Genomic DNA, 121,896 nt, shown 5'->3' with positions numbered 1-121,896 from the left:
CAGTATGTATCCTAACACAAATTATGCACATGAAATAAAGAATAATGCAATATGTATTTTTAATTTGTGCGTAAAAAAACTCAAAGCATGTTTGTGCATAAAAAAAAAACAAACCTTGACTAAGTTTATAAATTCAGCAATTAGCCTAACCTAAGACAGATTGGAAAAATCGTTGTACGAAGTACGTTGAGAAGAAGCCAAACTCTGACTTAAGTTCTGACTGAAGCTTTGACTCTGAGCTTGAGAAATGTTAAGGTCACGACAACAATTCAAGAAACATGGTCAAAAAACAATCAAATCAGATTGTGAAATAATAAGTTACTCTAACACTGTATTGTGAAATCATAATGCAAACTTACTAAGTATTAAACTTCTTAACAACCGGATGATGTAGGTTGATGAGCAGCCTTGAACCTGACCAATTGTTACTTATATTTGGGTTGTCATTGACTACAAAATGGAAGCAAAGAACTCAAGGTAAATAGATGGTAAACGATAAAGCTACGGAGTATTTTTCCCATAATGTTACAGCAACTATATTCCCACTGCATAAGAAAAGATATCTTTCAGGTCATTATCAAACTTATACAAAATCCTATCATCTGATGCTGACAAATTAGAAAATAATACATTTTATCTTTCAACACAATGTTCGTACACGGTTTTTTTCAAGTCTCAATTGGCGTTCCCTTGACAATCTCATGAAGAAGCCCAATGATTTCTTAAAAAAAAATTACATCTATAAGAATATTATAATCCGAGAAAGCACAGAAATAAATTAAAGCACATAACTATATGATATAAAACGTCAGTTTTGAATTTTCCATCTTGAATTTCCTTAAATGACTTAAAGCAAAATTCATGAGTAAGAACGTTAGTTAACTTGTCATACTTCTGCACATTTGTACCAGAACCAAAAATAACCTTAAAGGGACTAAATGCAATGTCATTATCAAACACATGACAATTATACAAAGTATAAGTCTTTTTTTTTGAAGGACTACAAAGTATAGGTCTTGTTTTTCTCGATCAAAGCCTTTCAATGCTTCAATTCTCTATATCGAGTTATTACATGAACTCGATCACCCTAAATCCAAGAAAGAAACCAAAAAATATAAATAAATCAAATTGTACACTAATAAGTAACATTGATAAATCATAAAGGAAATTACAACAAATCTTAAATAACTCATCTAACCTTTGCATCACAAATAATGAGCTTCATATGTTGATTCTCATTACTACCAGTCACAATCCAAGAATCCACAACTCCAAATCCTATTTTCCAAATGTCCAAATAATTTTTGAGATCCTTAATGTAGTCATAATCTCTTGACATGGAAAGTCCTATATAGAAATACAATAATACATCATTTAATTTTATTCTCTTTGTTCATTCTGATATCGAAAGAAACTAACATGTTTCTATGTGATCAATTTTTGTATCATCAAATCAACCTGATCTTAAATGCACAAATTTCTATAACATCAACTTTCTGGACCTCAATGATATGACCAAAATAAATTTACACCAATCAACTTTCGTACGACTCAATGATATTGGAAAGAATAAACCAAATATGAAAACTGTTACAGCTTTAGGATTACTCACCAAAACTAAAATAACCCACATGCATCAATTTTTTTTCAACTACAGTACCAGAAGCTAAAATAATAATTGTGTCAAAACCTTACCATGAGTTAAAATTCAATCATCATGACCTCTACTATACTCCACATAACAAAGGAAGATTTTTCTACAGCCATGCAACATAACAATTTCTGGTACATAATCCACTAACAATTGAAAAAAAAAAACAAAAAAAAAATCCTTAAAATGCATAATGGTGAAAAAAGGAAGAAAACCACCTATGATGAAGCAAAAACTAAAACAATGTCGAAAAATGAACCCCTCAAGCCATAAAAATAAGTCAACTCAAGTCATGCATGGTCTCAAAACCATGAAAAAAGGAAGAAAATGACCTCTTATGAAGAAGAAAGTGAAACAATATTCCCAGCTGAAGTTAGATACCGTTTGGCCAAGGTTTTTTACGGTTTAAAAGTTACTTCAAAACAAAGTTAAAATAAAGGCTTTTAAGAAAGAAGCTAAAGTTGTTTGGTTTCTTTGTTTTTTTAGTTTTAAAGCTATTTTTAAGTTAAATGTTGTTTGAGAAAATATTGTACAAACTTTTACATTGTGATTCATCATAATATTTACGCATTGTTCCTATCATCTGAGCTAAACTCACGAGGACAAAACTTTGAATTTATTATGAATGAACATAATAAATAAAAAAATGTTTAAAATATTTTCTGAAGGCTAAAGATGTTAAAAAATAAAAGATATTTTTTTTACAAATACTATATTTACTCAATAACGTTTATTTTGTGTAACATGAATACAAATTTGTATCATCATATAAATGACTTGTTAAATATTTGAATAGGATAAACAATTTAAGGAGCCTGAAATAATAACATAAATAATATCAAAATAGTTGGTTTTTTTCTATTTCAATTATACTCTATAAGAATACCATATTTTTGGTGTCTTTCAAAAAGATAAGAATTTATATTATATGATATTATATTTGTTACATTGTTGGCGTCATAGAAACAGATGTGTTTAGTTTTTTTGAATAAGAAAAAGATATGCATAGTTTGTTCCAATATAAAGGTGCATGCAATATATATATATATATATATATATATATATATATATATAAGAATAATTTTTTTAGGCATCTATACCTTTTTTGAAGAAAAGATATCTACAACTTTACTTTAAATTAAAATCACAATTTTAAATAATCATACGCATTATGCAACGCCAAAAAAAATTATACGCATTAGCGTAACAACAAAACAGACACACATAAAGTATTACTCTAAACGCTAATGTGTGTGTATATATTTGCGAGATTGAAGAAATAAAATAAAAATATTTGGTATCATTAAATGACAATGTGAATAAAAATATATTTGCGATATTGACATTAAATATATAAGTGATAAAAAGATAATAAAATTCCTTTGAAAAAAAGGTAATAAAATTAAATGGAACCTCCTTAAAAAAAATTAAATGGAACGGTTAAAAAAAATTAAATGGAAGAAAAAAAACATATTGAAAATATAATATTAAAAAATAAAAGAAAATGTTTCCAACGTGAATTGAAGAGAGATGCTTGTGAAATAAATTGTCGAGAAGTTGTTTTTTGAAGTAGCATTCAACAACTTTTGGCCAAAACTCGTTCCATTCAATTTTATGCATTAAAAAAAGTACATTTTTTAGTAATTACTTAATTGATATTGTATTTGGCCTAACTTCTCCTTAAAAATGTAGAGAAGTTGAAAAAAAGTCGGGTCAAACGATACTTTCATCTCCCACAACGGCAATGTAGAAGCAACTGAATTTGGGAGAAAAAATTGAAAAATAGTTAAAAATATAAAAATTGAAAAATAGTTAAAAGTTATTAAAAATATAAAAATTAGAAAATAATTAAAAAAAATGGTGAGGGGCAAAATGGGAATTATGGCCAAGAAACATGTGAGGTGGCAACAAATGGATTCCATCAATTAGACAATTACAAAAATGCCCCTCATAGGGGCAAAATGGGAAATTTATAATGCTTCAATTTTAATAGATAGTATATAGAAAAGAGGATTTGATATCTTCCAAAATATCCATCGCCAACTCTTGTGCTATATATTAGCATCTCATCTCATATCTATTATATTATATAGAAACAAGTATCTACCAAAATTACTTAACTACCCATACCTACTTTTCTTCCAAATTTTTTCCTTTACAACTTTAAGGTTATTTTTGTCAAATCCACTATCAAAATCCACTTTACTAATCCACTTTAATAAAACCCCTTTCCCACTATCAAAATCCACTTTACTAAAACCCCTTTCCCACTATCAAAATTCACTTTACTAAACTTTCTTTATTTAATAATAAACTTTTCTCTCTCATCTTTCTTTATTTATAATAATAATAATATTTTCTCTCTCATTTTTATTTATTTCATAATAAACTTTTCTCTCAACTTTATTTTTTAATAATAAACTTTTCTCTCTCAATCTCACTCTCCTCTCTTATCTTTTTCTTACCAACTTTTTTCATTTTCCATTTTCTCTTTTCATTTTCAACACCATTTTCTCTACTAATTTTCAATTTGGTTTCACTAACAAGTTTTTTTTATAGGAAACTAACAAGTGTTGTTGTTATAGCATATTACACTTTTGTATTTTACGATAACACTATTATATAATACGTTAATTATGTTTTTTCATATCGTCAATACTAAAACAAGAACAATATTGTAATATACTATGATTAATCATACTTCAATTTTTTCTGTTGTTTTTTTAAAATGTATCACTAAAAAACCCGTTGGAGTGTACAATTATAACACGAGACCCATTTTAATAAAAAAAAATGAGTTTATTTTTATTTATTAGGTTTTTTCATATCGGCAATACTAAAACAAGAACAATATTATAATATACTATGATTAATCACACTCAAACATATTAATAAATAAAATCTATGATTATCTTTATTTATTAGGTTTTTTCATATCGTCAATACTAAAACAAGAACAATATTATAATATACTATTATTAATCACACTTCAATTTTTTCTATTTTTTTTAAATGTATCACTAAAAAAACCCGTTGGAGTGTATAATTGTAACACGAGACCCATTTTAGTAACTACAACGAGTGATCAGTTTTAATTAGTATTTTTTTATATCTTTAATTAAACACAGCGATTTTCTAACTTTTATTAATATATTAATAAAATATATCTAATTCAATTTTTTCTGTTGTTTTTTTTAAATGTATCACTAAAAAACCCGTTGGAGTGTACATAGTGATCAATTTTAATTAGTATTTTTTTATGTCTCTAATTAAACACAGCGATTTCCTAAGTTTTATTAATATATTAATAATATATGTGGATGTATGGACTATATATTAATAAAAATATATATGAGTATATGTTTGTTTTATGGGAATATATTAATATATTTTTATTTCTGAAATTTAATGGGAATTATATATTGATAAAATACAAATGAGTATATAGACTATATATTAACAAAAATATATCTCATTATATGTTTTTTTTACGATAATATGTTAATATATATTTATTTATGAAATGTATTTTCATTTATTAACTTTTTTAATATCGTCAATACTAAAACAAGAGCAATATTACAATATACTATGATTAATCATACTTCAATTTTATCCGTTGTTTTTTTATGAAAATGTATCACTAAAAAAAAAATTTCCTTTACAACTTTAAGGTTATTTTTGTCAAATCCACTATCAAAATCCACTTTAATAAAACCCCTTTCCCACTATCAAAATCCACTTTACTAAAACCCATTTTCCCACTATCGAAATCCACTTTACTAAAACTCATTTTTTCACCTTTCTTTATTTAATAATAAATTTTTCTCTCTCATCTTTCTTTATTTATAATAATAATATTTTCTCTCTCATTTTTATTTATTTCATAATAAACTTTTCTCTCAACTTTATTTTTTAATAATAAACTTTTCTCTCTCAATCTCACTCTCCTCTCTTATCTTTTTCTTACCAACTTTCTTCATTTTCCATTTTCTCTTTTCATTTTCAACACCATTTTCTCTACTAATTTTCAATTTGGTTTCACTAACAAGTTTTTTTTATAGGAAACTAACAAGTGTTGTTGTTATAGCATATTACACTTTTGTATTTTACGATAACACTATTATATAATACGTTAATTATGTTTTTTCATATCGTCAATACTAAAACAAGAACAATATTGTAATATACTATGATTAATCATACTTCAATTTTTTCTGTTGTTTTTTTAAAATGTATCACTAAAAAACCAGTTGGAGTGTACAATTATAACACGAGACCCATTTTAATAAAAAAAATGGGTTTATTTTTATTTATTAGGTTTTTTCATATCGGCAATACTAAAACAAGAACAATATTATAATATACTATGATTAATCACACTCAAACATATTAATAAATAAAATCTATGATTATCTTTATTTATTAGGTTTTTTCATATTGTCAATACTAAAACAAGAACAATATTATAATATACTATTATTAATCACACTTCAATTTTTTCTGTTTTTTTTAAATGTATCACTAAAAAAACCCGTTGGAGTGTACAATTGTAACACGAGACCCATTTTAGTAACTACAACGAGTGATCAGTTTTAATTAATATTTTTTTATATCTTTAATTAAACACAGCGATTTCCTAACTTTTATTAATATATTAATAATATATATCTAATTCAATTTTTTCTGTTGTTTTTTTTAAATGTATCACTAAAAAACCTACTGGAGTGTACATAGTGATCAATTTTAATTAGTATTTTTTTATGTCTCTAATTAAACACAGCGATTTCCTAAGTTTTATTAATATATTAATAATATATGTGGATGTATGGACTATATATTAATAAAAATATATATGAGTATATGTTTGTTTTATGGGAATATATTAATATATTTTTATTTCTGAAATTTAATGGGAATTATATATTGATAAAATACAAATGAGTATATAGACTATATATTAACAAAAATATATCTCATTATATGTTTTTTTACAACAATATGTTAATATATATTTATTTATGAAATGTATTTTCATTTATTAACTTTTTTAATATCGTCAATACTAAAACAAGAGCAATATTACAATATACTATGATTAATCATACTTCAATTTTATCCGTTGTTTTTTTATGAAAATGTATCACTAAAAAAATCATTGGAGTGTACAATTGACGGGACCTATTTTAGTAACTACAACGAGTGATCGATTTTAATTAGTGATTTTTTAATATCTCTATTTTTTTAATATCTCACCTTTATTTTTTAATAATAAACTTTTCTCTCCCAATCTTACTCTCCTCTCTTATCTTTTTCTTACCAACTTTTTTTTCATTTTTCATTATCTCTCTTCTTTTTCAATTCCATTTTCTCTACTAATTTTCAATTCGGTTTACTAACAAGTTTATTTTTATAGAGGAAACTAACAAGTGTTGTTGTTATAGCAGAATATGATTTTGTATTTACGATAACACTATTATATAATACATTAATTATATTTTTCACGGAACGCATATTAATATTTTTCACACTCAAACATATTAGTAAATAAAATTTATGATTATTTTTATATATTAGCTTTTTTTATATCGTCAATACTAAAACAAGAACAATATTATAATATACTATGATTAATCATACTTCAATTTTTTCTGTTTTTTTAAATGTATCACTAAAAAACCCATTGGAGTGTACAATTGTAACACGAGACCCATTTTAGTAACTACAATGAGGGATCAGTTTTAATTATTAATTTTTTTAATATCTCTAATTAAACATCGCGATTTCCTAAGTTTTATTAATATATTAATAATATATATGTGGTTGTATGGACTATATATTAATAAAAATATATATAAGTATATGTTTGTTTTATGGGAATATATTAATATATTCTTATTTCTGAAATTTAATGGGAAGTATATATTGATAAAATACAAATGAGTATATGAACTATATATTAACAAAAATATATCTCACTATATATTTTTTTTATCGCAATATGTTAGTATATATTTATTTATGAAATATATGTTCATTTATTAGCTTTTTTAATATCGTCAATACTAAAACAAGAACAATAATACAATATATTATGATTAATCATACTTCAATTTTTTCCGTTGTTTTTTTATGAAAATGTATCAGTAAAAAAATCATTTGGAGTGTACAATTGTAACACGGGATCCATTTTAGTAACTACAACGAGTAATCGGTTTTAATTAGTATTTTTTAATATCTCTATTTAAACACCACGACTGCCTAAGTTTTATTAATATATTCAAAAAATATAAGTGGGTGTATGAACTATATATTAATAAAAATATATATGTGAGTATATGTTTGTTTTACGGGAATATATTAGTATATTCTTATTTCAGAAATATAATGGGAACTATATATTGATAAATATATATGAGTCTATGGACTATATATTAATAAAAATATATCTCCCTATATGTTTTTATACGGGAATATGTTAGTATATGTTTATTTGTGAAATGTATTTTTTCTGTATGATTAATCATAGTTCAATTTTTTTTGTTGTTTTTTTATAAAAAATGTATCAATAAAAAACCCGTTGGAGTGTACAATTGTAACATAGGACCCATTTTAATAACTATAACGAGTGATCAGTTTTAATTAGTATTTTTTAATATCGCTATTTAAACACCGCGACTGCCTAAGTTTTATTAATATATTAATAAAGTATATGTGGGTGTATGGACTATATATTAATAAAAATATATATGAGTATATGTTTTTTTTTTGAAAGATATATGAGTATATGTTTGTTTTACGGGAATATATTAATATAATCTTATTTCTGAAATCTAATGAGAACTATATATTGATAAAATATATATGAGTGTATGAACTATATATTAACAAAAATATATCTCACTATTTTTTTTACAGGAAAATGTTAGCATATGTTTTTTTATATGAAATATATTTTACGATAACAATATTATATAATACATTAATTATGATTTTTCACTGGATGCTTATTAATATTTTTCACACTAAAACATATTAGTAAATAAAAACTATGATTATTTTTATTTATTAGCTTTTTTAACATCGTCAATACTAAAATTTAATATATATTTGTTCATATTAAAATTTAATTATTTTATAATTTTACATTACTACCGATCAATATATACATTATTATGTTTTAAATACTTTACATATTTTCACTATGGACAAAAAAATCACTTTTACAAGCGCAGCCGAGACGCGACACGCGGCGGAGACGCGACACGCGGCGGAGCCGCGGCCATACAGCGCGGCGAAGCCGCGCTACCCGTGCTGTAGCACGGGTATCTCGACTAGTATGTAATTAAAGCAAGCTAGGTAGAAAGCATAATTTACCAACTTACATGGCTAAAAACAAAATGAAGTAGGCCAGTGCATGCCCATGTCTGTCTGTCAAGTTATACAAACTGTAAAGCATGAAAACCGCGTTATTTCTCTTTCAAGTTATATGCCCTACATTATAAGTTTTTTTTAGAGGCCCTACATTTTAATTATTAAGTGTATAGTATATATCCTTCAAAAAGAAAAAACTGTATAGTATACATAAAATATAAAATATAATTATACAAGAAGAGATAATTTAAGAAATAAAAGGAGAGATTGTATATTGTTTGTTTTTTACGACCGATATGCAATGGCCCCTACCTCCATCACGGGATGTCTCTCTATGAATATCACGTGACTTGATAATGATATCTCAATATATATTGTGCATGCCTCAGAATCCGAGATGACAATATATAACACTATCTATTATATCGTTCTAAGTTCTAACTTAGTAATTAAATATCAGGGTCATCACGAGTATTGTATTTATCTGCTGCTGCTAACAAAGTAAATAATATAATATCTCGTACAACTTCACTATCAATAGTGTCCACCAAACTCACTTTGCAAGTTCGTGACAGATTCTATTGGATTGAACCTAGGTATCATCTCTTGTTGCAACAAGGTTCTCTTCAATGAGTCATCTCCAACACCAAGGAAATCTCTAGTTAAGCTTAACTGATCTTCATTGAAATTTCCAGCATGGTTACCTTGGTTGAACAATTTCTTAACTTCAATAATATTATTGAAACCAGCATCATTATTACCATTGATAAGCTTTGTAGTTGTAGTTTGCATTGTTGACACGTGACTTGGACATCCTTGTAATTGGTTTTGAGAATATAAATGAGACAAATCATGCATTTTGTCTTCTTCTTCTTGTTGTTCTAGCTTTAGAACCCCACTACTTGTAAATGATGTTTCTGCATGTTGATCATTGTATTTGTAATTCATCCATTGTCCTTGTGGTAATAAACCAAAAGTGTGGACTAAGTCTAAATCAGAGTTTGCTCCTGTTGATGAGAATGCACTAGAATTTGGAAGATAACTATGATGAGGAATGTTATTATTGGGAAAATTTCCCATGAATGTTTCTTGACCTGGCCCACCATATTCCGGATTAAGCCCAAATAAACCATGAGGAATATTTCTTGGTGCTTGAGTGTTGATCAAAGGATTGTTTCCAAAGTAGGATATAACTGCTGGAACTGAACCTATTCTTGCACTTCCTTCCACCAAGGATTCACAGAAGGCCCTGTGAGTTAAGAAGCTGTCTTTCCTGATTTGTCAATCATCACACAAAAAATAATTAACAAAGTGGTCCTATCATACTCTCAAAATTATTACATGTCTAGAGTGCAAGAGTTTACTATACAGAATCACGGTGTGTCACTGTAATTTTGAAAGAAAATAAATGCATTTTTGCGCGTCAACAAATCGAACTCAGCTTGATTCAAAACATGCAACTAGATGCGTGCAGAATATCAATTTATTTATACCGAAAAAATCTGTGATTAAATTGACTAAGCATGAGATTAATGCAAAGGCAAGAATTAAATCTGTTATATAATCTAATCCCACTTCATTAATTGGAATGAGAAAAAAAATCGAATGAAATATAGATTGTAAAGTTATTGCAAAATTATCCTGCAATAGACCTCTTAAGTGCATGTTTAGATCGACAATGATCATTTGACACCCTGGTTAAATCGTGTAGTAGACCTCTTAAATGCATGTTTAGATCGACAATGATATTTTTTACAAAAGTATCAACAATATGTTACTGTTCAATGTTGTTATTTCCAAATATACGGATGTTTAATATAACCGTCGGTTGACACCCTGATTTTGTCAAAGTTACAAAAAGTGTAGCTTTTACAGAATCAAAATGGCTCACCGTGAATTCATAACAAACTTTATGTGATATCAAACAAGCACTAAATAGTGCATCATGCTTGTATACCTGGAGAATAGTGTGCCACAATCACATCTGTACTCTTTAGTGCCACAAATCTTACTATGAGCCTTCCAATCAGATTGAACTGCATATTTCTTAGAACACTTATCACACTTCCACTTCTTCTCACCGTGCTTTCTACTAAAGTGCTTTTTTATCCCTGTTAGGTCTCCTAGAGCTCTACTAGGGTCGTGGTGCACGCAGCTCTTTTCTGGACACACGTACACCTTCTTCCTTATCACCTCCAGCTTGTTTCTTTGCTTAAGCTTCCATGGAAGATTGTGTCCTCGTCGATGTAGCTGTAGGTTTTGGTCTCTCTTGAAACCCTTGTTGCAAACTTCGCACATGAAACGGTTCGTTGTCATCAGTGATTTTGGTGATAGAGCAATCACTTCTGAATCCGGATCTGCAGCATGGTTATTAAAAATCTATGAGATACTTAGAATATTTATATAAATTAATTGTGTCTAGATGAATTGAGTTGAGAAAAAAGAAGGTGAACAACTTGCCTGGTGTTCCTGGTAGACTTCTTTTTCTCTTAACTGAATTTGAATTAGGGTTAGGAAGATTAGGGTTTGAGTTTGAGGTGCCTCTGAAGTTGGAAGTATCAGAAACCGCTTCTTCAGACATCATCTTTGAAATGAAAACTCTACTGAGTAAAACAAAATAACAATTAATTAGTAGAATTATATCTATAAATATATATTGATTTTTGCTATTTGAGACAAAAGTACTTCTATATATTATTGAAATAGGTGTTACACGTGAATAGAGCTGACAGCTAGCTAGCACAAGAAGCCTTGAGAGTTGAGACTTGAGAGCCTAATTGGGTGAAGATATAACTGGATATAGTTGAGAGTATATTGAGGTAGTAAGCAAGCAAAGAGAGAAGAATGAAGATGATGGTAGAACAAACTTCTTTCTTTCTTTCTATGATAATTATCAACGCGGCTGCTGTGACTGTGATTACTGTCAGTCAGCCATAGACTAGTATAGTATGATGGACCACGTATACCATCTTTCTTTCTCTCTCTGCCTCTCGCTTTCTCACTCCAAAAATAGTATACTACTAGTATACCTAGCTATAAGCTTCTTCCTTTTTTGAAGGGACCTAGCTATAAGCTAAATAAAATTAACAGTGTAATTCTACGTACCAAGTCTATCAAATGAGCTGCTACTGTTGTTTCAGTTGGACTGATCATCACTTGCATATATTGGTTCAAGTTCTTACTCAATTTCATGCATATTGTATCTTTCTAAGTTAGATTGATGGACCATTGCTTCACCTCCAAAATTACCTTGTAATCTACAGTAGAGACTATGTTAGATACCTCTGTAAAAAAACAAAAACAATAAAACTGATGCCATGCTATTAAGTGAGGATTAGTCTCATAGCACGTCCACATGATCTATGCATAGAGAGTATTAAGGTGCCTAGGTGGAAATGATAAGAAAGTGTAATATGAGTCATGTTTTTTTTTTTTTGAGAGAATACGAGTCATGTTAATAAGTGTTCTAAATGTATTGGTTAACCAGCCTATAAAAGAAAATTTTGTTTTGAAATACAAGTCAAACATGTGTTAAAATAATAAATTTATCATTTTCTATACAAGAGTTACCATTTCTTTTATTCCTTAAATAATACTTTAAGAGCACGTGTTAGTATATTTCCCTAATATTATTTAATAAAGCATCACTACTACAAAATACCCCCTTTAATAGCACTCATTTTGGCTCTTAATAGCGCTTCTCAAGCGCTAAGAAAGCCCCCGCTATAAAAGGTCAGGTGCCTATAATAGCGCTTTCCAAACGCTATTAAATAGCAACACATCAATAGCGCTTTCAGAAAAGCGCTAATATAGCCTATTTTTTTGCTTTTTTTAAACAGATGTTTCTTAGCGTTTTTCGAAAAGCGCTATCTTAACTACCTTCCATTAATAGCACTTTTAGAAAAGCGCTAATAAAAGCCCCAATTTTTTTAATTTTAAAAATTAAATCTACAAGCAAAAGCTTCATAATAATATACTGACTAGACAAAAAATATATATATATACAGATCAGAAACACTAGTAATCCATTAATAGACATAAACAACCATAATGTGTTGATCAAAATCTTAATTACAAATGACATCTAATGTACACTTGCATAAAATGCAAAGTCTGTGCACAATATGTATATATGAACAATGACAAACCTAAAGTAACTTACAAAACCTTGGCCTTTTTCCTCCAATTTTCCATACTAATTGGAACCTCCCGACGAACGATGACTCCAATGTAATTGACAAAACCTTAGCTTTCTTCCCCAACTGGTTGACCTTGAATATTCCAAGGAACTTGACGTAAGATTGCATGGTATACAAAATGAATCCAGCAATGCATTAACAAGTCCAAAAAATCTCAACAAAGGACATGACATAGTAAACAAACATCACTTGAACACAAAAACCAACAGAACCATATAAAATGCAAGGGCATAAGTATGTCCAACAATAACTTCAAATTCATCTTAAACAAAAATATAGAATCACAAAAATATAGATCACAAAAACTGTTAATAAAGCATGTAGTTACCTCAATATTATCTCCATGGCTTCTAGCTTTGTGAATTTTTCGCATGCAGCTTTGTAATTTTTTCGCATGCGGGGTCACACCACGTTTACCATTAGTTGAAGTCATTCACCTGTAAAAGATGTTATTAACAACGAGAGTAGCATAAAGAATAATTAACATTCAAAATGAGAATCAATAACAATAAACCCATAAAAACAGCGGCTGCCAGGCATCTAAACACTACGGAATGAATCCATTTTAACTTGTTAGTCAGGACAATGTGTCCTTCGTAGATATCAAAACACAAGCCATGATAAGGCAAAGCTTAGAAAGAAGAAGGTGAAACGAGTAGTTGCGGTGGAAGGGAAGGTGTAGTGTGTAAGATCAAAGGTTCCTCGTTTAAGATGGACACCTGAACTTGATCGTTGCTTTGTTTGTGCCATTGAAACTCTTGGTGGTCATCAAAAGGCTACTCCTAAGCTTGTTATTGATTTGATGGAAGTTAAAGGGCAAACAATTTCACACGTAAAGAGCCATTTGTAGATGTATAGAAGTATGAGAGGTTACTCATGCAAAACATAATTAATTTGGACCTATTAAAGTAAACATTCGATTTCATACATAAACAACATAAAAGTAGCATCAAAATACTCATTTAACAAAAAAAAATTATTAATGTAATTAATTGAGTTTGTTTTCGTAAAAAAAAAAATCTTATAAAAAGTGACTAAGGTAGTAAAAGCCTAACATAAAATCAATGGAAGGAAGCCTGCACTTTAGCTTGAGGGTAGGTAGCCTATGATGTTGTGATAAAATTTATACAGCAACTAAGGTACTTTCTGCACCAAAACTCATTAACATTAACAATAAATTAACTCAAGCAAAGTATACCTTGAACATGCGCCCCAATTGCTCAACGCACTCCAAAACTAATTGTTGATGGACCAAAACTTTCCTACTCTTCATGATGCGCACAATTGTTGCATCAATAGCATATCACCTATATTTGTCAACATCTTCAATAACCTTCCTTTCATCGACAGGCGGTCAAGTTTTAGCATATCACCTATATCTTCAATACCTCTTCATTAGTCAAGTTCAGCTGAGTCATAATCTCTGAATAGCTAAGTCTATCATCAGAAAATTATAGTCAAAGACCCATTACAAGCACCAAGTTGTAGCACACTCTACTAAAACTAGTACTATGGATAGCATTAGAAATGATACTAATTTTTTTTTGTTACAAAAGCATAAAACATTTTTTAGAGCCACCTATATATCCATTAACTAAATATAATAATCCCAAAACCTTATAAGAGCCATTTATGTATCCATTAACTAAACACTAATATGTAAAATCCTGTGCAAAATCATTATTAACATAAAAACCATCCATACGTGTTTGTCATTGATGATATGGGGTTACTCAATGGTATCTAAAACAAAATCCCAAGGTTCTTATTCCACACATTGCTTCATAACTAAACAATGAATTTTAGAATACATCATTAACACCAAAATAATGAAGTTGAATTTAACCGAGGAGCCAAGTAAGCACATCGAATTAGCCAAGTAATTAACAATTATGTTAACAGTTACTAGTGGGATAAATATCTGTTAAAGTTCCTATTAATTGTAACATAACACTTGGCTTACATAGAATCCATTGTGTAGTCCTCACGGATCATTATATCATATTAATTCTCTCATATTTAAAAAAAAAAAAAAGGCACTGGTTTCATCTATATGATTAATTTTCATTTCAATTAATTTCTCTAACTATCTCTCACTTTCTTAAGTGATTCATTTTCATTCTCTTTCTTAAGAATGAGAGTAGTAACTAGCAAGGATTGAATGCTTAATGATTTCATTATAGAAGCTTCATACGCTAGAACATGTATGTCAATTTCATTATAAAAATAAATAGATATCACTTATCTTTGAAGGACCAAAGTACACTCAATCTTTCAGTGAGCTCCTCCTATAAATGTACTTGTTAATATAACAAGAAAAGATACATTTCTTTTCATTTGACAACTCTAGCTTCCCTGCCAAAACAAAGTAGAATCGATGTACGGTGAATTGCTTCTAAAGACAAATCTGTCGACGATTTTGTAAAAATAGGCTTGGTTGTTGTTGTTGTTGTGGAGTTTCTAATAAGACATGGTTAAATATCGCTCGAAACCAAAATCATACAGAACATGAATATTGAATATTCAATTAGAAAATCAAAAGCATGCCACCTCAAAATTAAGATTTACCCCCAATAAAATAAAGCTCTATTTCAACTGGCATTAGACTTGATAAACCTTATAGATGCTTCAATATTCAGTGACATCAAAGAGTTGTTAAAAACACAACACATATGGTACATTCTCATTCTAAATAAGCCGAAAGCAACTAGCATGCAGGGCCAAATATCACACACCTAAGCTATAAATCCAGCATGCATATACAAAAGGCCTACTAAAGATGAATATAAAACAAGTGCACTGAGCCAAAATACTACCATGATTCATCAATAATTCAACAAGAATTTAACTTTTGACATCCTTAATAGTCTGCACTAGTGACTTTATTTCATACCACATGGACATATCTTGATAAATCATGAACTATTAAATTAAATGCAAGGTACTTAATAGAAAGGAACCTTATCAAATCTATGTCAACCTTTCATGGAATTCAACCACTGAGAGCCTCCCCACAAATTGCAGTGAGCCAAATTGGCCATACAGCAGTAACATGTTCCCCATGTAAAAATTTCCGTGGGTTACTTAGCTTTGGATTCGGCTGTGATCTTTTTCCATCTTCACCTTGAGACTGCTGAAACCTGTCACCGTTCTCAGCGTCTAGATACCACACTCTTTTCTTCACAATTACTCGGTGTTGTGCCACCGAGGCGTCATCAACCTTCCTGTTAAAACAATTGAAGTTTAGAGCCAAATCTCACACCAAATTTCACAATGATTATGATTCATGTGAGATGGGAATGGATTAGTGATTGAAGAAGGATTGATCTGGACAAAGGTTGAGATGGGAGTGAATTTCACGTGGTTGGGTCACACCTCACGAGATGAACGAAGAGAGGAACAAAGCTAGCTACCGACGGTGGTTGAGGATCCAAATTCCTTTCCTGAATTCATCACAACTTCGAAGAGCTATTGAAATTTATGATCCAGTTGGAAGAAGAAGAACGATTGAAGTGCAGAACGAGTTTTCCCCCTTTTGATTTTATTAGGGTTCAAACACGGTAGGGAGATGAGGATGAGTGACGATGGAGATGAAGAGTTTTAGGGTTAAATCGATTGAAGAGAAAGGGTTTCAAATGAAGATGGTGGTGTTCGACGGAGAGCGAGTTCCAAGATCTGGCCCATCTAGATGAGTTGATGTAGGTTGTGAGTGAGTGAGTGAGAAAGAACGATAGAGAAAGAAAGATGAGTTCGATGTATGTTCTTTTTTTGATAATGGGTGAAAATAAAAATAAATTTAGGCATATACTTTATTTTATTTTATTATACAATCATATATTATTGCTTTCATAAAAGCGCTAAAGAAGGGTAACCAAATATTAGCGTTCACATAAAAACGCTAACGAAGGTAGCTAAATATTAGCGTTTACACAGAAGCGCTATCTAAGTGGTAGCAAATAATAGCGTTTTTTCAGAAGCGCTATCAAACAGCTGACTATGGCCTTTTTAATAGCATTTTTGCACAAGCGCTATAACAGTGGCGCTATTATATGTCAAAATTGTAGTAGTGCATTGAAATGGGATTTAAAAGCTATGCATTAAGTTGTGTAATACCACGTTAATATCTTTGCTAAGTTGTGAACTAATAGTTCAGACCATCTTGTTATATTTAATGAGCATTTTTCAAGTCTATCGCATGTTTTACTAGACAATGCTTTAGGGTGTCCTTTTCAAGGATTTAGTTTTCTTTTCTTTCTTTTTTTCTTTTCTCATGTAAAAAAAAACACAGAGAAGTACTGTTCTTTCACTTTTTTATTAAAGAATGAAAATAATTTTGATACATTGTCTTGTGTAGAATTTTATAGTTCCAATCAATCACAAACAACATTTTATATGCTATTTTAATGATTGAATTGTTATGATTGATGGACAATGTAAATGATTGACTGATAGTAAAAAAATGTAGCACCAAAGTATATGAATGAAATCCTTAAAATATCTTTGTTGATCATTAATATACAACTCTCTCATAATTCAAATACAATCAAAATTTTAAATAGTTTAGTTTGTTGAACTAATATTTTGTTAGTGGCAAATTGAATATTATATAATTGAGAAATGAGTACAAGAGATACTCAAACCCATTGCAAAAAAGAAAAGAACAAGAAAAAGAACACACAATAAAAAAGGTTAACAAAAGAAAGAAACTCAATATAAGCCAACGGGAAACAACCCAAAATATAAAAGTTGTTTCCCTTTTATGGTTAATAAAAAATACAAAATAAACCAGTATGAGATGAAGAATCATAACCAAGCCAACATATATAGATACTCCGCAATAAAAAAGAACAAGGGGTCTTATATAAATTTAATTAATTTGAATGTTAACCAATAAAAGATTGTGTTACTATATGTGAGTTAAATAATGTAATGTCAGTATCTCTCATATTAGAATATTTCTTTAGTGTCTAGTAGAGATAACTCAATTGATTGAAACATTACAATATATAGATATCGAGAGTCAAACTCTAAATTATATACTTAAACAATAAAATTCTTCCCATTTAAAAAATATAAATACTTTAGCTTTTGAAGCCCATATGTTTTAGAAGCGGGTAGCACTTGGATGACATTGTGGTTGGTGACATTGGTGACATTGGCCAACCACAATGTCACATGTGGCTTTCTTCTTTTTCTTTCACAAGATTTTTTTGTTGTTTTGTACACTTGTAACATTGTGGTTGGTAATGTCACCATGTCACCAACCACAATGTCACCCAAGTATTATCTTTTAGAAGGAGAAACACTTGTGTGGACCAGGACCAAAGAATTTTGGTTTGGTCACACACACAAGTTTTTTCCTTCTCTCTCTTCTCTTCTCTCTTCTCCATTTTCTCTCTCTTCTCTCTTCTCTCTCTTCTCTTTTTTCTCTTTGTGTGACCAAAGAGAACTTGTGTGGACCAGGACCACACAAGATTTTCTCCCTTTAGAAGTACCCTCAAGATGTTTAAGATATATAAATTTAATTTTGTGTGTATACAAATCCTACAATCAGAGCATCACACGTAGGTTTTGGAGGGGGCTTGCAGCCAATTATGAAAATGATTACGGCATAATTGTATTATTAATGGAATAGTAGCATGAAAATGATTACGCCAAATGGAATAGTAGCATGAAAATGATGGGGGGAGAGAAGGGTGGGGTTGATGCCGTCCGTGACCGTGAGGCAATGCTGGTTGGGAGTGAGGGTCCCACAAAACGAATATTGTCAGCTCAAAGAAAGAAAGTTTGAGAACTACAACAAAGACACGAGATGACTGACTGGTACAGGATCAATTTTGCTTCCCATTCATTTTTTTTAATAAAGTTTTAAATTAAATATATAATGTAAAGGATAAATACCAACATTAAATTTTTACCAATAATAATCTATCAAATGACGCAAAATTTCAGAATTAATCCTAATTAACAACAGGTGAAGGTCAAACATTCCTAACAACCGCAATTGGTAAAATGGTGGAAGAGGTACAATAAAAGCACTTTTTTTTTTTTTGGTACAAATAATAAAAGCACTTTCTAAGGCTGTGTTTGGTAAACAAAAAAAGCTAGCTTATAGCTTGTTGGACTAGCTTATAAGCTCGTTGGATGAAAACGTGATGTGTTTGGTAACAAGCTTTTTTCACGAGCTTATAGTTTTTTTTGAGAAGCTATTTCAAGTAGCTTTTTAGCTTATAGCTGATAGCTTTTTACATTTTCTTCCAATAATAACCTTATTATTTTATTTTTATTACTTTTGTACCCTTCTGTAAACAAAAGCAACTGTCCCACTACTCACCACTCACTCACGTTTCATTGTTTTCCTCTTCGGCCAAATTTCTTAAAGGAAGTAAATTTTTGTCATTTTTTTTTCTCTTTTAAATCAATGTTTTTAAGATACACAAAGTCTAGTATAGTTCTTTAGATTTGTGAAATGATAATTTAGTCACTTAAATGTATATGATCGAATTTATTCTTTTTCAAATTTAGCATTATAGAATGTTTAATTTCATGTATGAAGAAGGGACCAAAGACAATACGTGACTTTCATAGATTTTGATGAATAAATATTTTCAAAGGTTATATTTTTTTGACATAATTTTGATTTTTTTTTAAATTAAATTGTCATGTACTTTTAGGTCATTTTATATTTATAACAGCTAATTTTACCAAACACATTATTTTTAATTAGCGAGCTTTTCAGCTATAAGCTATCAGCTATCAGCTACCAGCTATCAGCTAGCTTTTCAGCTATCAGCTATCAGCTAGCTTATGGCTTCTTTTTACCAAACAGAGCCTAAGTGGTAAAATGGTGGAAGAGGTACAATAAAAGCACTTTCTAAGAAGTCACTCATCATAGCGACTACATGTTTTAATTATTAGTTTATTATATTATACTAGTAATTTCTTATACATGCAATTGGTCTATCATATATCGCTTCACATATTTTTCCATAAATTTTTGTTCGCAGCCCCCCTTTGATCTAGTATCTTGTTAAGAGTATTACAGTGAATGGGAATGAAATGTGATATGAACATTTATCATTTTACAAGTTAGTTTTGTAATGATAAATTAGTTAAGCCAAATTTATGGTCTAATATGGTATCAAATGATGTCAGTGACAGATCCAGAAATTTTAATAAGTTGGGTCAAGTTATATCATAAAAAATTTATAAACGCGTAAGCGTGCGAAAATTATACAAGTTATATTTATAATTGCCCTAAAATGTTGATTTTTTTAAAATATTTGTCCATTTCTAGCAGAGTATAAATAATTTAACCATAATTAATTATTTTTTCACCACCAACGTAGCGTCAGTCACAATCTTTTTCAACAAATATAAGAATAGTTTATATTATAATAATAGTTGTATGGTCTTGCTAACGATATGCTCTGAGATAATTGGTTAAAGATTTCATAAAAGAAAATTTCATCTTAAAAATAAGCATTATTTGTATTGATATAATAATTATAACAACTTTTTATAAAAAAAACTACTTATTCTGATTTATTAACTAGTGCTCTTAGAACACTCGTTAGGATCCTTCTTAGTTTTGTAATATTTTACATGTAAAAAATAGAGCATGTAAAGACAATAATATTATATAAAGAGGGGTCAAACTAGGTATATATTTAAATTTAGGTTAAAAATACAATACACGTGTGGAGGCAAGTGGGGTCGCTTGACCCCATTGCCCCCACACTAGATCCGTGCCTGAATGATGTTCAAAATTTGTTGGATCATTTGCTATCATGTCACTATTATCGAACCATTGGATCATGGTTCAGGTGTCGAGTACCATATATGAGGGAGTATGTAAAGAGTCTAACATTAAATAAAATAAGATATAAACATAAAATTTATAAGTGGAAATAATAGACGTTGTTGTTGTTGCTGTTGTTGTTGTTGTTGTTGTTGTTGTTATTACAGTATTGGCTCTCACCTTTGATCTTGTCTCTTTTTAATAGTATCATATTGAATTAGATAAAACTTGAACATTAGTCTATAAGTGAAAATAGATTTTACCTTATAAATTTGATTTGTTAGGATAAGATAGGCTAAATGGTAACTCTAAAATGGCATGATCAAAGTTTTTCCCAAAACTTGTTGGTCTCATGTTACCAGACCACTCCGGTCACTCTAGATTTTTAGTCTCGGGTTTGTGGGAGTGTGTTAAGAGTCTCATAATTGATGAGAGAGACTTTAAAATGATTTTACATGCAATGATAGTCTTCACCTTAAAAGCTGGTTTTGTAGGATTGAGTTAGGCTCAACCCAAAATTTAAGATGGTATCAAAGATTAGTTTGGCCATTAACTATCAAGCCATCCATTCATGCGTCATATGTTCAAATTTTGGCGTGATGGGGTGTTTGTTAAGAGTCTCACATGAGATAAAATAAGGTTTATAAGCTGATATAATAATCAACTTAAAACCCTGTTTTATATGGCTATGTTAGGCTCAAACCAAATTCTAATGTGATATCAATTTCTATCGAAGATTTGTTAAGCCTAAAACTCAGTTTTATATGGCTATGTTAAGCTCAAACCCAAATTCTAGCGTTATAATAGTGTCTATCCAAGATTTGTTTGGCCACATACTTAGGTCACTTGAGTCACACACCAGTTGTCCATCCCTGAACATGAGGGGGCATAAACATAAGTTTATAAGTAGGAAAAAAATTCTCACCTTACAAGTCGATTTTGTAGGCATGAGTTAGTACCAAACCAAATTTTAAGATCCCTCATGTTTCTTTTTGCGATTTTTAAATGCATACCAATATAATTATATCAAGTGATGTGATCTATAATAATGTGATAGATCAAAGTTTGAATATCTAAAAGAGGGCTAAATTGTATTTTTTTTGTCCCTTGACTATTTAGGTAGTATCGCTTTAGTCCCTTAATTAAAATTCGATTTATTTTGGTCCCTTAATTTCTCCTCGTTACACATTTTGGTCTTTTCTGTTAGTTTTAATTCAAAAACGTTGGATTTTCTTCATTTTCTTCTAGAATTTTTTTGGGATTCTTGTTGTTGAAGGTTGATGGAGATGATATGAAGATGAAAAAGATGATAAGAAGATGAAGAAAACCTAACGTTTTTGAATTAAAACTAACGGAAAGGACCAAAATGTATAACAGAGAGAAATTAAGGGACCAAAATAAATCGAATTTTAATTAAGGGACCAAAGCGATACTACCTAAATAGTTAAGGGACCAAAAATGCAATTTAGCCCTAAAAGAGTGTTCATATTAAAATAGTAACTTGTCTCAGGTCAACTAAATGTTAAGTGAGTACGTCTTTTTTAAGACAATAATGTAATAGAGTTGGTTTGCTGAGGAAATTATCCACAAATCTTCAAAGGTAGTATATACCTCGCCTTTTTAAAACAAGAAAATGGAGTTAGATCATTCATCACCACCACCGTTCCCAATCTATAGAATTCAAAAAATTTCCAACCTCAAACCCAAGATTCACAATTGTTCATCATTTTCTGACACGAGGGGACTAATTGTGGCTTAGGTCTTCAGATTTTTGAAGAAATTTTGTTGTTGATGTTATTATTATTATTATGTTTTAGAATAAATTGTAATGGTTCTTTTGTTCTTGTTCATGGCATTCTGGGTTTTCCATTCAAGGGGGTATAATTTTTTTATGAAATAAATAATGATAATATAAGTCAGCTTGTCATATATACGAATTAATATGATTCAACAATGACACATCAGCTGTCGTTTGCCACAACATATTTTTTGTAACAAAACCTAACGTTGGGGACTATTTCCAAATGCTTTAGATATTTCAAGGGCTATTTCAAAAAAAAAAAATTATATGTGGACAATAACAATAAAGTGCGTATTTACGAGACCAACAACATATCTAAACCTAAAAAATACTATGAATTAATCTTCTTTCTTGTATTAATTAAGCACATCTTGAAATATATTTCCTCCGTCCCTAATTCTAAGACTTTTTTCAAAATAAAAATATATATCTTATCCTTAAACATAAACCTATGTGCAAATTACTAATTCTTTCTTCTTCTGAACACATCATTAATCGGAGAAGATGAAAAATTGAAGTTAAACATATTAACGTCTACTATTATATTATAGAAAGATCTACATACAAAATAATCACATAATATCCACTGCCCACTTTAATACATGTGAAAAAAGTGCTTATAAAAAAACAGAAGGAGGAGCATCTTGAAATGGCAAACTATACGTTTTTATTTTATGGAGAAAAGACAATTGTGATTTGGAGGACCTGACTGGGGTGTGTAAGTGCTTGGCAGCCAATAATTAGCTTCGGGATGAACGCATGAAATTCCCCTTGCTAGGATCCTAATTATATGATGGTAGAAAAATGACAACATTAATCGATTGGAACTAAGTTTTTCACGTCAACATGAACATGTCAGGTCTATGTATGATTTATTCACGACTTATGCTAGGCAAGTTCCAATCTAATGCAGCTTTCATTGCTTGCCAACAAACTGAAAACCTGGGTTTCATCGGTTTGTTTTTAAGGCTAAAATGTTGGTGCTAAAGTTAATTAAAAGGTACAATTCTTAATTTCCTCTTAATAAATTTTTAAAATATAATATTTAAATTGATTTTTAATTCATTTTCTAAAAGAACTGTTATGAAACCGTCAAATATGGGGCATCATTGTAGAATCTGCCAAATAATATTGTAAGAATAAAAAAAAATGTCACACTCTCATCATGTAAACTGTAGTATAGTTACGTAGTCCCCTCGTAACGTGCATGGACCATGGAGTTTGTGAGGACAATGTTCAAACAAAGAAGTGACCAAGACGGTTGTAACACAACAATTAAGAAATTTGATTATGTCTTTTGTAATAAGACAACAACTCACGTAGTTCTCCGAGGACATGGGTTAAGCGATGAAACCTATGCTATTAGAATCACAAGAGCATATCTAAGGCTTGTGTTGTTGTTATTTGGGGAAAAGAAGGAAAGGAAATTTTAAAAATTTAAAGAACCTGTTAAGAAAACTAATTTAGAAATATTGTGTTGGAAAATAGTGTATTCAAACTTTTAAAAAGTTTATAAATTGTTCTTTACAATGTAAAATTTTTTATTTTTATAATGTGTTCTTTTAGGACATTTGTTAGTATGCTCTTCAGAAAGATATATCAATTATTTTTAAGAGTTTAATTTAATATATTATCAGAGTAATTTAAAAAAAATTATATTGTCGACAAATCACATTCAACTATAAGTAAACTTAAAATAAATATGATAAAAGTCAAACATTTTTAATGAGGTGGACGTTGGGAGCAGCAACATGGGAGTTTCAAGGAGTGTTGAAAGCAAAACATATCAATGTTCCAAGACCACAAAAGAATGAGACGTCACGTATCCACCTAAAACATTACTCCCACTTTTGTATATATTCAACATTTTACGCTCATCAACATCTCAGATCTCCCACTTGAATCTAACTAATACACTCTTAGCTTTTGGGAAACAAGTGCAAATTTAATTACCATATACTTATTCCTTGGAACAAGGATTATCTAACTAAACTCATATATATAAACACACACACTTAATCTTGTGAAAAATGTGCGATTGGAAGGAGAGTCCCTCATTAAAAATGACAAGCCAAAAAATGAACTACGTGAAAATTGATGAATACTTTAGACCTATAATATGATAGCCAAAAAATGAAGAAAAAAATTTGTGAAGTGAATGTAAAAATACCCTTTATAGTCAAACTCAAACAAATCCATTTGAACGCTAGTAGTATCAAAGTCTTGAGAGTACATTATAATTTGGCAAAACAATAAGAAACCCCGGTAGTTTAGTCCAAAAAGACCGAGAGCCAAACACACCACCAGCAAAATTTTGTTTATTCTTTTGCTTTGGCCAACTATATTATTATTTTAGAGTCACTATCAGAGGCTGTTAAATTGCTCTTTTTATTGTGTAATCCAATCAAGCAAAGTAACTTCTTTTCAGTGGTTAATTAGGTAACATTTTTATCTTTTGCACACATTATATACCTTCTACATTACAATTATGAAAGTGACTAAACTAACTTATTATGCTACACAAAATCAATAATTAAACTCAATTATAATCTTTTTTCAAAGCTCAATTTATAGCAGAAAATCACCGTACATTGTGCTAATGAGGTGTTAAGCAGAAAATGTCAATTCATTGAATAAAGCCAAATTGGTTGGTTTCTCTGTTTTCTTCTCTCAAACTTTACATGCAACCAATTTATTCCTCTTTTTTATATCTTCTCCATAATGTTATAGCATCTGCATGGGACTAGAACCATATAAAATGCCAAAAACACTTTACACTCTTATTTAAACCAAGCTAAATAGGTATTACCGGTACTTTTTGATTCCATTGTTCTCTCCTTTAGTCAAAAACAAAGCATAAAATTCTTAGATGGAGGGACAACAAAATGGATCCAAATCAAATTACACTTTTCCACCTGGTTTCAGATTCCATCCTTCTGATGAAGAACTCATAGTTCATTACTTGCAAAACAAAATCAAATCGCGTCCACTTCCAGCGTCGATTATAGCTGAAATTGATCTCTATAAGTATAATCCATGGGAATTACCAAGTATGTTCTTGACTTCTTTCACTCTTCGTATTCTTAGTATATAGTATATACCAAATCTTGTTTATCATAATGAACATGTTTTTCTTTTTCTTGTGATTGTGCAGAGAAGTCTTTGTTTGGTGAGGAAGAATGGTATTTCTTTAGTCCGAGAGACCGAAAGTATCCGAATGGAATAAGGCCAAATAGAACAGCAGCTTCAGGATACTGGAAGGCAACTGGAACTGATAAGCCAATAATTTCTTCATGTGGATCAAAGCATATAGGAGTGAAGAAATCTCTTGTGTTTTATTCAGGTAGACCGTAGACCTCCTAAGGGAGTTAAGACAGATTGGATCATGAATGAGTATAGATTGGTCGACACAACCACGAAATCATTCAAACTCAAAGGTTCCATGCGGGTAAGTTTTCAATTAATAAGCATTTATTCATAGTGAGACTGTGACCCTTTATTCATAGTGCTTGAACTCAATGCAATAATAAGCATTTCTCTGCTTTTACAGCTGGATGACTGGGTATTATGTCGGGTTCGAAATAAAGGCTATTCATTGAAGAATTTATCTGAAAATCAAGAGAATCCTAGTGAACCAAACATACCATTAAACCTACCAAGGGGTGAAGAACGCCCTACAAACGTGAACTTTCAATCTGACATGATCAAAGATTATCAGTTCAAAGACTATCAGATCATAGCCTCTATTCTAGTTGGAGGAGCTATACCTCCAACTGAGAATATGTCGGGTTTGAGCGTTAATGGAAGCAAATGCAACAACATAACTTCAGTTTCTGAAGAAGGTTTCAATAAAGTGAATTCTCAAACTAAAATCCCTTCTTTAGAATGTTACTTCAATCCACTTAAAAGAAAATCTAATGAGGATGATGATCAGTTTGAACATCTCATTTCTTTTAACAGCAAGTTCAACACTGAGAACAAATTAGACAAATCTCCTAGCATCGATTTTCAAAAGCTAAACGAATTTACCTTTACATAAAGATATCAGCAATGATGAAGGCAAGGCACCGACAATAGAATAGTCGACAATCCTTTATTTTACAGTCAGACTTACATGGATATTATACAGCTTATTATGAAGTATAGAAAACTCGGAATTACGATAGGCCTCAAAAGCTCAAGTGAATTACTGTTTTAATTCTTTATATGCTGTAATAGTTATTGCTACCTGTAACATATGATGCTAGATATAGAAGTTTCCATGTATTAATGAAATTCCTTGTATCCTACTTATCGATCATAATTTGTAAATACTATTTCTATTCCTCCAATCCACAGGAGTTGTGTTTTATTTCAATAAAATCGTATTGAAGTAGGAAGGTTATTTGCAATTTATATGTATCGCCTTTAAATAAAAAAAAATTCGGCTTTGAACCAGCATAAATATGTACTTGATAATGTAGGTCTACATGCACATTAAAATTTTCACATTGGACTTGCATATCTTATGTTTCTGTAATTGATTTAAACATAACTGGTATACTGAGTTAAACATGAATGATAAATATCAATCTTCTATGTAATGAAGTACACTTTCATGTAAAGGGAAATAGATAAGAAAGTAAGGTATGAATTGATGTTATTGGAAAGAGAGATGACATGTCCAAGTGACAAGTTGATACTTCAACTAACTAGAGAGTTACATGATGCATTGATAATATGTATGTTGCCATCCTCCAGCAGCCGAAACATTCAAAAATTACACAAAGTCCTCAATTAGTTTAAGGATGCAATATGTCCATAATAACACACAACCGGCACAATACGGAAAAGTTTGAGATCACGTCACCTCAGTGCACTGAAATAAAAATAAGATATTGTTAGCACCAACCATGTTAAATTAAAATTCTTGGTTACCTGGGGTAGGAAATAGCGATATAGGATATAGGACTTACTTGTATAAATACATAACGATTCCAAGAAGAACACATAGTAGAATGATGTCGATGCAGAAATTTCGACTGGACCTCAGCTGAAAAGCAAACAAAATTGCATTTCAATAGAAGCTTGTAAATTTTAACACGAAGGAGAGTGCAATTAATCATGTCAGTTACCTCGGTGAGAGTTTTCTTCAGCCTTAAGTTTGTGTTTCTCAAATCACTCATTGCCTTATCCGCCTGTATAATCAGATCAAGCACAGAGCACCTTGTAATGTATTTACTTATATACTTGCAATATTATTTTGAAAAGTTATTTATTCCAACATAGAAAAAGCGAGATTGAATATATTTTTTACCTTTGCGTCCATTTCATCCATTAAAGGAACTTGACGTTCTATTTCCTGAACATAGTTGAGGAGAAAAGAAAGAGAAAATGATTATCCTCTTAAAATCAAACATTTCCAAATGGAATTACTAGAAAGACAAGATTGATAACCTCATTCATATCAAGGGCTAGATTTTTCAAAGTATCCAATCCTTCTGATATGATATCAAGCCCTTCATCCTGCAGAAACAAAACTTGGAATCATTCATCAATGTAGGTAGATCAGCCATTGGCATATATCATAAAACAAAATAACAATGAAACTCGGGTTCTTTCTGCTTTAGTATAGACTATAGACACACCAAAGTGAAGTAAAGCGGAAATCTTGTTCACCTGTTTGATCTTGCGCATTTCATATTCATTTCGAAACTGATTGGATTCTTCACTTTGATTGAAATAGTCACTGTCAAAAGGTCTCTCTGAGGTTGAAATTTAAGAAGAGAGCACTGTTATTTAATAATTCAAATGTCTCTAAAATGTGTTTGATGTCTGCAAACAGTGATCACCTGGTGAATCGAACTTGATATGCGGATGAGATGAGGTTCCTCCAGTATGACTAGCAGCAGAAGTAATACCATCTGGTATTGCTTGGATTCTCTCTGGCAATGCAAGAACAAGATCGTGTCGAATGGCTATGTCTTCACTTGACAGACCTTTAACCTGTTACTGATAGGATTAGAATTGTAAATACACCCCTCAAACGCTAGAATACATGAATATCATATTTTTCGCATACCTTCTTATTAACCAGCTTGGTAAGCTTGGGAACTTCGTCCATCAATCTCCCCTTGGCTCTACGAACCTCGGCATTCCAAGCCGCAGCAACTGCCCTGTTGGTCTCCTTGGAAGCAGCCTCAGATTTCTACATTGAAACAATTTCAATTAAATTTCAATAAAATTTGTGTTAATTTTATTTGCCAATAGAAAGATAATAGACACTTATATGTGAACAATTTTGTGCATCTTTTGTAAACAATTGAAAATGTCAAAAATTTGTTTTCATTATTTCTATATACACACCATCCCTAGCTTGCATTTAATCTGCTTTCCATCACAATTGTTCACTTTAAAGTCTTACATCTTCTTATTAACAAGTTAAAATCAACACGTATTTTAGAAAATGAAAATAAAAAAACGTGTAGGCCTAACATTTTTCATTTTTGTATCCTACACACCCCAAAGAGAATTTATCTCATAATATCAAAAAGGTTATCACTTTCTTACTTAGTTAACAATTTTTAAGCCAAAAGATACAAAACTTTGTATCATTAAACAAGAAGAAAATAAAGACAAGAAGAAAAATAAAGAGGGAATAGAATAGAACATTGAGAGCTTGTTGAATGGTGGAATCAACAGCGGCGTAGAGACGAGCGAATCCATCATCACCATAGGCGTTGAGTTCACGTTGTTTATCAATGTCGTATTTGTCATATTTTTTGCATATGTCGTCGACACGGAAGAGAATGTCGATGACAGACATTGTTGTTTTGGTTTTTTCTTGTCTTGAGAAAAACAAGGGGAAGGTTAAGGTTGCTGTTTGTTTTTGTTTTTGGTTGTTTACAGTGTTTTGCGGACGCAATGAATAGCATGTTCATATTGCTATTTATACTTTTCTCCTTGACTTTATAACTAACATTGACAACTAACAAATTCTAAGGATACTCACCATTTATTTTCTTTCCATCATGTTTTTTAATCTCATAAAATTCACTTTTTCCTAAAAAATTCTCACACATTTTCAATGGAAGATGAAGATTTCAATGTACTCTCGTATCTCATATAAGATATAAGAAAATTCATTCCCCTAGTCTTCCATATATTTGTCTTCCCTTTCATAGTTTTTTTTTCCTTATTTTTTTTAGTGTTTAAAATATTACTTATAATTGTCCCGTGAGCTTAGCTCAATTGATAGGGACATTGCATAATATATCATTTCTAGTTGTAACAAACGAATGCAAAACTCTTAAAAGTGATTATTTTTTTAAAATAAATGATTTTTTTCTTAAAAAAACCATAACAAATGGGTTCTTAGAAGCGGTTAAGAGCAGCTTATCAAAAAATAGATTTTGGGCCCGTTTGTTTCAGATTTTTTCCAAAAAAAAATCTATTTTTTCCCTTAAAAAAATCACTTTTTTCATTTTTAAGTGTTTGTTTAGGATTTTTAGAAAAATCATTTTATCAAAAAAATCTATTTTGACCCTAAAATGAAAAGCTATTAGGATTAGCTTTTCTCAAAATCTATTTTTTTCAACAACAAGGAGATAACACATGTGCATGTTAGAACTCATTTTTTAAAAAAAATGGATTTTTATGGATAGTAGACAAACACAAATAACTTCAGATTTTTTTTAAAATCTCTAAAAAAAAAATCTCTAGATTCTTTTGACACAAAATCTATTTTTTTTAAAGCTGAAACAAACGCACCCTTTTTTAGAGGAGAGAGAAAATTAAATATCAAAAGATTGAACTAGTTTTGTAACAAAAATCTCTTTTATATAGATGTATCCAAACAAACTAACTTATTTATTTAAAAAAAGTAATTTTTATTGCGAATAAGAGCTCGTTTGTTATAGCTTTAGTTTTAATTACCTAAAAAAAATAGCGTTAGTTTTAAAAAAAAAAATTTAAAAAATAATTATTTTTAAGAGTATTGCATCTAACTATTACAACTTTAAAAAAAAATCATAATCTAAAAAAAATCTAAAAACAACTTCAAATGAGAAGTTGTTATGAGCAACTTCTCAAAAAATAGAATCAAAAGATTTTTTTTATATGAATCAAAAGATTGAATTAATTTTGTAACCAAAAATCGCTTTTATATAGCTGTATCCAAACAAACTAAATTATTTTTTAAAGAAAGTGATTTTTATTAGGGTAAACAACAAACGCAAAATATAATTTATGATTTATCATAAAATCTCTATAAAATATTCTCTAAATTATTTTATGGCAAAATCACTTTTATTTTAATCTGTAACAAACAAACCCTAAACAAACTCAAAATAGATTCTGATTTTTTTAAAATCTCTAAAAAATAATCTTTAAATTATTCAATGTCAAAATTACTTTTATTTTAATCTATAACTAAGATTATTTTGAAATATTAATACAGTCTGGACACTAATTTGAGAGCGAACAAAATTGGTGATTTACTTACTCTTTTTGATCAAAGGGCTCTGTCCGTAAGCTTCAATCGCAAGTCACAAGAACCCTATAAAACTCACTCCTTTCTCAAAACCCCAAAATCCTTACTATTTGATAGGCGAGTCGAGTGTAACAGAGATGAGAAGGATTCAGTTTCAATTGAGTCAAACTCAGAAGATCCGTCTACAGAAGGCACTGGAACATCTCGAATCTCTATCTTCTGATTCTTCTGTGACGGTATCTGATTCCATCCCTATCAACCATGAAGATCGCATACTCAAGGGACATGGAACCGCTGATATCAACGGCGAAGTTGTTGCTACTCTCTGTGGTGTTGTGGAGCGTGTTGACAAGTATGTTTGTGTGCGTGCTTTGCGCTCAAGGTACAAACCCAAGGCTGGTGACATTGTTATAGGGCGTGTCATTGAGGTAAAGTTTTATAGTTACAATTCAACCGTTTTCTGCTTTTGATTTGAAAATGTTTCAATCGAGTAATCTTATTGTTTTTTGTGTTGTGTAGGTTGGTCAGAATCGTTGGAGATTGGATATTAATTGCAGTCAAAATGCTTATATGATGCTTTCTGCTATGAATATGCCCGATGGTCTACAGGTATTTTGCAACTCCCTTTATAGAGATATATTGTTTTGCATTATGTAGTCAGCAAAGTTCTTTGGTTTTATATGGCTCTTTATTTGTGTTTGTTTGAAGAAAAGTTAGAGTCTTTCTAAATAAATAATCGAGGAAAAGTTACAGGATCTTTCTGAATAAATAATCTTTAAGAAATAAGAAACTTTATTATAGTAGATACTAGGTAGTTATGTTTCAAAAATGAAAGAGGTGAAAAATCCAAGAAAAACAGAATAGTTTGCAGATAACAATTTTAACAAATTTTTCACGACTATGTGTAATAGAATATGAAGAATTGATTTGTTTTTTGTTGCTTTTTTGCCATAACATAATATTATTTGAGTGGATGAAATGATGAACAAGAGTCATGTATGTATTTAGTAGTTTTATATAAAATAGTATTTGAGTATAAGCAGTTCATAATGAGTTTTGGATTCGTAGTGAATCGATTCTAGGCTGCAATTGTAGAAGATGGGAACAGTGCCTTGGGACATATTTGGGGATTTTGGGAAGCTCTTAGTTGCAGGGCAAGCTTCCCGATGTTAATGTTGATATCAATGTTGGTAGGATCGCGAGTTACCTTGTGGGATTGCTTGATCCTCCGATACATGAACAACCTTTTGTGGTGATGCACATGATTGCCGAAAAAATAGTAAAAATCTCTAGGATAGTGATGCTTTTTTTCTGCAATCTGGGACTGATTGGGTTTTTGGAGGGAATCAATAGTGTCATATCTTACGGAGGTTAGGGGTCACAACTTGATTTGATGGTCATCAATGTATGTTTTCATGAAGTAGGTAAACTTATTTAGGTGTAACTTTTTATGTACTTTAAATTTTAAAGAAATTAATAGATAAAGATGAGGGTTACAAATGCCAATGGCAAAACAATTATGGTCATCACTTATCAAGTAGTCAAGTCCTTTTGAAATTTTGATCAGCACATAAATAGGTATGGTGCACAAACCATCTTGAGTTTTGAAAGTACTCGATTGGTTTTCTTGACTTTACATACCACCATATCATACATTTGATTTCTTTCCAATTAAGCTTAATAATTTAGAATAAATAGCTTAGCTTGCAGATGACAAGACCGCTACAATCATTGTAGACATAGCTGTTGTTGTTGTTGTTGAAAACTCCCTCCTGTTTGAGCTACTGTTGAGAATACATTTGATTTCTTCCTTTTGCTGTTCTTGTTGCTGCTTCCGTTGAAGAAAATTTTCAATGCTTTTCTTCACCAAGGCTTTGAAGTGAGGCTGAGATAGGTTGAGGCCGAGTTCATTGGAAGCCTACTTTTGAACCTTGGATCATTTAGCCTCATCCATATTTGATTCTGTAAGATCTTCAGAACAGTTTCCTCGATTCTTCCTTCCGTTTCAGCATCTTCCATATTTGTTTCACAACCAACACCTACAGCTGGAAACATGCAGCCCCAGAACAGAATGTAACAACAAATTCACAGCAAGGTCTTATTTTTCTGCACCTCTGATTCACAGTTACGATGTAACAACATTAAGGTGTATCTGAAACCGTCACTTTGTCACGGTTTCAAATACACGTTAACGTTGTTACTTTGTACCTGCGAATCAAAGGTTGAAAAAAAAAATCAAGCACTTGTTGTGAACTTGTTGTCGACAATTTTTTGTGCACTTCGTTCTGTTTTGGGGATGCATATTTACACGCTGTATGTGTTGGTTGTGAAACAAATATGGAAGATGCTGAAACGAAAGGAAGAATCAAGAAAACTTTTCTGAAGGTCTTACAAGAATCAAATATGGACAAGGCTACAGAATCCAAGGTTCGAAAGTAGCCTTACAACGAACTCGGGCCTCAGCCTCACTTCAAAGCCTTGGTGAAGCAAACAGGGAAAACTGTTCTGAAGATCTTATAAGAATCAAATATGGACGAGGCAACAAAATTCAAGATTCACTTTAAAGCTTTTTTTCAACAGCAAGAGTGAGTTTCCAACAACTATGTCTACGATGATTGTGTCTTTTCTTCAACAGGAAGAAAAGAAAACAAGAGGGAATTTCCAACAAGTATGTCTACAATGATTGTGGCAGTCTTGTTATTGCAAGCTTGGCATCAAGGCCTATCCAAGATCTATTGGGAAACCTGCTATTAGGTCATGCTCTAGATATCCAGTCCTGCTTGTGTTGAAGAGTCTCACGTTGGATAAGATATGGCCTGATAATGTGTTTATAAAGTGGGGGCAATCCTCACCTTACCAGCATACTTTGTAAGGTTGAGTTAGTCCCAACCCCAAATTCTAATAGCTTGAAATTGTTCTTTCCATTGCTAGAGGCGAAGGACAGCTTTAGATGAGCTAAATATGCGCTGTATTTTTGAGGAGGAAGATGTCATTTGTGTAAGTGAAATCATGTTTATTAAAATTTACTTACTTTTATTAAGGAAATAACGGTTGACTTGTATCCTAAATTATGTACATGTCCACAGGCCGAAGTAGTTCGTGATTTTCAGCATGACGGCTTATACCTTCAAGCAAGAAGTCAAAAATATGGAAAGGTTTGCAGTCTTGAAAACCCTGTGAAACATAGTTCTTTTATTGACTCGCTTCTTATTCTTTCCCTCAAAAATGGTACTCGGTTATACATAGTAGCCAGTATGAGACAGTACAAATGGAACAACATCCTGTTTGTGATCCAAGCATACAAATTTTGTAGCTATGGTTCTGATAGTAACTTTATGTATGGCTTGTAGCTGTAACTTTGTACTACATTTTGGGTTCTTGAAATTTGTTTAAATTATATTCTTCATTCTTTTACTTCTGTTACTAATGGCTTTCAGTTGTATTGCAGCTTAGTACTGGTCAACTGCTTACAGTCGCACCATATTTAGTGAAGAGACAAAACCAACATTTCCATCATATGGAGCAGTATGGTATTGATTTAATACTTGGCTGTAATGGATTCATATGGGTCGGAGAACATGTTGAAGCCAGAGATGACATGATAGAAGATCAAATAAACCAATCTGATCCACAAGCTTTAATTCCCAATAAAAATTATGTCGGTCTTTGTGAAGAACAAGAGAAAAACTATACTGCTCCAGAGACAAGTGAATACATATGCAGGGCTGCTAATGCTGTTAGAGTATTGTCCACTTTAGGATTCATTTTAACATTGGAAATCATCAAGGGAGTTATTGATCTAAGCCTCTCTGCGAATCTTGATGTACACGACATGCTTGGTTCTGAGTTCTATGTTCTGGTTGCTGAAAAAGAGGCAGAAAGGAGAAGCTCAAATAAAAATCTGTAGATTGTGAAATTGTGGTTAGAAATCTAAGTTATTTGAGGGTGAAAGGAATCATTCTAACTGTAGCAAGTCTTTCTTCAACCTTGTTGATATTTTGTAGGGTGCCACTAAAAGTTTGATGGACTTCTTTTTTTCTGTTAAAGTTCTTGAACCTATAGGAGATGTTTGGATGAGCTGTTTTTCTGACTTGTTTTTCAGGATTTGCACCTAGCAGCTCAATTCTGTATATTCTTTGCTTAATCTTATATTTTTATGAGTAGTCTTTGGATCTTTCCCATAAATGAGTATTGTTTTTTTTCATACTTTTTCTTTCATATTAAAGGCAGACCAATATTTTATGGATCTATTTAAATTGTAGTGGTCTAAGTTGTTTTAATGTTTATCTCAAACTTAACCAATGTGGGTTAAATATAACCTTTTCTTTGAATATGTCATCAACTTTATGTAATAAAAAAAGAATTCATGCTATATAAATTACAAAATTTCTGGGCCAAGTATACACTAGTTTTGTATCCAACTATGGAACTGAGCAACAAGGATTTTAGTATTTTTAGTTGTCGAGTAACAAGTGCTATCCTGCAGTTATGTTCAACCATTGGTTATAGGGTATGCAAGTTACTTTACTAAAAAAATTTTGTCCCTTTTCCACAAAAGTAAGATCATGTAGTTAATAATTTGTAAAAGTCAGAAAATCTCTGTGCTATAAAGTAGAGTGGAATAGAGGATGAATTCCAGGAAGGGTTTAGGAGTCATTCCAAGAGTCTGGAATTCCTGGAAGGCATCAATGGCTGCAGCCTTGAACCATTTTATGACCTTTGTTATCTTTTCTAGTCAGTTATTTTGGCAATGGTGTCTTCATCTCTGCTATAACATCAACATGTTTTTCAAAATAAGACAATAAAAAACATATTTCAAAATCTAAAGGACAAAAACTTATATAGTTCAACTAATATTTTAAAAAACAAACGCAACTAAACAGTTCAAGTGATTGAACCATAAATCTTCTGATTCTTCAATTGGTTTGATTTCAATTACATTGCAGTCGGATTGAATCAGATTAAACATGTTCAACTAAGGTTTAATTGTGGTACCCAAGAGCGCTTAGATGAGATGACACGAGTCTATTCTAACTTAACTAAGGTCTTGGTTCAAATTCAACCTCGGGCACATTGAAATGTTAAAGCTCTTACACACACACACATAAAAAGTTTAATTGTGGTTGATTTAATCATTTCATTTTTTGTATTTATTTATTTGTCATTTGATTCAAGAGAAACTCTTGGGTGGACACAAGGATTTGAACCTTTTATTTGGTCACACACGCATAAAAAGGAAAAAGTAGAAAAAATAACAATTAAATAATCATTAATTTTCAAATGATTTTAACATGTTCACTTTTATGTCCACCCAAGAATTATTCTTGATGAGATTCAACTACAAGCAAACCATTTTAATCATGACTCAATGATGTCACCAGTTTGATCTTTGATACAATTTTTAAATAAAAGATCAAACTAATGATATCACTAAGTCATACCATTAATGAAGGATTTAAATCATTATAAATAAAAATGAAAGATAAATAAAAGAATTTGGGACAAACATAGAGTAATAACATAATTGAAAAAATATAGAATCACCCAAGTCATCATTTAACTAAAGTTCAATGTAGAGAAGTCCGGCTTAACAGAGTTTGGATGCAATATTGTAAGAGGTTCATAAATTGTAAGAGGTTCATAAAGAGCAGATCTATCGTCGAATGCGTGTTAAGGGTGGCCATGATGTTCATTAGTTTTTTTTTTTATTTTTCTATTGTTGATGTAACATTTGGATAATTTAAGTTTTAACTTTATGTTTGGATATGTTGATGTAATATTTGGATAAGTTCTATTTTCAATCAATGTTTAATTTGTGTTGTTAAATATGTTTCCATTTTTATAGGTATCCATTTTAACAACACTGTTTGTTTATGTTCTAAAACAATTCGGATTATATATTCTGAACTGTTTTTATTAATGATTCAGAAAATATAAACCGAAATGTGTCAATATATACCCTACAAATGAGAGGATTGACACATTTCAGATTATATTTTTCAAAATATTACGAAAGTGTTCAAATTGTATTTTCCACTACAAGTTTTAGACAAATCTGAGCAAAGTTCTATCATACGATTAGTTTTTAAAAAAATCAAAAGTCAATTATACGATGAGTTTTTAAAACTCGATTGTTTTGCAACAAAAATATGTCTCCATTGTTCCAGCACAGAAGCTGTGTTGTCAGACATTTTGCGTGGGTGTGTGGGTTGATCCCACGTTTCATCCCCTTCACACTTGGCCTTTGATCAATAAAACACAATTAAAATTAGTAATTTTTATTTAAAAAATTCAAAATTATGTAGTTATAATTTTTAGGGTTAAATATGTTTTTGGTCCCTATAAATATGTCAACTTTTCGTTTTAGTCCCTCTAAAATTTTCCTTCAACCTTTAGTCCCTATAAAATTTTCAATCTTCACTTTTTGTCCCTCTTTTAAAGTAAACTCATATGTAGAATTCATATTTTTTAATAAAATTTTCCAGAAAAATTCAAAATATTATAAGAATCACTCCAAAAAAAAATTAGAATTTTTTAACAAAACATAAATTTAATATGAATTTTTATATTTTTTACGGTTAAAAATTCATATTTAATTTGTGTTTTGTTAAAAAATTATAATTTTTTTTCAGAAAATTGTTTTTGAATATTTTACACATTTCTACACAATTTCATTAAAAAATACATAAATTAAGTTGAAAATAGGGACCGAAAGTAGTGATTGAAAATTTTATAGGGACCAAAAGTTGAAGGAAAATTTTAGAGGGACTAAAACGAAAAGTTGACATATTTATAGGGACCAAAAACATATTTAACCCTAATTTTTATAAGTGTTTTCTTTAAAATTAGAGTAATAAAAATTACAGGACTATGCAAATTAATTTGTGACTAGAAATATACTTTCTGTCAAAACAAAAAGAACCATATTATGATGATTGTCATAGATTAAGATTTTTTATTTTTTGGGTTCAATACAGCATAGATTAAGAAATGTCAGTAAAAAAAACATTTTAAGTAAATAAAAAAGTGTAATAATTTCTAGATACTAGGTGATCGCAGCACCGCCAAATTAATTTTCCATTAATTGAATTTAATTCATAGATTTGATTGGAAACCCAGATCCTCATGCACCATTGCAAAGTCCGTTTTTATACGATCTAAGCTTCTAAAGTAAATTAATTCACATTGATCATTCAACAACACAAAAACGAAACAAAACTAACCAAGCAACTTCAAAACAGTGAAATTAAACAGTTTCTAATTAAAGAACACAAAAAACGAAAACAGAAACGGATCGATCAAGATCCGAAAAGTAAACAAACTCTCAGATCCGGAATTGGATTCGGATCCTCCAATTATACACCAGCACCAGCTTTGTAACGATAAAGCTTCCCGAACACATGAAGCGCGGTGACGAAACCGATGAAGCAGAGACTCATAACCAAAACCACCGTCGGTGAAATCTTCAAACCCGGTGCATCGTCAGTGTAGAATCTCAGCATGTTGCTTCCTCCGCTAGATCCACCTCCAACGCTGGCGGTGCTGTTTCCGGAGGTGAGACGTCGACGACGCATGCCGGCTGTGGCGGCAGCGGAGCCACGTGGTGCAGCGAGTCCGCCTCCTCCTGGACGGGAGGATGTGGAGGTTGATGATTGAGATTGAGATGCGCCTTTAGCCATGATGAGTGGGAGAAGGTGTTAGAGGAAATTGAAGGGGAAAGTGAAAGTGGGTGAAAATAAAGACTTTAGAGGAAGTAGTTAGGATAGGACCAAAGTAAGGGTTGTGACTTACAAATAAGGGAGTACAAAACAAATTTGAATTGGTATGGTTTAGTCAAAATTATTAGTTAGGATTATTCTGTTAGATCTAGATTGTTTGTTTCATGTGGGTGGATCCAGTATCATCCGAACGTACAAATGTAGAGATTAATTGTTTGTGTAAGCGTAAGCTTAACTCAATTATTGTAATATATTGTATTTTTTCTTAGTTATTTATGTTAAGGATGGATTTCTAACCATTAGATTAGTTGATAAAAAAATATAAAAATTGTGATAACATTATTCTACATCAAGCTTCTATTTTAAAGAATGTGTTTAGTGCTTTGAAAGTTCCAACATTTTTTTATTCAATGTAAAATTTACTGCATTTCTTGATTCCTTCTTTTTTGTAATTAAAGGGACACATGAATTTTTTTTTTTAAATAGTCCAGTAGATATAAATTCATCACTTCAAATGGATATAAGTAAAGTGTCTGGAGTTTAATTCCGCCCTTTAAATATTTTATGTAATATTTATATCAACTGAATTAAATTTGCGGAGAATGCATTTTTTTTGGATAGCATAAAGATATTTTTACAACCCAAGAAGACATTTCATACCAAGATTTGTACGTTCTTTATTACCCCACTCAATAGTGGTTGGATATTAATGTGTAATTTGAGTTAGTTAGAAATTAACTTATTTTCATACTGGTCATGTGAAATACCAAATATAGGTATCAGATATTTTCTTTCAAAAAAAAAAGGTATCAGATTTTTTTTTTTGAGGGAGATATATTATTATTTTTGTTATACTGATATGTATCGGATAATTTTATTTTATTTTAAGATATAAACTTTCAATATCAACTTCTTTAAATAGTACCCCTTTCAGAAAAAACTTAGGCGTTTGTTTCACGGATACAAATATTATTCCCTGGAATAACTTTCCCAGGAATATATTCCTTGGAATTATATTCCTAGGAATATTTTAAAAAAGTGTTTGGTTACCAATTTGAATTCCTGGGAACTTTCCTTCTAAATTCCTGGGAATATTAAAAATATGTTTGGTTTAAAATGTATAATCCCAGGAATAAATGTCAAAATTATTAAAATACCCTTTTACATTCAAGAGACGAAAAATAATATTTGTCATGTTTTTTTAATCAAGCGAAGTAAATTCCGTGAGTTATTCAAGGTATTTGTCAGGGTATATACTTGTTTTTTTTAATACATAACAAGAGTACCACGTATCAAGTTGTTGCACGCCATTTAATTGAAGGATGGCAGGCTGCCATGCTGCCCAACACCATTGACATGCAACAGCAACAGAATGGTGGATGTGCGCTAGAATATCAGTCACCGAAACTCGCATTTGCACAGCCCAGCTCCGCTGGTACAGCAGCCTGGCAGGCTTAGAATCTGTCCGACAGTTCAGCACTGCAGCAGCAAATAACTGGCAGCCGCGCGCGGAACATTCAGCCATTGAATCCATCACATGTGCAGCCAAGTTCCACTGGTTTAGCAGGCCGGCAAGCTACAATTCTGCCTACAAATTCTGAACCGCATCAGCACATATGCATTTTGCAGCTAGTCCCAATGTCTATTTTGAAATATCTGATTGTATCGAAACTCTTCTTACTAATGATATGCTATAAGCACTCTCCTTAAAAAATAAAATAAAAGAGTGCCCTGTTTCATTATTTCACGGCTCCAGGCACTTTATTTTCTCTCAAGGGACTACTTGACAGAAAGTATCAATTTCTTCAAAACCGCAAATTAACTCTTAACACGAACAAACCTCAAATCAAACCATTACAACTCACCACACTTTTACTAGTATTGCATATATCTAGCACTAGTAAGAGATGAAAAAACAAAATCAGCTTAAAATATAAATCTCGTTGGAGAATAACCAAGCTAAATTTAGTCACTATCAAACTCTACTAAGCTAAAATTGCAGTAGAAGAATTACGACTCAGCAGAAATTAAAATCAGAAACATAACGACGCATTAGGACAGTTGCAAAAATGCAGAAAGATAACAATTCAATGTAGGATCGAAAATACAGAATAAAAACATGTATAAACCACTCTCATACACAAAGAAACAACATGTGTTGCACTAAAGCTCCTCAAACATCCTCCAATAAATATATTCAAAGTATAATTGAGGTATCATTACAAAATCAATGAAGATCATAATAACGATTGAAACTAAATAGTAAGGCAAATAAAGGAAATATCTGCATGAGTTTTTTTATTAAATTCAAAAAACATTGACCAATCTGAGTTCTACTCAGAACCATTGTTTTTTAAAACAATGTGCACAAATTCCTTCCTAAGTTCAGGAGTATCCATAGTGAAAAAGTAGTCACAAAGGTTATTGTCTTTAGTGATAACCATACCAGCCCTTACCACATCAACAGCCGACAATCCTTCTATTTCTTTTAAAAGAGAGACAACTTGGTTCCTCCTTTCAGCTGTGTGCTTCTCGTGCATAAAACAAGACGTGAGTTGTTTCATATTCTCCACGCTTCCAGCATAAAACTCACCTAACTTGTTCAATGAAGATAATAAACTATCAGAAACATCATCAGTATACTTAGCCCTTTTACCTGCACGTTTTCCACTCCTATTTGATGTAACGTCACGTTGTGATTGATTTACTTGACTTGGTACTTGAGTAGTATTATAGATAGCTGTTTCAGATATCTGTGATTCAAAGTTCTCTTCACCTTGATTCAAATCAAATTCAAATTCATTCCTTGGTGATGATGGAAAAAATTCTTTCACTATGTTATAAGCATGATCTGCTGGATCTTCAGATGTATCACCACATGCTTTATCTTTTCCAAATACAGTATGCAAGCTCTCATAGTGAGGAAATGGTTTTCCATACAAGCCAGTTGCATTAGGATGGGACTGCATTAAAGTAAAACATTTATGAAGTATAAATTAAATGTTGAAAAACATAAATTAAGATATATTATTCAATGTTTTAATATAAAATGGTATGTCACCTTGCACCATTGTCTGTAAACTTCCTTCTCTACTACAATCGTCTTTGTAGCATCATTCCATCCAAAACCACTTGCACTTGGACCTAACATATCTTTGATTGCTGAATAATGTGATTTCAGACGTTTCACTCTTGATTCAATGTGAGGATTAGCTTTTAATGTGCAGTGTGGAATTTTTTTGAGGAGATATCTCTCTAGTACTTTAGTATACCCTGGTTTAAATGTGCCCGCATCAGCCTTCCACCCGTCGTCCACTAACTGCAATAAACCTTGGACTAATACCGCATCTTCTTCTGTAGTCCATTGACGCTTTGTGCCTTTTGCATTTTGATTTTCAGATGATTCATTCATCTATCAAAACTCAATAATTATGCACGTTAAAATTAAAATATGTAGCTTTTAATGTGTAAAGGGGTAAAACTAACAACATGTGCCATCGACAATATCATAAATGAATGTATAAAATTGAAGAAAAAAAAGTAGCTATAGTACAAGCAAATTGCACCATCACAGAACAAACAAAAAATACTCTCTCCAAATTGTCTAACACATGAAATAAGACAACATTCTCGCAACCATACTAACAAAACAGATCCTTCTCCACTAGCGATACTCATGACATTAGTACACAAAGTGATAAGTGTGAAACAAAAATTTCCACTCTATATAAACTAAGTCACAGCAGAACCAACATACAAACCTTCCATTATATATGAAGAATGCAAGCAATATAAATTATTTGATGCATACAAATGCAAACAAAGAAATAATTTCAGACACAATGATCATATAAATTTATTTGATCAAACTTTTAGTTCATATTCAACAATACAAATAAGACGAAAAACAACATACGAAAATAAAAATGACAAATAACAAACATGAAATTTATCTATGGTTTCCCCCTCTCCATCTATTAAAGTTTGTTAATTATTTGCTTTTGGACTGCATTACGTGGCTGATTTATCTTTATTCTTTATTGTTTCAGTTTTTTTTATTTTAGTCAATAAGTGGTACCTACACTTTAGGAGAAAGCAGTTGTTGTTATCCCACGTTTCTAGTTTAGTGGTGATGTAGTTGTGTTCTGTTTTGTTTTTTGAAACACTATTAAGTGTATTGTTTTAGTGAAATTAATATATCAATCTCCCATTCCATTTCAACGTACTCTTCCCTGTCTATCATATTATTTTTCATTTATACCAAATAACCAACAAATTGGCACCAGAGCTATCATCTTACGGGACCTGTGAAAATGGAAACTGAAACAAGTTTCTCACAAGTTGCTCCTCCTGTCTTTGATGGGGAGAACTATGACCTTTGGGCAGTAAGAATGGAGTCTTACATGGAGGCTTTGGATGTTTGGGAGGCCGTTGAAGAGGATTATGAAGTTCCTCCGCTGCAGAATAATCCTACCATGGCTCAGTTAAAATATCACAAGGAGAGAAAAACTCGGAAAGCAAAGGCAAAATCCGTTCTTTTCTCCTGTGTTTCATAAAATGTTTTCACCAGAATTATGACCCTCAAAACAGCAAAAGAAATATGGGACTATTTGAAGGAAGAATACGCAGGGGATGAGAGGATTCGAGGCATGCAAGTACTGAACTTGATGAGGGAATTTGAGATGCAGAAAATGAAAGAGTCTGAGACAATCAAAGATTACTCTGACAGATTGCTTTCTATTGCAAACAAGGTTAGGTTACTCGGCACTCAATTCGCTGATTCTAGAATTGTTGAAAAAATTCTGGTTACAGTGCCTGAGAGATATGAAGCATCAATAACCACCTTGGAGAACACAAAAGACTTGTCTAAGATCACCTTAGCAGCAGTGTTGCATGCGATGCAGGCTCAAGAGCAACGAAGGCTTATGAGGCAAGATCATGTGGTTGAAGGTGCTTTACCAGCCAAGCATCATGTAGTTGGAAGTACTGCAGGCAACCAAAGCAAAGATAGAGGTAAAAAGAAGAATTACCCACCTTGCGAGCACTGTGGTAAAATGGGTCATCCACCGTTCAGATGTTGGAGAAGACCGGACGCAAAGTGCAGCAAGTGCAATCAGCTTGGACATGAAGCTGTGATTTGCAAAGGAAAATTTCAACAACTTGAAGTCAAAGCCCAGGTTGTAGAGCAAGATGAAGAAGATCAAATGTTTGTGGCAACATGTTTTTCATCTAAGAGTAGTTCAGAATGCTGGCTGATTGATAGTGGTTGTACAAACCACATGACATATGATAAAACCATCTTCAAAGATTTAAAGCCAACTCATATCTCAAAAGTCAGAATTGGCAACGGTGTCTATATTCCTGCAAAAGGAAAAGGAACCATCGTAATTTCAATGAGTTCAGGTATAAAAACAATCTCAGATGTTCTTTATGTACCTGATATTGATCAAAATCTGCTAAGTGTTGGTCAATTATTAGAAAAAGGGTTTAAAGTATCTTTCGAAAATCAACTTTGTCTCATCTTTGACATCACTGGTCGGGAGATTCTTAGGGTCAAAATGAGAGGTAAAAGCTTCTCATTTGATCCAATTGAGGAGGAGCAGACCGCTTATTTCACTCAAGTCAGTCCCACTGAACTTTGGCACAAGCGACTCGGTCACTGTCATATTCAAAGAATGTTGAACTTGAAGAAGAAAGACATGTCAAGAGGTCTACCGGTACTTTCTGATCATTTGCCAAACTGCAATGCTTGCCAGTTTGGTAAACAAAACAGAATTCCATTTCCCAAAACTGTTTGGAGAGCCACTAAAAAGCTTCAACTCATTCACACAGATGTTGCAGGACCTCAAAGAACTCCATCATTACAAGGTAGCCTATACTTTATTCTTTTCATAGACGACTTTACAAGAATGTGTTGGATTTATTTCTTGAAATTCAAGCATGAAGTGGCTGGAGTATTTTTAAAGTTTAAGAAGATGGTGGAAACTCAAAGTGGCTCCAAGATTCAATTTCTAAGGTCTGATAATGGCAAGGAGTATACATCAGCACAATTTAATTTATTTTGCGAAGAAGCTGGAATTGAACATCAACTGACAGCTCCTTACACTCCCGAACAAAATGGAGTTAGTGAAAGGAGAAATAGATCAGTATTGGAGATGGCTAGATGTATGTTGCATGAGAAGGAATTGCCTAAACAATTTTGGGTAGAAGCGGCAAACACGGCGGTCTTTCTTCAAAATCGACTTCCAACCAAGGCTTTACAAGATAAAACTCCTTTTGAAGCATGGTATGAGTATAAGCCTTCACTAACCTTTCTTAAAGTGTTTGGTTGTGTTTGTTTTGCACATGTTCCAAAGGTTAAGCGTGACAAACTTGACAAAAAAGCACTTTCGGGCATTTTTGTGGGATACAGTTCACTTTCAAAGGCTTACAAAGTGTATCATCCTCAAACCGAAACACTGACTATAACTAGAGATGTACATTTCAACGAAGACCAGCAATGGGACTGGAAGAATCTACCGAAAACATCTGGATCTCTAAGCATTATTGAAGATACTCATCCTGAAAAGTAAACAACCGAGTTGTGTCTGAATGAATTAGAAGATGATCCCTCCATTAGAGGCACAAGGCTGCTGTCAGACATATTTCAAAGATGTAATGTAGCAATATGTGAGCCTTCTTGCTGCGAGGAAGCACGAAAAGATCCAAAATGGAAAAATGCAATGGAGGAGGAGATGTCAATGATACAAAAAAATAAAACATGGGAGCTGGTTGAAAAGCCTCAAGATAGAAAAGTCATTGGAGTTAAATGGGTTTTCAGAACAAAGCTCAATGCCGATGGCTCAATCAATAAATATAAGGCCAGACTCGTAGTTAAAGGGTATGCACAAATTTTTGGTGTTGATTATTCCGACACTTTTGCACCTGTATCTAGATTAGACACAATTAGATTGGTGTTAGCAGTTGCTGCTCAAAGGGGCTGGAAAGTATTCCAGTTAGATGTCAAATCAGCTTTTTTGAATGGAGTTTTACAAGAAGAGATATATGTGGAGCAGCCCGAGGGATTTGTGATGCAAGGTGAAGAAGATAAAGTCTATCTATTGAAAAAAGCCCTTTATGGGTTAAAACAAGCACCAAGGGCTTGGTACAGCAGGATAAATGATCACTTAATGAGTATAGGCTTTGTAAAAAGTTTATCTGAGTCCACTCTTTATGTGAAACATGCAGGAAATAATATTCTCATAGTTTCTCTCTATGTTGATGATCTTTTAGTGACTGGAGATGATGCAAGGTTGGTTGAGCAATTCAAACAAGAAATGATGCAAGCATTTGAAATGACAGACCTTGGTCTTATGACATATTTTCTTGGAATTGAGATCAAACAAAGTGACAATGAAGTGTTCATCTGCCAAAAAAAATATGCAAAGGAAATATTGAGAAAATTCCAGATGGAGGAGTGTAAGGCAGTTAGCACACCAATGAACCAAAAGGAGAAGTTGAGCAAGGAAGATGGTGCTGATAAAGTTGATGAAGGATACTACAGGAGTCTGATCGGATGTTTAATGTATCTCACTGCAACAAGACCGGACATTTTATTTGCTGTAAGTCTCCTCTCTCGCTTTATGCATTGTGCTAGTGAAATACATTTAGTAGCAGCAAGAAGAATATTGAGATATGTTAAAGGCACGGTTGATTATGGTGTCAAATATGAGAGTTGTCAAAATTTCAAGCTGTGTGGATTCTCTGATAGTGACTGGGCTGGATCTATTGATGACATGAAGAGCACTTCAGGATATTGTTTCAGTATAGGCTTTGGAGTTTTTTCATGGTGCACAAAGAAGCAGGAAACAGTAGCACAGTCCACTGCAGAAGCTGAGTTCATAGCAGCAACAGCAGCCGTAAATCAAGTTTTGTGGTTAAAGAAGATTTTATGTGATTTGCATCTTCAACAGAATCATAAAATAGAAGTTTTTATTGACAACCAGGCAGCAATTGCAATTTCAAAGGATCCAGTGTGTCATGGGAAGACTAAACATTTTAACATCAAGCTCTACTTCTTAAGAGAGATGCAGCAAAATGGAGAAGTGACTTTGGTTTATTGCAAGTCAGAGGATCAATTAGCAGATATGTTTACAAAGCCACTTCCTGTCAGCAAGTTTGAGTTTTTAAGGCAAAAAGTTGGAGTTTGCAGATCCTAAAGCAAGGAGGAGTGTTAATTATTTGCTTTTGGACTGCATTACGTGGCTGATTTATCTTTATTCTCTATTGTTTCAGTTTTTTTATTTTAGTCAATAAGTGGTACCTACACTTTAGGAGAAAGCAGTTGTTGTTATCCCACGTTCCTAGTTTAGTGGTGATGTAGTTGTGTTCTGTTTTGTTTTTTGAAACACTATTAAGTGTATTGTTTTAGTGAAATTAATATATCAATCTCCCATTCCATTTCAACGTACTCTTCCCTGTCTATCATATTATTTTTCATTTATACCAAATAACCAACAAAGTTTTCCAATGCTAAATTATCTCTCCACTGACTCCATGCATTACTTGGCTCCACCACCGTTATCATGTCACCTGACATGAACTCATTAGAGGTCTCAACATCTCCTAAATCCCTTTCCAAAGGATCTCGTGCCATTTCTTTCCGAATATGATTATGTAGAAGACAACAAGCGGTTATAATTCTTATTTGAGTTTTTAGAGGATAGAAAGACTTCTCTCTCAATATAGCCCAACGTCCTTTCAACAGTCCAAAACATCTTTCTATTACATTTCTAGCTGATGAATGTTTCATATTAAAAAACTCTTTAGGTGTAGCCGGTTGTAAGCCATTCCTCCACTCACTGAGGTGATACCTTTGACCTCTATAAGGAGTAAGAAAACCTTCTCCATTCATATAGCCAGCATCACATAAATAATAATACCCTATCACAAATAAAATTAAAATTATTTTCCTATAAATATGTAAGACATGTTCTATATTAACATGAATTTATGTTGTGTATACCTTGAGGAACCCTTAACCCATTTGGTCGAGAAATAGCATTTCTGAGGACTCTAGAATCAGCAGCTGAACCTTCCCACCCAGGCAACACATATATAAATTGCATTTCAGGTGAGCATACACCCAACACGTTTGTAGCTATCTCACCCTTCCTTGTTCTGAATCTAGTTTTATCAGCTTCAGGCACATTGACCTTGATGTAAGTGCCATCAAGAGCTCCTAAACAATTCTATATAATGGTATAATTACGAATGTTACTACTTTTAAATTGAATATTAAAACTCATTCTAATTAGTAAAATATAAATAATGGGCCTTCGTTTTATACCTTGAAGTATTTCCATCTTTCATCGGTATTGTTCTCTAGAATTGGTTGGGGTTGTTTTAACAGCTCCTTGTGACACTTCACTAGAGCTAGTAACACATTCATGAAATGCCTACTAATCGTTTCGCCAGACCTTACAAATTGTCTTCTAATCATTCTATTCTTAACGTGATGAGCCAATATGTGTAAAAACAGAAATCTTTATATATTTTTCTATTTATTTCTCATAAAACGATAGATTATATTTAAATCTTCGACACAAATTATTATTATAGAAAAACATTGGGGCATGTATAATTTATTTTGGCAATTCTGCCACGTATCCTGATATCGATTACACCTGGAAGGTTCTAAGCTGATAAAACACATTAGTTCACGTCACTGGTCCCAAAATCTGGATCGAACAACATCATTTTTTTTATAGGAATGGATTATGAAAAGAAGAAGCTAGGGTAGGGAAGAAGAAAAAAGTGAAGTTAACAACAAAACAACGATGACAACATAAAATTTGTACATGCTAATCTTGAGAACATGAACTGATGAAGAAAAAGAAATTAAACTCTACAAACTTACAAAGGTCTATATAGTATAAACAACACTAGTAGTTGTTGAAATTGAAATTAAAAAGGTAGCTAACAAAAATTAACTAGTACTAGAAGTGGTACTAATACGAAGATGAAGAGGTGGACCATGAAAAACACGAAGACGACGTATTGTACGGTCATGATAGTTGCTGTTTGATTTCTGAATATCTTCAAGCCCTAGACGATGAGATATTGCAATTAACACCATAACCACTATCAAGCACATAACCATGGCATACCAATGGTGACTTAGTCTTCTAAGGAATTCCTGCAGCATTACCATATCTCTCTATTGCTATATTTTTCTTTATGTGTGTTTGAAAATGAGTAAGTGACAAGAAATAATGATATTTAAAGAGGGTAGCTTTGGATAAGATAATGATCAAATGGAAAAAGTGGGGCGCCCTTTGGATTGTGACATGGGTTGTCCCTGAATTGTGAACACTTCTTAATTTTTAATGTTTTTATCATCAACTATGACTTGATAACATTTTATTGAATTACAGTAAAAAACAACATCTTATTTACATACTTGAAAAACTTCAGTCAATTTTTATAATGTAAACTTCAAAGTAAAGTAGAGATTCTAAGTTTAATTATCAGCTGTGACAAAATTTATTATTCCGGATTAGTATATATTTTAGGGTCTAGTTAACGAGTGTCCCCGTGACACTCTTTAAGGATCCCAAATTTAGCAATTATTCTTTTAAAAAGTTAATTATTACAATTTCTAATGCATTAAATACACATTTCATAAAAAAACTTACCATTTAAAGTGCTTAAAGAGTGCTCCGGAGGCACTCGTTAACATTTCCCTATATTTAAAATGTTTTTTTTCAAGAAAATTTATCTCTTATAAAAAAAAAGAGCATAATATTACATAAAAAAAACATATTATTATCAAATTTGTTGAAATTTTAAACTAGCACTAAGTATATATTCGTCTGGTTTTGTCTTACATGCACACACAAAATCGTTTTTGAGCATAGACAACAATTATGTTTTTGAACATAGACAAAAATTATTTTACCATTAAATCAATAAATCACATCATATATCATTTAATTTAATGGCTAGAATTATTAATTTAATAGTAAAAATTAGTTTATACATGAAGTAAAATTTGTTTCACTTCTACGCCATATAATTAACACATATTCGAAGACAAACTAAAATTCCCAAAAAAAAATTAGTAGTACATTGTTTTCAGGTAGAAATATAGATGTGGCAAATGGTTTTACATTGTGGGGTGTCTCTTTTTGGGGTAACATTTTGGTGACATTAGGGTGCCAATGTCATGTGTGTGCAAAAGGACAAAAAATGCTTGTTAATGAGAAAGAAGAAAATCAATGGTTTTTTGTCGGTCGTTTGAAATAACTGCTTCAAACACAATGTGTTAAGCATCATACTTGTTAACTCTTCCACAAGTTTTCGGATTTGCTACGATAAGCAATTCAAGACATCAATACAATCAAGATTTTCCATTATTGTTAGATCAAAATTAGACGTCATATATTTTTAGTTTGGTATTTAAATTTTTAATAAAATAATAAAATATATGTTGAAATATGAATTGTTTAATTTTGATCTATTAACCACTAACGTTTTTAATTGTATAAATGTGTGAATTGTTGATTGCAGCTGATAGGAAGTTGACCACGATCAACAATTGGAATAGTGTAAGCATGATCGAGGACGACAAGGGACAAAGCTATCCCTTTGTAGTGGGTTCAACTGAACCCCTTAACTTAAAAACAAGGCAAATATACTCTTTTTTTTTTTGAAGAAAAGGCAAATATACTCTTATAAATTTTACATTTTGAACTCCTTAATTATTTTGCACCACTAGCCCCAAATTTTTAAAAGTTTAATCCCTATATCAGAATTCTGGATCTGCCATTGCGGATGATGTCACCTCATCGAAGGAGGTATGTAGTGTACTTGCACACACTTACATGGTCCAGTTTGTGATTGAGGGTGTGAGATTTTGGACTTTAGAGAATGTGTATCTTAACTTAGGTTACATGTTAGTACTTACAAGACATAATATAGGATTTTCTAGGTGAAATTCTAAGTTTGTTGCGTTGCCCTGGGTGTGATCTCATGGATCAACACTTGATATTCATTGGACGATGTTAATTGAATCTTTGGATGTGCCTCGAGGACATTGCCACAACATACACCATAGTGACTAGATTGATTAGGGGTTTGGGTTTAGTTCCAGTCTCAAACACTAGCAAATCAAAATCATATAATGATAAGTAAATTTGAGTTTGTGTTTTCAATTAAGGACAATGACTGACCACCTTTAATGTAATTCTCTTATTGACCATATTTTCATCATCCATAAAATTTACACGTGAAACTTTTCTTACGTGATTCAAATCTAATTTCACTCGGATTAATAAAAGTAATATTTTTTTGAGGAATGCTAGCGTCAACCGCTTATGCACTCTCTCTTTAGACACTCTCCCAACTATACGTCCACGTCACCCTCTCTTAAAGACTTGTAAACGGCAACCGGCTTTCTTTCTTTGTTTTTTTTTTGTTTTCTGTTTTTTTTTTCTTTTACAAAATAGAAGCCATCATTTTCCCTTCATCTCATTCTTTCTCTCTGTCAACTGCAAATTACCAGCAACCACTCTCCATCAAGCATCCCCACACCCACTAACCTCACCCTTTCCCCTGCATAGTGGAATACTCGATAACTGGTATTTTTAGTACTGAATCTCCTTTCTTTTTTATTTGTTTTTTATATAGAGAAGATCTTTTATTTTTTTGACATTAATAGAGGGAAGATCTATTGAGAAAATTGGTAAAAGAAACAGCAAAAGCTGCATCACCATCAAAATTCATGGAACCGTCAAAAACCCTTTTTCCTTCACTGTATAATTCCCATCAAAACGCTTTGGATCTTAATCTTTGTTGGAGTCTTTTTGGAACAAAACTATCAAAACACCACCAGCCACCCAACGATTGAATTCAGATCCAGAAGTGGTCTTAGAAGAAGAAAGGACAAAATTATTAATTTCCTTTTGTTTATGGTCAACCGTAAAAGTGATAAAATTTTAGAAAAAAAAAATGTTAAAATTGTAGAAACCGCTTAAGCCTGTTACCCGGTACATGGTTTAGAAAAATAGATGACGTGGCTTCTTTACTCAGCGAGTGTTTCTGAGAGAGTGTCTAAGCGATTGCAGCTAGCACTTCTCTATTTTTTTTATGAGACCTATCATTGACATTGCATATTCATACTTTTAATAGTATACTAGTCGAGATACCCGTGCTACAGCACGGGTAGCGCGGCTTCGCCGCGCTGTATGGCCGCGGCTCCGCCGCGTGTCGCGTCTCGGCTGCGCTTGTCAAAGTGATTTTTTTGTCCATAGTAAAAATATGTAAAGTATTTAAAACATAATAATGTATATATTGATCGGTAGTAATAAAAAATTATAAAATAATTAAATTTTAATATGAACAAATATATATTAAATTTTAGTATTGACGATATTAAAAAAGATAATAAATAAAAATAATAATAGTTTTTATTTACTAATATGTTTTAGTGTGAAAAATATTAATAAGCATCCCGTAAAAAATCATAATTAATGTATTATATAATATTGTTATCGTAAAATATATTTCATATAAAAACATATGCTAACATATTCCTGTAAAAAAAATAGTGAGATATATTTTTGTTAATATATAGTTCATACACTCATATATATTTTATCAATATATAGTTCTCATTAGATTTCAGAAATAAGAATATATTAATATATTTCCGTAAAACAAACATATACTCATATATCTTTCAAAAAAAAACATATACTCATATATATTTTTATTAATATATAGTCCATACACCCACATATACTTTATTAATATATTAATAAAACTTAGGCAGTCGTGGTGTTTAAATAGAGATATTAAAAAATACTAATTAAAACCGATTACTCGTTGTAGTTACTAAAATGGATCCCGTGTTACAATTGTACACTCCAAATGATTTTTTTACTGATACATTTTCATAAAAAAACAACGGAAAAAATTGAAGTATGATTAATCATAATATATTGTATTATTGTTCTTGTTTTAGTATTGACGATATTAAAAAAGCTAATAAATGAACATATATTTCATAAATAAATATATACTAACATATTGCGATAAAAAAATATATAGTGAGATGTATTTTTGTTAATATATAGTTTATATACTCATTTGTATTTTTGAAAATTGAAGTATGATTAATCATAGTATAATAAAAAAATATATTGTTCTTGTTTTAGTATTGACGATATGAAAAAACCTAATAAATAAAAGGGTTAATTAAGTTTTTAGTCCCTATAAATATTTTCAGTTTTGTTTTTAGTCCCTATAAAAATAAATCACACTTTTTAGTCCCTAAAAAATTTTCCGTTAGAGTTTTTAGTCCTTACCGTTAAATGAGACTAACGGATGCTGACGTGGCAATGCCAAGTCATTATTATTATTATTAAAAAAACATGTCAGAATTTTTTATTTAATAGTATTTTCCAAAAAATCAATGGTAAATTATGAAATAATTAAAATACCCTTAATGTTTAATTAAAAAACCCATATTATTTCTCCTTCCTTTCTTCACCAGCGAGACCTTCGTCTTCTTCCAGATTTCTTCTTCATCTTCAACTTCTTCATTCCCTCACCTTCTTCTTCTTTCCATCAAACCAAAACCAAAACCCGAATTCATTCATCATTTTCTTCTTCTCTAATTTAATTACTCCTGGTTCCATCATACAACAAATTTGGGGATTTTTATCGTGTGAACACCCGCACCCACCACTATGGAATCGAAAGTACCCAAACCTTAAATCGAAAACGAAAACTGAAACTGAAACGAAAACAAAATTGAATCGAAAAGAAATCGAAAATTACTAAACGAAGAAGATGAAATTAAAAGTTGAAACTGAACTGGAACGAAAACCAAACTGAAATCGAAGACGAACCACTACCAAAACACGAACACGAAGATGAAGAAGGTTAGGGAATGAATAAGTTGAAGATGAAGAAGAAATCTGGAAGAAGAAGAAGAAGGTCTCGCTGGGGAAGAACGTAAAGAGAGAAATAATTGAGTTTTTTAGTTAAACATTAAGGACACTTTAGTAATTTCACAATTTACCATTAATTTTTTGGAAAAATACTATTAAATAGAAAATTCTGACGTGTTTTAATAATAATAATAATATTAATGACTTGGCATTGCCACATCAGCATCCATTAGTCTCATTTAACGGTAAGGACTAAAAACTTTAACGGAAATTTTTCTAGGGACTAAAAAGTGTGATTTATTTTTATAGGGACTAAAAACAAAACTGAATATATTTATAGGGACCAAAAACTTAATTAACCCTAAATAAAAATAATCATAGATTTTATTTATTAATATGTTTGAGTGTGAAAAATATTAATATGTGTCTCGTGAAAAAACATAATTAACGTATTATATAATAGTGTTATCGTAAAATACAAAAGTGTAATATGCTATAATAACAATACTTGTTAGTTTCCTATAAAAAAAACTTGTTAGTGAAACCAAATTGAAAATTAGTAGAGAAAATGGTGTTGAAAATGAAAAGAGAAAATGAAAAATGAAGAAAGTTGGTAAGAAAAGATAAGAGAGGAGAGTGAGATTGAGAGAGAAAAGTTTATTATTAAAAAATAAAGTTGAGAGAAAAGTTTATTATTAAATAAATAAAAATGAGAGAGAAAATATTATTATTATTATAAATAAAGAAATATGAGAGAGAAAAGTTTATTATTAAATAAAGAAAGATGAAAAAATGAGTTTTAGTAAAGTGGATTTTGATAGTGGAAAAGAGGTTTTAGTAAAGTGGATTTTGACAGTGGGAAAGGGGTTTTAGTAAAGTTGGGACGCAGAGGTAATTTAAATCTGCCAATTTGGTTGAGTGTGCATGTTTTTGCAAATCAACTATACAACCTGTGCAACTTTTTTCTAAAAAAAAAAAAAATATGTGCAACTTTAAATGTAGTACACTATTATTTATAATACATGGTCTTTGGTAGTTGTCAATGCCTGTCATTAATAAGATTCGAGTTTGATAGTAGTGGGCCATGATACTATAAAAAATCTATATATTTTTATTAATATATAGTTTATACACCCATTAATAAAACTTAGGCAATCGCAGTGTTTAAATAAAGATATTAAAAAAACTCTAATTAAAACTTCGTTGTAATTATTAAAATAGGTCTCGTATTACAACTGTACGCTCCAATGATTTTTTAGAGATACATTTTTTAAAAAACATAATTTTCCCTTGTCATGTTACATGCTTAAAAAATGTTGGTACTCCAATTTTTCCTTCCTCACGTTCACTACAGCTCACTTTTTAGGGAAGCACAAAAAGGCAACAATTAAAGTAGTGGAACAATGAAGAAAACCATCAGACAATTTTTCAATCAATTTACAATTCCAACCATCATTTACAACCACCAACTTTTCTCTATTTTTCAATCAATTCCAACCATCAGACACCAAAAACAAAACCATCATTCATTGTCTATCATTATCTCTATTTAATATTATTTAATAATTTGTTTAATTTTAACAAAATACTCACACGTCTCCCATCTCTCACATACTCATTTCCCTTCTCTTTCTCTCTTTCTCTCTAACTCCTGAGGCCATCCATATCTTTCTCTTCACCATAAACATCTTTCCGGTGACCAACAAATCCGACGAGATCTACATCTTTCCGGCGACCTTTATTAAAAAAAAATTCCATATTATTCATCACCTCATTCTCCTCTGTCTTGCTGTATCAAATTAGATTTTCAAAAGCACCATGTTCGACCTCATTCATGGAGTTTTGCAGCCGATCTGGAACCTTCATCATGTAAGCTCTCTTTTGGACCTATTTCATCATGATTCGGCCATCAAACCCCCGGACTTCTTCTTTCACACATGCAACAACAACAACAACAACAAATTAAAGGCTTTTAAAGTCAGGTTTTATACTCATATACTTAAGAGCTACTCTATAGTTAATCATATGAAAGTAATTTCTCCATCTCTAATTATTTGATTTGTATATGTGGTTCTTATGAGTCAACAAAGTATGTATACCAGATTTTATGTGGTATTTTCTGTTGTTGGTTAGGGAAAATAATAATTTTCAAAGATATTTTTTTATTTTTGACAGTAAATCGGTTTACTATCAATAATCGGTTTAAAGCCAGGAGATTTTTTTTTTTATTTTTCTTGTGAAATATGTTGTTGGATCTATGTCTCTTCATCATCTTCTTAAATTAAAGAATAATATCAAAAAAAATTCGGACCTTTTGACAAATACAGTTTGTTATACATAATATTTTATTTTGTAACCAAAAAAAAAAAGACATAATATTTTATTTATATATAAAAAATAAAAGATGAAAACTTTTGAATTCAATAAGAACTCTTTTGGTTTTTTCTTTTTAAAGGAACTATTTTGGTTGATAAGCCCACTTCTACTTGTCTGCCATTATTTCAACCTCGAACTTAGCAATCCAAGCAGTAGTAATCCACTACTAAATTCACTACTCAATAATAATATATTATTTATGTACCAAAAAAAAAATATATATATATTATTTAAAAATTGTCTTGAGATTAAATTGAATTCAACTACAATCCATGTGAACAATTGTTTATAAAATTGTTTTATTTTCGTACCAGTAGTGTAGTCAGGAATTAATATATTATTTGACAATTAATTTATTTTATCTATTAATAATTATATATTACAAATTAATTGAAAATCGATTATTATTATTGCAGAACTAATTACGTACACAGATAACACTCCATCCTTTCTAAAATGAATGAATTTGAATGAAATTTGAATAAATTTGAAATTTGATAGAAAGATGATCTAAATAAAAAATGAAGACTTTTCTGTTTAAGAACTAAGTAGGTTTGTTTACAGATGAATTATATTTTTTTTGCAAATAAAAAAAAGGTGTTTTTTCTGTATAAATAATATAACAGATTTTTCCTTCATAAAAAAAATAATATAACAGATTTATTTAATAAATTTTCTCTTTCAATAAACATCAATTTTTTTTGTATAAAGAAATATAAATAATATTTAGGTCAAATAAAAACGGTGATTATTTATAAACGTGTTTCACCAAAGGTGTTTCACAAAGAACTTTAAAAAAATAAAATCAAGAAACAGGGAAGAATTATGGTTAATAGAAATAGGGAAAACATCATTCGATTTTTGTTCATATTCGTCATAATTTATTTAGGCATGTATTTCTTTGTAGTTTCTTGGAGGGACAACATCATTCGAGTTTCCTGCAAGAAAAGTATATGTTGGAGAGTCAAGAACTTAATTTGAAGACAAAATATGCAAATAATGAATATGAACATAAAGGTATGGTAACTCTCTTCCCCATCATTTATTTATACATTTGTTTCAGTTGTTGGAGTGTTTACTTGCATCTTCTTTACTTCTGGATTCTGTTCAAATAGTTTTGTATAATTTTCATAATGATATAGTTGAAGAACCTAAGCAAGAAAAACATGGTAGTATGTTAAAGAAGATATGAACAAAATAATAGAATAATGAAGAATGCATGTGTTACTAAAAAATTGGTGTTATTGTCGTATACTTACCCGCTTCCTTCTTGATTTTGCAGAGTTGGAAATCTTTCAAGTTTTCTGCATAAAAAAACAATCAACAGTTAGATATATGAGTTTAAGATTACAATTGGAGGAGGAAAATGAAGAGCAAAATGATAGTAATAGAAGAGATGTAGATTGACAAAAGAAACTGAAAAAGGGATAATAGTGTGAAGAAAGAATAAATATGCAGGAAAGAAAAGAATGACAAAGAGCCTAGTTGAGAATTTTGAAAATGAGGTAATGATAAAATGTTATAGAAAGATGAAATTATAAAGAAAAAGAAGAGAGGGAAATTGTTAGTAAGTGAAGTTTGAATTTGAAATTCAAATGGTATGGATATAATAATATAAAATGTGTAAGCTATAATAATATAATGCCTTGAATCAACAAAAAAAAACACATCCTTTTGTATCACTTGACTCTATTCACGGTTTTGGTAGACATTAGCTTGCGTTTAGCTTTTGACAATTGGGTGTAGTTGCACTATTTGCATTAATAAATTAAAAAGGTGCATTACTTTGCATTAATAAACTAAAAAGGTGTTTTGTTAGGCGGAATAGACATAAATAACCTTGAATGTGGGAAGTGAAAAATTTGCTGAAAAACTGGGTATGGGTAAATAAGTAAAAATGGTAGATATCTGTTTCTATATAATATAATTAGATGCATTTTTTTTTTGGTACATAGTATATGCATTTTTAATTTGGAACAAGACATATTTAAAAAGGTAAAATAAAAAATGTTTTATTTATCGTTATAAAAAATTATACATACATACATACTATTAAATCAATTAATTATTTTGGCCCATCAAAATAATTAGTAAAGCACCCTACTGAACTGAACCATACATGAGCCCCTAGCTAAGCAAAATGTTGCTCTCCTTGAACAAAATAATTGCACGACACAAGTCATAGTCATGAAAATTGTTGTTTTCACATCTATTGTTTCCTAGAAACACATGGAAATGATCCAAAAAAATCTCAGCCTTAGTTAACTACTATTGGTTTATAGTTTATAAACAGAAACTCGACTGTAGTTAACTACCACTGAGTTTTTTTTTACATTTTCATGTGTTTCTAGATTGTTGTGAGAACATAAACCGACCATAGTCATTCTAATTGATTTGTGGGCATTGTTGAAAATGAGAGTTCATCACTGTGTTGGACATCAATTTCAAATTGAGGCCGGCCTGAGCCAACAGAAATATGATTGGGCTTAATGACCTCTTGTTGTTCAGCATGGGCCAGGTGACCCATTTCCATTTCATGAAGATGAGTTGAGCTGGAAGAAGCAGCATTGATCTCAACCTTGTGGTGGTGTGAGTTGGAAGGTGAGGGTGAGTAAGATTCATAGTGGTGACATGTCTCAAAGTTGAGTCTTGTTGGAGTATCCATTTCGTTGCGGTAATGACGAAGGATTTGGGTCGGGGACATGGAACGGGCCGGAGTTATGGACCGACTTGAAAATGGGGTTTGAGAGCCCAATCCACGGTTGTGCTTTATGTTCTTCCTTGCGGTGTGGTGCCAATTTCGTAGAGCTCTAGCTACTCTTTCGTTGAATATGGTTGGTTTCATGGTCGAACCCATCTGATTTAAACAAATAAATTAAAAGAGTTTAGTAAGATAAACATTTTTATTTGGTCAAAAAAGTCAAAGTTTATATTGATATGAAGGTTATGATTGACTGACAATATAACACGATACTTGATGATTGTGAACAATGAAGGAGAAAAAAATGAAACAGTAAAGTTGTTTAACTAATCAAATTACCTGCGTCACAAGAGCATAGAGAGGAAGAGTCACGTAGCTACAAAGGATTTGGACGAAGACTCTGCCAAATCATCCATGTTAATCGCGTACATATTTTTAATGTGAGTACGTTAGAAGGGAATGGAATGAGAGTATAAATATGAGACTAACCCCATGGAAATTCTAATGACAACACCATCTTTACGTGAATTGTAACAGGATGTCACCCCAAATTGAAGCTGGAACAAAACCAAACAATTCAAAATATGAATTTCATCATTGCTATAGCCTAAGTGTATCATCAAATCAAATACTATATTGTATGAGTTTTTATGGATTACTTACCGCAGTCCATGAAAAGAAAGCAAGTTGGAATGCATTCTGTTTCAATAAACATGCAACAAAAAATACACATAAGAGACTTGGACAGTCACTAGTATATGAGAGGAAACAATTTTAGTATTTTATAAAAAAATACATTGATGTTACTATGTTGTGCTTTTTACACAGATTAGTGTGTGTACCTGAAAGAGCACAAAATTAATAAGGAAGAGAATAAGTCTAGGTTTGTTAAACCAAAAGAGGTCATCCCCAGGTTGCACCACTGGTTCACCCTTTACCACCATTCCTTGTTTTTGAATTCTAAGACCCATTTGAGTTATGATCACTTGCAACTTTGTTCCAACTAATAGGACAATCTGCAATTAATTTAGGACATTAATATATTTACACAAAAATATCAATCCTTATTTGATATGATATTAATTAATTTAAGCTATGACATTCCATGTACTTACAATCAAAGGAAAGAATGGTAGCCACAAATAAGAGTGCCACCCTGTCCATACATAATGGTGCATGAAAATATGAAATTGTAAGATATATATAGATATAATATTGATAAGTATTTAATTCATATACGCCACTAGTGTCGAGGATTTTTACATACATAGTCAAATAATCATAACTGTCAGATCATTGAAAATAATTTAACTTTTATTATAATCACTTCTAAAATGACACAAATGATTGCTTGTAATATGGTGAGAGTGTAAAACTTTTTAAATTGACGGTGTATGAAAATTAAACTACAATAATGATATATGATTTGACCTTAAGAATGAGTTATTATAAGATGTGCTACTTGCTTACCATGAGTATGGAACAGGAGGAAGAACACTGTGATGAACCAAATTGGAGGACTAAAAAAATAAGAAACATAGCATAATTAATGATACTTCATCATATAATAATGTATCACATCAGGGTATATATAAATCAGAAAATTAACCTGATTCCAACAACAACTTTGAAGTCTTCTTCCAAACACCTTTTGATATATTGTCTAAAGTCAAACTTCTGGTGACTTTGAGGAGCCAAATGTGCCTAAATTATTTATTTTTTTTAGAGAAAATGTGCCTAAATTATTATCAGATAGTTCTAATAGTGAATTTCATTGAAGTTATTATTTCATAACAAACAAGTATATATTAATGAATATTACCATCATAAATCCATGCCTTAAGGTCAAGTAATCCACTTCAGGAACTGACCTTACAAATTGCCTAAAAAAACATACCTGCAAATTGCAATCAGGTAAAGCAAATAACTCAATAAATGTAATTAGAGAGAGGCCAAGTAAATAATCAAAGAGCTCAAAAATAGGTTTGATTTTGACTTACAATCCAAATGAGGACAGGATTTTTGGTCCAGAAACTCAAGTGTCTTCTTCCAAACGAAGTCTCGTTAGCGAATCTGAATCTTTCAGGATCTGATATACACAACACAATGCACCAATAAATGTAAGTTCCTCTAACATTGTTTGTAAAACTATGTATAGACATTGTGTAAGTAAAACTCAAATGATAAAGAATTGCAAAGAAATTTGATATGTTGAGGTGCGAGTTTCTCAACTGACTAACCATGTGAAAACTGGTACTCGGGTGTCTTTGTTGCCTCTTCCCATCGTTTCCACCTTCTCATCTATTGAGTAGAAATTGATCGATTTTATGTATCCAATGAGGTAAAGAAATTTATCTTATAGTATAATAATAATTAAGTAGTAAAGAATATACTATTAGAATATTGTGTTTCTACCTTTGCTCTTCCTAGAGCCAGAGTAAGTATGCAGTAGAGGATATGAAAAACAGCAAGCACGAAGATAAATATATGGAGTTGATGAATAGCCCCTGCTGACACAAATGCTACTTTTCCCTCTTCTGCACATTTGTCACCTCCTCCACCAGCCAAAATACGGCGGTGATTGTTGCCTTGAGAAGCAAGCAACGCCGCTAGTAATCTCCGGTTGCCACCGATTTCATGGTCTATTAACTCTTCATCATCTGATTCATTATTTGCATTGTTGCTACAAGGATGCCATGTGGCTGCAACCCTTTGTGATATACATATTCTTGATATTAAACCTTCTCCTACTGTTAGGAGCAATGATATGAACCCTAGTAACATTAGCTCTGCAATTAACACATAAAAATGTTCAATAATACCAAAACTAGTTCAATTTCTTTATAAAATTACAATTAGAGATATTAGTATATGATTCAAATTCACACCTGATTTGATCTTTTCAAGTGACTCATACAAGGCACTTTTATGCTTTTTCTTCAACCACTGCTCACATGCACAATTTAAATTAACGGTGCAAGTAAAGTTAAATTTTGTTACACTGATAATGTATATGAATTAAATCATTTAAACGTACCTTTTATACGTTTAAATATGTGTAAATATATGCGCGCATACCTTTTCTATGATGTGGAAAATGTGTTCAATGATGATAGAAATAGAAAGTATAACAAAGCAAACAACTGCAACGGCCCAAGTAGGTGTTTCAGTTAAGCTTCTTCCAACGCTTCCTCCTGCCATGATAAATTGCTTCTTAGTTAATTAAGTTGCAAGCAACATTAACAGATTGCATATATATATACATATTTTTAGACATAGATGTGAAGTTATTAGTGATGAGTAGAGGTTGTGTAGAGGAATCTGTGTTTCTAATATAATAGTGGATGTGAAGTTGATATTAGGACAAAAAAGGGTATTTCATTTCTTCTTCAAAAAAAAATGATGAGAAAAAAGAATTCAATTATCCAAGGTTGTATTTTTTTCCCTTTTTTTTTTTAAACAAAAATACAACGATGTTGACTTTGACGCATAAACTAACTGTATCAAGATTGAGGACAAAAATAAGTGTGTTAAGCTTTACAAAGTATAAGTTTGATCAGATTAAAAAAAATTAAAGCACATTTCTTCTAAATAGTCTTGCATTTTTAGCTAAATAATCTTATAAAAGTTCCTTGCATTGTTTAGTTTATAAAAAGTCTGGTTTGATGATGTTGGCTATATATAAATCTCTGTCGATCGATCAAACTATTTTCGTTCATAACAAATATACTTAATTTTTATGTGTATGTGTCGTTCATAACGAACATGCTTAATTTTTATGTGTATGCCGACATATTTTTTAATGTCAAAATCAATGATATTCTCTTTCACATATGTGTCAAATTTTGTTTCGAGAGATATGTCTGAATTTTTGTCTTCTTAGTTAATAATACTAGTATTTTTTTTTTGAATGGAATACAATACAACTATATTATCAATAACCACTTTGGTTAATTTAATTTACCTGTCTTAATTTGATGCTGTAGTTTGTCTTTTCCTTTTGATATTTTATGGGAATTAGAATGATGAAAGGATTTAAAATCACATCTAGTTTTGTTCTGTTATGAAAATAATGATATAATCCCTCCATATTTACCAGGAGAATGCACAACAATTTTTTAATGCTGGACATTCAACTCAATTATTATCTTAACCAATCCAAGTTATTATTAACAAAAAAAAAATTCTTAAACTCATTCAGCTTATTATACATTATTACTAGCCCAAGAGAGAGACTCTGTGTTTTGGACATTTTACCCTATACCTCTACATATGTACTTTCACCCTTACAATTTTTTTAAAAGTCCAATTTTACCCTCTTTGCATTTAACCTTTTCAATTGAGTAGGAGTTCACCCTACATGGCAATTCATTCAATATGAGTTCACGGTTCACCCTACAACTTTAACATTTCCGATTTGTATTTTTTGTAACAATCAGTATCAAACTTTTCCAAATTCAATCAAATTTTTAGAACACTCAATGCTTATGTTTCCAGAAGCTACACCAGAAAGCTCTTCGAATCCTTTTCAATGGCAAGTGAATATCGGAAAACTAAATATGTCAATTCCAAAATTAGTTAACTGGTATACAAAGAATTAACAACAACAAAATAAAAAGCTAAAAATAAAAAAAAATAAAAAAAAAGCTTAAAGAAATCATTATTGGTGAAGCTTAAGAAAATCGTTAATACACTTCGAGGGAAAAAAAAATCTTGAAAAAGATAAAAAAAATACCAAAAAAACAAAACAATATAGGTAACCTTTTGGTGAAGTTTTCCAGAACGTGAAACAAAACTACACCCAAAATCAGTGATCCAGTTTACCGAGAACAATCCAAAAGAGAAAAATCTAATTCGGAGCGTTAAGCCAACGTCAAGCCGTCGATTGCGATTTCCAAAAAGTCAATTGCAATTTGAAACTATCAATCAACTATCCCAAAAAACCACCGATCAACGATTCCGGTAAAGAGGGTGTCAATCCAACAATCAACGATTTAGAAAACGATTTAGAAAACCATCGATCAACGATTACAATAACGATTACAAAACCGAAAACCTTCAATCGACAATTCCGGTATGAACGTGACTTTACTCTACTGGAGAAATTAAAATAATTGAAGAATTTTAATTTATATAAAAGGGTAAAATGGACAGTTTGGGTTGAATGTTGGGGTGAAGGTATATATGTAAGGGTGTGGGGTAAAATTTCCATGTTTTATTGCTTTTAATAAGCTTAATTAATGGCCCATCCAAATTTAGTTAAAAAATGTAAGGATTATTAAAAAGAAAAGGGGCCTCTCGCACCCTAAGCGAGAATCATACCACTAGACCAAATGCTCATGTTGTTGTTACTTTTTGACTTACTCGGTATTTATTCTATGTATTCTAAGCATCGACATCATTGTCGTTTCATTCACTTTCTTATTGTTTCTACTAATAACTATTTAAATTAGGAAAGCTATATTAAAATACGTTGTTATATATGTGGAGTGATTGCACAAATTAATATACAAACGAAATTTGTCATTTTTCACTATAAACTATTTTAAATAGGAAGCCTGTTGAGACACATTGTCATGTGGACAGATTAGGAAATTTTGTAAATGATTTTTTGTTACCACAAAATGTAGGAAAATTACACTCACTTTTCCTGATTTTTTTTTAAATGTCACAAACACCCTCTTTAATTTTAAAATAAACATTAACATCCCTTGTGTTCACGTTAAATAGATAAGTACCTTCTCTCTTAAAAGTGTTATATTTCGGTTAAAATATAAAACTTGAATTTAAAGCTCTCATCATCTTTGGACATTCACGTATTGTTAAAGATAACTTCCTCCCACAAAATCATTGAATTACTTGCTCACTCAACTCTCGAACATCTGTTGTGTGAAAGTTGATGTTGATTACGAGAGTTTAAAGATAAAATTGGAAAAGAATAAACAATTTGTCATTTTCACCATTAAACAATTTTGAATTTGTGTTTCACGATAAAATAATTAATAATGAAAATAACGCTCTCTTATATTATACTCCCTACGTCATGTATATAAAGATAAATAACAACATCTCCTCAAAAAATAAGTTATAAGTTGTTGAATTTATCTCGATAAATATTTTTAAAATATAATTTTTTTATAATTTTTGTTTATAAGTAACTAAATATGTTGAAGATTAAAATGTGTGCATAGTAAACAATATCGATTAATATAGAAGAAAGAAAGTACATGACTATGATTATTGATTAGTGATTTGGATTCCGACCAATTAACTCAACCCATAAGAGAAAGACTTAGGAATATTTTAACACTTCAAATTAGAAAAGAATCAAGGAGTAGGTCCGGTTTTTATTAAGAAAACCTTATCACGATTTAGTGGTAGTGAAAGCTGTTGAAACATATCTAACACCCCTAATCTAATTAAATCTTTAATCTATAATTATGCTTGTGGAAAAATTAGCATAATAATATCCAAAAGAGACATGATTGCTAAGCACTTTCTTTATTTCTTTCTTTGATGTTTCGTCTTTGATAAAAAAAAAAAAAAAAAAAAAGCACCTGTTTAGGGTTTTGATACCCGAATAATTATGGGGATACCCTCTATTCCCTATGATGGACCCAAGAGCATCTACATTGGTAGAGTTTTTACCATTTAAGATCCGGTACCTAATAGATACCCCCAATGTGGAATAAAAAATTGGGGGTCTCTTAAGACCCAGAGTCTTACTTAAGACTCCCAATCTTAGGTGGACCCCACACCACTTTTCAATAAAATAATCGTTATTTGAGTTGTTTTTGTTGCTTTTCATTACTCCCTCCGTTTTAAAATGAGTGTCGCTTTAGTCAAAAAAATTTGTTTCAAAATGAATGTCACTTTCAGTTTTCAATGCAATAATAACTTTTTCTTTTCAATTGTATCCTCTAATTAATACTATGCACACTACTTCCAAGGTATTACTTTTAAAACTAACCAATAGTTAATAAGGATAATTTGGTAAAATAACAATTCTCTTTCTTTTAATCATTGCATTTCTTAATATGTGTGTAAACACCTAAAACGACACTCATTTTGAAACGGATGGAGTAATAAATAGTTATTAGTGAGATCCATTTAGACCTTTTGATAGAAGATCTCAATTGAAGTGGTTGAGTACCTATTAGATACTATTATTAAAAAAGGCAAATGTTAACTTGTGCACAAGTTAACATGACCCATTAAAAAATAATAAAAAAGTGATGTATCCATGTGGGACCCGTTTAAAACCTCAAATGTGAGGGCCTCCATTATGGATGCTCTAAGCTCTTTGTTTTTTGGAACTAAGAAAAGCATGGGGCGCTTTCAAAACCAAGCATTAGCCATTTACACACTAACAACCTCATCGATGTAACATAAGTAGATATTTAGGTTCTTTTATATTTTGATTATTGACCAATACATATATAAAAATATTTGTTAGGAAATATCAACCTCATAAATAGATCTCAATTATTTTAAGTTCACTACACAATTTTTGATGCGTATATTTCAATAATGAGTTCCTTAATATATGCTCTTGAGGGCACAAGTTAACATTTGCCTTATTTTAAATAAGGAGAATGTTAACCAGTGCCCCGGGGCATTGGTTAAGCACCAAATGAAGTAACTTTTTTTTAAAAAGTAATGTAATCATTACTTAATAAAAAGTGACAGTTTATACTTCCAAGACATAAAATTCTATTTTCAGATTCCTTAACAAGACCCTTTAAATAATTAATTTTTGCAATTAGATACAGATGATACATTAATTTAACAAACTTCGTCACTCTTTAATTGACTATCTACAGTAGGGTTCATACAAAACTTTATTTTTTTTCCTCATACTTAAGATTGACTAGCCACCCAATCATATCATTTTATTAAAGATGTACATAAAGTAAATTCAACAAGATTTAGAACCGTAAAGGTTAATAATTGGTTGTTAAATTATTATTTTTTTATTTCACATGGAGTTAAATCTGGGTCCTCCAACTCATTTAACTTTTAGTTTAAATCAGTTGACCTAATCAACTTCTTTATAATAAAATTCATTGTTAATGTTTGGTTTCATATATTAGAAGTAATCATATTCGAGTTACTATGGACACAAAATATGAATACCTCTCCCAATTAAAATTTGAATCTTGGTTCACTATCTTGTGAAAGTCTATCTCTTTATGCAATATCCAACATACTAAAACATATTTCCTCTTGTCCCATATATAGAAAGAGGATTATTATCAAAGCAAGATTCATTTAATGCTATAATTATGAACATTTATTTTAAATATAACTCACCGATCAAATTAAATAAATAGATATAGTTACATTTGTTTACAATAAATACCAAGTTCTTTAATATATAATTATATGGGATATATATATGCTTTTTTTAGTTAATATGAAAATGATATCCAACCTCTCAAAAAATTGAAAATGATATCCGAGCATCCCAAAAAACATATGATATCCAAATAATTTAGTGATCACACAGTAAAAGTAGTAAGTGATTCTTTTTTCTTTTTTTTAAACTTGGACAAAATAACACCACAGTTTTTTTAGTAGAGATTCCCTCCATTTGTCCAAATAAATGGACATTACTATCAGGGGCGAAGCTATGCATATCTATGCAGTAGCTTTGGCTACCCCATTTATTTTACTTTAATTTGAATAATTTGGCATATTTTGTAATTAGCTACCCCAATAAAATATATCTAGCTACTACAAATGAGTTTATTTGTCAAAAACTAGGAGAAATGAGAAAGTCAAAAGATATTAACTTGTTTGATAGATGTATTATGTCTTATTTTGAAAATTTCGATCCCATAAACAACTACAAAAAGAACTTTGTTAACAATAAAAATTGTCAAAATAACACATAAAATATATTTATTTTATTTTTTTAGATTTGGCCACCTCATAAAATAATGGGTAGCTTCGCCGCTGATTACTATTACTATAGTCTTAGAACACTTCATTGTTGTACACATGTTGTTATGGAAGACAAACAAATTTGGAGGGTCGAGACAAACAGAGATTATACTGTTAAGAATATTTATAATATTTATCTTCTCTCTAGTTTCTTCCTCTCCAAACAAATCGGTCTTCGAAGAAAATGTTTATAAAGGAGCACGAAGGAAGGGAAAGAAATGAGTGGTATATACATACATTTGTCTATCTTAATATCATTGTCCAATACAAAATCGTTTGATTGCTCAGTCACTTGGAGTGTTTTCATTTTTTTTGGGTTGGACGTTTTATCAGAGCTTATTAGACACATCATATGGTTATTGTTTTGAATGGAACTATTGCATTATCTTTCATTGTACGATTCTGTTTGTTATGCATGCGATTGCAATTTTGTACCATTCATGTGCATACAACTTATGTTCCTTTTTTTTAACGTACGGTTGCTTTGTTTTTGTTTGGATATATGATTCTAAAAACATGCTTTTCACAAATACTAATTTATACTATGAATAAACCCTCCCTGTCTGTGATTGATTTCCAAATTCATCGATTTCATGAAATTGATTTCCAAAACGGTTCTTTTCAAATATTAATGAAAAACTGTAAAGATCGCTATATTTGTGATTGACAATAACAAATATTAATTCATGAAAAACGGTTCTTTTCATCGATGCAAAAATTGATTTCCAAATTTAATGAAAACCTAATTTTTATTTGTAATTTGGTTCGACGTTTTCATGAAATTGATTTTGGAAAACTGTTTGTTATTGTCTCGCCATTAAAACCCTGTAAAGATTGTTGAATTTCGATGACTAAAACTATATTTTTCATCCGGGTATGATCGCGGGTCGTTTTGACCCGTTTTGTGATATCCGGGTGAGGAAGATGGTCTTTTTAAAATAAAATAAAAGGAACAATTTTTTTTTATCACGTGATTGTTTTTTCTTGCGGACACTCGCTTACGTACGCGTATGTGACTAACTCAGAATTGGCTACCTTATTATTATTATTTATTTTTTTTTTATTTGGCATGTGTATGTCAATTTTTTTTTTTACGGGAATGTGTATGTCACTTATTTGGCCCAATATTTTATCAAGTTTATTGCTTAAGCTATTTTTGGGCCATTAAATTACATAATTGATAATTATTTGGTAGCAATTTATTATTCGTAGTAATAGTAATTACATCCTATCGATGTATTATTGTTAATATTTTTGTGTAAGTTGTTCGTTTGTGTAGTTGTATTCTCACCTATCGTGAGACCAACTATGTGAATTTTGTTTTTTGATTATAGACTCAATTTATTAACGAAGTTAATTATTTACGTTAGTAGTAATTGCATCCTATCGGTGTATTATTATTGATATAAATTTTGTTTATTAGTAATTATGATCTATATTATATTAATAATAATTACATCCTATCGATGTATTATTATTAGTGTAATTATTGTGGTACAATATCTTGTTTATTTTATGCTTATTATATTCAAATATCCTATCGATATTGAAATATTTTGTGCTATAAGCTTTGGTTATTATTGTACTTTGTGATATAAGATCATAATGATGTAGAGTTTTTTCATTGGGATAATTTTGACTGCATATATGTGGAATCATTTTTAGTATAATTTTTTGATGATTCCTTATTGTTCAATGACAGTCTCTTTTCCTAGCTCTGTGAAAACTCTGAATGGGACTAACTATGAGGACTGGAAAGATTCTTTGGATCTTTACTTAGTTATTAATAACTTTGACTTATCTTTAAGAACTGATAAGCCTGCTGCCCTTACCAATGCATCTACTGATACCCAGAAAGCCTTTTATGAAAAGTGGGAAACCTCCAATAGGGTGTGTCTTAAGGTCATAACTTATACCATGGAGAAGTCCATTAGGCAAAGCATTCCAGAAAGTGACAATGCTAAAGATTATCTGAAGTCCATAAGTGAAAAGTTCACCAGCTTTGACAAAGCCAAGAAAAGTGAGTATTTATCATTGTTTGACAAGACAAAGTATGATGGTACAAGCGGTGTGCGAGAGCATATTATGAAACTGATGCACTGCTACAATAAGCTGAAGGATCTCAAGGTCGAGATTGGTGAAAGTACTTTGATCTGGAGGGTCCTTGAATTTCTGCCTCCACAGTTTGACGTTATGAGGACCTCTTATAATACCCAGAAAGCTGAATGGATTATAGATGAGATGATTGCTATAGTAGTTCAAGAGGAGGATTCTCTCAAGAAAAGTAAATCTCATAGTGTTAACCTTGCTGCTTCCACCTCTGGCACAAAGGATGTCAAGAAAAATCACCACAAAGGAAAGTATCATCACGATGACAAGAAAAAGGGGAAAGCAATGCATCACTTGGAGCCTAATAAGAAACCTTTTAAGTCAACCTTCTTTAAAGGAGAATGCAAGTATTGCAAGAAGTTTGGTCATAAGATGGTTGATTGTCTTATTTTGAAAAAGAAAAATGAGAAGCAAGGTACACCCCTAATTCTAGCTTGCTTTGAATCTAATGTTGTAGATGTCCCTTCCAATACTTGGTGGTTAGATTCAGGTGCAACTATTCATGTTGTGAATTCTTTGCAGGGGTTCACAAGGCTAAGGAAACCAAGTGATGCTGAGGCAAAGGTCATAGTGGGAGATGGAGCTGGAGTACCCGTAGTAGAAATAGGAGTTGTTTCTTTACTTTTACCTTCTGGACACAATTTAATTTTGAAAGATGCTGTTTATGTACCTTCTATGAGAAGGAATTTAATTTATGTTTCGGCATTGGATAAATGTGGTTACACTTTTGCTTTTGGTAATGGAGAACTTGATGTTCGTTTTAATTCCAATATTGTTGGTTCTGGAATTTTATGTGATGGATTATATTTGCTAAATGTTGATGAAATGTGTGTTAATTCTGTTGTTGGGACTAAGCGTAATAGGAGGGATGAGAGTTCTTCGATGTTGTGGCATAGACGTTTAGGACACATTTCTAGGCCTCGTATTGAAAGACTAATTAAGGATGGGATTCTCCCTAGTCTTGATTTCTCTGATTTTGATACTTGTGTTGATTGCCTAAAAGGGAAATTCACCGCCAAGACTAGGAATAAGAAAGCAAATAGATGTGATGATGTGTTGCAGTTGATTCACACGGACATGTGTGGTCCCATTACACCTACTGCTATGGGTGGATACAAGTATTTTATCACTTTCATAGACGACTTCTCTAGATTTGGGTGGATAGATCTTTTGCAAGATAAGTCTAGTTCTTTGAGTGCATTCAAATCTTTCAAAGCTGTTGTCGAATTGAAAACTGGAAAAAGGGTTAAATGTGTGAAGTCTGACAGAGGAGGAGAATATTATGGTAGATTCAAAGCTGCTGTCGAATTGAAAACTGGAAAAAGGGTTAAATGTGTGAAGTCTGACAGAGGAGGAGAATATTATGGTAGATATGACGAGACTGGAAGAAATCTAGGACCATTTGCTAGATTTTTAGATGAATGTGGGATTGAAGCTCAATACACTATGCCAGGCACTCCTCAACAAAATGGAGTTGCAGAGAGACGTAACCGCACTCTTATGGACATGGTAAGGTGCATGCTTAGCCATTCTTCATTGCCTGATTTTCTTTGGGGAGATGCCTTAAGGACTGCTGTCTATATTCTTAATCAAGTTCCTAGCAAGTCTGTGCTGAAAACTCCTTATGAGCTTTTGATGGGTAAGAAGCCAAGTTTAAAACATTTTCATGTGTGGGGTTGTAAAGCAGAAGTTAGACCTTATAATCCTGAACAAAAGAAACTTGATCTGAAGACTATTAGTGGTTTCTTTATTGGTTATAGTGTGGGTTCTAGAGGTTGCAGATTTTATTGTCCTTCTCATTCTACACGAGTTATTGAATCTGACCGAGCATTTTTCTTTGAGGATAACTTGGATAGTGGGGTCTCTACGCCACGACCAGTTACTCTTGAAGAATATCGTTCTTTTCTTCCCACACCAGTTTTTTCTCTTCCTACAGATAATGTGGTTCCAGTCACTCAAGGAGATGATATACCACCACTGCAGGTTGAAAACCATAATGATATTCCAAAGCCTATTGATGTTGATGAACCGGGTGATTTAGCTGAAGTAGTTCCATTGAGACGATCTCAGAGAGTACGTAAGTCTCCTATATCAGATGATTTTGTCGTATATCTTCAAGAGCACGAGTTTGATCTTCATGATGATGATGATCCTACTACTTTTAATGAAGCAATCTCTTGCTCTCATGCAGCTGATTGGTTAAAGGCCATGCATGATGAATTATCTTCTATGTCTCATAATGATGTTTGGGATCTAACAGAGCTGCCAGTTGGTTGCAAGGCTGTTGGATGCAAATGGGTCTTCAAAACCAAACGTCATACAGATGGTAAAATTGAAAGATACAAAGCCAGATTAGTAGCAAAAGGCTACAGTCAAAGAGAAGGGATTGATTATAAAGAGACTTTCTCACCTGTCTCCACCAAGGATGCTTTTCGAGTTGTTATGGCTTTGGTTGCACATTTTAATTTGGAACTTCACCAGATGGACGTGAAGACTGCCTTCTTAAATGGAGATCTTGTTGAAGATGTTTACATGGTTCAACCTGGAGGTTTTGTTGAAGCAGGAAAAGAAAACTTAGTGTGTAAGCTGAAGAAATCCATTTACGGATTAAAACAGGCTTCTAGGCAATGGTATTTGAAGTTTGACCAAGTTGTCACTTCTTTTGGTTTTAATGAAAACACTTCAGGTCAGTGCATTTATTTGAAGACTAGTGGGAGCAATTTTATTATTCTTGTGCTATACGTCGACGATATTCTTCTTGCTAGCAGTTGCATTAACCTTTTGAATGAGACAAGATTAATGTTGAGTAACCACTTTGATATGAAGGACCTTGGTGATGCTTCAGTTGTTTTAGGCATCCAGATTTTTCGTGATAGGTCACGTGGTATTCTTGGATTGTCTCAGAAAGGATACATTGAAAAAATCCTTAAGCGGTTTAATATGCATTCTTGCTCCCCATGCACTACGCCTGTTCAAAAAGGTGATAAGCTCTCTAAATCTCTATGTCCTCAAAATGATAAAGAAATCGTTGAAATGGAAAAAGTCCCATATGCTTCCGCTGTTGGTAGCTTGATGTATGCTCAAGTTTGTACTCGTCCCGATATTGCTTTTGCAGTTAATGCTTTAGGGAGATACTTGAGCAACCCAGGTTTGGGTCATTGGAAAGCCGTTAAGATGGTCTTGCGCTATTTGCAGGGAACCAAAGATTATATGTTGACCTACAAGAAGTCTGATCAACTCGAGGTCATTGGTTATTCTGACTCTGATTTTGCAGGTTGCCCTGACGACCGAAAGTCTACTTCCGGCTTAATTTTTATGATGGCTGGAGGAGCCATTTCTTGGAAGAGTGTTAAACAGACTCTTACAGCTACCTCTACCATGGAGGCAGAGTATGTCGCTTGCTATGAAGCTACTTGTCAAGCTATGTGGTTAAAGAATTTGATATCCCGTTTCAAAGTTGTTGAAAGCATATCTAGGCCACTTGTGATATATTGCGATAATACTGCTGCTGTGCATTTCTCTCAAAACACTAAAAGCTCTTCTCGGTCAAAGCATTTTGACATTAAATATTTATTTGTGAGAGAGAAAATTCTTGAATTTCAGACTCGAATTGAACATCTTGCTACGGAGAACATGTTAGCAGATCCACTAACCAAGGGCTTAACTGTTGGAGCTTTTCAAAGGCATGTGACTCATATGGGTTTAGTTAAGTCTTTTGATATTCTGGATTAGTGGGAGTCTGATTGTTATATTTTGATATAACTTTGATGAGATATTTCAGAAATGACGTCACTTAATAAACATATCTCTTTTGTAGCATTTTTTTGTTTTGCTTGGACCATTAAGGATTACATATTTCTCATTGTTGTGTTAATCCATATTCATTATTGTTATGTGGAATGTAGGTAGTTAGCATGTATGATTTGTTTTCCCTATCGGATTCAATTTCTGCATTGTGAAATCTTGCATTCTTAAGTTGTTTTTGTGACTAGTGCTGATATAAAATAGTTGATATATTCGTTTTATAATTTTATATATTAATGATTAATTAAAGTCATCCAAGTGGGAGAATTGTTGGATTTTATGGATAACTTTAATTACATTGATATATAAAAATATAATATCAATTATTATTAATTGTTAATGCACTTGGTTAAATAAATATAATGAATATTTGTATTGGGCTTAATTGTGAATGACCCGTGATGGGTTGGGCCATTCTTTACGTTAGCCTGTTGAGAGGTCTCTACCCTCATCTGGTGGATATATATAACCTGACTATCCCATTAGGTCAGTTATCACTCAGCCGTTATTCCATCAGCAAGAGAGGGCAGTTACAACTTCTCTATCAACCGTTCAAGAACAATCAATGGATCCAACAATGACAGGTACATGTTTATATGCTTTATCGATAATTTTCTATTCATTCAATATGCCATGTTTTGTGTCTATAACTGTTTAAAACACCGTAAATTTCATCATATGATCGATATCTAATATGTTGGCCAATATGATTGAATTGTTACTACCGAAAATAGTTGGGTGTCTATAAATAGGAGGGACTGACTATATTTACAATGTTAGACCTCATTGCGATAGTCCAATGATATAAGCTCCAATGAAAGGATCTATCTAACTTTTAATATAAAGAGTGGATACATTGACATATCAACTATATTGGCAACCCCATGTATTTTCAACAACATCAAAATTCAAAACTATTATTCATGATAAAAAAGAAACAATAGTGATGGCATAAATCAAACCTACCAAAACAAAGTTAACAAAAACCGTAAATAGGTATTCTCTAAAGCAATAAGGAATGATATCTCACTAAACCAAATTATCTACTATAAAAAAAAAAAAAAAAAAAAAAGGGTCTTGTTAAGGAATGCCTCCGGGACACTCTTTAAGCATCCCCAATTTAACAATTATTCCTTTAAAAAGTCAACCATTACAATTTCCAATGCATTGATTACCCAACTTTTCATAAAAAACTTACTATTTAAAGTGCTTAAAGAATGCCCCTGAAACACTCGTTAACATTTCCCAAAAAAAAAAATCAGTATTAACAATTATATCTTCACATACATTCTTTTCTCAATAAATATGAGAACCTCTAAATCTTACTCCCTCCGGTCCTATATTTTAAGCATCCCCAATTTAACAATTATTCCTTTAAAAAGTCAACCATTACAATTTCCAATGCATTGATTATCCAACTTTTCATAAAAAACTTACTATTTAAAGTGCTTAAAGAATGCCCCTGAAACACTCGTTAACATTTCCCAAAAAAAAAAATCAGTATTAACAATTATATCTTCACATACATTCTTTTCTCAATAAATATGAGAACCTCTAAATCTTACTCCCTCCGGTCCTATATATAAGAAAAAATTCTTTTTTTAGATACATTTAATAATTAATGGATCTAGTCTTCATTATAAACGAAATACATTAATTATTCAATCTACCTAAAAAAAAAAGAATATTTTCGAGTACATTTTTCCTAAAAATACTGTTAGTTTCAATAACAAAAAGGGGCAATGAGACAAAAGCCTCACAATCAAACACACTTTTTCTCTTTATCTTTCTCTGCATCCCTTCCTCACTGTTGAGCTCTGCAATTGATAAGGTCACCGTATATACATGTCAATGTCTGTGTAACAATGTTACCTAGCCTTCCACCCACAAAAAACTACAAGACCAAATGGGATGATGAGGCATGAGGGGAAAAAACGAGAGAATTTAGCTGTCCGGCTGTACTATGCACGTGTGCAATAAATTATTTATTAACTTTTTAATTAATAAAAATATTTATATTATAACCAAAATAATTAGATTCCAATAGTTAATAAGTGTTGTTTTTGGATTTCCAAACTGTTGTATTTGGATTTCCAAATTCTATTATCTACCGAAGTTGTTACTAGGTTGAGTCACGACCAGGTAGCTCTCTTTAAGACGTTTCGTGGCACTGCCCAAAATTGTGCAAAGCAGACTATCAACCACGCCGCCTCCAGGATAAAACAAGTTCAGCTACAACTGTGCGGTTAACTACTGCACTGTAGAAAACCGTTCGAGAATTACACCTCCAATATGGTACCAAGACCATTCTTTTAATACTGAAATCACTTTAATATGGTACTGTTACCACTCTGTTATGGTGCTGAGACCACTCAAATATGGTGTTATCACCATTCTAACTTTAATTTCTCCAAAACATCAATATGACACTAAGACCACTCAAATATGGTGATACCACCATTTCTCCTCAAATAGAAAATTATTGAAATAATTTATATACCATTAAGATTATTCTTAATTCCGACGGGACATTATTATTACGAAAAGGGACTATGATCTTAATAGTACTCTTTATTCCGAAGGGACTTATATTATCGAAGTGACTATGTTTTTAAGATCATTCTTAATTCCGAAGGGACCTTAATCCGAAGGGACTATGGTCTTAAGAACACTCTTAAATCCGAAGGGACTCTTAAATCCGAAGGGACAGAAAAAGGAGATGATGATAAGAAAGACTCGTCAACACAAGTCAAGAAATGGAGAAGAGAGAAAGAGTTCCCGACAACTCAATGAAACTCTTTGGTGTGTAGAATGCACTATGTGAGCTCTCTATTTATAGAGAAAATTCACAACTAATAAGTGAGAAACTTTGGGAACAAGTAATACATTACTTTGTGATTAAGTAATTCACATATTAGATCTAGTACAAAAATATCTCAATTGAGTACCAAAATATATTATATTGAGTACAAAAATATATTATATTATGTACCAAAATATATTTCAGATCATGCACTAAAATATATTAGATTGCCTAGCAAAATATTTCAGATTGTGTTCCAAAATATTCTAGATTGCGTTCCACAATATTTTAGCAAAACTTGGGGACTAAGAAAGCAATTTCTAATAATGATTAAATTAATTATTTAATTTATCATTTCCAAATAATAAAATATATATCAATATATATTTTTTTCTCCAGTGCTTACTTCGTTCACATAATTATGTACCCCTATTAGAGGTACACCCCCACTATATAAACACTACTAATGTGTGTGTTCCATCCGATGTGGAACTACCACTTTTTTCAATTCACACAACACTAGTTCTACCCAATATGTGAATTTGTGTTTAATCTTTTTACTCAATTTCCACACACGTTCCAACAATAAGTTTCATCAAAAGAACGAATAGTTTGAAAAAACTTGATTTTGATTACTGTATGAAACAATTCTTGGTCAATGGTCATACTATATTTACTTCACGGCTGAATTCCGGATTATCATAATTTCCTTCCTCTATGAATCGGAGGGTTAAAAAAAAATATATTTATATTATGAAATGAGAAAATCACGGTAGCACTCTTTTTCATGGTCACCTTAATTATTGGGAAACAACAAACCAAGAATTTGCTTCACAACAACATCATTTAGTGGAGACTCGTGGCTTTTAGCTAGTAATGCATTGTATTGTTTCCATATAAGGAAGAACAAAAATTTCAATTTTATTTCTTTGCTTTTATTTTTTCAGTAAGAAGAGAAAAATAATTTGAAGACTCAAAATTCAATTGCTTGACACTATCAACTTTCCTTGCTCATTATCAGTACACGTACGTTCAGTATATTATTTCTTATGCGTATCTAGCTATGATTAAGTTATATACATTTTTTCTTCAAAAAAAAAAGTTATATACATTTTCTTTCTTCAAAAAAAAGTTATATACATTTTCTTTTACTATTTTTGTTGATTATGACATTTGAAATATTGTAATAACATTTTTATAAAAGTAAGTCAAGAAGAATTAACAAAAGATAAAATGCATAGCACCCGTGCAAGACATTATTTTAATATATTACTTTATAGAAAGGGAGTTTTATTTTTTTGAAAAGAGAAAGATAAATTATTACAGTAGGTGTTTTGATTATGACATTATGTATGCACGAGGGGTTCTCTAGAAAGGAGGCCTAGCGTGCATTTGAATTCAAGAGATAAGTGATTAAATTGAAAGTGAAAAAAATTGTTATACTTCTCTAAAAGCCATTAAAAAGTGATTTCTTAGTTTATCTTTATCCAAACAATAATCTCTGTGTTGAGGAAGCTAGGAGATATATATAGAAATCATCCTCCTTCTTCTTCTACTTCTGGGGCCCAATTTGATTTTATTTAACTTTTGATAATTACTACTACTAGTGAATTTTACAAAACCTGCAAATTACTCAAACCTTTTTAATCATTATTTGACACTTGTTAAGGAACCATTCATTCTACCAAAGCTGATAGAAATTTTCGAAATGTATAATCACTAATAGGGATAAAGGGTATGATAATTGCGATTAATGTTATATGGCTATTTTTGTACATTGAAGTAATATATTTTTATTTATGTGTTTAAATGTATATGACCCGTGCGGCAGTACGGGTAGAAGATCTAGTAGATATAGGTTGGACTGAAAAATTTAAGTATATAAAATATTATTTTTCTTCTTCAAAAAAAAATTATCACTTTAATTTTTAGTGGAAATTTTTTATTTTATTATTACTAAGTCTAACTTGATCCAATTTATTTCAAGCCTATGAGTTACCCTCCTTATCTGCTTCCAAATATTTTTGGTGCACTTAGCAAATTGGAAAAATCAGCTGGGTCATTGAAAAGAGAATTCAAGATAGCGAGTATGTCCTACTTTATATAGTCTTTTAGATCATATTTTGAGGAAAAAATGTCCTAATTCGGACTTCAGCTATAAGTAAGAAAATTTTCACCAATATTATTTTAATTAAAATATGATCTCATGTACTATTTAAATGACTCCACCTTAATTGTAATGTTAACCATAGCATGCATCAATATAAAACTAATAAGAATTTAATCACCTCATCTAAATACAAGAATAGGGTATGCTCCACAAAGTGATTAGAATGAATGGTCTATATATATTTTGGAAAGTGTAAGAAAGTTGGAAGTTGAGGATATCATTGACTGTAAATAAAAAGGAAAAGGAAAATGTGAAGAAATGGAGAGTAGTAATGCCGACAGAGAAGAGGGCTCCTCTCTCTGAATTCTGAGCAGCTGATTAGGAGTCCTAACAACAAACAACACACCCACCATACTTGCTGCCAAACACTATATCAACAAATACACTACACACTTTGTCTGTCCTCTCAATATACTTTAATCAATCAATAAAAGGAATGTGAGAGAAAAAATTGACCAAAAACCACCCCTCAATGAAAAAATTGAAAGAGAAAACCTAGAGAGAGAGAGAACTAGGGCCGGCTTGTTGGAGAGGGAGGGGAAGAGTATAAGAAGCACTATATATAATAATCATAAGTAAACTAACAAATTTGCAATTAATAATAACCAACTTATAACTATTTATAACCAACACCAACTAATTCTAATATGAACATTCAAATTCTAACAAAGAACAATAAACATGATGTTGGGGAGACTAGGTTTAATCGTTTGAGACCCCTAAAAAACTTTGATATTATATCTACAATCATATGTTAAAAAAATTATTTATTCTTAATCGATGTGAGACTTTAACCCATGATCCTCATTATTACTTATCACATGTAGCGCTATATTATATCCAAAAACACATCGACGTTGACTTTATTTCGGTTCCATCTCATCCATTAAGATCTTTCATTCTTGACATAATTTATCGATATTTCATAAATTTCAGGTACCTGATCAGTTCTTCTGGAACTGAAAAAATCAATTATGTCATAAAACTCTTTTAGAGTTTCTATATCCTTGTTTGAGTTATCATTCCTTTAAGCTCCTTTTCTTATTCGAGACTTTTTTATATTTGGAACTGATTGATCCTCCATGCTTCAGGCAGGATTGAGACTCATTTGCAATATTAGACATGGACATCTATTTCGTTTGGAGCATTAGCAGCTGATATTTGATTTATTTAACTTTGCAAATGAGTTATATCTTGAGGATCAAGACGAGACAATAATATTTCCTTTCAAATAATTTATTTGAACTTCAGATTCACATTTTCAGCTGCATATTATCTCCGCCTAATATTGGGAAAACTAATCTATCAATTGATAATTAGCCTACCAGGCCATAAACAAAATGGCTCAATATAATATATGATAGATGGAAATTCACATCAAATATATTTTCCCAATATTCTTTCAAGATTTATCATAGTGCATTATATTGGAGCAATTGTGACATACACAACATATCCAAAAATTCACTTAGATGAGAAATATCAGGTTGTTAACCTTAAACCAATGATAAATTAAGGGGAGAACTTACATATAGTAATGTGTTGGCTTGATGCATATCAATATCTCAATATACAAGATTATTGATTGATTCCCAAGATTGAGTTTATAAGGCATGATATCATAGCCAAAATAGAGTTTATAAGGTATGGTCTGATAAGTATCAATCATACAATTAACTTTAGACGTCTAAAAAATGGATCTCCAAATCCATTTTTATGAGCATATGCTACCAACTGTTCAATATCAATTTCAATTGACAAATGATACTTATCAAATGATTTCTGAAAATTTCAGAAAATAAACTCTTAGTCAAAATTGTTGACATAATAATCTCACAAACTTCTGGTTGTGAATATACATGTGATCATTTAGTTGATGCAACGATTCAAATCATATAATATCCAAGTGATTCACATGATCAGTGTATTAATTTAAATATCACCTTATATAAGTGAGAGACTCGTTCTTTTAAATTGCCAACTTCTTATGGGAACTAGTAACACACAATAGTTACTAGATTGAAGAATCTTCTGGCTCTTCAATATATATCCTTTTTTTTAACTAGTTTCTGCATCATAATAGATCCGGGATAACCCAACCGGTCTTGCCAACGATAAATTGAATATAATTTGTAAACTTCTGGTTTACAATAATATTTGCTTCCATTGCACAAATAATATAATATGTAAACTTCGGGTTTACAATAATTTGTTACTTCTATCCCAAATTTGTTGCAAGGTTGTTACATTCGTAACAAAAAATATTTCTCTTTAAATAGTTTGTTACATAACACTTTAAAATATAGCAACTAAAATTTTCAAAGATAAAATTAAAACCATTAGAGATTTATGTAACAAATCAATATGTTTTTGAAGATTCATGTAACAAAAAATCATTCAAAAATTAGGTAACAAATTCATATATGTATGTTACAAAAACAAGAATTTATTCATATACTAATCTTTTATTAATTTGTTCCATAAAATTTGTTTTGAACGAAAATTTGTTATGAAAGTTTGTTTCAAAAATATCTAGAATTCATCCTATATGAAACAATTTTCAATTTAAAAAAATCATATAAGCTATTAGTTAAACAAACAATTCATCTGACATCCCTTTTTATGAAAATTTTCAACTAACCACGAATTAAAATAAAATTTAGCAACATAGATAAATTGAATTCAAGTATTAAAATTAGATATTCAAGAACTATATGACTTCTAGTTTATTTGTGCAATCCTTCAGGGATGCATATCATTGAATTGAATTCTTCGGGAATTCATGGAGAATAAAAATTGAGTTCTTATGTTATTCAATAACTACTCAAAATCAAATCAATTCTTTGTGCAATCCATCATGGATGCATCACTATTGAATTCTTCAGGAATTCATGGAGGATAAAGATTGATTTTTAAGTTCTTCAAGAACTATGCAATAAATTTAAACCATAAAATCAATTCTCCAAGCAATCTTTCATAGATTAACGCTTTTGAATTCTTCAGGAATTCAAATATTAAGTTCTTCAGGAACTTTGCTGTTTAATTCTTCAAGAATTCACAGAGAATAATATTGAGTTCTTCAGGAACTACGGTTTTGAATTCTTCAGGAATCCATATAGAATAATATTGAGTTCTTCAGGAACTACATAATAGATCTCTTTAATTTTATAACATGAGATCAATCCTTATACAATACTTCAGGATTGCATATGGAATAAATAAACACAATAATATAATACAATTCATATAATAGTGGTTTAATGTATATATAAGAAACTGATTCCAATTGATGGAATTGTAATAGTATAGTCTATAATCATCGATACAAAAATTAAAACTTATTTTCATATAAATAGATTAAAAAGAATTACATACCTCAGTTGGTTAGAGTCTCGTGCTGAAAACGTGTTATGAAACTATTCGAGTAAGAACAAGAATGAAGAGAAGTAAAGAAGAATAGAGAATAGAGAGAGAAGAAAGAGGATTATATTATTCTCTTATAATATACAATATGTTACATGTGGTCTCTATTTATAGAGAAGTACAATGATATGATTTAAGAGTTAAGTACTTAAGGGATAAGTACAAATAAGTGTGACTTAGCGGATAAGTAATATGGTGTCACTAAAGAGATAAGTACAAGGTTTGTGGACATCCACTTATTATATTCATAACATAGATATAGTTTTAATGCTTTTTTTAACTTGGACAAAATAACACCACAGTTTTTTTTAGTAGAGATTCCCTCCATTAGTCAAAATAAATGGACATTACTATTACTATAGTCTTAGAACACTCCATTGTTGTACACATGTTGTTATGGAAGACAAACAAATTTGGCGGGTCGAGACAAATAGAGATTATACTATTAAGAATATTTATAGTAATATTTATTTTCTCTCCAGTTTCTTCCTCTCCAACAAATCGGTCTTAGAAGAAAATGTTTATAAAGGAGTACGAAGGAAGGGAAAGAAATGAGTGATATACACATACATTTGTCTATCTTAATATCATTGTCCAATACAATTGAGTTGTTACTATCGAAAATAGTTGGATGTGTATAAACAGGAGGGACCGACTATATTTAAAATGTTAGACCGACCGAATCAATATGCGACCTCATTGCAATGGTCCAATGATATAAGCTTCAATGAAAGGATCGTTCTAACTTTTAATATAAAGAGTGAATATATACCTTGTATTGTATTAATTAAAATGATACATTGACATATCAACTATATTGATACCCCAATGTATTTTCAACAACATCAAAACAATTATTCATAACGAAAAAGAAACAATAGTGATGGCATAAATCAAACCTACCAAAACAAAGTTAACAAAAACCGTAAATAGGTATTCTATAAAGCAATAAGGAATGATATCTCACTAAACGAAATTATCTACGATAAAAAAAACCAGTATTAACAATTATATCTTCACATACATTCTTTTCTCAATAAATATGAGAAACTCTAAATCTTACATTTTTCCTAAAAATACTGTTAGTTTCAATAACAAAAAGGGGCAATGAGACAAAAGCCTCACAATCAAACACACCTTTTCTCTTTATCTTTCTCTGCATCCCTTCCTCACTGTTGAGCTCTGTAATTGATAAAGTCACCATATATACATGTCAATGTCTGTGTAACAATGTTACCTAGCTTTCCACCCAGAAAAAACTACAAGACCAAATTGGATGATAAGGCATGAGGGGAAAAAACAAGAGAATTTAGCTGTCCGGCTGTACTATGCACGTGTGCAATAAATTATTTATTAACTTTTTAATTATTAAAAATATTTATATTATAACCAAATAATTAGATTTCAGTTGTTAATAAGTTTCATAAAAGAACGAATCGTTTGGAAAAACTTGATTTCGATTACCGTATGAAACAATTATTATTCATACTATATTTACTTCACGGTCGAACTCCAAATCACCAGAATTTCCTTCCTCCATAAATCGGAGGGTTAACACAAAAAAAATATTTATATTATGAAATGAGAAAATCACGGTAGCACTCTTTTTCATGGTCACCTTAATTATTGGGAAACAACAAACCAAGAATTTGCTTCACAACAACATCATTTAGTGGAGACTCGTGGCTTTTAGCTAGCTTGGTAATGCCTTGCATTGTATTGTTTCCATATAAGGAAGAACAAAAATTTCAATTTTATTTCTTTGCTTTTATTTTTTCAGTAAGAAGAGAAAAATAATTTGAAGACTCAAAATTCAATTGCTTGACACTATCAACTTTCCTTGCTCATTATCAGTATACGTACGTTCAGTATATTATTTCTTATGCGTATCTAGCTATGATTAAGTTATATACATTTTCTTTCTTCAAAAAAAAGTTATATACATTTTCTTTTACTATTTTTGTTGATTATGACATTTGAAATATTGTAATAACATTTTTATAAAGTAAGTCAAGAAGAATTAACAAAAGATAAAATGCATAGCACCCGTGCAAGACATTATTTTAATATATTACTTTATAGAAAGGGAATTTTATATTTTTGAAAAGAGAAAGATAAATTATTACAGTAGGTGTTTTGATTATGACATTATGTATGCACGAGGGGTTCTCTAGAAAGGAGGCCTAGCGTGCATCTATTATATTATATAGAAACAAGTATCTACCAAAATTACTTAACTACCCATACCTAATTTTCTTCCAAATTTTTTCCTTTACAACTTTAAGGTTATTTTTGTCAAATCCACTATCAAAATCCACTTTACTAATCCACTTTACTAAAACCCCTTTCCCACTATCAAAATCCACTTTACTAAAACCCCTTTCCCACTATCAAAATCCCACTTTACTAAAACCTCTTTCCCACTATCAAAATTCACTTTACTAAAACTCATTTTTTCACCTTTCTTTATTTAATAATAAATTTTTCTCTCTCATCTTTCTTTATTTATAATAATAATATTTTCTCTCTCATTTTTATTTATTTAATAATAAACTTTTCTCTCAACTTTATTTTTTAATAATAAACTTTTCTCTCTCAATCTCACTCTCCTCTCTTATCTTTTTCTTACCAACTTTCTTCATTTTTCATTTTCTCTTTTCATTAAAAAAAATGTATCACTAAAACTGTTTTGAGAATTTGTTACTAAACATTAAAAGTAATCTGTAACAAAATTAAGATAAGCTATATATATAAAAAAAAATGAACGAGACTCACGTACCCCACCCACATCACTTTCTCAACTTTTCTGTGATAAATTTGCAGCAAATACTTTATAGTTGGTAATTTTCACTTTTTTTTGGTCTTATTGTCTTAACCAGTATGAATAAATAAATTTACTACTTAAAAAACATTGTCAGAGAAGTTAAATAACTTGAATTGAATTCAATTTGCATTGTAATTTTGAACAATTGATGTTGTTTTTAATAACAAAATAAGTAAAATAAACAGCTAATAGATGGGAAAATAAAATAGTACAGTACATGGTACAATTTGTTTATATATCATAGATGATCGATTTTCACGTGACAAGGAATATATAGTGAGCAATTGGACAACCAAAAGCATGGTACTAAAAAAATAACATGTTTGAACATAGTGATCAATTTTAATTAGTATTTTTTTATGTCTCTAATTAAACACAGCGATTTCCTAAGTTTTATTAATATATTAATAATATATGTGGATGTATGGACTATATATTAATAAAAATATATATGAGTATATGTTTGTTTTATGGGAATATATTAATATATTTTTATTTCTGAAATTTAATGGAAATTATATATTGATAAAATACAAATGAGTATATAGACTATATATTAACAAAAATATATCTCATTATATGTTTTTTTTACGACAATATGTTAATATATATTTATTTATGAAATGTATTTTCATTTATTAACTTTTTTAATATCGTCAATACTAAAACAAGAGCAATATTACAATATACTATGATTAATCATACTTCAATTTTATCCGTTGTTTTTTTATGAAAATGTATCACTAAAAAAATCATTGGAGTGTACAACTGACGGGACCTATTTTAGTAACTACAACGAGTGATCGGTTTTAATTAGTGATTTTTTAATATCTCTATTTTTTTAATATCTCACCTTTATTTTTTAATAATAAACTTTTCTCTCCCAATCTTACTCTCCTCTCTTATCTTTTTCTTACCAACTTTTTTTCATTTTTCATTATCTCTCTTCTTTTTCAATTCCATTTTCTCTACTAATTTTCAATTCGGTTTTACTAACAAGTTTATTTTTATAGAGGAAACTAACAAGTGTTGTTGTTATAACAGAATATGATTTTATATTTACGATAACACTATTATATAATACGTTAATTATATTTTTCACGGGACGCATATTAATATTTTTCACACTCAAACATATTAGTAAATAAAATTTATGATTATTTTTATATATTAGCTTTTTTTTATATCGTCAATACTAAAACAAGAACAATATTATAATATACTATGATTAATCATACTTCAATTTTTTCTGTTTTTTTTAAAATGTATCACTAAAAAATCCATTGGAGTGTACAATTGTAACACGAGACCCATTTTAGTAACTACAACGAGGGATCAATTTTAATTATTAATTTTTTTAATATCTCTAATTAAACATCGCGATTTCCTAAGTTTTATTAATATATTAATAATATATATGTGGTTGTATGGACTATATATTAATAAAAATATATATAAGTATATGTTTGTTTTATGGGAATATATTTATATATTCTTATTTCTGAAATTTAATGGGAATTATATATTGATAAAATACAAATGAGTATATGAACTATATATTAACAAAAATACATCTCACTATATATTTTTTTATGGCAATATGTTAGTATATATTTATTTATGAAATATATGTTCATTTATTAGTTTTTTTAATATCGTCAATACTAAGACAAGAACAATAATACAATATATTATGATTAATCATACTTCAATTTTTTCCGTTGTTTTTTTATAAAAATGTATCAGTAAAAAAATCATTTGGAGTGTACAATTGTAACACTGTATCCATTTTAGTAACTACAACGAGTAATCAGTTTTAATTAGTATTTTTTAATATCTCTATTTAAACACCACGACTGCCTAAGTTTTATTAATATATTCAAAAAATATAAGTGGGTGTATGAACTATATATTAATAAAAATATATATGTGAGTATATGTTTGTTTTACGGGAATATATTAGTATATTCTTATTTCAGAAATCTAATGGGAACTATATATTGATAAATATATATGAGTCTATGGACTATATATTAATAAAAATATATCTCCCTATATGTTTTTATACGGGAATATGTTAGTATATGTTTATTTGTGAAATGTATTTTCATTTTTTTAATATCGTCAATACTAAAACAAACAAAAAAAATTATAATATACTATGATTAATCATAGTTCAATTTTTTCTGTTGTTTTTTTTATAAAAAATGTATAAATAAAAAACCCGTTGTAGTGTACAATTGTAACATAGGACCCATTTTAATAACTATAACGAGTGATCAGTTTTAATTAGTATTTTTATAGAGGAAACTAACAAGTGTTGTTGTTATAGCAGAATATGATTTTGTATTTACGATAACACTATTATATAATACGTTAATTATATTTTTCACGGGACGCATATTAATATTTTTCACACTTAAACATATTAGTAAATAAAATTTATGATTATTTTTATATATTAACTTTTTTTATATCGTCAATACTAAAACAAGAACAATATTATAATATACTATGATTAATCATACTTCAATTTTTTCTGTTTTTTTTAAATGTATCACTAAAAAATCCATTGGAGTGTACAATTGTAACACGAGACCCATTTTAGTAACTACAACGAGGGATCAGTTTTAATTATTAATTTTTTTAATATCTCTAATTAAACATCGCGATTTCCTAAGTTTTATTAATATATTAATAATATATATGTGCTTGTATGGACTATATATTAATAAAAATATATATAAGTATATGTTTGTTTTATGGGAATATATTAATATATTCTTATTTCTGAAATTTAATGGGAACTATATATTGATAAAATACAAATGAGTATATGAACTATATATTACCAAAAATACATCTCATTATATAGTTTTTTATGGCAATATGTTAGTATATATTTATTTATGAAATATATGTTCATTTATTAGCTTTTTTAATATCGTCAATACTAAAACAAGAACAATAATACAATATATTATGATTAATCATACATCAATTTTTTCCGTTGTTTTTTTATGAAAATGTATCAGTAAAAAAATCATTTGGAGTGTACAATTGTAACACGGTATTCATTTTAGTAACTACAACGAGTAATCGGTTTTAATTAGTATTTTTTAATATCTCTATTTAACCACCACGACGGCCTATGTTTTATTAATATATTCAAAAAATATAAGTGGGTGTATGAACTATATATTAATAAAAATATATATGTGAGTATATGTTTGTTTTACGGGAATATATTAGTATATTCTTATTTCAGAAATCTAATGGGAACTATATATTGATAAATATATATGAGTCTATGGACTATATATTAATAAAAATATATCTCCCTATATGTTTTTATACGGGAATATGTTAGTATATGTTTATTTGTGAAATGTATTTTCATTTTTTTAATATCGTCAATACTAAAACAAACAAAAAAAAAATTATAATATACTATGATTAATCATAGTTCAATTTTTTCTGTTTTTTTTATAAAAAATGTATAAATAAAAAACCCGTTGGAGTGTACAATTGTAACATATGACCCATTTTAATAACTATAACGAGTGATCAGTTTTAATTAGTATTTTTTAATATCGCTATTTAAACACCGCGACTGCCTAAGTTTTATTAATATATTAATAAAGTATATGTGGGTGTATGGACTATATATTAATAAAAATATATATGAGTATATGTTTTTTTTTTTGAAAGATATATGAGTATATTTTTGTTTTACGGGAATATATTAATATATTCTTATTTCTGAAATATAATGAGAACTATATATTGATAAAATATATATGAGTGTATGAACTATATATTAACAAAAATATATCTCACTATTTTTTTACAGGAATATGTTAGCATATGTTTTTATATGAAATATATTTTACAATAACAATGTTATATAATACATTAATTATGATTTTTCACGGGATGCTTATTAATATTTTTCACACTAAAACATATTAGTAAATAAAAACTATGATTATTTTTATTTATTAGCTTTTTTAACATCGTCAATACTAAAATTTAATATATATTTGTTCATATTAAAATTTAATTATTTTATAATTTTTCATTACTACCGATCAATATATACATTATTATGTTTTAAATACTTTACATATTTTTACCATAGACAAAAACAACGTTTTGACAAGCGCAGCCGAGACGCGACACGCGGCGGAGCCGCGGCCATACAGCGCGGCGAAGCCGCGCTACCCGTGCTGTAGCACGGGTATCTCGACTAGTTTGAATTCAAGAGATAAGTGATTAAATTGAAAGTGAAAAATGTACCCAAAAAAAAAAATTGAAAGTGAAAAAAATTGTTATACTTCTCTAAAAGCCATTAAAAAGTGATTTCTTAGTTTATCTTTATCCAAACAATAATCTATGTGTTGGGGAAGCTAGGAGATATATATAGAGATCATCCTCCTTCTTCTTCTACTTCTGGGGCCCAATTTGATTTTATTTAACTTTTGATAATTACTACTAGTGAATTTTACAAAACCTGCAAATTACTCAAACCTTTTTAATCATTATTTGACACTTGTTAAGGAACCATTCATTCTACCAAGCTAATAGAAATTTTCGAAGGGAGCTTCTACGGTACAGTCAACAAACTGACTTTTTTGAAAAAGTTAATTTTGATCTTAATGTTTGATTCATTTTTAAATTGTTGATTAATGATCAATAGTAATTCATCTAGTAATGCTTGCAACATCTTGGACTTACAGGTACTATTTTATCGTTGGAATATTTAACATGCAAACAGAGTTGATGATATTATGTGATAGTCTTAAGTGTTACACTTTGTGGGGTGTTACGCTTAAAACAAGGTAGGATAAAATTAGATTAAGTGTAGTCTTGTTAATCTGATGAATTGATGATTCTATGAGGACTGAACTTTTGATGCCATTGTACAAACAGTAGGATGTTACTCACTACATTTTTGATGTTATAGTGTTAACTTCACCAGAAAAGTCATTCTCATGACTTCACCATAGAATTTTCCATTTTCGAAATGTATAATCACTAATAGGGATAAAGGGTATGATAATTGCGATTAATGTTTTTTTTTTTTGAAGAAATTGCGATTAATGTTATATGGCTATTTTTGTACATTGAAGTAATATATTTTATTTATGTGTTTAAATGTATATGACCCGTGCGGCAGTACGGGTAAAAGATTTAGTAGATATAGGTCGGACTGAAAAATTTAAGTATATAAAATATTATTTTTCTTCTTAAAAAAAAAAAATTTATCCCTTTAATTTTTAGTGGAAATTTTTTATTTTATTATTACAAATCTAACTCGATCCAATTTATTTCAAGCCTATAAGTTACCCTCCTTATCTGCTTCCAAATATTTTTGGTGCACTTTGCAAATTGGAAAAATCAGCTGGGTCATTGAAAAGAGAATTCAAGATAGAGAGTATGTCCTACTTTATATAGTCTTTTAGATCATATTTTGAGGAAAAAATGTCCTAATTCGGACTTCAGCTATAAGTAAGAAAATTTTCACCAATATTATTTTAATTAAAATATGATCTCATGTACTATTTAAATGACTCCACCTTAATTGTAATGTGTTAACCATAGCATGCATCAATATAAAACTAATAAGAATTTAATCACCTCATCTAAATACAAGAATAGGGTATGCTCCACAAAGTGATTAGAATGAGTGGTCTATATATATTTTGGAAAGTGTAAGAAAGTTGGAAGTTGAGGACATCATTGACCGTAAATAAAAAGGAAAAGGAAAATGTGAAGAAATGGAGTGAGTAAATGCCGACAGAGAAGAGGGCTCCTCTCTCTGAATTCTAAGCAGCTGATTAGGAATCCTAACAACAAACAACACCCCCACCATACTTGCTGCCAAACACTAACAACAAACAACACCCCCACCATACTTGCTGCCAAACACTATACCAACAAATACACTACACACTTTGTCTGTCCTCTCAATATACTTTAATCAATCAATAAAAGGAATGTGAAAAAATTACTAGTAATCTCTTAATTTTAAATAATGATTTAATCATTTATATTTTTTGCCTTAGTCTAGTATTATTTACGTATGAATTTTTAAATTTTAAATTTATGATCATTTACTTATATTTACATATGACTTTTTAGATTTAAAACTTGAAAAACAATTACAAACTGACCAAAATGATCAAAATGAGATGAATAATAATAGAATAAGAAAAGTTGATTAGAGTTAATATAAGAAGCACTATATTTTTTTTTTACAAAAACAAAATGATATTCATTCATTCAAATCGAGAGATTACATCATTCAACACCACTAAAAACGTAAAGGATGAATCTGCGAACAAACTCACATCATCCAAGTTAATAGCATATAACGGCATAATGCCTACAAAAATATATGATAATATTAAAGTGACCGGAATACTCATGGCATCCGGATCTGCAACGTTGACGCCCAAATCTTTGATTGAATAATCGATCTTTCAAGATGAATCAAACGAACACCGCAAGAAGACGGGAAATCAAACAGCGCCGCACAAGACGACAAACAACAACAAACCACCACACTTAGATGATGAAATCACAAAGAAAAAACCCAGATCTATGTGAAAATCACTTATTTAGCTTGAAATAGAGAGAAAAAGATGAAGAGGGGGTGATTTCAGGTAAAAAAATTGACCAAAAACCACCCCTCAATGAAAAAATTGAAAGAGAAAACCTAGAGAGAGAGAGAACTAGGGCCGACTTGTTGGAGAGGGAGGGGAAGAGTATAAGAAGCACTATATATAATAATCATAAGTAAACTAACAAATTTGCAATTAATAATAACCAACTTATAACTATTTATAACCAACACCAACTAATTCTAATATGAACATTCAAATTCTAACAAAGAACAATAAACATGATGTTGGGGAGACTAGGTTTAATCGTTTGAGACTCCTAAAAGACTTTGATATTATATCTACAATCATATGTTAAAAAAATTATTTATTCTTAATCGATGTGAGACTAACCACTCACATTTAAAACTCAGCAATCTCTCTCTTAAGTGTTGGTGTCCATATCACTAGACTTGATAGTTGATATATACTAGGATCTCACCCCCACCCCTTTATTGATCGAACCATAACTCTTATACCATTTGTTGGAGAGTCGAAAAGCGTTAGGAGCGGCAATAAGTTAAAAGTTCAGAGACTAAGAGACTTTGAAACAACGTCTTCATCCAAAAACATTAAGATATTAAGAATATGAGTTACTTTTCTTATATAGTATCGAACATTTCCTCTATTTTTAACTGATATAAGATTCAACAACGAAGACTTTAATTTCAAACACATGATATTCATAACAAACTTAGGAGCGCAATATACATGATATTTCATAAGGTAACAAAAAAATGTGTTAAATTTTGTTTTTATCAAATGAATGAAACATCAATTTTTGGTTTGTGTTGGTGGAGGGTCTCACCAACAAGTGAAGAAATTATCAATAAAGAGAAAAGATAAAGCTAAGGACAAAGCAAATAACAAGTGTGGGTTCTGTTATTATCTTACCTTGTCCCCCCACCCAACACACACACACACACACACACACACACACACACACACAAGTACAAAAGCCACTAACAAAATTAACTTTTGATACAATTGTCTATTCCTTTTCCTGTTCCCTCTTCTCACTACCTTCAAATATGGTAGAACAAGAATCATACCACTTTGAATTTCTTGTTATTATTTGACACTCTTTGTTTTCACTTTTTTTTGTGGTGTCCCTCCAAACATGAATTCCTTTTTTCATTATTTCTTATTTGATTTGACCTCATTCATTTCTCTCCTTCCTTTTTCTTTCTTTCATAAATCAACTTGATTACACTCTCCTTAACTTTTTTTTTTGGTACAATACTCTCCTTAACATTTATCTGACCCAATTTAGTATCCGACAAAAAATAATATCTAAATTAATCTCTGGCACTCTTATATCTTTTATCGAGGATAAATTAGTCGGTGCAAAAATATCATAGACTAAACCACGAGAAAATTGTGAGGGATCATTGATTCATTAGTCTTTTTATATTCTGATAGATTTTCATTTGAGTCCTAAGAGAAGAACCAACCACAAAACATTGTTGGTGTTCATGGAAATTGATCTGAATGATTCCATAACTGAAGTCAAGAAGAATGTATGTTGCAATGGTGAATGTGAGAAAAGTGTTTGTTGTGTTTGCACTTTATCTTCTTCTTCATCACCAACATGTTCATCTTCTAGTTCCACTTCAGCTCTTGTATCTTCATCTTATCTTGAACTATGGCATGCTTGTGCTGGTCCTTTAACATCACTTCCAAAGAAAGGGAATGTTGTAGTTTATTTTCCACAAGGTCATTTGGAACAAGTTGCATCTTTGTCTCTCTTTTCTTCATTGGAAATTCCAACTTATGGTCTTCAACCACAAATCTTTTGTAGAGTTGTCGATGTTCAATTACTTGTAAGCACTTAAACTGAGTTATTTTACTCTTTTATTGAATTGTATATGCTTAATTCACATAGACTTATTTTCATTCGGTTTTGTTTAATTTTTTTCTAATTTTTTTTCATTAACAGGCCAATAAGGAGAGTGATGAGGTTTACACACAGGTTACTTTGCTTCCACAGGCAGAGGTTTGTTTTATGGTTTAACATATTTGGTCTAGTTATTTCTTTTTTGATGCATTTTGGTTTGGTTTTCTTCTTAAAAATTGGCAAGTTTTGGAATTTTATTGTTTTTTCACAAGTTATAGATTTATAAAAGATGTACTTAATTTAGTAAAAAAGAAAATGTACTTAACCGTTGATACACATCATTGATTAATGGCTAATGTGATATTGTGATTTATCATTAAACTTTGTTGATCCTCGATAGCTTAACTCAACAAATTATAAATCATAACTTTATAGATTCTTTTGTTGAATTTCTCCTCGGGATCCAAATACTAGTGTTATACATGATGCAGCAATTGCTTCTGTGCTCCTACCTCATAGGGTAACTATAAATCTTGTGTTGTATTCAGTTAGCAGGGATGTGTTTGGATGACAAAGAGCCTGAAGGTTTGGAAGCAGATGGAGAGGGAAATGGAAGATTGCCGGCAAAGTTAGCTTCTCACATGTTTTGCAAAACACTCACTGCCTCTGATACCAGCACTCATGGAGGGTTTTCTGTTCCTCGTCGAGCTGCTGAAGATTGTTTTCCTCCTTTGGTATGAGTATGACACTATGAGTCTGTTTGGATTGGCTTATTTGAGTTTATCTACTAGCATACATACTTGTGACATTGTTTGGAAGAACATATAAAAATAGCTTATAATGACATATCTATAAGCTATTTTCAGCTTATTTCATTAGCTAATTTATTTAATTTTCTGACCTGAAATTGTTGGAAAGTGTTTTGAAGGTGGTGATGAATTCTGTTTATTTTCACTTCTTTAGGATTATAAGCAGCAGAGACCCTCTCAAGAGCTTGTTGCAAAAGACCTGCATGGTGTGGAGTGGAAATTTCGCCATATTTATCGAGGTAGGTGAAACAGAAATATTGTGATTGGTTGGATTCAAATATTGACAATGAATGAAACAGAAATTCCATGTTGTAATCTTTGTCAGGTCAGCCAAGGAGGCATCTGCTCACTACTGGCTGGAGTACTTTTGTTAGCCAAAAGAATCTTGTTTCTGGGGACGCAGTGCTCTTTCTAAGGTGTGTGTTTGTGTTGAACTGAGAGCTTTTGAATTGGCATTAATCATATGTTGTTCCTGCAGTGTACCTTACTGCTCATGGATCTCTATGTAGGGGTGAAAACGGAGAGTTAAGATTGGGAATCAGAAGAGCTGCTCGACCGAGAAACGGTCTTCCTGAATCAATTGTTGGTAACCAGAGTTGTTCTCCTAGTTTCCTTTCTTCAGTGGCTAATGCTATCTCCGCAAAAAGCATGTTTCATGTTTTCTACAGTCCAAGGTACTTGATTAGCAGATACAGTTTTCTTGTTTTGCAAAATGTTGGATAAAGAGTTATTTTATCCCACATGTATATTTAATATGTTTGAATTTGATGTAATACAGAGCTAGTCATGCCGATTTCGTTGTGCCTTACCAAAAGTATGCTAAAAGCATCAGGAACCCACTGACCATAGGGACAAGATTCAAAATGAAATTTGAAATGGATGAATCTCCAGAAAGAAGGTCAGCTATAACATTAGTTATACATGTTTAGCCATTATCTGTATTCTACAACATGATATCATTTTCATGTCTTGCAGGTGTAGTTGCGGTATAGTGACTGGAATGAGTGATTTGGATCCCTATAAATGGCCCAAGTCAAAATGGAGATGCTTGATGGTATATTTTCTACTTTCTTTATACACTAATACTATGCAGTATGTTACGATCGTATTATACATTTGGTATTTGCTATAGATATTTATCATCATCAACTGTGCCGTTGAAGCGTACGCCTTTCTAAACATTACATTAATATATTAATAACCAAATGATGAGAGCTTAATCAATAAAAGCTATCTGTGATATTACACAGGTCAGATGGGATGAGGATATTGAGGCTAATCATCAAGATAGAGTCTCTCCTTGGGAGATCGATCCGTCTACTTCTCTCCCTCCCTTGAACATTCAATCTTGTCGAAGGCTGAAGAAACTGCGGACGGGTCTGCAAGTTGAATCACCCAGTCACCTTATCACTGGTATGAATCCAAATGTACGAGATAACTAAATAACATTAACCACTAAACTTATTGTGTCCTAATCACCCCATCTTCATCGCAGCTGGAGACAGTGGGTTTATGGACTTTGATGAGTCTATAAGATCGACCAAGGTCTTGCAAGGTCAAGAAAAAACAAGTTTTACGTCACTATATTATGGATGTGACACAGTAACTAAGCAGAAAGAATTTGATATCAATTATCTAAGACATACTAATCTTGCATCAAATGGAGCAAGAAAGATTACTTCTTCCGAGTTTACGAGGGTTCAGCCTTCTAGTTATGCAGACTTCACGGAAACGAACCGGTTTCCTAGGGTCTTGCAAGGTCAAGAAATATATCCATTGAGATCCCTGACAGGAAAGGTTGATCTAAGCCTTAACTCTTGGGGTAAAACCAATGTTAGTTACACAAATTATAACCTGCATAATGCAACCAAACTTAACTTTCACTCATTAGGATCAGAAGTTCTTCAAAATTCCTCTTTTCCATATGGTGATATACACAAAGTTGGGCAAGGTATCGGCATGCTGTGCTCCAAACCAACCAATTTCCAACTAGAGAATGTTTCATTTAATACTCCTTCAGCTCAGATAGGTGCATTGAGAAATGAAGTTGGACTGTCTAGTTTCACAATCCGAAATGAACAGAAGCTGCAGGACGATATTTCGGCTGCTACTTCTCTAGGTGCAAACATCAGGATTTCAAATGACGAAAATTTCAAGGGGAAGGTAAATCCTTGTAAACTGTTTGGATTTTCCTTATCGGCGGCGGAAACCACCTCACAAAATCTACAGAACTCTGCTAAAAGAAGTTGCAAGAAGGTGAGCGACGATAGCAACCGAGTTATATTGTGATATGAATTTTTCTCTATTCCTTTGACAATTTGCCAACGCATATGTAATATACAATGAATGAAGGTTCACAAACAAGGGAGCTTAGTTGGAAGAGCCATTGATCTCTCAAGATTGAGCAGCTACAATGATCTGGTGAGTGAACTAGAGAGACTATTTGGCATGGAAGGTCTTCTAGAAGATCCTGATAAGGGATGGAGAATCCTCTACACTGATAGTGAAAATGACATTATGGTTGTTGGGGATGATCCATGGCAGTAAGTTTTACTAAAAATGCTTCTTTTGTCTATTTGTAAATGGTATACACACCATCTGTTTCAGCCATTAAATCAGTATAAATATTTCAAAATATCGATCTAATGGCTATGACTTATGTTGTACCGGTACACCAATTAAAAACGGATGCACCTTGACTTCGATTGTCTGCTGTAACAATATCACACATTCACCAGTGTAAGTTAGAAAACCATCGAATAAATATCATATGGTTCATCCGGAATGAGTCGTCGGATCATCATTCAATGGTTTTTTTGACTGACTGTGCCTTGTGATATTATATTTCAAATGTCGGGCCGGAATGAGTTGTCCTATTGAATCATTCTATCCTATGTAACATATTATGGATGATATGATACATACTGAAAAAATACACTCACCCTTTTGCCTGCAGTGAGTTCTGTGTTATGGTATCAAAAATCCATATATATACACAAGAAGAAGTGGAGAAGATGACAATTGGGATGATGAATGATGATAACCAGAGCTGTTTGGAACATACACCAATGATTGTGGAGGCTTCTAAGTCTTCCTCAGTGGGACAGCCAGATTCTTCTCCAACAGTAGTTAGAATGTAGTTGCATATGTTGGCCTTGTCTCTATGCAATATAATCAATATTACTTGCTTGATTGTTATAAAAAATAATGACTCACTCTTAAATAAATAGTTTCCTGTCAATATTTTTTTGTTTGGTCTATAGACAAAGTCGCATGCACGGCTGAAACTCACATACACAATTGTGAGGTATCAAGTTTGAACCCAAATGAATGTGTCAATAATTTTTTTTAGAAGCTTTAAAATCTCATTTTATTTTGGGAGTGGGAGACTTGGCATAAAATAATTTTGAAAGTTAAGAATAAATAATACACAATGGTAAAAAAAAAAAAAGAATAACACTACAAAAATTTGTTGGAATATGAAGTATATTGTAATATCTGATACAAGTTTAAACTCTTTTTCTTGATTGAATACACAATTTGTTGATTTTTTTTTTCTATATTTTTTTTCTTGATAGAACAAAAAAATAGAAAATTGCTCTTCTCACTTTTGATTTTGTTCATTCCCTTAATTCAGCATGAGTTAATTTTTCAGCGTGAACACATGCCGGCTCTTTTAAGATCGGTTGAACCGGTTTAAAAAGTTATTGAACCGATCTTAAAAGTGTCAGCGTGAGTTAACCCACGCTGAAAAACGTCGAGCATGAGTTAACTCATGCTGAACTAAGTGAATGAGCAAAATCAAAAGTGAGAAGAGCAATTTTCCAAAGAAAAAATTGGGTAAACTTCATAGAAGAGTATATTAGAGTAATTTGAGGAGACTTATTAGATGGAGAAGGTGTATTGAATTGGTTGATATATGTTACTGAAGTAATTGAGAAGTCTATTATGGAATATGGAAAAATAAACAAATCAATAAATATGCAATTCATTGAATTCCACAAATCGATCTAGCATCATCTTTCTCTTTAGTAACAGAAAAAAATCCACAAATCAATTTAGTATCATCTTTCTATGTTGTAACCAAAAAAAAATTTACTGGTCTTTTTTGACCTATGGCAAAGAAAAAAAAGCATCGAAAAAGGAAAAGACAGATTTAAAACGACATTGATAGGATCCATGTTGCTGCCGAATTTAGCCAACCAATTTGCACGTTGATTTCTTTCTCACCGTAGAGAGTGATCAAAGGTCAAGAGCGAAGAGTGTTTCGTGAAGAAAAAAATCTAGGCAATTATAGGAGCATAAGGATGAGTGTGTTGCACTACTTCGATTGAAGGTAAGGTAGACTGAGAGTCAGATTCACAAGTATAAACCAAACCATAACAAATAGCCTGAAGCAGCTAATTGAAGGGAGCTATACCTCTCTTTGGATTGAGCTATAATCCAAGAACCAAAATCAGAACAGAAATATTGTTAGAAGTAAACTGAAGAGATCTACACATGTTTATAGCTTAAGGGCAACCCCTTCTTCATTTAGGGTAGATTCTTGAGTACCGCGACAACCCTTACAACTAGTATCAAAGGAGACATGATGGCTGAACTTGAAAGCATTGGTCGGGAAACTACCATGCATAATGAGCTGAATAAAATGTTTAATATTTTCTCAGTCTCTGTTTTGAAATCCACGTTGGAAAAAAACTAGTGTTTGAAATGCATTTTGCTGCTGTGTATTTGGTTTTTCTGTTGTGTTGAGTATGGAAAACGCCTTAACACAAGTTTGGTCAATTGACTGGTATCGATCTTATAGTCAATTATGAATGAAGATTGTTTACTGTAAAAAAAGAGATATTGCAATTTGTCCTTTGGTTTAAACATATCAGCGCAAAGGCTCAATACTTAGACCGCATTTAAGCTTCTATATTTTACAACAATTCAACTCGTTCAAGCTGTGTTCCAAAGAATAAGAACACAGTTGAGCTAGAACTGAATACAAGGAGGAAATGTTGATTTGATCCTCATGAAAATTTGCTAATCCAGGAGACCACTCTATCTAATGCCTAAATATATTACAAAACATTAGCAACCATATATATTACAAAAGCGAAAAGCAGCGTCTACCTGGTTGTAAATAATAAAACTATTTTTCATTCTCCTATTCAATTTGTTTGGCTGAAACTTGGTTAATTGCTATCAGCAGCAGAGACAAAATTGCAGATATAATAATTTGAACTATCAAATCTGAATGCCCATCTAGACAAAAGCAGCACTATCATGTGTCATTAGGACAACTCTGAATATATCTGCATAAATAACTGAGGACAATTGCAGCCAACATCTTTCTGTTCCTGTAGGGTAATGACACCCTACAGGAACAGGATTTTGCCGGGGAAAATTTTGTAGCGCGGCTACACCATAGATGTTTCAGAAGACAACAGTTTTCACTTCCTGAGGACCAAAAATGCTGCTCTAACTTTCTAGGTACAAATTGCAGCGGTAAGGGCGTCTAAAGCTATTAGAGGAGTAATACCCTCTACTCCGAATCTGAACCAATAGAAAGATTCAAACGGGGCCTTACTGAACGTTTTTGGCGGGGGAATGAGAAAGGGCCATCTGATCTTTTCCTACTTGCTTGGTCAGTTCCAGCATCATCCACACTACGAAGCAAAGAAGCTGCATGAGGAAAAACAAGTCAAGTTAGAGAAGGAAAAAAGTGGCATTTAGAGTCTAAATTAGAACACGAATATAGTCAGAATACACATTGTAAAAAAATTGCGAGCATATTTGTCTGTAATTAGGAGCGAAATATAAGATCAAACACGAGGAAGGAGATGGACCAGGAAAAAAGCACAATCAAATACAGCTAACATTTGGGCTAGAGATTAGGCTCAACGTTTTCAAGCTGCACAAAATAACCATAACTTTCTACGGATGCAAATAAATGATAGCCAATTAGACATTTTACGACAAAGATCACTACAATATTTCATCAGGCCATCCTTCCTTGTCCCCCCTCCTCTCCCCCTATGGTTAAATATTTGCTCATGTAAATAAGCAAAATGCTTGATCCTAGCAAGCAATAAACAGCATGCTTTTACTAAAAGAGACTAGCCAATAGTAAAACTTACAAGGATACAAATGCAATTTGCATCAACAGGCATTGTAACCAATTTGGTATTGATTATATTGATCCGGAAAGAAAAAAAAATCCAACTAACAAGTTAATGGGATACCTTCGATCATCATCATGAAGTATCTGTAGTTTAGTAAAGCACTATTTTCTTTTATGCAAATGTTTTCAACTATTCAATGAAATTAGACAACGACACGGTGCAGAAAATTAACATAATTATGCAGACCATTCTTCCTATAGTGTACAATCACTGTCCCACAGTATCCAACACAATAGCATGTACATGAAGAAAATGAAATAGCAAGTTCCCAATCCTCTTTTATAGGAAGCATAAACAAACTTGATATGGAACTTAGATAAATCTTGGTGATCACGCATGCAAAAAGCCTAATAACATATTCATTTAAGAAATAGTGAAAGGCAGAGAAACATGGACAAAGCGAAGAGTAACGTTGGAAATGGAAAATATTTTTTATTTTAAGAATTCCTACAATGATCTAATATATTTACTTTCTTATAATAAGTAATTGGTTGTTTCTGCACTATAAAATGTAAATGATACTAACCAGTCTCAGCAAGTAACAAATCAGCCTCAGTTAAAGAATCTGTTAAAGAATCTGGCGCATCTTCTCTGGATGCAATTTGCGGTCTGGGATTCAAACCATTTGTTGTGGAAGCATCACCAATACTGCCACCAGCCCCACCCCCAAGGCTAAGAGAGATCCAATCCTCTGTGCAGACACCATTCGACACATCTGTGTGATTTCTTAATTCATGCTGCACAGATGATTCTGCTGGTCTTGTAGGGAGAAAAATCTGAAGCGAGGGATCCTCTCCATGAAATGCCAATGGATTGTCAACCAAACCACCATTTAAATCAGTGTCAGACCGATCAGTGGATGAATTTGGTATTAGAGTACTAGATCCCAGAGCAGTCTCGGGAGCCAGTGTATAACTATTCAGTGATGAGGAGCAATTAATATCACCATGGGCCAATGCATCAGACACATCCACATCAGAACTGAATAGTTGGAATCCCGAGCTTGCCTGAGTTCCAGAATGCAATGGCCAGACGGAGGGAATCCCAAAAATGCCTTCACTGGGATTATCAAAAACGCCAAAGCATGGATTTGCACCAATACTGTGATCTCCTGCATATGAATCCATAATTCCAGGTGGAGGCACCGAATATGCATCAACTGCATCACCAGTTTGATTATTTCCGCAACCAACTGTAGGAGATACTAATATATCATCATCTTCAGAATCACTAAGAACAATAACTTCTGCATTAGCCATCGGAGCGGAAGTGTTGGGAATAGTATATCCATAAGTTGAATCAACATTAGCGCGACACACAGAATCCGTCTCAATCCCATTAGTAGGAGAATAATCTGTATGCCCACCACCACTCTGATTTACGCTTGGATCATCACCATCCAATCTACTTCCAGAGCCACTGCTGCTCATTTGAATAACTACAACTTCATGATTTCCTAAATCCGCATTCAACTTATTATCAGAAGAGGTGTTTGTGTCCTTGGGTTTGCTGACTTCCCAATCTCCATTACAGTTTTTCCTGATGCCAAGTCTTAAGCCATTAGGACTGTCTGAAACACCTTCCTGTTTGACATTCAAAGTTTCCACTCTCTTGTCTTCTCCACTGGTAGAAACAGGGAGGGATCCGTCAGGACAGTGCCATTTAGCAAGATTCCCCAACTCACGGCATTCACTTTCACTCTTGGCCTTGACACGCCAATAACCATCAGGTTTCACCTCCACATCTGTAAACTCCTCCCCACAGTTTTTCATCTGTGCAAGAAAACCAATTTCAATTATGAGTATCGGTTCATAAGACTCAAATACAGGGAAGAGAAATGAAGGTCAAAGAGGAAAACACTACCATAGAAGTGATGCGATTGAAATAAGGATCAATAATGATATTCTCCAGTGCATAGTTTTTGAGACATATGGGGCATTGCCACTGCAGAAACGATTAATGCTTCATTTAACACTTTAAAACAATGAAAGAAATAAGACAAACCATGCACAGTTTCTGAGGATTTTACCTTTCTTGAGCGTTGATTCATTTCCACAAAAACTTCAAGATCAAAACAACCCATGTGAACACAAGGTTTGAATCTTCCTGCAATCTTCATTCTTGAACCACTCATCTACAAATTTCACAAGTACATAAAATTTATAAAACTTCGAGGACTCTGGTTTGTAAAACTTCTTGAGTTACTAAAAGAATCCAATACATCAAAGCCTTACTGGACAACGAAGGCTGATGCTAAAAGTATCTGAAACTACTTCCAGATCACTGTCACTACCAGCATCATCAGCTGAATTTCCACCGCCAACACGACAACAGACACGAGCAAGAGCAACTTCAAAATGCTCACCATCGGACTCCTTTGGAATCATGTTTAAGATCTAGATACCAGAAACTAAACTATTAATTTTATGGCACAGATGGAAGAAATTGTAATTTCAATCAAAACATATACTCTTAAAATCTAACCATACCGGCGAAACATATTTCAACAGTATAAACCAAAAGAAAACATCCTTGTTGAATTGTATTTTTATCCAACCATACCAACAAAACATATTTCAACAGGATAAACCAAAAGAAAACATCCTTGTTGAATTGTATTTTTATCTTACTCAAGGATTACGTTGTTTGCCTTAGGTGTTCAGCATTCTTAGTTTTCCCTCATTATTTCTGTTTTCTCCTCTGTGTTTCTACCCGTTTAAGAGGACACCTTATCCTCAACCCCCATTGTTTATTTAGGATCCATTCACACACCTCTCTCCAAAGTCAGATGGTTAAGCAAGTTGGTGCACTTTGTAAAAGCAACTAGGGACAAACATAATTTACATCAACAACAACAACAACAATAATAATAGTGTACAATATCATAGTAAATTACAAAAATGGGGTTGTTCAGATTTTTTCATTAGTGGTTTCTTTTATGTTAGAAGCTATGGGGTTAGAAGCTATGGTCTTCAGATTATGGAAAAAGAACCACACAGGCATTCCAAATTTTATCAAATTTCTCAGGAATCAGCCCCAGAAACTTTGGACTGTTACCATAGAACACAGATTGTCAACAACAAACTTGACTATTCTGATATGCCTGGATTAAAGAAACCAACAGACATTCAGCTTTTTATAGTTAAAAGTTAAGGAAAACTGCAATCTACCTGTTGCAAGGTGCGCCTTCTAACAATGCGGACCCCTAAACAGAAAATGCGAGCGTCACACCCCGTCAAAGAAATCTTGTTAACTCCTTCTTTTATATATGGCGTGATCTAACAAAAAAAGAAATATAATAAGAAATTGAAAGAAAAAACAATACAGATAAAACTTAACATAACACTGCTAAAATATTTAGACTAAAAATAGCTCTCCAGCATAAATATCTACATTTAAAGTGCAGGGTAAATAAGACAACTGCAGAAAATTCGGAATAGTTATAATAATTAATGACAATAAACTCACAATCGGGCCATCATCGCGACCATTTGCCCCAAGCAATTGTGAACCGGGTCTATTAATTGCACGAACAGAATAACCTATATGATCATAATCAAATAGAACAAAAATTCAATACAATCACAAAGCTCATGAATTTCAAAAAAAATCATTGACATTTTACAATAAAATTATGAGCTTTTAATTAGATAATAATATAATATGCAAACAAAACAAAATCTACAACTGGCAACAAAATAGATTGATGAAAACTAAAATAACACCCAAGGAGAAGATTACACATAATAATAATAATAACATACCATTTACAACTAGGTCTGCATATTGTGGCCATTGCATCCTGAATGGAACTTTGTCGTTCAGAAGCATGCACCAAGCCTACATATGATGTCATTTGGCAAACATCACAAACCGCTCAAGTATATTAGTAGAAGGTTACATGTTAATACTTACACTGAGAAACCAAACCAACCTGAATATCAAATTCTGATTTTAATACTATGTCCTTGTGTGCTCTTGCAAGTTGAAATGTTTTCTCGACACTCTGCACGGGGTTGGATCTGAATCATTCAAACAGAAACACGGTCAAGTCTTTCAAAAAGAAAAGCACTACAAAAAAATAAGTTTTAACCTCAGTAAAGTAATATTATATCGTTATAAGTGTCATTAGGTCATGTACATTTCTTTAGAAAATGATTGATTACGTTGATTTATGTAGGAAAACGATGTATGAAGATTAAAATACCCATATTACTTGTAATTAAAAGTAGTAGTAGTAGTAGTAGTAGTAGCAGTAGTAGTGGAATAGTTAGACCGATTATTTAATTAAATGAAGGTATTATTAGAAAAAGTTAATTTTTTTTACACAAATTAAAAAAGTTAATAAATGTTGTCTTGGTATTTTAGAGTGACAAATAACACGACACTTGTAATGGGATGGAGAGAGTACATGTTTGTGTTGAATACGAAAATATTTAAGAAAAACCTTCAGACAAAAAATGAAAACTCAGAAAGAGGATGGAAACAAATTTATTTTAGAGGGGATAAACGTGATCAGACTTGAGAGTATTTTCACCATAATATAAAATAACACACATTACCATCCCTTTAAATGGCACAAAAAACCTAAATGAAAACTGTATATATAACGTAACCAAAACATATAGACAGCGGTTAAAGCATGTGCATTTGCATTCACTATTGGAATTAGACACCACTCCCTCACCGCCCTAAATGAAAATCTCTACCAATTTAGGCAACAAAATATCTCCTAGTAGCATATAAGATACGAAGAATGTGTTAGTCTCTACTGACTAAGTTCATGCCTAGGCAACAAAATATCTTCTAATGGCATATAAGAAGACAAATGAACACGATTACACGACTATATCCAGATTCAACAAAATCAACATAAGGTACTCACCCTTCAGTTGGAACAAGGGTTGTAGCCAACTTCACCGGAAGTAAAGGGTGCATCATTGAAACCGAGAACCTGTGATATAGAGAAGAGCATGTGGGATAAATAAAAGGATAGGTAACTTCTTCCAGTTTTTTTGAACAAACAGTAACTTCTTCCAGTTACAAGGGAATATAAAAATATAAGAAGACTAAAAAACCATCTAATGCAACACAACTTAGTTAGTATACTCAGAAAATCATAATCACATGCATGAAAAGGAAAATAAATAAAAAGAGGCAAAGCCTCAAACAGAACCATATGTACTAATATGAATCTCTAATCAAAACTCAGACTAAGTGTGTTTGGGTGAGCATTTGTTAAATGTGATTTTGAATGTAAACTTCGGTTTGAAGTGAAGTGATCTATATTTTGATGTTTTTACTCTAAAAGCAAGTTTGATGTAAAACTTGATTTTGGTTTTAACCTAGTGAAACCAAGATTTGGAGGCAAAATCAATTTTATCTAACAATACGCAAGCATTTGTATTTTTTCTAAAATTAAATTTGATAATAGGCAAAATCATTTCTTATAATCTTCATTCATGAAACCAAACACATGCTAGGATATAACAATGCTATCATAAATGAATAAATGCGCATAAAATTACCATCTTTACAACTATCAATATCATTACTACGCTATTTAAAAGAATTGGTGTAATAAAAGTACAGGTACATTTGGTTGTGTGTTTTTTTTCTTCTGAAAAAACACTTTTGGATTAAAAGATGGTTGAAAATAAAAACTAATGTTTTTTTTTAAAATGAAAAGACAGTAAACAAAAGCTGACTTTCCTTGTCAGCTGAAAATAGTAGCATCTAAAAAAGCTGCAAGATGGAATCAATTCTTTTTAAACTTTAAACAATTGGTTCCTAAAACCACTAGATATCTCCTAAACACAGTTTAATGGAGCAATAACGGATATAATAGCTCAGTAATAGAAAACACAACCAACACAAACCCTTAAACACAGATGGCTCTGGCAGTGAACATAAAAAAAATTCAACACAATTCTATGGAGAAAAAACTTTCAAACAATTTATTCACACCCCATATAAGCTGAATAAAAAGGGAACATGACATACGGGTCTGCACGACTGAGACGACATATTTCACAATAAAATGTATCTGGGATTGGCGGGAGTCCTTCAGTGGGTGTATCCGGAATAATAACGCAGTTGAGATGTTGCGACACAGGGCATTTTCTATCTTCACACTGTAAACAAGGCCAAAATTATCAAATATAAGCTGCCAGGAAAGTTTTTAATTAAATTCACATGACATCCAAGGAAAATAATGGAAATGATCAATGAAATCCTATGAGAATGTAAAGAAGCATATAATTTTATGAATCGTGAGGATAGAAGAAATATAGTGAATATTATACCTTGATCAATAGATCTGTTTCCAATGAACTTCCACAGAGACATCGAACCTTTGTAGCTGATTGAATGGAATCCTCAACTTCACCTTTAATTTTCACATTACTGCTGTCTGAAGCACCCTGCCCCTTTGATGCTATATCAGTGGCTCCAGATACCTGCAGTTTTCTGGGGAAAAAAACACAAAACATCATGAAAGAAAAATTATAAAAAATGAGGACATTATGGTATATATACACCAGTATAGTCGACTTAAAGGAAACCTAAAAACAGATAACCAAATCATGTGTTAACTATGAACTTATCTATAAAACTTCAGCCATTACATTAATCTGAAGCATAACAAAACTAAATGAAGAAAATATCTTCAATAGTGTTGTCGCTGACACTGACCTATATGTGTCCTCCACTAATTTTACCACTTGTTCTTTTTCAACAGCATTCTTCTTAGCCCGTACTTTAGCCACTGGGGAAAAAATAACAAGTTGATTAGTTTACAGGAGAAAGGGAGGAATATAAGAAACACGACTTCACATATTAGTGTGTGCAGATGAAAGAACTCACTGCATTCTGAAAAGTACAAGAGATGCTTTAACCCATATGCAAATGAAAAACCTTAATATAGTTTGTCAATGCTTCTTCATTTAGGGCTTAGGGTGTTTCTTATTTTAACTAAGGAAGATTTATCATTTAGTGTGGGCATAACAAAGAACTCACTGCATTCCCTAGAATTTCCATCTAACTTGAACTAAAGAAAATCAATGCACATGCCACAATTTACAACATCCAATGAGATATTCAAAGACAAAAAAAAACATTTGCAAAATAAGTGTTATGAGTTTAAATAATAACTGTGCTACGCATATATAATGAGTTTTTCACACTAATGAAATAGACAAAAGTTACAAAATACAAGATATAATGAAGTTAGTACTAATGGTTGAGTCATGTGTGTGTCTGTGATAGGATAGTATAATCATACCTTGTTCATCTGAGATGATAGATAATATCCTATCGATAAGATCCTGCAGAAAATAGAGTATTGACATTAATGCATTGTCCTAAAACTCCAGAGAATAGATATCATGCTGTGCAGTTAAGCAATTAAAAATAATAATATATGGGTAAACTCCAGAATTTCAAGAGGTATGAAAGTCCATTCATCGGATTGACAATATCAATACTCTCGTAAGAGTTTGATCTATAAACTTGTATTCTTGATTGCATGGGAAAAGGGGCATCAGCAAATAAACACCATTCAATCACACTTCAAAACCACACCTTAAGTTTCAAAGATAATATCTTAACATTGAAGATGTGTGATCAGTAATATTGATTATCTCACCTGCTTCTTTCCCTGCTTCGAAATTCCTATCTGGGTAAGCACATCTTTGAGATCCTTTACACGAAAATATTGCAATTTTTCCTACATGAAAAGTCAATAGTCAGTATAGTGGGAAAGCATTAAACCCCAAAAAACCAAAAGATAACATAAAACCCGCACTAAATACCTGCTTAACAAAGTTTCACAATAAGTAAACCAAACAAAAAAACAGAAACACCATCCAATGAACTAGACATTAACTAGCCTCTAAACCATAAATTGCCATTTACCACTAAAAAAAACGCATTATGCGTTATTGCTTTAGCATTTTAACTATAAGAAACACAACCAACGCCACTCAAACAGATAACAAAAAAAAAAAAACAAAACTTTTGATTCCCCCATAGCAGTTAACAAAGGTAAACTGCACAAAATGCATGTCTGGATTCACTGTCAGATTGGCATAATCACACGACGAGCCACCATGACTTCGCAAAAGCTTCACTTCAAAACTTCAAAAAAATCACAGTGCCAGTAATCCAAAAAAAAAAAATATATCAATGCCACTGATTTTCACAAAAAAACTAATCAAACTCACCCCTCATCCAAACATTCATTGAGTGGTGATTGCACAATGCCATAAAAAATATCTACTTTAACACAAATTTTAGATTGATCATCACTTCAGTTACATAAAAAATCCTAATCACAAAAATAATGTTGATCATAAATTAAAATCACAATTGCACAAAAACTGAAAGAAAAAAAAAATCATACCTTACAACTTGAAATCAAATCATCCATTTTGCACAGATTCTTCAGCAATAACAAACACCAATAAGCATGCTGCCACAACAAATAACTGATCCAATCAAATCAAAATCAAAATCATAACCAAATCAATAAAATTTACAAAAAAATACTTCAAAATTAAAAAAAAAAAATGAATTTCAATTCTCAATAACTACAATAGATTCAACCAAGGGTTAAGGTAGATGAAATTAAGCACAAATTATGAATCATGGAAAAAAAATCGAAATCAAAACACAAACTCAGAAAAGTGAAATTAGGGTTTTGGTTTGGGATGGGATGGGAGCTTACGTAAGATGAGTCGGCAGTGAGCACTGTTACTGTTGGAACGATGATGTTATGCGTTTCTTATTGACCCAAAAACCAAACCTCCATTTCAATCTTCGGATTTATCGATGTTTTATTCAATCTAGTTTATTAACGGTAACATGTCCGGGTTTTTTTCAGGTACATTCATCGCAATGCAACACATGCATAGTTTTTCCTTTTTCTTTTTGTTTTTTAGGTTTTTTCTCTTTGTTTAGGATTTTGATTCACGTTAATTAGGGTTTTTGACCTTACACCTTTGTTTTGTGGGTCAAAAATTTAGGGTGATCGTATGTTCAGAACGATGCTGCATTTTGTAAATTTTTAGTTTTTACGATGAAATGGCGATTGAATGTACGGTGGCGCGATCCATTGTTCATCCAGATAAGTGTGTTTAGTAAGTTTGGATCATGTTGAATCTTTCACGGTGAAATGACAATTGAATGTACGGTGGTTGCGACCCACTGCTCGCCCAGATAAGCGTTTAGTAAGTTTAGATCGTATTGAATCTTTCATAGTTTATAGGATTAATTTACAGTTGAAATGTACGGTGGTTGCGACCCACTACTGCTCGCCCAGATAAGCGTTTAGTAAGTTTTGATTGTATTGAATCTTTCATAGTTTATGAGATTAATTTATAGTTGATTGTATGAAACAATCTTAGGTTTTAATGTCACATCGAGATGTGACTTAAACTTAGTATGTGTTTGGTTTCGAGTTTGAGTATTCAATTGTGTCGTGTAATGCTTTCATCGGAATTTCATCGAAGCTGCAAAATCAAGCTTTCGCGACAAGGTGGTTTTGGTGTGTTGCAGAAGCAAACATGTGTTCTTCTAGTCGCGAGTTCATAGAGGATTATAAGCATGGGCTCAAGTTGGGTTGTTGATTGAGAACTTACATAGATTTTTCAGAGTGCACCTAAAAAAAATATCTAACAGTCACGAATGGCTCGAAATCGATCTCGAAATGTCCACAAATGAATAACATGTCTCTATTCCACCGTATTTGGTTAGAATGCATGACATAATTATTGAGCTTCAATTTTACATTTATTGATAAGGATAGTCGATAGTCAAAGAAGTTTAACGAATGTTTGAAGGATATGGTTGACACCGATATGATTTAGACGTGAATAATAATGGGATATAGTATATGCATGATATTTATTTATCCAATCGTGTCTTTGATACACACATGCTAACAAACAAGATAGCGTTATTTTTTCATATCATGTTTTTAGAACACAATTTGAATGTCACAATATGATAAATATATTCCAAATTAACATGTAAGTTTTAAATTTTATAAAATAAAAAGTGCTAAAAAAATTATTAAGGAATGAAATAGTTTTATATAGTTTAAAAAAACACTTCTAAATAAATAACTTTATTATGTTTGTTAGCTAAGATAATTATATGTAACAACACACTTTTGTAAGAAAAATATAATTAATTTAAAAATAATAATTTTATTATTTTTGTAATTCTAATAATAATTTTATTTTTAAATATTTCATTTCAATATATTTATTATGTTTTGAATTATATAAAATAAAAAACTACGTATTGTCATGGTAAAATCATACATATTTTTAAAATTAATTATTAATATTTATACTTTTAATTTAAGATCAAACTCCTTTTTTTTATTTTTAAAATATATAGTTTATTATTTAAATTATATTTTATGAAGATAAGTGAGTAAATGATTTTCGTATACCCTACTTTCAAACTCAGTTTATATTCAGAATAATAATATTAAAATTGCGAAAAATATAATACAATTTATGATTAACTTATAGGTTGGTTTATAAATGATATCATAGTTGTCATATCATGTGTCCCCATGAGCTTAACTTGGTTGATAAGGACAATGCATAATATATGCAAGCTCCGGGGTTCGAACCCCGGACACCATCAAAGAAAAAATGTTGTCGAGTTAAAAGTGGATGGAACAATAATATTGAGTATAAAAGCATGCATGGAGTTAAAACTACAATTTACAAATCCTATATTCAAATTTAGAAAAAAAAAAATGGAGGGTACAAAACAAAATCCCAAATAAACGGGCTCTAAATGGTTGTCATTGATACTTGTTTCACATGTCTAAGTATACGGGTGTGATTTTAGTCTAAATTCACAATAATTGGCACCTAAGCTGGTGCAAAAGGTGACATTTTTCAAGTGAGCAACATAGGTACCAAGCTTGACACAGTGAAGATGGAAGTGTATGAAGGCATCGAGGAATGAGGCATTGATGTCAATAAGCTAGCACAATCAGAGAAGACCGAGATAATGGATAAGGAAATAGTGTCATTATCTTATGCCTCATAGACAAATTAAGAGTTTAATGAAGTCGCAAAAATGAACATCACGAAAGTTATATGTTTTCCCAAAGCCATCATTAGCCTGGAGAGGCAGTGCTGAGAATATTCAAGATCGATAAAAGTAAAAATATGCAAGATTAGTCTAAAGAGGTTGAAGGAAGAATACCCAAGATAAACCTAAGAGTCAGAGGTTAAGAGATGAAATACAAATTGGATATACACGTTTGGAAGTTGAGGCGGAGAAAAACTCAACTTGAGATGGAGTCTTTCACTAATGGTACTAGAAGAAGGCAAATAACATTGACTCATAGCTATCTAGTCAAAGATATGTAAAGGAGGGATATTGTTGCTCCAAAGTGACGACTGTGGAGACCTCGTGTGTCATGCTTTAAGTGAGAGCAAGGAAATATTCAAGATGATGGAAATTTTCGGGGGTTGAATAATGCAAGGTACGGCGTATGGGATTACCTCAAAAGTCAAAGGTAATTAAAGGAAAGACAATCTTCAAGAGTTGAAGAGGTTATGGTGAAACTTTGTGAAGCTACGTAAAGAGCCTAAGGCAGTTGAGCAAAAAATATTCAACAGGATAAGGTGAATCTTGTGGGACTACAAGGTGTAGTTGAGTATAAGAAGAAGAATTAAATTGGGAAATTTGTGGAACTAGCAAGGATCTTGAAGGCAAATGGAAGTCGATGCAAAGATTAAGGTTCAAAAGGGGGCTGGACTTATTCAAGAATGGAGAGAGAGTAACAAGGTGGTTAATAGTTAAAGGGGCATCATCATAAGTTTAAAGTCAATGTGAAGAATTGTTAAGTGTTACTTAAAATCTTATAATGTGCAAAAAGGTTGGAAAAAGTTTTTTGTTGGTTGGATTTTGTACCACGCGCGAGGAACAAGATTTATGTGCAAGGTGTGAGGTATGTGGTTTTTTTTTTGGCTTTTTTTCTTTTGTCTCGTGTGTTTAGCGCAGGCCCTTGTGTGCAAGGCGCATGAAGCACGAGGTAACTGCATGACCTGTGTGTGACTCGTGTCTTGCAACACCTAGTTTTTATCAAGGCACGTGGAGCATATGTGAGGCACATGCCACGAGCTCTATATGTACATAATGTTGTTTTCAGTTTGAAAGGGGGAATCTTAGAGAACCAAAAGAATGGACTCTTGAAAAAAGGTTGATGTTTTTTAGTGAGAGATTCTAGAAGTGAGAAACATGTGATAAAATAATTGGGGAATGATTATCATTGAGTGAGTTTAGATAGGATATCAGAAAAATAGGACATCCCTCTTGAAGAGCAGTTGGGAACATATTCTTGGCCACTTTTGCAACTCTCTTATTCGGCGGCAGAGAGTAGGAAAAAGGTAGAAATTAGGTTTGCTGTTGGACAACTTGTTCAAGATTATTTCTTGTAACCCTTGTATCTCTTTGTAAGAAACTCATTGATAGTGTGTTGGAGAGTTGCTCTCTGCCCTAAATGTAGGTCGATATGGGTCAAACTGACTTAACAAATATTTATGTGTTGTTTATTCATCTTCTACTATTTTATCTTTGTTCTTTGGTTCGATTGTGATTTTGGTTTACTCATAGTTGCTAGATACATTGTTGTTCCTTGAGATTGATCGGTTATTAACTGTCGTTGATATTTAATCCACACAATAAGTTTATTAATGTGATTTGAGTATGAATTCGTGAGAACCATTTATGTAACATAAGATTGTATGTCCTACAAGTTAATTTATTTTTCAAAACTAAAATAGGTGTACAAAGAGAATTTGTTTTTCCATATTGCTCTTTTATTTTGTCTGTGTTTATCACAACTATAAATAATCTCCTACTCAATTTGAAGCCATAGTAAGCAAAAACAAAAAACAAAAAGATAAACAAGGAAGAAACAAATAGTAAGAAATAATACCGTAAAAAAATAGTAGAAAATAAAAAACAAAATAGTATATTTGTATAGAAAAATTGAGTCTTGTTAATGTGTTAACCTTTTGTCGTCTTTCCCTAAAAAAAAAATTTTATGTCGTCTTTCATATGAAGGGGACCCTCATAATCTAGAATTTGATCGGGAGTTAAGAAAAATCTAACAAATAATTGTTTCAGAACTCAATTTTTTTTAAACAATCTGTTCTTAGATGAAACTCATTAACCACTGACAAAAGGAGTCTCTCGTATAAAACAAAATAAAAATAGGAGTAAAAGTGTAACTAACTAATTAATTAAGAGGTTCCATTTTATTGTGCATAGGCCAAATTAGGGAAAAGAAAAGTATGAGAAAACGGTGACAGAGGATAAAATAGATCCCATCATCATCATGTTCTATGTCACTTTACTTATTTTTAAAAATCCAAACATATAACCGAAATATATTTCATCATATTCAACTGATCCAAACAAAGTCCTCGTGAGCTTAGCTCAATTAGTTGGGACAATGCATAAAATATGTAAGGTCCGGGGTTCAAACCCCGACCACTACAAAAAAAAAACTGATCCAAACAAAACCTTGACCAACACTATAAAAATATTTTCTCATAACTCAACTGGTTGAGTATTTTCTCATTACTCAATTAGTTGAATTTTGACTAATTGTCACAAGTTCATGAGTTTAAAATGAAGTGTCAACTTTGTACCAAAAAAAAAATTGAAGTGCCAACCTCTTAGAATTGAGTTTGACATAACCAACTCTTACAAAACTGTAATGTATAAGGTGAAGACTGTCATTACATATAAACTTGTGTTCGTATCTTTTCTCTTACACACATCTCTCATATTCAAGACTGGACATCTGGAGCGAGATCCAAATGGTTTGATAGTGGTAACTTGGTGTTCAATAAATTTTGTATAAACTTTGATACCATATTAAAATTTGGAATACATGACAAAACCAACTTGTAAAATAAAGACCGGCCTCATCTATAAACCAGTGTGTATGTCTCTCTTCCAAACATCAACCACATTAGTCATCCATGCAAACATGCAACCATAACGAGAATAACCAATCTTGGAAGCATAAATACAAGATATATATTCCAAAAAATTAACAAAAATATTTTTTTTAATTAACAAAAGAAAAATTTATTGATTTTTTTTTTTTTAAAAAAAAAGAAGATAAAAAAGTCAAAAACAAAAAAGTAAAAATGGAAAAGTTCATGCTAAACAAATTTAAACCCACCCTTGATTGTTGTATTGTTGTGCTTCCTAAGAAAGTTTCGTGTGTTTCCTCAACTTATACCATTGTGATAGATGTAATAATCTCATTAAACTCATCTTCATTGTTCAGTGTATTATCCTCATGTCAGTATCTAAATCTACCTTATATTTCCCATATTATAATTTGAAAGTAAATTTATCATAATAAAAAGGATCATTGTACGGAAAAATCCAATTTCAAAATAAAAAGAATTTCAATAACATTTGGATTTCAAGTTCACATAAATAAAATTGATAATAATATTAATAAAATAATAATTCATACAACTAGAAATGTGAATAAAATATATAAAGTCTAGATTCATACAAGTACAATAAGTCCACAAACAAACAAAGTAGTGAAATTTTGATGAAGAAATAAATAAACTAATTAGCTAAGCAGCTTTTGCTGTTAAAGTGTGGTAGAGAACGAGATCATACAAGATATCATTCAGATCTCCATCAAAGTATTCTCTTGCAATGTTAATTTGGGTACCTATTTCTTGATTAACATTAGCATGATTACCAATAATACCCTCTCTTTCAAGTGATCTTTGCTTCCTCATCATCATCATGGTATTTCTCCTACGATCATGATCTACCATCCTACACCCATCAACACAACAAAACACAAAATATTCACAAAACACAACTATATAATATAATAATATTTTAGAGAAAGAAGGTGAAAAAAATAGTGAAATAAGAGATTATAGTTACTCATGAGGAAGAGGAAGAGGAAGAGGGTGCATGATCCCTGAAAGACAGAGAGGAAGACCATGACGAATGTTTAACATGGATTGCATTATTTTTGGTTAATTTCTTTCTTTGGAACAATAGTACTTTGTTAAGGACAACACTCTTTTTGTTGTTGTTGTTGTTTTGTGGTGGTGACGTCTCTCTTGTTCTGTCCACCAGCCATTTATTATAGATTCAAGGCTTAAGTGCAATTTTGCCCCCTTATTTTGACTGAATCGGAATTTTACCTCCCCTATTTTAAAACTCGGAATTTTACCCCCCAATTTAATGTTTTTCGGAATTTTACCCCCCCTATTTTAAAACTCAGAATTTTACCCCCCCCAATTTAATGTTTTTCTGAATTTTACCCCCTCCACCACATTATCTTATTATCCACCTAATTAATTATTTAAATTAAATAATTTTTAATTACAAAAAATAAATAACTTTTTAAAAAAATGGAAAAAAAACTTTAAAAAATACCTTAAAATGCAGAAAAAAAATTAGAAAATAAAGATAAAATGTAGGAATTACAAAAAAAAAATTATAAAAATCGAATTTTTTTTAAAAAAAATACCTTAAAATGCAGAAAAAATACTAGAAAATAAAGATAAAATGTAGGAAATAAACCAGAATAAACAAAAAAAATTTCATTAAAAATACATGGAAAAACAGTATAAACGGAAAAAAAAATCCCATTAAAAATACATGAAAAAAAACATAATGCACCTGTAAATATTTGGATGATCATTAGCCAAATATACGAGTGCAATAATACACCTAATAATTGATCATCCAAATATTAGCCACGTATTTTTAATGGAATTTTCCATGTATTTTTTTTGGATTTTTTCGTTTATTCTGGTTTATTTCCTACATTTTATCTTTATTTTCTAGTATTTTTTCTGCATTTTAAGGTATTTTTTTAAAGTTTTTTCGATTTTTTAAAAAAATTATTTATTTTTTGTAATTCCTACATTTTATCTTTATTTTCTAGTATTTTTTAGAATTTTTTTCTGCATTTTAAGGTATTTTTTAAAGTGTTTTTCGATTTTTTTAAAAAGTTGTTTATTTTTTGTAATTAAAAATTATTTAATTTAAATAATTAATTAGGTGGATAATAAGATAATGTGGTAGAGGGGGTAAAATTCCGAAAAACATTAAATTGGGGGGGTAAAATTCTGAGTTTTAAAATAGGGGGGGTAAAATTCCGAAAAACATTAAATTGGGGGGTAAAATTCCGAGTTTTAAAATAGGGGAGGTAAAATTCCGATTCAGTCAAAATAGGGGGGGCAAAATTGCACTTAAGCCTAGATTCAATAATGTAAATATGTGATATTTTTTTTTTTTGAGGGTAAAATATGTGATATTTTGTTTATGCCTTATCTATTCTTTTTTACTCTGTATGTTTGTCTTTTTACTGTCTTTTTCTAATCTATAATATTATTGCTGCTTTTAAAAATGAACAATGAATTTTTTTAAGGACTTCAAATATATTAAACCTTTAATAATATATAAATAGATTTGTTGTGTAGTTTAAGATGCCAGAATATGCATTAAACTTTTGAAGAAAAAAAAAACAACATTGAAATCATTATTTTCTTTTGACCATGTTAAAAGAAAAAAGAAAAAAACATTGAAATCATTATTTTCTTTTGACCATGTTAAAACAATTGTTTATTGACGTAATTGTGTTTCGCCATCGTTCCACATCTTATCATCCATTGACGGATCTAGAAATTTTAATAAGTGGGGTCAAGTTATATCATAAAAAATTTATAAACGCGTAAGCGTGCGAAAATTATACAAGTTATATTTATAATTGCCCTAAAATGTTGATTTTTTTAAAATATTTGTCCATTTCTAGCAGGGTATAAAAATATAACCATAATTAATTATTTTTTCACCACCAACGTAGCGTCAGTCACAATCTTTTTCAACAAATATAAGAATAGTTTATATTATAATAATAGTTGTATGGTCTTGCTAACGATATGCTCTGAGATAATTGGTTAAAGATTTCATAAAAGAAAATTTTATCTTAAAAATAAGCATTATTTGTATTGATATAATAATTATAACAACTTTTTATAAAAAAAACAACTTATTCTGATTTATTAACTAGTCCTCTTAGAACACTCGTTAGGATCCTTCTTAGTTTTGTAATATTTTATATGTAATAAATAGAGTATATAAAGACAATAATATTATATAAAGAGGGGTCAAACTAAGTATATATTTAAATTTGGGTTAAAAATACAATACACGTGTGGAGGCAAGTGGGTTCGCTTGACCCCATTGCCCCCACACTAGATCCGTGCCTGTTATCATCCCTCCTCTTCTAAATGCAACATAATGTCATAGCAAATGTGAGTGCTTATTGTTGAGATAGCAGCTCTAACATTTGATATAAGAGAGAAATAAAACCATAAAAAATTCCAACTTTTCAAAAATAATATTCATGGGTTTGTTCCACTCCACGCCTCTCCTAACTTGTTGTACACAACGATCGGTACAACGTATTCCTCGAGTTTGAAGTCTATGTCTCATGAGGAGACTCTCGTGGGGAGACAACCTCTAGCCGTCCTAAAAAAAATCTATTTTTGGGGGGATTGTCCATAATTTAAACCGATTTCCTTGGACTCTTAGCTCGCATTATTCATGACGTGTTCTATGTTATAATGATAACTCTGTTTAACATATAATCACCATAAAATATGAATTTCTAAACACATTCGTAGTTCAGAAGAGGTGAAATTGAAATTTTAGAGGAATATTGAGAATAAACTGCAAATGTTTAAATAAATCATTGAATTTTCTAAAAAAAGTAATTGATCTCATAAATTTGCCAATTATTTGTAATTTCGTTTCTAATTAAAAACTTTTAGAGTACTGATAAAAAATTGTAAATTGGATTAAGTGTTTTTATTTAAAAGCTTAATTATAAATTATTGACAAATTTTAAAATTTAGTTAATTTTACTTAAGATTTTTTTAAAAACTCTTACTTAATAAATGAACTTAAAATGAAATCTTTAGTTTTGATGTAAAATTTAAAACGGGCTATAAAATGCATCCTTTGCTTTTATGAAAAGAAGAATAATAGATAAAAAAAAATGTATAATTATTGGGTGAGATTTGTTTTTTATTTTAACAAGACAAAATGAAATATATTACAAACAATGAAACATTCTATCTTGTATAAGATGTGCCGTTGTAGAACACGAAAAGTCTAGCATTCAAATACAATTATGAAACAAACAAAGCAAAACGGGCATGGAATGAAAACTAAAAAGCTTCTCAAACAAGTTAAAGGATTAAGAAACCACTTATGATAACCGAGTGCAAAATTAACGTTGTTTGTCTTCAACCTCCAATAGAAGAGAAACTTAACTTTATCCAATATCCGATGCATTGAATCCTCTTTATTGTCGAACGAACACTTTTAATTAAAAAAAAAATCGCAAAATCTATTGCACAAAATGATCTCTCAAAATTTATATATTTTTGAATATCAAGACACATTTTAAGTTGTAAAAAATTCAATTGAATATTGTTGCTCTAATTTATTTATTTTTACTAAAAATAAATGATATTCATTCATATCATTTATTCAAATTGATAAAGTACATCGATACAATACAAATTTGCTAAAAACAAAATAGATGAATATCCAAACAAACTCACAGCATTCATGTTAATAACATTAAACGACAAAGTATTTAAGACTACAAATATGATTAATTCATGCCTCCAGATTTGTATCGTTGACGACATCAAAGTCATTAACTAGATCTGCACTGGATCAAAACTGATTTGATAATCTGAATTGAACACAATCTAACAAAATGAAAAAGACAAACATTGTCGCATATAGCTGACAAACATACCACAAAACTTTATAGCATTTCATCATATATCAATTCAATAATACATGTCGGTACATCAATAAAAACGTGGAGATTAGTTAAGAATGTTAAAAGATTAAGAGAAAACAACCATTCTCTTTTAGTAATAAATGTTTTATTATTATTAATTATTATTTTTTTGACAAAAGCAATAAATCTATACCTATTAATAAAGGCAATACTTTTCCACACAAGATTTTTAGTCCCGTAAGTGTAGCTCAGTTGGTAGCTACCAAGGATAATTTGTGCAGGGGCCGGGGTTCGAACCTCGGATTCCCCACTTCTCCACACATAATGTGTGTGAATCTAGCCACTAGACTACCTGACAAAAAAAAAGGCAATACTTTTCTTTTGGTGTAGCCTATTTTACATTCCAATTTTATCCTCTAACTTCCACCCATTATGTAACTTCCAATTTTAACAGTTTTTTTGAAATGAAAAGGCAGCAGTTTTTTTTTTAATCAAAGACAACAGTTATTTTTATTTTTTTTTATGAATCAAAGGGAGTACGTTGATAACCACTTCCAAAAATTCATCTCTTAACACAATTTTTTATTCAATTTTAACTTTTCATCAAACCACTAAAAAGATTCATGGCAATTTACTATCCCAAACTTGCGGGTGGTACAAGAAAGTGTACTAAATATTGTTTCTATCTTTTCCTTCCATTATCTACTCCAAAACAATTATCACATCAGTTCAAAATTATGTCGGTGAAATGGAAAGAGATTGCTTTAAGGGAAATCAAAACAATTGAAGAACAGCGATCAAAGTGAGTAGAAAGCATCATTGCAAACAAAGGTATATAAATTTATATCATAGATGAGATCATTATTTGATGAGATCATATATAAACCCAAATGATTGTTTTGATGTAGCCTATTTTACTTCCCATTTTACCGTAAACTTAAAATGCCATTGTTGCTAATTAATAAATCAAACCCACTTAGAATTGAGCAGTTTTATGCAGTTCCACAATTTTTCCCAAGTGAGACAAACAATTGAAAGGAGTATGAGAGAGGTTATAAGTTTTTACAGTTTGTTTGAATATTTTTTTTCTTCCATTAATTAAACTCAGCAGAATTTTGACTGTATGATCCATTCTTACTTTCAATGGATTTTAATTAACGTTTTCTTTCTATGTTGCCATACACTCTCATTTGGCGGATTGTACAATAACATCCAAAAGAAGCAATTCCTTAAGAACTAAGACTACCGTGGAGGGGACATATAGCAGAAGCGGCTTCATATCGATGTTGTATTTTATAGTTTTTTTTTTTCCTTATATGCATTTGAATTCCTTAGGAACGAATTATATTACCATCATGAATGTGGTTTTTTGGTTAATCCATCTAGGTGCAACAATTGGAGTATGTATCTGTAAGTTATGCTTTGATGAGTTCTTATGTTAATTTTATTTTTAATAATGACAGTGTTCTTTTTTATCCATGAGGGCTCTCAACCTCTTGCAAGAGTTGATTGATGGTCATGATATTCTTCCAAACATTTTGTGTTGTTTTAGAGTATGTTCTATATCCTGATTTTGTATCTTTGCATAAATATGTATGCGATTTGTACAAAAAATAGAGAACAATGAATGTCTATACTTTGGAGATAGAAGAAAAAAATCCATATCAAATTGGAAATGAAAAAAAATTATCAAAGAGAGAATATAATATTGGGAAGATTGTGGTATATACATGAATCAAAGTGAGAGTCAATTCAGGTACATATTTTACAAAAAAAAAAATATTTTCTTTATTAGTCCTTCATTTTCTTCATCAACATTTAATGGATTGGGGATGTTCAATATATGTTTGTCAGATGATATTTATATGAATTGTTGTCATTCTATTTGTATTATATTTTCCAAAGAAAAAATATTCTGAAAAAACAAAAGACGACGAAGATGGAAGAGAAGTTTCATATGCATGCCGCCACTGACGAATGTAATAAAGCATGTCACACTTGACACTCCGCCGCCGGGGTACCTTACACCTATGACGAGACTACGCTCTACACCATCAAAAGGAAAGCTGCAAACAACCTGGTGCATCCATCAGTAAGCCAACATGGAAATAGATTCCCTCCTTTTAATTTAATATATTTAAAATTTTCTTTCTTAATTTCCCTTTTCTTATTTTAGTATATATTTTTGCTATTTACTATGCTACTTTGTAGTTTAATATTGAATGGTTTGTTGTTACAAGTCTTGGGATGACCAAAGTTTAAGATAACAAGTGCATCAATTTTATTTTTTTTAAATTCGAAAAGGAAAAGGATGAAAACTTGATTTAGTGAGGAAAGAAAACAAAGGGGGTTCTCTACTACTCTATTTTTGCTGTGATTTACGAAAACTGTAATTTATTTTGTTACTACAATTATTTTAAAAAATTTCTCGTTGTTATTATTGT

General features: G+C 31.2%; 10 protein-coding genes, 3 long non-coding RNA genes and 1 pseudogene across 24 annotated transcripts; 5 read left to right on the top strand and 9 right to left on the bottom strand.

Moving 5' to 3' along the window:
• Positions 1–9,481: 9,481 nt before the first annotated feature.
• Positions 9,482–12,491, bottom strand: LOC146950756 (protein indeterminate-domain 13-like). Of its 6 annotated transcripts, none has more exons than XM_085746720.1 (4): positions 12,131–12,491; positions 11,486–11,625; positions 10,983–11,382; positions 9,482–10,298 (listed from the first exon to the last, which is right to left on the bottom strand). In XM_085746720.1, exons 2-4 carry the CDS (start codon positions 11,607–11,609, stop codon positions 9,560–9,562), a joined length of 1,263 nt encoding a protein of 420 aa, XP_085602846.1. In that variant the 5' UTR covers positions 11,610–11,625; positions 12,131–12,491; the 3' UTR covers positions 9,482–9,559. The 6 variants fall into 6 exon arrangements, with proteins under 6 accessions (XP_085602846.1, XP_085602844.1, XP_085602841.1 ...); XM_085746718.1 differs by having other exon boundaries at positions 11,486–11,628; positions 12,131–12,393; XM_085746715.1 differs by lacking the exon at positions 12,131–12,491 and adding an exon at positions 11,711–11,940 and having other exon boundaries at positions 11,486–11,628.
• A 534-nt stretch (positions 12,492–13,025) lies between these two features.
• On the bottom strand, positions 13,026–15,250 carry LOC146950755 (uncharacterized). Its single transcript, XR_015025489.1, has 3 exons — positions 14,423–15,250; positions 13,553–13,661; positions 13,026–13,296 (listed from the first exon to the last, which is right to left on the bottom strand). It is a non-coding gene; the product is annotated as an uncharacterized LOC146950755 (long non-coding RNA).
• A 10,335-nt stretch (positions 15,251–25,585) lies between these two features.
• Positions 25,586–27,129, top strand: LOC146950754 (NAC transcription factor 29-like; annotated as a pseudogene). The gene is made up of 3 exons (XR_015027689.1): positions 25,586–25,876; positions 25,981–26,274; positions 26,377–27,129. The product of XR_015027689.1 is annotated as an NAC transcription factor 29-like (transcript).
• A 311-nt stretch (positions 27,130–27,440) lies between these two features.
• Positions 27,441–29,722, bottom strand: LOC146950753 (syntaxin-71-like). The gene is made up of 9 exons (XM_085746714.1): positions 29,476–29,722; positions 28,888–29,013; positions 28,658–28,811; positions 28,485–28,570; positions 28,263–28,331; positions 28,123–28,167; positions 27,941–28,003; positions 27,782–27,858; positions 27,441–27,684 (listed from the first exon to the last, which is right to left on the bottom strand). The coding sequence occupies exons 1-9, from the start codon at positions 29,629–29,631 to the stop codon at positions 27,672–27,674; spliced, it is 789 nt and encodes a 262-aa protein (XP_085602840.1). The 5' UTR covers positions 29,632–29,722; the 3' UTR covers positions 27,441–27,671.
• A 1,558-nt stretch (positions 29,723–31,280) lies between these two features.
• LOC146950752 (exosome complex component RRP4 homolog) lies at positions 31,281–35,481 on the top strand. Its single transcript, XM_085746713.1, has 5 exons — positions 31,281–31,724; positions 31,816–31,905; positions 34,228–34,293; positions 34,383–34,451; positions 34,745–35,481. The coding sequence occupies exons 1-5, from the start codon at positions 31,434–31,436 to the stop codon at positions 35,201–35,203; spliced, it is 975 nt and encodes a 324-aa protein (XP_085602839.1). The 5' UTR covers positions 31,281–31,433; the 3' UTR covers positions 35,204–35,481.
• Positions 35,482–38,427: 2,946 nt separating this feature from the next.
• LOC146950751 (Preprotein translocase Sec, Sec61-beta subunit protein) lies at positions 38,428–39,125 on the bottom strand. The gene has a single exon (XM_085746712.1). It carries the CDS (start codon positions 38,973–38,975, stop codon positions 38,652–38,654), a length of 324 nt encoding a protein of 107 aa, XP_085602838.1. The 5' UTR covers positions 38,976–39,125; the 3' UTR covers positions 38,428–38,651.
• A 2,059-nt stretch (positions 39,126–41,184) lies between these two features.
• On the bottom strand, positions 41,185–42,585 carry LOC146950750 (uncharacterized protein At2g29880-like). Its single transcript, XM_085746711.1, has 2 exons — positions 42,076–42,585; positions 41,185–41,977 (listed from the first exon to the last, which is right to left on the bottom strand). The coding sequence occupies exons 1-2, from the start codon at positions 42,424–42,426 to the stop codon at positions 41,348–41,350; spliced, it is 981 nt and encodes a 326-aa protein (XP_085602837.1). The 5' UTR covers positions 42,427–42,585; the 3' UTR covers positions 41,185–41,347.
• Positions 42,586–55,366: 12,781 nt separating this feature from the next.
• Positions 55,367–57,720, bottom strand: LOC146950749 (uncharacterized). The gene is made up of 2 exons (XR_015027688.1): positions 57,586–57,720; positions 55,367–57,477 (listed from the first exon to the last, which is right to left on the bottom strand). It is a non-coding gene; the product is annotated as an uncharacterized LOC146950749 (long non-coding RNA).
• LOC146950748 (uncharacterized) lies at positions 55,562–58,132 on the top strand. 3 transcript variants are annotated; one of them, XR_015027686.1, is made up of 3 exons: positions 55,562–55,927; positions 57,234–57,343; positions 57,609–58,132. It is a non-coding gene; the product is annotated as an uncharacterized LOC146950748 (long non-coding RNA). The 3 variants fall into 3 exon arrangements; XR_015027685.1 differs by having other exon boundaries at positions 55,562–55,932; XR_015027687.1 differs by having other exon boundaries at positions 55,562–55,981.
• Positions 58,133–58,312: 180 nt separating this feature from the next.
• On the bottom strand, positions 58,313–62,308 carry LOC146950747 (MLO-like protein 6). Its single transcript, XM_085746709.1, has 14 exons — positions 62,106–62,308; positions 61,916–61,973; positions 61,443–61,816; positions 61,268–61,328; positions 61,028–61,116; positions 60,850–60,924; positions 60,637–60,731; positions 60,498–60,547; positions 60,143–60,183; positions 59,870–60,043; positions 59,691–59,726; positions 59,517–59,584; positions 59,367–59,427; positions 58,313–59,183 (listed from the first exon to the last, which is right to left on the bottom strand). Exons 1-14 carry the CDS (start codon positions 62,226–62,228, stop codon positions 58,707–58,709), a joined length of 1,782 nt encoding a protein of 593 aa, XP_085602835.1. The 5' UTR covers positions 62,229–62,308; the 3' UTR covers positions 58,313–58,706.
• A 7,224-nt stretch (positions 62,309–69,532) lies between these two features.
• On the top strand, positions 69,533–70,746 carry LOC146950746 (uncharacterized). The gene is made up of 2 exons (XM_085746710.1): positions 69,533–70,497; positions 70,605–70,746. The coding sequence occupies exons 1-2, from the start codon at positions 69,651–69,653 to the stop codon at positions 70,631–70,633; spliced, it is 876 nt and encodes a 291-aa protein (XP_085602836.1). The 5' UTR covers positions 69,533–69,650; the 3' UTR covers positions 70,634–70,746.
• A 22,464-nt stretch (positions 70,747–93,210) lies between these two features.
• Positions 93,211–97,658, top strand: LOC146950745 (auxin response factor 4-like). Its single transcript, XM_085746708.1, has 12 exons — positions 93,211–93,594; positions 93,711–93,767; positions 94,157–94,342; positions 94,572–94,656; positions 94,743–94,833; positions 94,927–95,091; positions 95,196–95,315; positions 95,393–95,471; positions 95,668–95,830; positions 95,913–96,673; positions 96,770–96,960; positions 97,374–97,658. The coding sequence occupies exons 1-12, from the start codon at positions 93,247–93,249 to the stop codon at positions 97,555–97,557; spliced, it is 2,430 nt and encodes an 809-aa protein (XP_085602834.1). The 5' UTR covers positions 93,211–93,246; the 3' UTR covers positions 97,558–97,658.
• A 1,620-nt stretch (positions 97,659–99,278) lies between these two features.
• On the bottom strand, positions 99,279–109,371 carry LOC146950744 (E3 SUMO-protein ligase SIZ1-like). Of its 4 annotated transcripts, none has more exons than XM_085746705.1 (17): positions 109,313–109,371; positions 108,989–109,073; positions 108,233–108,313; positions 107,870–107,912; positions 107,281–107,353; positions 106,893–107,055; positions 106,591–106,721; positions 105,473–105,541; positions 104,522–104,609; positions 104,352–104,427; positions 104,056–104,129; positions 103,758–103,865; positions 102,822–102,983; positions 102,617–102,721; positions 102,451–102,531; positions 101,114–102,359; positions 99,279–100,087 (listed from the first exon to the last, which is right to left on the bottom strand). In XM_085746705.1, the coding sequence occupies exons 2-17, from the start codon at positions 109,013–109,015 to the stop codon at positions 99,948–99,950; spliced, it is 2,667 nt and encodes an 888-aa protein (XP_085602831.1). In that variant the 5' UTR covers positions 109,016–109,073; positions 109,313–109,371; the 3' UTR covers positions 99,279–99,947. The 4 variants fall into 4 exon arrangements, with proteins under 4 accessions (XP_085602831.1, XP_085602830.1, XP_085602832.1 ...); XM_085746704.1 differs by having other exon boundaries at positions 108,989–109,057; XM_085746706.1 differs by having other exon boundaries at positions 109,317–109,371.
• Positions 109,372–115,116: 5,745 nt separating this feature from the next.
• On the bottom strand, positions 115,117–115,740 carry LOC146950743 (uncharacterized). Its single transcript, XM_085741578.1, has 2 exons — positions 115,558–115,740; positions 115,117–115,443 (listed from the first exon to the last, which is right to left on the bottom strand). Exons 1-2 carry the CDS (start codon positions 115,641–115,643, stop codon positions 115,233–115,235), a joined length of 297 nt encoding a protein of 98 aa, XP_085597704.1. The 5' UTR covers positions 115,644–115,740; the 3' UTR covers positions 115,117–115,232.
• Between the last annotated feature and the right edge of the window lie 6,156 nt (positions 115,741–121,896).

Source organism: Medicago sativa, chromosome 2 (genome assembly GCF_051527215.1).
Source record: "Medicago sativa cultivar Bolivia chromosome 2, Bolivia_mono, whole genome shotgun sequence".
Taxonomy (NCBI): Eukaryota; Viridiplantae; Streptophyta; class Magnoliopsida; order Fabales; family Fabaceae; genus Medicago; species Medicago sativa.
Note: the sequence above shows the minus strand (reverse complement) of the source record. Positions and strands in the feature narration are given on the sequence as shown.

Coding starts and splice junctions, on each gene's coding strand:
- LOC146950746 (XM_085746710.1), top strand. CDS start 69,651: ATGATTCCTTATTGTTCAATGACAGTCTCTTTTCCTAGCTCTGTGAAA. Junction 70,498..70,604: donor AAAGAAAAATGAGAAGCAAG/GTACACCCCTAA, acceptor AATTCTTTGCAG/GGGTTCACAAGGCTAAGGAA.
- LOC146950744 (XM_085746705.1), bottom strand. CDS start 109,015: ATGGATGATTTGATTTCAAGTTGTAAG. Junction 104,428..104,521: donor AATCAGAATTTGATATTCAG/GTTGGTTTGGTT, acceptor CATCATATGTAG/GCTTGGTGCATGCTTCTGAA. Junction 102,360..102,450: donor TCAATCGCATCACTTCTATG/GTAGTGTTTTCC, acceptor TTTCTTGCACAG/ATGAAAAACTGTGGGGAGGA.
- LOC146950753 (XM_085746714.1), bottom strand. CDS start 29,631: ATGTCTGTCATCGACATTCTCTTCCGTGTCGACGACATATGCAAAAAA. Junction 28,571..28,657: donor TATCAAGTTCGATTCACCAG/GTGATCACTGTT, acceptor TTTCAACCTCAG/AGAGACCTTTTGACAGTGAC. Junction 28,332..28,484: donor AAATGCGCAAGATCAAACAG/GTGAACAAGATT, acceptor TTGTTTCTGCAG/GATGAAGGGCTTGATATCAT.
- LOC146950756 (XM_085746720.1), bottom strand. CDS start 11,609: ATGATGTCTGAAGAAGCGGTTTCTGATACTTCCAACTTCAGAGGCACC. Junction 11,383..11,485: donor AAGTCTACCAGGAACACCAG/GCAAGTTGTTCA, acceptor ACCATGCTGCAG/ATCCGGATTCAGAAGTGATT. Junction 10,299..10,982: donor TGTGGCACACTATTCTCCAG/GTATACAAGCAT, acceptor TTGACAAATCAG/GAAAGACAGCTTCTTAACTC.
- LOC146950750 (XM_085746711.1), bottom strand. CDS start 42,426: ATGAATGAATCATCTGAAAATCAAAATGCAAAAGGCACAAAGCGTCAA. Junction 41,978..42,075: donor TTTACAGACAATGGTGCAAG/GTGACATACCAT, acceptor ACTTTAATGCAG/TCCCATCCTAATGCAACTGG.
- LOC146950743 (XM_085741578.1), bottom strand. CDS start 115,643: ATGCAATCCATGTTAAACATTCGTCATGGTCTTCCTCTCTGTCTTTCA. Junction 115,444..115,557: donor CCTCTTCCTCTTCCTCATGA/GTAACTATAATC, acceptor TGATGGGTGTAG/GATGGTAGATCATGATCGTA.
- LOC146950747 (XM_085746709.1), bottom strand. CDS start 62,228: ATGGCAGGAGGAAGCGTTGGAAGAAGCTTAACTGAAACACCTACTTGG. Junction 61,117..61,267: donor CGAGTACCAGTTTTCACATG/GTTAGTCAGTTG, acceptor TGTGTATATCAG/ATCCTGAAAGATTCAGATTC. Junction 60,548..60,636: donor AAAGTTGTTGTTGGAATCAG/GTTAATTTTCTG, acceptor TTATTTTTTTAG/TCCTCCAATTTGGTTCATCA.
- LOC146950745 (XM_085746708.1), top strand. CDS start 93,247: ATGGAAATTGATCTGAATGATTCCATAACTGAAGTCAAGAAGAATGTA. Junction 95,316..95,392: donor GATGAATCTCCAGAAAGAAG/GTCAGCTATAAC, acceptor CATGTCTTGCAG/GTGTAGTTGCGGTATAGTGA. Junction 96,961..97,373: donor GTTGGGGATGATCCATGGCA/GTAAGTTTTACT, acceptor TTTTGCCTGCAG/TGAGTTCTGTGTTATGGTAT.
- LOC146950751 (XM_085746712.1), bottom strand. CDS start 38,975: ATGGCTAAAGGCGCATCTCAATCTCAATCATCAACCTCCACATCCTCC.
- LOC146950752 (XM_085746713.1), top strand. CDS start 31,434: ATGAGAAGGATTCAGTTTCAATTGAGTCAAACTCAGAAGATCCGTCTA. Junction 31,725..31,815: donor TTATAGGGCGTGTCATTGAG/GTAAAGTTTTAT, acceptor TGTGTTGTGTAG/GTTGGTCAGAATCGTTGGAG. Junction 31,906..34,227: donor ATATGCCCGATGGTCTACAG/GTATTTTGCAAC, acceptor TTCCATTGCTAG/AGGCGAAGGACAGCTTTAGA.